General features: G+C 41.2%; 9 protein-coding genes, 2 long non-coding RNA genes and 7 pseudogenes across 11 annotated transcripts in view; 4 read left to right on the top strand and 14 right to left on the bottom strand.

Moving 5' to 3' along the window:
• The window catches only part of LOC146460066 (uncharacterized), a 3150-nt gene extending 723 nt beyond the window's left edge, over positions 1-2427 (bottom strand). Inside the window, exons 1-3 of the long non-coding RNA XR_014857787.1 lie at positions 2379-2427; positions 1363-1471; positions 366-481 (exon numbers count right to left, since the gene is read on the bottom strand). This is a non-coding gene — a long non-coding RNA (uncharacterized LOC146460066). The remainder of the gene's footprint in view (positions 1-365; positions 482-1362; positions 1472-2378) is intronic.
• The window catches only part of LOC146460064 (uncharacterized), a 52997-nt pseudogene extending 28777 nt beyond the window's left edge, over positions 1-24220 (top strand).
• On the top strand, positions 4483-5820 carry LOC146460065 (uncharacterized). The gene is made up of 2 exons (XM_085088749.1): positions 4483-5074; positions 5249-5820. The coding sequence occupies exons 1-2, from the start codon at positions 4483-4485 to the stop codon at positions 5602-5604; spliced, it is 948 nt and encodes a 315-aa protein (XP_084944875.1). The 3' UTR covers positions 5605-5820.
• Positions 24221-32284: 8064 nt separating the features above from the next.
• Positions 32285-33055, bottom strand: LOC146460063 (uncharacterized). Its single transcript, XM_085088786.1, has one exon. It carries the CDS (start codon positions 33053-33055, stop codon positions 32285-32287), a length of 771 nt encoding a protein of 256 aa, XP_084944912.1.
• Positions 33056-39539: 6484 nt separating this feature from the next.
• Positions 39540-40661, top strand: LOC146460062 (uncharacterized; annotated as a pseudogene).
• Positions 40662-44409: 3748 nt separating this feature from the next.
• LOC146460061 (uncharacterized) lies at positions 44410-51023 on the bottom strand (annotated as a pseudogene).
• Positions 51024-54527: 3504 nt separating this feature from the next.
• Positions 54528-59753, bottom strand: LOC146460060 (uncharacterized; annotated as a pseudogene).
• A 3338-nt stretch (positions 59754-63091) lies between these two features.
• Positions 63092-64306, bottom strand: LOC146460059 (uncharacterized; annotated as a pseudogene).
• A 1541-nt stretch (positions 64307-65847) lies between these two features.
• On the bottom strand, positions 65848-66552 carry LOC146460058 (uncharacterized). Its single transcript, XM_085088785.1, has one exon. It carries the CDS (start codon positions 66550-66552, stop codon positions 65848-65850), a length of 705 nt encoding a protein of 234 aa, XP_084944911.1.
• Positions 66553-66654: 102 nt separating this feature from the next.
• Positions 66655-67209, bottom strand: LOC146460057 (uncharacterized). The gene has a single exon (XM_085088784.1). The coding sequence runs from the start codon at positions 67207-67209 to the stop codon at positions 66655-66657; it is 555 nt and encodes a 184-aa protein (XP_084944910.1).
• A 16607-nt stretch (positions 67210-83816) lies between these two features.
• Positions 83817-84908, bottom strand: LOC146460056 (uncharacterized; annotated as a pseudogene).
• A 3967-nt stretch (positions 84909-88875) lies between these two features.
• LOC146460055 (uncharacterized) lies at positions 88876-92250 on the top strand. Its single transcript, XM_085088783.1, has one exon. It carries the CDS (start codon positions 88876-88878, stop codon positions 92248-92250), a length of 3375 nt encoding a protein of 1124 aa, XP_084944909.1.
• Positions 92251-94620: 2370 nt separating this feature from the next.
• LOC146460054 (uncharacterized) lies at positions 94621-95595 on the bottom strand. Its single transcript, XM_085088782.1, has one exon. It carries the CDS (start codon positions 95593-95595, stop codon positions 94621-94623), a length of 975 nt encoding a protein of 324 aa, XP_084944908.1.
• A 6687-nt stretch (positions 95596-102282) lies between these two features.
• Positions 102283-109142, bottom strand: LOC146460053 (uncharacterized). Its single transcript, XM_085088781.1, has 6 exons — positions 109132-109142; positions 105926-109089; positions 104935-105139; positions 103764-104865; positions 103633-103642; positions 102283-103130 (listed from the first exon to the last, which is right to left on the bottom strand). The coding sequence occupies exons 1-6, from the start codon at positions 109140-109142 to the stop codon at positions 102283-102285; spliced, it is 5340 nt and encodes a 1779-aa protein (XP_084944907.1).
• Positions 109143-115533: 6391 nt separating this feature from the next.
• On the bottom strand, positions 115534-117142 carry LOC146460052 (uncharacterized; annotated as a pseudogene).
• Positions 117143-118729: 1587 nt separating this feature from the next.
• Positions 118730-120388, bottom strand: LOC146460051 (uncharacterized). The gene is made up of 2 exons (XR_014857766.1): positions 120021-120388; positions 118730-119219 (listed from the first exon to the last, which is right to left on the bottom strand). It is a non-coding gene; the product is annotated as an uncharacterized LOC146460051 (long non-coding RNA).
• Positions 120389-124965: 4577 nt separating this feature from the next.
• Positions 124966-125976, bottom strand: LOC146460050 (uncharacterized). The gene is made up of 2 exons (XM_085088780.1): positions 125765-125976; positions 124966-125674 (listed from the first exon to the last, which is right to left on the bottom strand). Exons 1-2 carry the CDS (start codon positions 125974-125976, stop codon positions 124966-124968), a joined length of 921 nt encoding a protein of 306 aa, XP_084944906.1.
• Positions 125977-127001: 1025 nt separating this feature from the next.
• Positions 127002-127685, bottom strand: LOC146460049 (uncharacterized). The gene is made up of 2 exons (XM_085088779.1): positions 127613-127685; positions 127002-127552 (listed from the first exon to the last, which is right to left on the bottom strand). The coding sequence occupies exons 1-2, from the start codon at positions 127683-127685 to the stop codon at positions 127002-127004; spliced, it is 624 nt and encodes a 207-aa protein (XP_084944905.1).
• Positions 127686-128572: the final 887 nt, after the last annotated feature.

Raw genomic sequence — 128572 nt, 5'->3', positions numbered from 1 at the left:
TTAAGGACTTACTTTTTTATTTTGTGATCAGGTAATGTATTAGTATAAAATTAATTTGTTTTGAATCAATCTTTCTCATAAATCCTTGCAATTGCAGACATGCATGTAGAGCCTGTGTTAAATTATTGGAGTCATGCTTTATACCAAACTCAGGAATCCAGCTGAAACCTTCATTCATAAATTATTGAAACAATGAAACAGATCAAATTCAGTGACCACAAGGAAAAATACAATGTAATGTGCATTGTATTGCAAATAATAATCCTGTTAAGTTTATTATCATTTTAATAAGGGCATGCACATGCAATGGAATAAAATGTAATGATTAATGTCTATACAGTATTTAAATCAAATCAACTCCATACCCTTAGTGGTTTGCATATAAAGGAAAACTCCACATCAATACCACGTCCCCCAAGCTTAAAGCTCTCTTCACCCTTTTTTACCAGCAAAAGGTAGAGTGCCTTCAAGTCAAGTACAACTGTAAAAAGAGATAGTGTCAATAAAGAATGTAAAATATGTAATATACAATTCACATTCAGTGCAGAGATACTCCATAAGAGAAACAAGGGACTGAATTCTGAGCAACCTTAAAATAATAATTATTTTTAGTCCACAGATACACCATAAATCAACAAAATTATGATTACCAGTTTAACCTTGTACACGTGTAACTCAAGTTATTTCATTATAAGCCCACCAAGAAATATGAAGTATACTTCTAAATCATTACCTTTTTTTAAACTTATACTGACAAATCTTTTTCACAATTTAGATTAGCTCCAAGGTTCACTCGAGTGCAGTTTATTGATCTCTGAGTGAAACTTCTGCATGAATGTTGATGGGCTTAACTTGAACAGATCAGAATATCATTGAAGTATCTTTAAACCTCACAGTATGTTAAACTGCATCCACCATAATCCCATTTTTCTTGAGCTCATCGTTTTGTTTGTTCACATTCACAATCATCTTTTTGAGACTCTCCCTTAAAAAGGAAATAACATAGTACTGTTAAACCAATACATACTGGACAAAATAAATTATGCAGAGTTTGCTTGAAGGAAAAATCATATGTTGATTATCGAGAGCCTAACGTTTATTTAGTAGAACTTAGCTGTGGGTAGCCTGTCAGTAACCTGTTGACCAACTGTCGGGTTATTGTCGGCCAACAGTTGACCAACAGTCGGTAGAGGGGAGTTGTTCTTCACAGTAAAGGATTTTTGTACAGGTCACAAGGCACCTACAAAGGAGTAAGATCATCAAATATGTTTTAAAATATGCAATTCCTTTCACAATGTGAACTATGAATTGAAACAAATGTGTGTGTGAAATTATTTCTCTATCACTGAAAATGCCTCGTACCTGTCTTCCTTGCAATTGGCAATGGCCAAAGGACAAACTGATTTGCAGCTCTGATTTGACAAGAAAGGTGTTTCCATAGGGACTACCCCAATGAGGACCTGATTTCGACCTAACAATCATGACAATTAAAGTAGATGGAAAAGTATGATGAAGAGTTAATGAAAAAACTAATAAGACTTAACAACAATCATACAAATGCAGAGAAGTGGAATTGCAAACAAAAGGTAAAAAAATATATAGATATAATTTTGTGCTGGCACAATAAATTACTGATTTTATTACACCCATTTTGAAATCATTGGTGATCCTTGCCATCTGATTGGCTCTCAACAGTGCGATTTATTCCCAAATTGCACCATTTTTGCTCTAAATCGCATCCTTTTCTTAGCCCATCAAAATAGAAATGAATCGACAAAAATAGAGCATTCATATTGACAATAAAACTCTGTAATATTAAAATAGGTTTAATATAAAGTGCTAATTGAACTTTGTTTTGTGCAATTTTGGTCCGAAATCATTCTTGTGATTTCAAATCAAACTTGTGCTGCGCACGCGTTCGATTTTCTAATCATGCGTATGATTTCAGACCAAATTGCACTCCACTCAGTTGAATTACCATTATAAATTATACTTATTCTCATGGCTACATATATGCCAACAAATAGGTCAACCTCAACTGATATCAAAAGCTGTTGAGATCCATTTCCTGAAGGGTGTGTTCATTAGTTATTGTATTAGGACTTCACCATCCACAATCAGTGTTCGGGTTTTTTTTTTGTCTGTATTTGGAAGCTAATTCTCTTGTTTCAGACAAAGGTTCTCTTGGAGTAGTCACCAATTATTATCTGTACTTGGTATATTAAAAAAATTAAAATAAAATTTCTGCCTCATCTTATCCTCACATAGATCTGGTTTACCTCTACACAGCACGACCAGGGAATTTGAAGCCAGTTTGTCAGAATTACCATTTTGGAATTTTAAAAGAAATCTAGAAATCTGAGTGAATTAGCTCTTACCAAAAAATGGTCTGCCATCAAGTTTGAGGTTGAGGTGCACATCTCTCTTTCCCTGACCATGTAATCTCATCTCCCTGATGATCCAGGTGACAACACAACCAAGAAAAACTTGATAGCGCGGAACGTCAGGATCGTCTAGTTCTGTAAGGCTCAGTAAACCACGCACCTTACCAAATACCATTGATCGCAGTGCCTTCATGCTACTTTTTGAAAGCAAGATTGGAGTATCTGATGAGTTCTAAAAGAAAAATTATTAAATATTTTTATTGACCATGTTGGTGCAGTTTCAATAAAATAAATCAATTAATCTTAAAAGGGTTTTAAACCCTACCCTTTTTAAAGTTAATAATAATCATTATGTAGCAGTGCATTTCATTGGGAACTAATTTTTTCAAAAGGTACCATTGTTCTCAAGGAGTGATTAACTTAGCCATAGAAACAGTTGTCAGGGCAAGTTCCAAATGCTTCTTCCAGAGGGCTCCTCTTATTAGTGGAAAAATATGGAAATAATTCAATAGTGAGGCTACTGCTAACATTTACAATGGAATTTTCCAAAAATTTACTTTGAGAGCTCCACACAGTTCAACGTTATCTTTTCAACAATTCCGGGGCAAAACTACTGAAAAGAACTACCCACCCCAGATCACATGAGATGACTCCCCCCCCCCTTCCTCCAGAACCAGGGAGTAGGGTCTTTACCAAATTTGATCAGTCATTGACACATCATATATATTAAAATCAACAAGTGAAACTCATCCAGTGCACAACTCACCCCGCTTTTTCCAAGTTAAGTTCGATTCAAGATCATCTGCCAGGCATCATCTGATATTTTTGATTCCAGCTTACAAATTATCAACAACCAATCTGGTACAGACATCATGTGTACTCGTTCATTCCACAACTCTCCAGGTACGAGTTCATCGAAGGCCTTGTTAATGCCCAGTTCCCTCGAAACTTCACTGAAAGCGTGCGAAATGATTTCTTTCCCATCAATGTTTATTTTACTCTTAAACAAGCAGCTGCGAACAATCACGTCGCCCAATTGCTCCCCTTGCTCCAAACATGACGCCTGTACGTTCCTCATGACAAATTCGACCTTTTGTCTGAGTTTTCTTTTCTTATAAGCTGGAGCATACCTTGCATTCAGCGAAATCTGAGTTATGGACGACTTTGAAGGCGTAGAACGATCAAAGGACAACGACTTCTCACTGCACAAACTTTCAAAAAATTTTGGCAGGCTTTCTCCTCTTGGTGTAGAGCATTTTGGCGGGCTTCTCGCTTCTTTCATTTCTCCCGCCGCTGATTCTTCCGGGGATTCTTGGGAGCTCTGAACGGATCTCTCGTCGATTATTTGACTCTTTGTATCGAAAAGTGGATTCATTGCTACTTGTGGGTCGATCACCAGCAAACCAAGCCTGTTTATGGCGCTCTTTAGGGATACAAAAGCATCCGATCGTAGAAAATCCGGTTCACTAGGGTTTTTAAGGCCAATGTTACCAGCAAGCACAGCAAATGCACTCGCAACATAAACATGCTCAGAGCCATTCCTTCCATCAAGCTTATTGAACCACTGTTTTGGAACTGGCCCGCCATTTCCATCGTGAAGATCTGCGATATTTACGCGGCGAACTTCATTGGGAAATATTGCAAACAAATTATTTTCTCCAAACTTTCGCTGCGATTTGGAACACAAATGATCGTTTAAGGAGTACCAAGTCTTGTCTGGGTCTAGGAATCGTGAAAAAACTCGAAAGATCATGATGCTCGAAAGCAACAGAGCACCGCGAATGCTTCCCAGAAAAAGTGAACTAACCTTGCTGAAGGTCTCCAAATTCATATCTGGCGCGTAGTCAAGTCTTTACCAAAAATAGTATGATCTGATTTATCTTTGCTAGATATTAACTAAGTAAGACTGTTTTTCTCGTTCGGTGAAATCAACAACGATGACAGAGTAACTGACATGTTGAATAAATGTACACACTCAAAGAGCGCAAAGGAATGTGTGAAAACTACTTACTCAAATAGCGCGTGACCACAAAGTGTGTCTTTGCCAGGGAAACGTGATCTCCTAGTGCGTGCAATAAAATCAAGCCTCTAGCTTGGCATGTTACTGTTGTACGACTTAAACTCATCAACAAACCTGGAGCTACCCTATGACTCGTACAACCATTTCAACCTAGATGTGCTGGAGAACGACGAGTGTTTGTCGGAATTTAGATTTCAGAAACGAGATTTCACACTATTAGTTGAAGTAATGCAGATACCCGATGTGATAACTTGTTACCAAAGAAGTGTTTGTAGTGGATTGGAAGCCCTATGTATTGTTCTCAAGAGACTTGCATATCCATGTCACTATGCCAATATGATACCCAGGCTTGCGAGGCCTGTTCCAATGTTATGTATGATTAATAACCTTATGATGGATTTAATATATCAGATGCATGGTCACCGAATTTTGCAGTGGAACAACGCACTTCTAAACCCTCGTGCTCTTCAAGAGTATGCAACCTCCATCACAGCCCAAGGATCCCCTTTGGATAATTGTTTTGGCTTCATCGATGGGACTGTGAGGCTGATAAGTAAGCCAGGGCAGACTCAACACATAGTTTATAATGGCCACAAAAGGGGACACGCTATTAAGTTTCAGTCCATTGTGCTTCCAAAGGGAATGATTGACAACATGTTTGGCCCAGTTGGTAAGTTACATAAAACGTGCTCAAATTAAGCCGGCACCTTTGCCTGCTTTTTGTTGATTTTTATTGTTACATGTTAGATTAGTTCTGGTGGAAGGGATGGACGAGAGAGATTTATGTACTGAATATGAAGGTTATATAAAGATATTAAGATCATTTGGCTCTTTTCTTCGTTAGGGGGAAAACGCTATGATGCTGCTATGCTACGCAATTCGCACCTTCTTGATGATCTGCAGCAGTTTGCATTCTCTCCTGGACCTGTGACGCACCCAATGTGCCATTATGGTGATCCTGCATATCCGCTAAGACGGCATCTTCAGGTACCATTTGGAAACATTCATCTAACGGCACAAATGGAACAGTTCAACAAGGCCATGAGCCCCTTAAGAACCTCCGTAGAATGGTTATTTGGTGACAAAGTAAATTATTTTAAATTTATTGACTTTAAAAAGAACGCGAGGACAGGTCTGTCAGCAGTAGGGGAAATGTACATAGTCTGTGCTTTACTCAGAAACGCCCTAACATGCTTGTAGGACAATACAACTTCTGAACTCTACGAGCTTAAACCCCCTACCTTGTAGGATTACTTTGCATAGTCATTAAGGCCACAAACCTTAGTCTTACTCTGAGTTTTCAAGTACTATTCGAATTTTTTTCATATTCCAGACATATCACAAGCATAATTTTGCTAATAAATATATATAATAAAATGAGTATGTTTATATTATTTGAATGGGCTTCTCCCGATGTATTAAGCCCGACGTAACTAATCGAACCAAATCGAATGTTTGATTAATCGAACTTAATCAAACCCAATTGAACCCAATCACGCAATTGGGTTTGATTGAGTTCGATAATCCAACACAATCGAACCCTCACAAAAAAATTGGGCTAATCGAACCAAATCGAACGTTCAAATGGGTTCGATTAGTTCGTTAAGGTTCGATTGAGTTCAATGGGTTCCATTGAGTTTGCGGATTAGGTTTGATTTTGCATCAGTAAATATATATTTTTCTGGTTGGATTCCCGGGTCCGATAGTTGGTTGAAAATGGTGTCCGGAGTAGGAGAACACACACTGTTTTGGGGATGACTCCAGCAACAAAAATTGATTTATTTTCTGTTTTCGAATCCATGCACCGGACAGTGTCATTCAACATTCAACACTGCCACGTAAAGCTCCAAGCCTGTACTGTATCGGCCACGTGGATCTGGAAATAATGTGTAAGTCTTAAGCTGTTAAGCAACCTCCTATGTGCCGAAATTGCAGAGTTTTTTTAAAAATCGTTGTAAACTCCCAGTAATTTACGTTTATTAACACATCACGCTTGCACAAATCGAGATACACTGACGTGACACAATTTTGAGGTACAGGTTCTAAAACACAAAGAAACGAAATATACGATATACAAATGGTAGCTACCAAAAATTAACAACATTACGACAAATAGAACAATTGGGTGTGCAAATACTTCTTAAATCTCAGTAACCAGGCAACGGTCTTCTGGAGTTGATACCAGGAAGATGGCTGGGATAGGAGCTAGCTGAGAATCATTGGGATCTTGCTGTTGGAAAAGTTCCACTGAACTGCAAATGCGCACATTCTCTCTTTTCACCTCTGGGTCGGCCACTTCAACCTGTGGCAGGTCTTTTTGTTTTTCTGGCCAGTTATTTTCGTGTTGCCAAAGGAACTGGGGCCCTTTAAACCACTGCTGCACTTGAAGCCAGCCCCGGTCTGTCTTCATGTCATGGATTCCCCTTGATGCAAGGTCTGCCGGATTCATGTTCGTAGGAACATGTCGCCACTGACTAGGAGTAGTATTATCATGGATCACTTGTAAACGGTTGGCAACAAAGGTTTGGAATCTGCTTGAAGTGTTCCTTAGATAACGCAATACTACTGTGGAATCGGTCCAGAATACAACGCGACTGAGGGGCAACTGCAACTCTTTGCGGATTTGTTTATCCACTTTCACAGCCAAAACAGCAGCAGTAGGTTCCAATCTTGGCACCGTGACTGTTTTAAGGGGGGCCACCCTTGACTTGCCCATAACTAGGGTGCAATGGATATTGTTGTCAGAATCTGTGAGGCGCAGGTAGGATGCCGTACCATATCCCTCCGTGGAAGCATCTGCAAAGTGGTGGAGCTCGACAGACTTTAGCTCTTTAAACCCTGTTGGTTTGTAACATCTTGGGACGTTAACCATTGTCATCTTTTGAAAGCTTTTCTGCCACGCCCTCCATGCTAACAATATTTCGTTGGGGAGTTCTTCATCCCAACCATGCCCAACGCCACAAGGCTCTTGTAGGATACGTTTCCCTGGTAAGACCATTGGTGCTGCCAGGCCAAGAGGATCATACACTGAAGCTACGTATGACAAAATGCCTCTTCTTGTCTCCGCCTTTACTGTTCCCCTACGCAATCCAAAGGTATCGTCTCCAACGTTCCACTGAACCCCCAAGGCTCTTTCTGTTGGCAATTTGTCTAAGTCCAAGTTCACGGTAGAAGCTCTCTCGCTAATTGGGACTTGGGACACCACTTCTCTTTCATTTGAAACCCACTTGGTTAACCGGAAACCACCTCGGGACAGCAGCTCCGAGAGCTCTGTAACAAGGTAATTGCTTCTTCTTTCGTGGGAAGTGATTTAAGGCAATCATCTACATAGAAATTGTTGTACACCGTCTCAACAGATTAGACACTGAATTCACTTTGGTTGTCTTCCGCTGTCTTCCGCAAGGCGTACAAGGAGCAGCTCGTCGCTCCAAAAAGGTGCACAATTATCTGAAAATCAACAGGGTCTCGATCAAGGTCCCCTTCGGGCCACCATAAGAATCGTAGTGCCTCGCAGTCTTCTGGTTTTGTGCGCACTTGGTGGAACATTTTTTCCGCGTCTGCCATGACAGCCACTCTTTCTTGCCGGAAACCTAGCAAGACTCCAACCAGCGAGTTGGTAAAGTCGGGGCCCTGGAGCAGCTGTTGGTTCAGGGATGTATTCTGATACTTGGCTGCACAATTAAAGACTACCCTGACCTTTTCAGGTTTTGGGGGTGCGTTACTGGATGGTGCAGCAGGTACCAGGTGCACGTTCCAGGCGCGGTATTGCTTGGCGAGGACGGATTTGGTGCGATTCTCTTAGCATGTCCTTTGTCTAAATAGTCCTGCATTGTCTCTTTGCACTTTTTTAAAAGGTTTGCGTCCCGTTTCCACCGTTTCTTTAAGAGTTCCAACCTCCGTTCAGCCTGCGACCTGTTGTTTGGGAGGGTTGGATTTTCATACTTCCAGGGAAGTGCAATCTGGTAACGACCACCCACTAGTTTCACAGAGTGGTCCATGATGGCCTTTGCTCGGCGATCTTCTAACGATAAGCATTCCGCTAAGTCAGCTCTAGACTCGGTAAACTCGGAATTGTGGAGCTTTTCCAATTGATGCTGAATTGAGTCGACGCCCTTTTCTCTCAGTACAACCCAGTGCCTGGTCAACGTGAATGAAGTGGACAAGGGCTTCGCTCTCTCTCTCTCCCTTGAGCGGTCCCATGATGGTCCATCCCAACAGGGTCGGTACAGCATGTGGCTGGCCTATCTTTCCAGATCGCACTTTGAGGGGACACAAGGCTTCCGGCGTATCACTACCGATAAGGATAGACACTTTCTTATCCACCAAGTCTGCGATATCGACTCCTTTGAGGTGTGGCCAGTGGTGAACATCTTTCTTTGTGGGGATACTCCTTTGGGTAACTGGTAATGTGTCTGTGGTCCACACCTTCTCTAACCTCACACCCCTGTCAGTGGTAAGGCCCACGACCTCCAGACATAGCTGTTGGCCTTTTCTCAATTGGCTTCCGTTCACTGTAGATAGAGTGAACTCTACTGGAGTGCTTTCTGCTCCCAAGTCTTCAGTAAGACTGTTTAAGCACATGGTAACGTTTGAACCACTGTCCAGGAAGGCATAGGTTTCTATGACACGACCGCCATATGGTGTACTAACTCCGACAGGGACTACCTGAAGACCCACACAACAGGAACTTGCGCTTGAGAAAACACTATTTGTTGCGCTGACGCTGGTCACATTATTTCCAGGACTAGCTTCAGCCACCGGATCAGCAGCATGTGCTTCGTGTTCAGTGGAGCTCGCTGGTTCAGATGAGGAGTGGAGTAATGGATGATGTCTCCTCTGGCAACCCTCTACGCCACATATTTTGGCACGTCTGCACTTCTTCACGTAGTGTCCTGGCCTGAGACAGGTCGTTGTTGTAGTAATTGTGCTCTGAACTTGTGGCAACGCTCTAGGTGGTGGCCACCTCAACATAGGACACATGTGAATGTTTTTTTCCACTTTCGCTCCCAGGTTGCAAAATGTCGCTGGTTACGGTCGCCATGGTTGTGTTTCCATGAGGGTACAATGGTCCTCTCCTTCGTACTTTATCATCCTTTGGCGCTTCTGTCTTCGACGCGATCATCTGACTAAAGTAGGTGTCAGCCACTGCAGCTCTGTCTTGCACAAATTCTGTCAGATGCGAGAAAGTAGGAGTGACTTGAGCTTCATAAAGTTGGTTAGCCTTTTCGGCCCACCTGGAACGAAGGTAGGTTGGTAGGCGTCCAACAATTTTGCCCAGCGTGTCAATTGAATCCAGGTTGCTTTTGTATTCTAACTGGGTTGATCCAAGAAGACACGTTTCCATATCACGGGTGAGCTGTGATAGTTTCTCTGGATCTGGTGTCCGGATTGGAGGACCTCCAACGACCTTATCCAAGAAGGCTTTGGTAACAACATGGGTGCGACCGAAGTTCTTCCGCAGTATTTCCTTGCTCGTTTGTATCCTTCTTCAGGGGGCATAATAATACAATGTTCGATGGCTTCTCTGGCCTTCCCTCCGCAGTACTGGATTAAATAGTTCAAGCGCTCAGCATCATTCTCTTCTTTAGCTTCCACATTTACTTCGAAGTTTCTCATGAATAATGGAAAGGCACGTGGTTCCCCATAGAATGTCACGTACTCTCTCTGCGGCGTACGTAACCCAGGAACAACTTCATCCATTGTCTGTTGCTGTCTTTCCAGTAGCTGCTGTAAATCATTAGATCTGCTACTTGCTTGTGGTGTCACAACATTTCTTCCAGCAACGATCTCCTTGCTATGTATGTCGGGTGAACCCCTGAAATCCTCTTCCAGGACATATGCTCCTTGTTCTGTTCCTTTTGAAATTTCTGCAAGATAATGAAGTTCTTCTTGCTGGCGTTTAATCTCTTGTTTCTTCAGCGTGATTTCATGTTCTCGAATGGATCAATTCATTTCTTGCTCTAGCCGTGCCCTAGCTTCGGCCATTTCCTTCTCTAAGGTTCGTTGTTGAGACGCTTAAAGTTCTTCAAGTTTGCGCCACTTATCAGCCCATCTTGATTCGAAGGAGTTTGAACCACTCGACGAACGAAAATCCTTTGCATTGTTTGTCCTGAGGGATGGGTTTGCCCGTCACGGGTCGGGATCCCGCGTGCAGATACGAAGATTGAATTTCCTGGCATGAACGGCGCTGAAAAAAGGTGTTAACTGCGATAATCGATGTGTTGGGAGGACAGGACTTTCGCCTAATCTTTGGCGTTGTGAATCTTGCATCCTTATGTCGCTGGTTTGTTTCGCTGCATCGGGATGCGTGTTTTGAGAAGAAAACGATAGCAAGCTGTCCAGCGTCGACTCAATTTTCTCTTCGCCAGTTGTGTTAGAGACACTAATTCTACGCCCAGAATTTTCGCCAGGGATCTCTGCAGACTCAGGCAAAGCTGACATTTCGGCAGAAATTTTGTTAGCGCAAATTTTGGAATCTCCACTAGGAGGAATCGAGGGGTTAGGTTGTTGACTTGTTTTGCCCACTAATTCGCCCGAGCTTAATTCATATGCTTCACCATCTGTGGTTTGCTGTGGCGTCGTAGATTTCTTCTTTTTCTTGGTGTGCCCACTGTAATATGCGGATAGACACGAAGGAAGACACGCGTTCACTCTCAGATGTGATTTACTGTAAATCTTAATCTTAGGTAATCATGTTACAAATACATTATTGTATCACGTGTCTATCAAGTGGTGTAATCACTACACTCCTCCTTCTTCAGATCAGTTCCTCAGAGTTCATATCTTAATCAAGTTCTGGGTTATGCTTGACACATACATGCTCGTGATCAATAATACATATTCAGTACATAGCAACTGTGTGATCATGGTTGATAATCAAATAGTAGTCATGTCGATAGCACTAATAAAGACGTTCAATGTTCATAATTTTGTCCATAGTTCCTTCAATGTTCATAGTTGAATCAATGTTTGTAATCATTTGGCATAGTCCTTTAAATGTCCATCAAATGTGGATTTTGTCTGTCGCTGAGATCTGCGCAGTGGTATGGTCTGAATACTGTGTGTGACCATAGCTGGTGCCTGTAGGACAGCGGTGTCTTCGGTTGCTACTAGTTGTATTTCGTGGGTTGTGGCTGTTGGTGGTACAACTGGTCTCGCTGGGCATGCTTCCCTTTATTTGTCTTATGTTGGGAAACAAGCAGTTCTGGGTGGCTTGAATTTCGATGCGTCTCGGCATACTGTTTTCTGGTCATTTACCCTCTTGGCATGGATTGTAGAAGCGATAACCTTTGTGGCCATGTATACATATGGTTCAAATGGAGTTTCTCCCTTGAGTTTCTTTTCACGTTTCACGAGTGCAGCATCTCCGACTTTGAATTTGTGTTCCTTGGCTCTGTGTCTAGTGTCATGGTAACTCTTCAATTTCTGTTTGTATTAAGTGTCTCTTTGCCTGACTTCTTCATCCATGTGTGCTGTCTCTGTTGGATAGTGGTCAAGTTTGGTACGAATTGTTCGGTTCATTAGTAATTCGTATGGAGTAGTTCCTGTTGCAGGGTGGGGTGTCTCTCTGTATGCTTGAAGCATGTCATATGTTGCTTCGTGGAGATCAATTCCTTCTGCGCGGGCTATGGCTGCTGTTTTGTTTTCTAGCTTGTTGAAGCCTTCCACTTGTCCCTGTGCTTTTGGATGTCGTGGTGTGACTTTTTTGTGCTGAAACCCCATTTCTACGGCAAACTCCTTAAAGTCTCCCGAGTTGAATGGCGGTCCATTGACAGATTGGACTGTCTTTGGGATTCTGTGGCTTGCGAAGATTTTCTTCATCTTCTTTCAAACGGGCTTGATTGATGTGGAACTGATAAATTCCACTTCCGGATATCTTGAGTATTGGTCAGTGATGACAAGTGCGTCCTCTCTATTTGGGAATGGACCACAGAAATCAATTTCGATGGTGTCCCATGGTTTGTCTGGTAGACTGGTCATCTTGGCTGGCTCAGTGTGGTGGGTGTTTGTGGCTGTTTGGCAGTCAAAGCAAGTGCTCACAATGGTTTCGATGCGAGAGTTCATGGTTGCGAACCAGTTCTTCCGGCATAGCATTTCTTTAGTTTTGCTGATGCCTAAGTGTCCTTGCTGATGGGCTATCCGGATAATCTTATCTTTCAGTGATTCGGGAGGAATGATTCTGTCGACTCTCAGGATCAATCCTTCTGCCATGTACAGCTCTGCCCTCAGGTCGAAGTATGGCTTGAGGTCTGGGTCGGCCCTGGTCCATTTGCCTGTTTGTATAGCTGTGGTGAGCTTCGCAAGTACTTTGTCGTTTGCGGTTTCTTCTTTGACTTTGTCCAGTACCACTGCATGCTCTGATTGGACAGCTGCAATAACGTATTTCTCAAGACGGTCTGTCCCTGTTTCTGGCAGTGGGTGTCTGGACATGTAATCAGTCATGTTGCTTTTCCTGGGGATGTGGATCATCTCAAAGTCGAGGTTCTGCATTTTCAGGGCTAACCTCCTCGTGGTGGCAGTTTGGCGGTTGGGTTGTTGAACAGTGGTAGGAAAGGTTTGTGGTCTGTTGCTAACTTGAATTTTGGTGCGCCCAACAGGTACATTTGGAGCGTGGTTGTAGTGAATTCTACAGCAAGTGCTTCTCTCTCGATTTGAGAATACAGCTTCTCTGTATCAGTTAAGGTGCAGCTCACAGAGTGGACTGGCTGAAATTCTTGTTCAGTCTTCTGGAACAGTCCTCCTCCTAATCCTTCTGGGCTTCCATGGCAGATGACCAGTGTTGCACGTTCTGGATGATATGGAATTAGGACTGGTTCTTCCGTGATTGCTGCTTTCAGATCCTTGAAGGCTCGTCTTGTTCTATCGACCATTCAAACTGTGCGTTAGCTTTGGTGAGTTTTCTCAGTGGTTCGCATCGGCTGGAGAAATTATTGATATATCTGGATAAGTAGGCTACCATTTGGAGGAAAGATACTAGCTCTCCTTTGGACTTCGGTGGAGCACAATTCTGGACCGCTTGAATCTTGGTTGGGCTTGGTTTGAGGCCTTCTGTGGTGAAGAAGTGCCCGTGGAAGTCGATTGACGCTTTGCCGAATTCACATTTCTCGTGTCGTAAGGTCAGGTTGTGGTCCTCCAATCTCTGTAGCAGTTGTGCAAGATTCTTGTTGTGCTCGTCCCAGTTGTTTTGCTGATCATAATGTCATCACGGTTGTTGAGAACTTTCGGGATTTCGGAGATGATTTTCGCGATTTCTGCGTCAAAGAGGTCTTGACTGTTGACCCCTCCGAAGGCTAGGCGCTTGTACCGGTAATTTCCCCATGGAGTGGAAAAGGTCATAGTCTTGCGTGACTCAGGGTCAAGGCAGAATTGGTGGTAACCATGGTTAACGTCGAGTTTACTGAAGACCTTATAGTCTCTGAACTCAGTGACAAAATCTTCTGTGATTGGAGCTTGGACATTCCGTGTGCGGAGCATTGATTTGTTAAGGAGGTAAAGATCAAGGCTGACTCTGATGTCCTTAGGGTTTTTTGGTTTTGGCTGCACTACGATTGGTGAGCACCAGGTGATTGCTTTGTGGTCTGGGACTTTTTCCATGATGTCGCTTTTGACGAACTCCTCAATTCTGTTTTGTAGAGGTTCAATGAGATGATACGGGACTCGTCTAGGTTTCTGGGCGATTGGTACTGCATCTTCTTTCATAGGCGGGTGAATTTGAATTTCTTGGCCATCTCGAGTTGCCTTGCCGACTCCTTGGAAGAGATCCTTGTGGTGGTGCAGGATTTTCTCTAGCTCGGAGTTCTCATTTTCGACTTTCTTCATGGCTTTCTTTGGCTCTTTTAATCCTCCAGTTGCATCAATCTTTAGCATGCCAAGTTCGTCTAAGCTTGGTCTTCCGAGTAAAGGTAAAGAGTCAATCTTTCCTTTGATCACCACAATAGTCGCTGTCGTGTCTCGTGTTTGGTTTTCAATTTGCACTGTACATTCTCCTTCGATTGGCAGGTCGTGGTTGAGTGCTTTTAGCTTGATTTCCAATTCTTGAAGTTCCACTTCCGGACTTTGTGTTTGCAGTTTTTGGAACTGAAATTCGTCCATAATGTGCGTGTCTGTGCCGGTATCTGGTTCTATTGTGGTTTCGATGCCGTTTATCAGGATTGTACAGGTCTTCTGGATGCCTTGGCTCGCTTTGTGAATCTGCAGATGGTGGATGAAACAGTCATTGCTCAATGTGTCGCTGGAATCGGACTTCCGGTCTATTTCTTCATTTTGCAACACTTGGCGGACTTTCCCATTGTGATTGCTCAGTCTTCGATGACTTGTTTGTCCTTGGTGATCGCGTCTTGTTTGCGGTTCTTTCTGATAGCGAAATTTGTTGTGTTGTTGATGAAAGCTTTTCCTTCGCTGAGGATTTGCGCTGTGCGGTTTACTTCTGCAGACACTTGCCTAGTGGTTTTGCTTTCCACATGCGATGCAGAAAGCGCCGAATGCCGGGCATTTTTGCGTGTGTGTACACCCACATCGACCACATGGTTTTGAATTTGCGAGTTCCCCAATGCGTTTAATTTCTTTTTCTTCGTTAGAAATCTTCTTTTCCATTTCGGTCGCTTGGTGATTAGCTTCTTCGTCGATCGCAGCTTCATCGAGGATCTCTTGAGGTGTCCAAGTTTGGCTAATAACTTTTACTCGAATTCTTCTGTTGTGCATTGTTTTGATCAGATGATCTCGAATGGCGTCATTTTCATTGGGATACTGGCATTTCTTAGCGATTTCTCATACGCAAGCATAATATTTAGCGAGTGATTCGTCACTGTCTTGCAGAAGATTGCCAAGTTGGAATCTCGCATAAGCTTTGTTTTTCTTTGGTAGAAAGTGGTGGTCCAGCTTTCGGATGAAATTCGTGTATTCATCTCCGCCTTCGCTTGGCATCTCTGGTAATGATTCGTCTAGATCGGCGATGGCGCGGCCACTGTAGATGATTAAGCCGTCCTTTTGTGGCTCAGGGTCGTTAATGCCAAAGGAGCGAAATTGTCGTTCTATGTCCTTCCATTTGGCCCATCGGCTTGCGGTATTTGTTGCGTCACGATGGATGGCAAAGGGTGCAATATTGAGCTGTTTGTTCGTGACAGTGATGTGCTGCATTTGCTGTACTTGGGCTCGTGGAGCGGTGCTAGTGCTCGCTTCAACCGGATCAGTCATTAGTCTTGTTGCGTTTTAGTTTTTTCTCTTCTGGTTCTTAGATCCTGTCTCGTCGCCAATGTAATATTTGGATAGACATGAAGGAAGACACGCGTTCACTCTCAGATGTGATTTACTGTAAATCTTAATCTTAGGTAATCATGTTACAAGTACATTATTGTATCACGTGTCTATCAAGTGGTGTAATCACTACACCCACTTTCTTGGTACTGGTTTTCGCTTTCTTTGACATTTTGGCCTATCGAGAGCGATGTAAACTCCCAGTAGTTTACGTTTATTAAAACCTCATCACGCTTGCACAAATCAAGATACACTGACGTGACACAATTTTGAGGTACAGGTTCTAAAACACAAAGAAACGAAATATACGATATACAAATGGTAGCTACCAAAAATTAACAACATTACGACGAATAGAACAGGAAAATAATAAAATACCTCGATAGTAGGCCAGCGTAGCAGATAAAAGAAGCCCAATTTAGCCTCCAGAAAGACAACTCGCTATACAAAATTGCTTCACTATAAAAAAAAGATCTCAAGTAATGATAAAACACTTGAGTACTTATGACAACACTTCTCTAATCCCAGTAATGCTCGTTCAAAGAAAGGAAACTCGATCCTACAATCGTTACATGGTTAACAACTCTATTGTTCCTTTTAATTCCTTTACTTGCAATTATGGCAGTTTCATTTATCTCACGTTATCTTGTGAATATTGTGTTCGAGACTGCGTTCTTCGCAACTTGCATTGTCTTATAGTCCCTTGAACTTATATCATTTTCGATTTTACAATAAACTCACTGTGTTTTTTATTCCCAAAAGTTATTTCAATAAAGTGATTATCAATTATTGCTTTTAATTTTTACTTACATATGTATGCTAAGACGGTCCCGCCGCTGAACTGGCATATTTTAAGTGATTTTTATATGGTTCGATTGGGTTTGGAAATCAAACTCTCACACAAATTTTTTGGTTCGATTGTGTTCGATTTCCGAACTAATTGAACCAAATCGTTCGATTGGGTTCGATTAAGTTCAATTACCAAACTGTTCGATTAGTTTCATCGGGATTAAGATTCTACATGATAGTGAGGCTAAAAGGACACTAACAAAGGGACCTGAACAAGCTTGTTTATCATTCCCTTGGTTTGTGTTTTCTGAGCCTGGTTGTCAAGCTGAATTTCAATATATCAAAAGCAACCCATGGAAGTTGGTTAGAAATCTCAACACCCAACCCTTCAAAATTAATATTTTTTAATTTCGCATTCATGGATACTCCCTTCAGTTGTTATAATAGGTAGGTTCCTTTCTCGCAGATTTTAATAATGCTTCCTAAACCACAAAATTATAAATACAAGATTGCCTAATTCCCAAGTAAGCTTTATTGAAAACTGTTAGTTAGCATAAGTAAGATATATCTGTTCAGCATATTGCAAAGTGTGTGACAACAGATTATGCTCAAACTGGTTTGTAAGAAGTTTTCAAACGTAAAATTTGTCAGAGGGGCATGGTTTCTAACGTCTTTGATGGTTTGTAAAGACGTTCTCTGGTTAAAAGGTTAAAAACACTAAGCATTCGATTGCCAGTCTGCAATCTTTAAAAATCTTTGTGAAATTTTGCTTGTCGAAGCCAAGAAAGTGTTACTCAACATCATAGTTATAGTCATATGCATTGTGTGTTGAAACTAAATGCATATGAGGTTTTTCCTTATCACTATGATGAATCTTTAAAAAGTGAGATGTAAGAAGCGAAGGCAGAAATATATACAAAGAGGTGAGAAACAATAACGAACAGATATGAATAAATACAATAATAGAAGGAAAATACTGGTGTGAAGAAAAAATATTGATGGCATGAATAAAGTTATAATAAAATTGAGTATTGTCTTGGCAATCGAAAGCTTAGTGTTTTAAAACTTTTAACCAGAGAACGTCTTTAGAAATTTTTTAATTATGCCTGGTTGCTCATCGATTTTTGTTTCAGCTTTTACAAAGCTGGAACCTACATTGTCATCGTGTAGTGTAAGTATGTAAGAAAGTAGGTAAGTCCATTTTCCGTGAAGGTTCGGCATGCCGAAGGTTATTGGCGATCTTTCATGGATAAATACGATGTCTTTTAGTGACAGGCCTACCCTTTTCTTTTGGGCCTGGGAACGAGATTAACGTAGTTCGATACCCTGATTCGTTGTCGGTTCGTTGTATCTCGTAGTTTTCGACAATCTTCGCTGGATTTCATACGGTTGTCGGTTTATATTAGCCTGCGTGGCAGGCGCTAGAAAGGGGAAGGGAGAGGGAAAAATTGGGCGTGCGAGAAACGCCCGGCCAGGGGAGAAGGGTCAAAGAAGCGCCTGCAGCGAACCCATTGTTTATTTCATCTTTCTCGTTCGTTGGCGACGAAAAATCGCCATTGGTTTGTTTTTATTTATGCGTCAATCATCGCCAGATACGACCTTCTGATTGGTCCAGATGTTTTGGAAGCCATTTGAGACTGAAAATCAAGATGACAGATGCACTCGAAAGAGACAGGGAAGCCAAGTTTGAGCAAATTTTGAAGGAAATCTTGCTGGAGTTAGAAGGTAAAGGTCGCAAAATAACCTTGAAAGATGAACAGAGAAAAGCGGTGAAACAACTGTATGGAAAGAAAGACTTGGTGGCAGCTTGGTGGCAGTTTTACTGACGGCTTTCGGAAAGAGTCTTATCTTCCAGTTGCTGGTGTTACAGAAAATAGAAATCGCAATGGCCACACTCAAACTGCTTCTGTGCTAGTAATTTGCCCTCTTACTAGCATTATTAACGACCAAATTTTTGAAGTGGAGAGTATGGGTTTATCTACGTGTAATTTGTCGGAAAAGCTCGCTGATTTAACAGTACGGTATTTATTTTATTGCACTCGATGGATTTCTGCCAAATAATCGCCTTGTGATCAAAATTCTCACCCATTCGCTGTTGTAGAGTAATCATTGATTTGTGGGTCATACAAACACCCAGGTGGTTTAACTGCCCAAAGTCTTTAAAACTAACACCACTGTGGAAAAGAATTATCGAAATCCTGTACGCAACAGCAAACGTAATTCTTTTCGATCGGCCATACTGCTTATGCCTGCCGCTTATGTGTTTATCCATTATTTCACGCACTCTGGGTTCCGGCGAAAGTAAGCAATATTTCTATTGGCTGGCATTTGACAGGCAGACGGTCGCAAATGTTGGCCGTTTGCATATTAATGAGGGGGCGAGACGAAATAAACAATGGGTTCGCTGCAGGCGCTTCCTTTTCCCCTCTCCCTCGCACGCTCAATTTTTCCCTCTCCCTTCCCCTTTCTAGCACCTGCCATGCAGGCTAGTTTTATATCGATGTTAAAAACGTCATAGCTACGCTTGCTATGTGCCACGACAGGTTGGCGAGCTCTCAGTCGGCTTTTTTCGTACGGAAGATCCTTGTATGCAATTCAAACTGGCTGCCGCATTTCTCATGCGTGGATTTTCAAGGTGGCAGTTTGTGGGTCTTGGAGAATGTGAATTTTACCGTGCTTTATGTTAAATTGATTGAATTATCATATTTCAAATAGCTTTGGCGAAATTTTCGAAAAACATAAGCTTACTTAGTTGCGTTTAGTAACTCCGAGTGTGCTTGGATCGGTCTCCTTCACGTACATTCATTCCATGTAGCTTCATTCGAGGCGAAAATTGAACGTATTTGCTTTTCAAGGGTGAAGACAGGTCTGTCTGAATAAGTTTTTTTAATTAGAGAGCTTATTGTGTGTTTATCTGTGTCTTGATTCACACTTATGTAAACCATGGGGGAGCCAAACCATATCTTTTACTGTTCCCTGTGTATTTTTAAAAGTGTAAACAAACCGAAATCCTCCAGTGCATACCAAAATGCGCCTATATGACAACACAATCAAATTACGATGCACAATTTTGGCACTGACTAAAGCTGTTTATTTACCCCTCTGAATTTTATACAACATTGCTTCTTTACTGCAATATTCTACAATTGTTACACGGGCCCGAAGCATTGATTGACTGATTTAAAATGGACCACATGTTTAATTTAGAACTCCTTTAGCTGCTAATTTTGCGACAGATCATAGTTTGAAACCTACCTTGACGAGTTGAGCTTCCCTTACGCTTAGTCAATAACGCAAATAGAGATACCTAGAGTATAATGTTAGTCTAAAAATCCCCCTCTATCACTTGGAAAATAACCTCCCTACAAATTTGCAACCCCACCAACATAGAACATACACCACCGAAGTAACACCCCAGCATTGCAACTTTTTCACAAAAGCGCAAAACGGGAGTCAATAAAGCAGACAAAAAAAAACTTACTGAAAATGTAACAGTCACATATAATGTATTGATCTTTGAAGAGATTCCCTTTCATTTTCTTACGATGACTTTTTTCAGGGTCACTGGAACACAGGCAAAAACTTTTCATTGTGGTAGCTGAAACCACATGCACTCCTTCGAGTGCCTATTTTTAATCTTTGATGGTCCTCAACAATAGGAATAGTATTAGAAACAAACACTGTGCTTAGGTGCAATAAGCACAATTAATACAACCAAAAACACAACAGACTGATGTAGTAAAAGTTTACCGAAGTATAAACTTGGTCAAAAAGCCATACAGGCTCTGTCAGTTAATAAAATGTAAATAAACTGTAATCAATATTGATGGCCAATAATTTGTCTCCTGAAAAATCTGCTCTCAGTTTATTTATTTTTTAACCAGCTCTTTCAAAACTGCAAACAAAGCCTGATTTTGCTGTTGCTGCTGGTTCATCATTGCTGACTGCATTTGTCCTAGCTGCTGAAACTGTTGTTGCTGCTGCTCTTGAAATGCGGAAAACATTGTCTGTTGCTGTTGTTGAAGCAAAAGCTGCCTACTCATTTCTTCCTGCCTCTTTCCTTGAGAAGCCTGTGCCTCCCTTTGTAACCTCAGCTCTTCTTTTTTGAACTTCGACTGTTCTCTTAAGTACTCGACTACTTAGCTTCCACTTCGTTTTCGCTTCCCTGGTTTAACATCCTCTGTGCTCCCTTCATTCAGCTGTTGTCTCTTTCTTGTCTCTCCTACTCTCTCTAATGCCTTATTTCGTATCTCCTCTGCCTCCTTCTTTTCTTTGTCTATCTTTTCTTTCCTTTCGGGACAGATTCTGTTGTTCTTCGTCAGAAGCAGCTGCCTTTGCACATATTTCTTCCATTGCATTATTGATCAAAATTCACTGGGTAGATCTACTTGTATACCACTTGGGTGGATCTACTTCTATGCCACTAGCCTTCCTCTCGTCTGTTATTTTCTTCTTGTATTTTTTTATAAGGACAAGATTTACCCAATCTCTCACAGGTCTTGCAGTGACAGTAAATTTTGGATCTGACACTACATTTGAATGATGGGCTATTTCTTCCCATAGGCTTGATCTTTCTCTACTCCCTTTTGGTTCTGAGAAGGAATCAATGGCTTAAACATCTTTGGCAAGAAGGATATCGTGATCTTAATAGTCCAGTGCATTGGTCCAGCCCTTAAAACATCAACAAGAACTTTTTACTACATGTACAGTGCATTGTAATTTTCAAGGAAAAAATGGATTCTTTATCTCCTGACACCAACGTCTAGCAGATAAAAGAACTACATAACAAGCAAACTAGTCACCACTGTGTAATTTTAATACAAAATAACAGAAATTTCAGATTTATTTGTTTTAAACCTGGCAACACATGCCAACTGGTTTTGGACTCTAATCCATTTCTGAGCTAGAAAATGCTCAGCTGTAACATATTTATCCACTTTTACTGTAACAATTTACTTACATCATTCCACTCTGAACTTCTTGCCTTGAATACCTATTTAAAAATTAGGCAAGACTATATTGAGTACACAAGCTAGGGACCGCTGCATGGGACCCCTTCCCCCCTGTGGATGGGTATGGGAGAGGTGCGACTGCCCACATGCATTCCCATTTACCTTAAGGTTACACACATGAGCAAAGTGGGACTCATAAAGAGGGCAGCCTCTTGGACGATTAAAATTAATGCAGATGTTCCTCTCATCCCACTATAACTAGCAAAACCGATGATGGGAGGAGCTTGTGCAGGGGTGGCCTTTGGAGGCAATGGCTCCAGTAGTACTATGTGGAGGTGATTGGAATCATAGCTCCATGTATTGCTGTAAACAGCCTGTAAGTGGTGAAATTCGTCATCATACTTTAGGACTGAGCACCATGTGAATTTGGTGCTGAGCTCCATAATTTTTATAGTGTACGCTAGATAATGCTGCGCATCCTGTGAGGATGGCAGCTTACCAGCACTAGGTAACGTATGAAATATTCTAATATTAGCAATCACTCACTGGGCAATAGTTACTGACTCAAGTTTGGGGTTTTTAGGCCCGTACAAGACCACAAATTTTGTGGCTCCGAGTTCTGATAAAGTTCTGTTCTCCACGGTGGACACAATCTCATCGATAAAATCTATTATTCTTAATATCTCCTCACCCTTAGCCACCTGTGCAGGTTTGAGAAACATCCGAGACTGCTGAGCTGCTTATGGTTAGGCAAGATGCCCATCTGGATTGTTTACCTCCTGAGGCTGATGAAGTGGCGCTTGAGGCCGTCATTTGGCTGGATGGCATGGCTGATACTGGTACCGACGATATACTTCTCTGTGAAGAGCCTTTGTGACTGGGTAGCGGCGGTTTCTGCTGTAGGTCCATGAGACGTTGCTGACTCTCAGCTATCGCCTTTTTAAGCTGCCTGATATGCAAAGCCTTTGCTAACTCTAGCTCTGCGAGTTTAAGTTTTTGCAGCTGTTCCTGCACGGGTTCTTCGTTGTCCTCATCTGCTTCCACGTCCTCAGCTTTGAACTGAAAACTACAATCTGAGCTACATAGACTGGTTATTTCAATTAAAAGCTCTAGTATGTCTTGTTTTGAATAAGAAAATGTAATGTTAGAGAGAAACATCGACAAATAGTCTAAGACTCCCAAGTCATTTCTAATTTTGCAGGCATCATCACTAGCTTTTTGTTTTGAAACAGCTGACTGATGAATTTATTATAGTTTCAGGAATAAATGCAACAACTCAATGCGTACTTTCCCTACGGTATTCTTAAGTACCAAGCCATATTAAAAATATAATTTTCAGGGCAAAAATGGAGGTCAAATATGTGAAATGCTACTCACGATCAATGCCAAACAAAGCTTTCTTGCGTCGGGCACCAGAGCAGAACGTCTAGATATTTCCCGCCAGACATGCGCAATGTGTCATTTGGGTTTTCCCACACAATTTCAAGTCGCCCTTCTCGTTCTCATCGTGGATACTTAAAGTCCCTATTGTCAGATCAATAAAACCAGTTCTAAACCAACCCTGAAAGACTGATCTATTCTTAAGAGCCTGTAACAAACAAAATAAAAGGAGGTGACGTTAATTGATAACATTATTGCTCATAAAGCTCTCCTTAGATTGATCTGAACCTTAAGGAAAATATACAGGATTAACGATTTCAAAGTAGAGTGTAGTATAATCATCTGTATCGTTGTTCTGCAGGAATGCCTTGGAATACTTTTCAATGATGAAAACTCCACAGATGGAATCAACCAGACCTTGCATCAGCTTCATTCCTATGTTCCTCCAACATTCCTCGCATGGAAAATTGTTTTCAACTAAGTGGGAGTTGTTGGTGATCTACTGTCTGTTGAACGAGCGGTGAACTGTTTATCATCTCTTGCAAGTGGCTTTACACCCAAGGAGAGGCTAGACGGCATGCATATTGAGATTGCTGACTGGCATGCAGAGTTAAAATTTCTTTCTGTTAGTCAACCTATGTTTTGTATTCTATCTTTCATTTTATTGATTGGTCTTTCAGTTTTAATAAATAAATGTATAATTAATTAATCTACAGAGGCCTAAAAAACACTGAACAGAAAAAGGCGAACTTTTGGTGAGGCCATTATAAATAGTGTTTGAGGCATTCTTTTTTCCATAAATAAAATTACAATGTGGTTATTATTACATTTTTCAAAGTACACTGTAGCACTATGATGGTTTGAGAACTGGTGGCTAAATGAACTGACTCTTAAAATCGGATCATTGGCATCCTTGTACATTCACAGGAGAACAAGCCTGTTCATATCAACGGCATGTGGATTAATTGTTATGCTGGGGGTTTACAGTGGGTTCACTAAAACTTGTCAATGTACAAGTTGCAATTTCATTGTTTAAATCTGACATTTGATTTGTTGGATTTGAAAATGTTGGAATCTATTGTTTCAGTTCTGCCCTCCAATTGGTTTTCATTGTCTGGGTGGCCCTGGTTTTAGTAAACACTATAATAACTTTGAAGTTGGTGTCATTGCTGGCTAAATTACAGGGTGGTTATTACAGTAATAAAGTATTGTACTCATTAATGGCCTGTTTTTGTATAATTATGTATTTATTTATTTTGTTTTATGATTTTTATTTACAGTTAATCTACCAACGCTTCTTCTCAATCGTCTCAGGCAATGACAAATGCAGTTTGTTTGCTGACCGTAACTATATAAACAGAAGAAATGTGAAGGCCGATGCCCATCATGCCTATGCTCCCAACAAGCAGATGTTCTTGTTGGCTGTCAGATCACGGATTGTGGCATTCAGACTGGTCTAGTAACTCCAAGAAGGATTGATCATTGATCATGTCCATCCACTCATCACTGCTTTGTTCAAAATAGTCCTCCTTAGAGTCTGAATCACTCATGGGTTCCTCAACAACATTGAAAATTTATTGAAAAAATTTCAAAACGAAAGCTGCATGCTTTCTTTGCCAGATGTCAACATAGTTCGGCACACTGGAGATAGAAAAGATATGTTCTGCGTTGTCAATAACTTGTTGAACTTGATCATTTCCAAATTCTAAACGTTTTGCGGGGCAACCAAAAATTGAAGCATGATGTTGCTCCTTTAAAGCAATAGCCTCTGAAACAATTGTTTTACGCAAGGTATTCAGCCTTTTTTTCAACTCTGAAATCTATTCATTTGAAATGACTCTTCATCTCTCAGTGTCATCCATCATGGCGAGCAGGTGCAAATCCATACAACAATTTCCTCCTTGACACTGACATGATTCAGCACAGATATCACAGCACATATGTCCAGTTGGACTGTCAGACTGACACGTTTGCACATCAGAATGATTAAGAGGTAACCTCCTGCGACAGGTGGTTGCCTTGATGTAATTCTTCATATCTGAATCTGCTGCCTTGACATTGATGCCATTGTAAAACAGCAAAGCATAACTTTGCTCTTCACTCCGTCCACAGCGACCACTCTCTTGCATATAAGCCTCAATGGACTTTGATGGGCCAAAGTGGATCACTCGGGTGAGACCTTTGCAGTTAACACCCATTCCATATGCAATTGTTGCTATCAGAATTCTGAGGCACTCCATGTGTCATCTCCAAACTGGTCAAGCACATGATTCTTGGCACTAGCTGGGCTACCAGAGTGCATCATTTCCACTAATCGATTTGAAGGACCTCTTTCTCCTTCATACAACGATGCACCAAGTTCCAATTCAATTCAAACATTTTGTATAGCTGTGGGCACTGTTTTACAGTTTGACAGTAAATAATTGTTCTGGTACTGCCTTTTCCCTTGTGCAATAATCCAGTAACCAAGCAACAAAAGTTCTCAATAATGAACAGGGAGTTCTCAAGCTTCTGGACAGAATATCGCACGTTTACCTCGTTAGGGCTTTCAAATATTTCCTTTGGCCACCCAAACTCCAAAAGTTCAAAGATTCGCTCCTTAGTTTTCTGTGTCGCAGTTGTAGTCAGGGCAATGAAAGGTACGTCCTTTACGAGGGACCTTATTTCGTTTAGTTGAGAATACCACATATGTGCTCCACTCTGTAACACAGTATACTTCGTCTACAGCTACTCCAACTTGATTCTTTTGATCTATTGAGCTTTCAAGGACATTTCGCCACCTTCTGATGCAAGCGTCGATTCCAGCGAGATAAAAACAGACATAAGCTTGCCTTCTGCGACATCCTGGAGAACTGCTGGCTCTTGTTTATAAACTTATGAGTGATAGTCAGCAATTTAAAAAATTGCAATATTAAACAAGTATGACACCCAAAATGGTTGCCGTGGAAACGTTGAAAAGGCATTCAATGGGCTTTAGGATCAAAGTTTTGATCAGTAAATGCATTACGGCGTCTAAATTCTGTCTTTATTCTTTTATCGCCATTTTATCTATAAACACTATAGTACACATAGATTGTTAAGACAGTAAAGCATCACCCCTCGAGATCCATCAAGGTATAGACCGGAAGGAAATCTTAAAGATTGAACAAATGGGTTATGTCGATATGCAGACCACCAGCAAGATGTTGACACATCGTGTGTGAGAGGTGGGGTTGTAAATAAGTGGTTCAAAGCACACACTACCACTGGGTGAAAAATTAGATTTGATCCGAGATGAAGGCTGTGTAAATATGATTCAAATATGACATTGGTCATAGTTCTCCATATTTAACTGACAGACAAATGTGGTATTTATCCTTGAGATAAATAGGATAATGATGTGTTTGCTCCAATGACAAATATGAGCACATGTGGTGTAGATCTAAGACAAATGTCACATTTCTTCCGTTTAAATACAGACAAAGGTGTTTAAAGATGACATTTGATGTGGGCAAATGTGGATCTTATGTCATTTTCAAACTAGGGGAATACATATTTGGATTTGTCTGAGATGCTTTTTTTTTTTTTTTCAAAATTCTGCAATTTTTTATTCTGTATGTGCCTCAGCTTGTAGTAAGGTATTTAACTTATCAAAATTGTTTTTGACTAATATTAATAATTGTATTTGCATGATGAGTAGCAGATTTGAAAGACAAGTCAAACAGAAATTTCACTCATGAATGTACAAGGTTGGGAAATGTTTTATTATCAATCCCGCATTTTCTCACAATACTTTAAAAATGTTGCTTCAAAATATTTTTACCTAACAATTAGAGCTGCTAAAAGTGTTGTAAACTATAATAAATTAAAATTTCAGCTTAACTTTAACTCCATCTAGTTAGTTTAAAAATGTGGAAAACATGAATTCAATAAAGAAGAGTGGTTTTATATGCTACTTGAAGCCACAACAATAATATATTAATTAGAACTCTAATGATGAAACCTTGCTTGATTTAACACACATTTCAACTAATTTTCCTCCAGTAACCAAGTCTTCTTTTCGTGTTTTTTTCAAAACAAAGTAAGAAGTTGGTTATCAACAAAACCAACTACAATCTAAGTCAAATTCACAAAAACTGTAACCTGATTAATTCAAACGGAGTTTGGCCATTGGCAAGAGGGAGGTCAAGCTACCATACACTGTAGCTGGTGCTTTCACATATATGCTAAGCAAGCTCCAATCCAGCTCCAAGTCCAGATACTATCAGTTGAAAAAGATAACTGTGATTATCTTAATTACAGATCAAACTGGATTGATATACTTGGCCATGCAGAGATATGAAATTTCTCTTTGAGTGTTGAAAAAAATCTAACTTTTTCGCTGCCCTCACTTGTGAAATCAAAGAGGAATTTCATAGTTCCAGACGGCCATGTAATTAGATATTTACTTTTATAAACACCAATGAAATACTAAACCATTTCACTCTCGCTGTGAAAGGCATGATTCATCATGTAACCATAGAAATGGTGATCTCTTCACTTACGAAGATAACATGTTTTCATGTGACCTTGACACTTAAAAAATGTTATTATTTTTGGTTGTTTCTATAATAAGAAACATTCTGCCACCAAATGAATAGAATGTTATCTATATCAATCGTATATACAGTGTATCTATATCAAAATTCAAGGAAGAATTTTGACTATAAAATCTGTTACAGGGGTTTCATTAAGAGCTAGACACCAGGCAAATTGAGCTAAATTAACTGGCTGTGAGGATGGTTTTGCTGGCTGGTTCGTCCATTTAGTGAAAAGTTTGTGTTAAAAAAGTTCAGTTCAAAAAGTTTTGCCTGCCTGTGAACTGACCCAAAAATATTAATGAAACCCCTGGGCCCAGTTGTTCGAAAGCCAACTAACGCTAATCCACGATTAAAAGTTAAATGAGGTTTTTATCTCACTCATTTAACATGGGTGTAAAGGCTAATGTCAAGCTAAAGGTACAGAAAAGTCTATGTCAATACTGAAGGACAAAAATCTTTTTGAAGAATCTTCACTGATTAGTAATTAAACAATAATCAAAGTTCACGTTAATCCAGGATTACCTTAATCGGGCTTCGAACAACTGGACCCTGGTCTGTTATTAATCATAAGACACTTGCGACTGCAATTCAGTAATCTCACAAGTCAGCACGCGCACTTAAGGACCATTCTGGAGCAGCCTTGGATAGCAACGGAGGCTGTTTGCAACAAAAATCTCCTTCCTCCCGTTTGAACATTATCCTCTTTCCCCGCTCACTTCTTGCTCTGTTTGCTTTTCTGTCCAGGCTATTCAGTTCCCTTGTCAATTCATTTGAGTGCCATTCAAACCGTTTCACAACTAACTTCATCATTCTACCTTGTCCCTCCTGATCTTCGTCTGAATTTGACTCATATACGCTTTTTTCGGGTGACATGTAGTCAATGGAGAGTACTTCCTCCAGTTTCCTTTTTCTTTTCTTCTGAGTATGTTGACTGCCTCAGCGCTGCTCGACGAGACTTGAATTTCTGCAAATACATGAAATATACAAATATTATTAATAAGTACCAAAAGCAGCTACAAGCATGGTTTTGGGCAATAAGACAAAAAACGTTAAGTAAGCAATGCAAAATATATCAGACTGCATGCAATGAAAAAAATTTCTCTGTTCAGAATGTCAAACAAAAGTGCAAAGTCTTAGTCTAGTAAAAACCCTGAACCTTATATAACTGGTCCTTTATATAGCATGGAGATTTCACTAACAGATTTAACTGTTACAAGTCACACACACTGTACTTCAGTTCATGTGTTGGCTAATATGTTTTAATACACATGTAAAGTTGCTTCAAAACATAATTTTATGCTTAAAGGACCCTAGTCAGCCTCCGCCATTTTCAATGCCATCGAAATCATTGATATTGCATGGTGAAGCGAAGTCTTATAGCTTTACTGTAAGTTGTGTTCCTGAAAATATGTTTCATTATCTTTAGAAGACCTTAGTAGTTTCACAGTGATTTCGTTCATTTCGACATGCTCCGAATAAAATATAATAGCCAAACTCTCGCACATAAACAAAAACAAAGGTGTGGCTGACTAGGGCCCTTTAAGATTTCTGGTTTTGATAACTTACATTGGGCACCGTTGGTTCCTTCTTGCAGTTATGACACTTTCCCCTTGTTTATTAGCCACTGGGGGCAGCCCTTCCTTCCTCACTCATGTCAAAACTCTCTGAGACTTGGCTTTGAGGGTCTTATAGTTAGTTTTTATGGCACCTGTGACAGAAGTAATTAAAAACGTTGACCATGTAACAATGGACTGGTTAAAAAGGTACTATAGAAGTATAAGAATCCTAACAATAAAGTCTGCAAACAAGCCAAGTGGCCCATTAGGTGGGAGTCTATCCGGTTTTCTTTAGTCATTGATCAGTGATTGATGACATTAATTAGTCATTGATATAATACACACAAAAAAAAACTCAATTCCGTTTCATCTTTCAAATTGATGGCCTATACATTGTAATACCAGTAGATGACAGACAAGTCTTGGATTCCTATGAATTCAGTTCCTTTCCCCGTTTAATCCTTCCTGTACAATTCCTCTTGCCTATTATTATTGTCACAAACCTTTCACGTAATCATTTACTTTATAACCGGAAAGCCATTTATGATGAAGAAAGCTGCCAGAAAATCATAGGATGCATGTATATACATGTGCAGAATAAGAATATATGTGAATTCAATGAGTAATATTGACGAGTAATCAATAGGTAATCAATGTATAATCAAAAGCCTCAATGAATCATCAACAACATTGACAAGTCATTGATGTCATAGATAGGTCACAAAATTTTTGGTCATCAATAACTCATTGATCATCACCAACAATCAATGACTAATAAGTTGATTACTAATCATTAATGACCCATCAGTGAGTAATTAATGTCATTGACTCTTGGTTAGTTACGACTGGTTATAAATAGTAATACAGTGGAATCTGGATTTCTCCAACCCTTGACTTGATCTCCAAACTCCTGATTTCTTGCACCAAAAGTTGTTTCCCTACGCTTAGTCAACCAAGTTTAATTTTAATTATTTTCTTGAACCAATTTTTGTTTCCCTTAAAGGTTTTAGCAATCCAGATTCCACTGTTCATGTAGATGTAGCTGTAGCGTTGTCATTTATTGTTCTAGACAGAGATGTACTCACTCCTTTCACATGTGTAATTCTGATGTTTATTGAACGTGGTTCTTCTACTTACTCAGTACAGTTTTACGTATACTCAGGAATAGTAGTTTTACAGCATGCAGTAGTTAAAGTACTATTACACAATATTTGCACAGTATACATGGTCTGATGCAGCTGTTATGGTAATCAATACACTACATCCATCCCGGGCAACGTTCAAAAACATTAATCAAATATTCACTGAATCATAGGCGAATCTACTCACTCAAAAATAAACAAAATTGTCCAAGTTCTTTGTGGACTTGACTTCGCGTCCTGATCTAGTTGTAATGCTATGTTGAGCATTCTGAGCGGCTTGATCGTCGGAATGATCACTTTCCATACAAGCATCAGAATTCGTCGATTTAGGATCACTACTTTCCCCTACTTTAGCTTGAAGCTCAGCAGGCTCTGTTGACTCATTGTTGTGAGTAACGACTTTGTTAGCAGGCCCATGCTTTAAGTATTTTGCATTGTGAACTAGAGTGGTACCGTTGGAAGCATTTACAACGCTGAAAGTGTCCCTCCCTTGAGACTTAATGATAACATGCTTAGCCGGAGAGAACTTTGAGTCTAATTTGTTTGGCTTCATATTCGCACAATACACAATGTCGCCGACATAAAAGTTGTGCGGAGCCACGCGCTGCTTAGCGTTGTGATAATCTTTTAAGCGGCTTTGATAGGTTTCGCATCCTGCCCGATGTTCTCGATCGAGTGCTACGTTGTTAGCGTCGCTTGCAATATGAGGTACTTTCATGCGTATTTCGCGAGTCAATAACAACATTGCAGGTGATTTTCCATTGATCGGATGCGGACTTGCTCGATAAAGCATAAGGATTTTGGGCAATTCGTCTTGCCAAGACTTGCCTTCAGTTATGACCGCTTGAAAATTCTTCTCGACATACCGATGAAATCTCTCTAATTTCCAATTGCTACGCGCGTAATACGGAGACACGCGAATGTGCTTAATCCCACATGATTTCAGATACTCTTCAAATTCTGCGCTGATAAACTGTTTCCCGTTGTCAGAAACAAGTTCTTCTGGATATCCAAATCTAGCAAAGATATCTGTCAGTGCTTTAATAACTTCACGAGAAGTTATCTCCTTGAGGATACGTGCTTCTGGATAGGAAGAGTAGTAGTCGATGTACGTCAGGATATACTTACCATCAATAGGTCCTACAAGATCGACTGCTCGGGGTCGGCTGAAGCGGCGTGTACCTGTTGAGTGGTTGGTTTACAACACAAGCACTGCAACCTTTGATCAGCGTTTCAACGTCTTGGTCCATGCCGGGCCAAAAGAAACGCGCGCGAAGAAACTGCTTTGTTTTAACTATGCCTTGATGCGTTTCATGCGCTAATTTCAGAATTTGTTTTCGCAACGACTGAGGAACAACAATGCGATCTCCTCTAAGAATGACTCCTTCAAAGACGAATAATTCTTCGTTTATTCCGCTGTGAGCTTTAAGCTTCTGGTCATTCGACCATTTTGCGCTTTGAACTTTGCTTAGTAGCTTGCTTAGCGTGACATCCTTGCTTGTCTGCGCCTTCATGTCAGAAAGAGTGACAGCTTGCAAACCTGACATGTTTGAAGAGTACACAAATCGTACATAATTTTCGCAAATAAAACCACTGTCCGATAAATCGTTCCCTTTGGACGGTAAACGTGACAACGAGTCTGCTGTGTTAGAAGTTCCCGAGATGTGCACAATTTGAAAGTCGTATTGGTGCAGACGCCATGCCAAACGCTGAAATCTAGGTGGCAGAACTTTGCTCTAATACGGAGCAAACATGCTTGAAAGCGGCTTATTGTTGGTCAACAGTGTAAACTTGATACCGAATAAATAATTGTGCAATCGTTCTACTGCCCAAACAGAATTCACCTGCGTAAGTACCTTTAACTTAAAGCTAGAGTCACGTGCTAGGAGTGACTCGGCATTACCCTCGATTACATCAACATTCGAGTTAATGACATTTTCACGCACTCTAATTACAGTGTTAAAATACCCTCTACATTTCAATGGCTCTTTCTGGCCGTACGCTGTGAAGCGTTTTTCTGTACTGTTCAGTTCATGGTTCTTAAAGTGCGACTTATACAACCTAGAGGATATTATGTCGTACTTACAGCCAGTGTCAACTATCATTCGGGTCTTTTGTCCATTCAAATTAACAGTAATGGAGCTGTTGGCGTTGTTGAAGGACAGCACTGGTTCTTCCTTGTCATCTGAGCTTTCCAGCCATGGACGTGCCTTGAGACTGCAAACTTTGTTAGGTCAGTTCTTGTCCTTCTACGCCGGCCTCTGCTTATTGCGTTTCTGGTCTGAACCCTTCGGCTTGGATCGGCAGACTTTCTGCAGGTGTCCTACTTTCTTGCACAAGTTGTACCTGGAGTTAATCGCGCCGCACTCGCTCGCACTGTGCCCATCAGCTCCACCGCAGCGATAACACGAGTACTTATGGGGTGGTTTGGATCCATGTTGTCCGTGTGCCACGTGGTCGATCTGGATCGGATTTTCTTTGGAACCGCCAGACAGCAAAAGAGCTTCTTGTGAAGCGGTCTCTGCACTTCGAGCGATCTTCATTGTTTTGGTTAGATCCAGGTTCTCCTGCTGCAACAGTTTCTGTCTTAGCGTCGTGGAGTGGCACTTTTCCACTATCTGATCACGGATCATCTCCTCCTCAAACACGCCAAAGTCGCAAGACTTTGCAAGTTCTCTGAGGGCAGTTAGGTACGGGTTGATTGGCTCACCTGGCCCCTGCGCTTGTGAACGGATTTTGTGGCGTTCTGCCACGACGTTCCTCCTTGGAGCGAAGTATCCGTTGAGGGCAGTTTGCACATCCTCGTACTTTTCGTGCACGCCTGGCAGCGTGTTGAAGATTCGTTGAACCGCCAGACCAAGGCAATGCAACAGTGTGGCTCGTTGGACTTCATCTGCTTTGGTCGCTAGTCCTGAAGCGATCGAGTAAATCTTGAAGGCGCTCATCCAATGCTTCCATTCCATGTACAGCTCTGAAGCATCAGCATTGAATGGCGTTGGTGCTGGTAGCGAACGTTCCATCGCGTCTGAGGATTCGTTCTGTTCTGCCGGTTCTGGCTCGTCAGCTGAGTCTGCTGAAATTGTTTCTTCTGTTTCCGAATTGCTTTGTTCTGTTTCTTCTGTGTCTTCTGCACTCAGAGGGTCTTCATCATCCTCGTCGCCAGTGTGTAGCGTTGTTATTTATTGTTCTAGACAGAGATGTACTCACTCATTTCACATGTGTAATTCTGATGTTTATTGAACGTGGTTCTTCTACTTACTCAGTACAGTTTTACGTATACTCAGGAATAGTAGTTTTACAGCATGCAGTAGTTAAAGTACTATTACACAATATTTGCACAGTATACATGGTCTGATGCAGTTGTTATGGTAATCAATACACTACAGTAGCCATATCATTTATACTCACTTTCTAATAGAACAGGATCGGCCTCTTTGAAAGCTGATGCTGTCTGAACGCCTCTCTCAACTGCTCGGGTGACCTCAAGATTGGTGTCATCATTAAACTGAAAAGTAAAAAGAATACATGTACATGTTCTGTATGTGCGTTTTCGGTACCTAGCTAGATACGTGGTTTGATTGAACACTTAGGTATGTGTCTGGCCTTGTTGTTCCATCAATCGGACTTCTTTGCAGCTCCAAGTTGTCATTATATCATACAAGTATGGGACTTGGCATGGAAAGGCAGTAATCTTAAAGGGGCACTACAGTATATACAGTTTAGGACATGATCATGAGATGATTTTGAAACGTGCAAAGTTAAAAGAAATAGTTGTAAAATCTCTAAACACTTAACTAACTTTATGCTTTTTGACTTTCCTTGAACTATTCATTTCAATCTCACTCATGGTGTTGTAGGGGCATTGATATGTGAGCGAATGTACTTTATTGTCAGTTTCAACACCATTTTGAAATGAAAGCAGCAAAAATTATGATAATTATCATATACAGTATAGTGTATAGTGGCCCCTTACGCAATGTTATCTGAAGGTTACAATCAGACCCAAATATTTATCACTACATGGTGATAGTTGTTTGTTAGTTTATGTATTTAGCTAGGTTAGGAGGGCTCCACTGAAAACCGCCTTGGCGAGTTGGGCCCCCTCATTAAATATTATTGTTATTATTATTATTATTATTATTATTATTATTATTATTATTGTTGTTATTATTATTATTATTATTATTATTATTATTATTATTATTATTATTATTATTATTAGGTGATACATTAGGCTACATGGTGATAGTTGTTTGTTAGTTTATGTATTTAGCTAGGTTAGGAGGGCTCCACTGAAAACCGCCTTGGCAAGTTGGACCCCCTCATTAAATATTATTGTTATTATTATTATTATTATTATTATTTATTGTTATTATTATTATTATTATTATTATTATTATTGTTATTATTATTATTAGTGTAAAAAAGCCGCTGACATCAACTATCACCTCAAAGAAATTTTGAGGTCAGGCTTACGGTACTTTGCGAAATGGTACTTTGCGAAACGGTACTTTGCGAATGGTATTTTGCGAATAATAACTTCTGCTAACCCGTTGGTGCATTCTCTGATCCTTCACTCGATTTGTTACCAGCAGCATGGCTTCGATCAATCGTCATGGTGCTCTATCCTCCTGATTTCAATCGCAAAGGCCTCGTTCATTTCCATGAAATTTGACCTCTCAGCGGTGGCCCGCTTCTCATGGGTAGGCTTATTCACCAGAAGCAACACTCTGCTCTCTGTTACCCTACGTTCAGAATGAGAGTGCGTTGGCCGCCATCTTGTTTTGCGTAGCTACTGAAAAAATGGAACTTTCCTTCGGACTGGACTTCAGACACTATGGACAATACGGATTGGACCCCAGCTAAGACAACTGGTGTGCATATAATCCAATTGGCTCTCCAGGCCAGAGCTTATTCTGGCATCCTTAATAACAAGCAGATGGGATTGGATTCTTGTCCATTGCACACATTGTACGATACTTTGCAAAACAAAACAAAATGAAATGGTACTTTATTACAAAAAAACAGTGCAGAAGATCTTTTATAACACCCGAAAGATTTCTAGTTCCTCTATTTGCAAATGACTGCAGTCTGTCAGAGTGGCGAAATTAGCAGTGTTACCCTGGTGTTAATCAGTATCGGAAATACACATGGCTGCGTAACCACGTAGCAACGTCAGACTTTACAGTTTCGAAACGGAGTTCGCACTGCATTTTGCTTTGCGTGGGTCGGATATCAAAACTGCTCCTTCATAGTTTTCTGCGAAGCTTCAAAATTGAGCCATGGTTTCAGGAAATGATCGCAAGTTATAAGAAAAGATGTAATACGAAAGAATTTGCAGTATTTCATATCATTTCGTTAGAACTGTAAAGATAGCCTCGCGCATTAAAACTGAAAAATAAATTCCAAAAAGAACAACTATTGGTATTCCCATCATGTTCTAAATAAAATAAATTAACGTGAAACAAAAGCGTTTCAGAGTGTTTTTTTTGTAAATTTGATTTTAATTACTGTAAGTAACAAATATGAATTACAATTTAAGTGGCTGAGTCCACTCAAACAAAAGCATTAACTGTAACAACGTGTTTTTCTTGTAGATTTGATGCTAATTACTATAAGTAAGTAAGTACTTTGACAAACCCGTTGACTACAGCATACACAATGATCCAAAAAGAGATTCTGTGCCAATAGAGTGTGTGCACGGCGGCCATCTTTGAAGACTAAAACAATAGAAGATGTTTGCATAAAAATAGAATATATATCCCAAAGGAAAATCATTGTATTGTTTTGTCCTCCAACATGGCCGTAGTGCACACACTCTTTACTAAATATTTTCAACAATTAAAGGTGGACCACCCATGCACTACCGGTATTACGTACTTATAAGAAGAAAGTAAATATGCCAAATACAAAATGTGACCTTGCACAGGAAAACGTACTTTAACGCTTATCCTTTAAACGCGCAATGCCATTAAGTATCCGTTAGTCATCCCTTAAAGAACTGTATCAAAAACGTTAGAGGCGTTAGTGTACCCGTTAAACGTTCACATCAAACTGTTAGCACCGTTAGCGTTACCGTTAAAGAGAATTTGGTAGCCGTTAGAGCGACTTAGTAAGCCGTTAGGAAAATCCAGCATTGGTTTAACGGGTAAAGTAGCCGTTAAGAAACTTTTCATCCTTTAGAACAGATGAAGTGCTCTCCATCCTTAAGTCTATCCACTAAACGATGTCACAAAAACAGTTAATATGAATATTTTTTTAATTCCCAAGTCCTTTTGCTCTACAATAAGACATCGAGAAATAACACCCGAAACTATTGTGCGTTTTCTTAATCAAGGAAATGCTGTTTTCGAAGTTTGGATTCAAGAGATTAAAGTGGAATCCAGCATAATTATGTGCAGCGTACTGGTAGCGATCGCGCGTGTTTCCATTCTTAGCTTCCATTTTTTTCGCTTCTTTCACTGTTTATTACTGGGTTTACTGGACAGGTATTCCAGTCATCTGTCAGAGGAAGACACGGTTACAATTTGAAATGAAGAAAACGTGACATTGCCTTTTGAGATTCGATGATCTCGATAATATTTATGCAAATGTGTAACGCTACGCCCAAGATGTAAACAAAGTCTGCTCAAAGGCAAGCGAACGGCCACGTTGAAGTTTCCTCGGTTCCTTGCCGAATTCTACCGTAAACGTTGTACGTTTTTAAATAAGGAAATGCCTTTCCCGAAGTGTTCGTTCGAAAGATTCAATCAAGTATAATCTTGCGCAGCGTACTGCTTTCGCAGCGAAGATACAGTATTTTAGAAGCGATCGTGTTACATTCCGCGAAAAAGCCTACACAGGCTAATTTTGAATTTGCACAAAGTTGTTTACTTTGACAGCTAACAGAAGCGCAACAACCGAGTATCAACGGTCACTCGGTTTCTTCCTCGCTATAAGAGTTTGAAATAGTTAATACTAGGTATTCGTAATGTGGTAATTGAAACCACAAGTTTTCTCTTTGATAGCGCCTTGAATCACAGATACAATTTTTGGTTCAGAAACTGAAGCCGACTGAAGCATGCAAGGTGTCCTGGGATCCCAGACATTCTATGGATTGTGTGCGTGTATAAAACAAGGGGTGAAAAGAAATAATTTTTGTTTTCATCATTTTAGTATCTGGGTAACTTACCTTGGAAGTCAGATTCTTAGAACACTGAAAATATTTTTCTCTTCGAAAAATTCGAATTGATGAGTCGCGACTCAAGTTCATAAGCCAACTAGAACAGGCGACTCGATTATTTCTCGCTTGGGTTTGATCTGTTATTCGGTTGATTAAGAAAAGCCTTTTTTCAGTGTGTCGTGAATTCGACGCTTGGTTTGTGGGCAGTGTTGGGTTTAGTTTTGTTTGAGTCGCTTCACTTGTTTCTTTCAATGGTTTCGTCTCAGGTTTTCGCTTCTAACTGTAAATCTTTATCGTATTGTTTTTGCCATTGGCTGCGCCTTTTTTGTCATAACTCCACCGTTAAATGCTTTTAGGTGGCCGTTAAGCAAACCGTTTAATGCCTTTACAGCATCCGTTAGATATTTTGCTCAACCGTTTAACGGCTCAAGCTATCCATTAGAGCAGATTGTGCAACCATTCAAACGCTTTTGCAATCCGTTAGGCATTGCTTGTTATCCGTTAGAACGTTAGAACAAAACGTTAAAACGCTCTTGAGGCTGTTAACCATCCGTTAGCTATCCGTTCGTTTTTACCCATTAAACGGATAAGCGTTTAAGTACGTTTACCTGTGCAAGGTCACAAATGCTGTTTTCCCAAAAATGTAATTTACTTTAAGTCATTTGGGGCATTTTTGCATGCAAGAGAAACCACTGCGGCCGCTAGATTCAAACAATAAAATGGAACATATCTTTTAGGTGTTTTACATGCCCCTCTTTAAATTTGGTGGTAGTATCAGTACCAATTTTGAGCATTCCCTTCTAAAAGTAGGGGTGGCACTGAATAATGCACTTCTTGTTGGCACAGTAGAATCTTGCTGTTTCTTTTTTCCATGTCGATTCCATGCGAAGCAACTTTCCATTTGCATCCTTTATAGGGTATAGATACCTTTCCATTTGGAGAATCGCGATGTCATGTGGTATGCATATCACCCCTCCCTTCGCAAACTCCACCTTACATGATTCGCATCGTTTTGCATTGATGTAATCCTTGGGAAAAACGACAACAAAATTGTTTTTGTTTTGCCAGATGTCGGTAAATGCTAGCGGCTTTTGAAACTCCACATCCTCGTCAGTAGTAAAGACTTCTTCATTGATTGGCTTTTGTGACACATTATTTTTCCCTTTGGCTTCTCTCCACCTCTTTGAGGAATGTTGGCGAATGCGATTTTTTTTAACTTGTCCTTGGACGAGTTGAATTTTGTTAGATATTCCGCGAGGTTACCTTCTGTTTTGGCAACGGCAAGCGCATGGGGACAAAGACCTGCTGTGCTGGTAAATTTTCTGCATTGGCATGAAATCGTCCCTCTACTGATGGAAACATTGGTGCTACTCCCATGTTCTGTTACACAGTACACGCCAGCATTAACATTGATGACAGAGTGGTGGGAGAGTATGATCTCTTCCTCGTTCCAAATTTGGTTGAGTAACCCTGGTGGTACAGTTGTGATGGCAGAATCAGTGATGAATATGGACAACTTCTTGTCCGTGACAGAATCCCGTTTGCACAAGATATTGGCACCCTTAAGCACCTTTTGAATGTGTTGTCGTTTTTGCTCATCTGTTTTAGCTGACCATTCGAACGGACTTACCGCAAGGTGTTGGTATGGTGGCGACAGGCGATATTCTCCCGTGTTGTAAATTGCTTTGATGTACTCGCTTTCCTGTTGTTTTATAACAGGCGCCTCGAGGATTTCATGAATGGCTGCCTGGTCACTGACCTGATGGTGTGCCTCTTCTTTTATAACGTTATTAATTAACTCCGTCCTCTGGTTGTCCCACTTGTTTGGGGGATCTCCAAGACCAATAGCAATACGCACTGGTCTTAACATGCATTCTTTGAGTGTTTCTTTAAGAGAGCGAACCCGCCCTTTCTCTGTTAACATCCACTTTTTGAAATCCTCAGGACAGTCGTTTTCTTTTTCCACATACGTCTTTTCAAATTCTTCAGCCCTGCCGCAGTAGACCCTTTTTCCATTGCATTCTCTTCCAAGTATTTCCGTTGTAATCTTTTTCCTTTGCTCACTGTTAACTTTCATGGATTTTAATTGGTGAGATATATCATCCTGGGCGTGATCAAAGCATCGCAAATGGATGTTCTCGCCAGAACACCCATCTTTTATGGGGAAAACACTGTCGAAGCCATGCTCCAGTGCACATTCGCCATCCGTTCCAAAAGTCAAGGAATCGATTCTTTCCACCTTGAGACACCTGGCCATCTATTCGTAGTCTCGTTCTTCCTTTGTAACTGCGGTCATTGTGGCTGCCAGTGTGGTTGGATGTTGTCCTTCCTTGTTTTTATATATGAACATAGGGTTTGGGAAGGTGAGGGTGGTCAGGTAAAACGGCTCAAGCTTGTACGTCATGTCAAGTCCAGCAACTGCTTGAGGTCCGACGCCTTTGCAGAAGCGCTTTATCCACCCAAAGTGGGTGTCTGACAGTGCATCGGCGTGTTAATGCTCTGGATATCCCAGATACGTTTGTTCTTATACTCAAATTTCTGACACAGACTTGCAGGCAATAGTACAGCAAGAGCTAATAAGGATGCCCCGCTCTGGAGAAAGATACATGCAAGGGGCTTTAAGACAGCAAGGGATATTTGTTCAACGCTGGAGAGTGTGTGATTCATTAATTACCCTGGATCCAATAAGGAGAGCCTGTCGTTGGGCACTTCAAATTCCCAGACGACCTTACCGAGTGCCACACCCTAATTTCTTGTGGCACATTGATAGTAATTTAAAGTTGCGTCACTGGCGTTTTGTGGTGCATGGTGGAATTGACAGCTTCTCACGAGTAATTGTTTATCTGCAGTGCAACAATAATAACCGCACTTCAACTGTTCTTTCACTATTCCGTAGTGCAATGAATGTGTGGGGATTGCCTTCCCAAGTACGTGCTGATGATGGTGGAGAGAATATTGCAGTCGGTGAACTTATGGTACACTATAGAGGGGCTGATCATGGCAGCTTCCTGACTGGACCAAGTGTTCACAACACAAGAATCGAGAGACTGTGGCGGGAAGTTGTCCACTGCATTTTATTCATGTTCCGAAACATTTTTTTGCACTTGGAACATATTGGCATGCTTGATTGAAACAATGAAATTGATCTATTTTCGTTACATTATGTGTACATGCCACGAATCAATCATGCCCTAAGACAGTTTGTCTCTACATTTAATAATCATGGGATTTCAACAGAACATAACAGGAGTCCCCATCAGTTATGGATCTCTGGTATTCTTCGTCACCATTCATCCAGTTATGCAGGCGTCAGGGGTGTTGTGAACAATACAATGCCTGGGGATCTTTCTATGTATGGTGATGACCCTATAGCTCCAGTCCCAGACCCAGAAAATGATTTAGCAGGGGTAGATGTTGCTGCTATTAATGTTGATTTTCCAGCACATATTTTTCATCGCTCTTGAAGAAACCTTCAACCCCATGGAACAAGATGACAATCAGGGAATGAACATCTATTTGCAAGTCCGTCAATTTCTACTAGTTTATTTGCAATCAACTAATATGTGACATTGCAGGATTTTGTCAAACCTGCTTACATTTTAAGTTGGATTGATTTTCTTATTCCTTTTTCTACCAAAGTAATGTACATTAATCATTGATTCATTGATTTTAGTTCTTGTTACAATGAATTTACTGCATGTAAAACTTCAGTGTTGTTGTGTTTAAAGGCCCACATTAACCCATCTATTGCGCGCCAAGGAACAGTTTTCATATATGAAACCCCCCCCCCCCCGCCCCATTTTATTTGAGCGGGAGTCAAGTGAGAAAGCAATAAGCGATCACAAACATTCTTTCCCTCCAGCACGGAGGAACCAGAGGGTGAGATCAGACGACGGGACAACGACATCCAAAAGGTTATCTACACATTTGGGTACAATCAACATATTTACTAAAAAATATAACATGTATAATTTGAGCACCAAAGATAAGGTTCATGATAAAGATAGCTAACGTTAAGTACAACAAAATAACTTTTCAACAAGCAGAACTGAACAGAAAGTTTGCCGTCATTGTTTCTTCAAATTGTTTGATTTTAGTTTTGTTCACTTAACCACAAATTCGAGTTCAAGTTCATTTTATGGGATAACAGGAACAAATAAAAGTATTTAAGAAACGCATTATGTACAGAAAAATTATCAACAGCTTTTAATGTTTTATATACAGCTATTTCAATTAACGTTGTCGGATTAAAATGAAGCTAAAAGACAAGACCGCAATGTTTTGTGGGATTATTTTTTAAGAATAATTTCATCAAATGATCCCTGCACGTGCAGGTCATTGTACTGCTAATTACAACCTATTGTTTTCTTCCAGGCATGACTGATTTTGATAAACTTATTCATAAAAATCCCACGTAAACTTTCGGTCTTGTCTTTTAGCGTCATGCTTTGAACCGACAAAATTAATTGAAATAGCTGTAAATGCATAATATTAAGAAACGTTTTTGAAACCGTAGTTAAGTAGTATCACACGTTCCCAGTGTACAGCATTTGGCATGCCTAAGTATTCTGCACCATAACAAGAATTTATGACCTAGTTAAGTGGTATAAACAGCTATTTCAATTAACGATGTCGGATGAAAGCCTAAAGCTTAAAGACATCTTCAAAGAGGCTGCCACCTCATCCTTTTGATATCCTAACATTTCTTTCATCCAAATGGCTCGCCGTTGTGTATCTTCACTGTACGGGCAAGCCATAGCTGATTTTGATGAACTTATTCATAAAAAAATCTACAGAACCTCAAGGTCTTGTCTTGTAGCTTTATACTTTGATCCGACAACGTTAATTGAAAAATCTGTGTATAAGTATGATAAAAGTCTCTATGTAAGTAACTATCTGGAGGAAACATGTAAATAACTTGTCTCGTTTTTGTTTGGTCAACTTTTCCTTGAACAAACAGGGCTTCAGAGATAGTTTTATAATTAATACTGGACAAATGGCAACACTAATGTGAAAAAATTGAAATCCAAATAATTGCTAATTACATAATTAGTAAAATTAGTTAATTGCAAGAAATAATATTATTCCTGAACTGATGCGTTTTTTTTTAAACTTTCCAAAGTATTATTAGATGTGTAAGTTTCCAGGATCAATTTTGGCTGGAAGAGTTTATCTAGCCCCGAAAAGTTCACGGGAGTCATCAACCCCTCTTTTCATTAGAGTATTGCAGATTCCAGGAATAGGGAATGTTAATTAAAAAGAAAACTCGAAACTGTATGACATATGCTGAAGTTTGACTTTGTAAATAGGCAAATTTTTGATATATTTTTAGTGATTTACAAATAAGTCGCAAGTCGTGAGTCTTATCTTTTTACAATAACTGTCCAAATTCCCGCGCGCTGATTGGCTCGTAACTATTGTCTATAAGAGTACAGACAATAAAAATGACGTCAGATGTAAGGCGATGTCATTTTATGGTCTACAAGAGTAATAAACCATAGAAAACTGCCGTCGATTTGTTAAATGACCTATAGAGTACTACAGGATTCTCCAGCAGGATTCTACAAGTTAAAAATGATGGAGAGGTGCTCAAAAATTAAACCCCCAAAAATACCTTCTACTTGAAGCAAAATCCCCCAAAAAATCCCCTGAACCAAAATTAACCCCATTCAAAATATCACATAAAATAAGAACAAGAAAAACTGGATTGCTTGTGTTTTGTTTATTTATATTAATGTTTGATTCTAACAAACAACATCCCAAGTTTTAGAAAATGATCACTGGTGCATAGGGAGAGGAATTAATGTTCCTGTGATTATCATATTTAAGGAGAAGACCCAAGTAAAACAGGTTAGGTTCTCATTGCAGCTAAAGAGAATTCAAGTGCAAGTTGATGATGCGTGGAGGGGTGCTCTGCATGGTCATCATGTGCTAAACCGAAAAAAGGCCTTGGCACCTCCAAGTCACTTAACTCAAAGAACTCCCCCCCCCTACACCTCCCCATGCCCAGACTAAACCTAGCAGAAAAGTCAGTCATACAATGACTGAAAGACACTAAACAATTATCTGTAATAAAAGGTCAAAAAAGGTCACATTATCAGAAACGAGAAACTGATGAAATTTAGTTAGTGCAATAGCATCAAGAATTTCCAGTGTAGCTCTCTTTGACTTCACTTGCTTGACGTCAGTCCTAACTTTTATTTGAGTCTTTAAGATACAGGAACGCGGACGCCGTGAAGAACGCGATGGTCGAAGAGGGCCTGGGGAAAGCGTACGGCGTTCGTGGCGGGAAAATCAAGTTAAGAATTTGTTTTGAATGCCAGCGACAACGCGAGCTGTTTTCCTAACTTGGAAGTCATGGCTTCTTTCACAGAAATTCGAGAAGCGTTTTTAAGTCATGCAAGTGGCTTTATAGATTATATCGAGTTCTTACTGCTTCATGAAGAATATACGTCAGATAATTTGGATTTTCCCTACGGAGACTATCCTAGATTTCATTTACCAGACAAGAATGAAACCGAGTGCAAAGCTAACTTCAGAGTAGAAAAACACCATATTCCCCGACTAGTAGATGCACTTGACATTCCTGTCATCTTCACGTGTGAGCAAGGAACAGTCTGCGAGGGAACAGAAGGCCTTTGCATCCTGCTGAAGCGATTTGCCTACCCCTGTCGTTACTCCGACATGATACCCATCTTTGGAAAGCCAGTCCCTGAATTGTGTATGATCAATAACACTGTGATGGATTTTATCTACGACAACCACAGACAGCGCATCATGGATTGGAATCCAAACGTCTTAAGTCCCATCAAGCTGGAGAATTATGCACAAGTAATTTCCAACAAAGGAGCTCCATTACGAAATTGCTTTGGCTTCGTGGATGGAACTGTCCGCCCTATTTCTCCACCAGGGGAACACCAAAGAGTGGTTTACAACGGGCATAAGCGTGTGCATAGTCTTAAATTCCAATCTGTTGTTGTTCCAATTGGCCTAATTGCACATCTTTATGGGTCAGTAGGTGAGTCACTCCTTACTGTTCCAAATTAAATACAATTAATGAAGCATATTATGCTAATTGTACTGCATGTACAGTGAACTGTACAGTGAACTGATGGGCAAGATGAAGTAACCAGAAGCTGTGTTTGGTGTTTTTACTTATGGTTCAATCTAGTGCCCGATTGGTCGCAGCACCAGTAACATGTTAGTATTTAATCAATAATAAGGTTTACAATTTTCAAATTTTTTCCTACAAAAGGAAGGCTTTTAACAGCATCAAATGAATGAATCAAGATGTAACACAATAAATCTTTTGTTAAGGAAAATAAATGTTCACAATATTAATGAGGACCCCAACGAGTCACTTGTGAACAAGCTTTTCATCAAGGCCTGAGTTATAAGAACAACAACACAACATTAATGACTACTCCAATGAGTCACTCTTTGAAAGTCACTTGCGAACAAGTTTTTCTATTATAGACATCAAGGCCTGAGTTTGCTGCTGTTTCTGGTCCATCATGGCTTTGAACATCTGTGTTTGTTGAGTTTGGAGACTTTCTAGCCTCTCGTTCTCTCTCTTTTTCAACTCCAGCTCTTGTCCTTTAAATCCCAACACTCTTGTTCTGCTCTTTCTTTCAGGTATTCCACTGCCCATCTTCCCTTCCATCGGCTCTTCTTTGCTTGAGTAATTTCTTCTTCAGAATTCCTTTTCTTTGTTTCTCCCATTGTTTCCCTCGCTTTCTTCCGCACATCCTCTGCCTTTTTCCTGTCTGCCTGTAGCTTCTCTCTGTTTTCATCATTTGCTTCTTGCTGTTCAGTGTCAGCAGATTCCTCAAAAGCTATGATTTGTTCGATGGCAGCATCCAGCTCTGTACGCTCGGGTGATATTCCACTCTCTCTCAATTCTTGTTCTTGTTGTCTCTTGAATCGCTGCACTACTAGGATACCAATATGATCACGAACAGATCTCTTTTCCACATTAAAGTGTGGATCTTTTACTACGTTCAGATTATCTGCAATTTTTTCCCACAATGCACTACGCTGCAAAGATTTTTCTTTTGCACTGTAGGGGTTGACACATATCACTTCCTGGCATAAAACCAAGTCATGCAAGGGAGTCCAATTCATAATTCTGCAATGCAATAAATATACAGTGTTTTAATATGCATGTTTAAAAAACACTGTATATTAAAAAAAATCGACAGAAAAGGAAATTTGGCTTGACGAAATTTTTCCATAGATTACCAGTAGTTAGGTCGAGTTTTTTACTTTCTGTTATGCTGTCAGTAAAAGGGAGGCAGTACTATCATATGGAGACATAAATTCATTAAATAAATTATAAATTGCAAAATTCGCAGCTTATGTTTGGTGTATCTGAAGCGGGAATAATATTGAGATTAATAGGGACCCTTTTCGGGAATGAAAGAATAGTACAATAAACAAACCTTCGGGCAATTTTCCATGCTTCAGTAGCAGTTACTCCAAAAATTGACCTAACATAAACATAATTCGGTTTTATAATTGTTGTGCTCAAGACTTATTTCATTTCTACATGGAGCGCAAACAATTTAAAATACATTTCTTATAAACTCCCTTTCATAATACGAGTTACCGAGAAATGGCAAACAAAAAGGAACAAAAGGGTGGTAATTTAGATGCCTGTAGAATATGTGAAGCGTGTTTACACTCACTTGGGCTTTGAACATGCCATGACAGTTCCCACCGAATTTGCTTGTTTATCTGAAGAAAAAGCAATCAGATTAACTTTTTAAGCGAGCATTACTACAATAAATGTTTAAACCTTCGAAAAAACGTAAATAGTGACAATGAAAAGATCTATTGAAACCAGAAAGACCATCAAAGTACTCACGTTTTATCAACAACGCGAAAACTGCATTTCTCACGTTCGCGGCGAGCGAAAAGGTGGCAGTTTGGGCTTTTTGTCATGCGCACTGAACTGCAAATGTTGATTTTTACTTCCGGTCGACTCTGACAACGTCCGCATTCCTGGATCTTAAAGTGCCTATTTTCTCTTCTCCACAGCGAAAGTAACACCTGTGTAGATATGAAAGATAAAAGGAGAAAATTAGAAGATAGAAGGTCTACCTGCTACCATGATAGAGTTTAGAGAGCCATTTTGGAGCAACGCAGACATTAATATATCTTGTTGAAATAAATATTGATAGATATTGATAAGATTTCTTTACCAATTTTCAAATGTCATTTAAGTGCATATAAGCAATCTGCCTTACTAAAGAGCATGACCTTAGTAAAAGTAGTCCATACTAAAATCTGCTTCTCTTCCAAGGTCATAAACTGTGAAAAAATACTTCTGGCTTAGGAGGTGTTATGAACTCTGAATAAGGAACAAACCAAAAACAAAGCAACCAAGAATAATATTATAACAAAAACAATATGACTTTATATTAATATTTTACCTCAAATGTACACAAAAGCAAGGTATGTTCCACATACACTCTAAGCGTATTCTAACACCAACAGAGTCATGACTCCCAAACAATTCAGCCCTGGCTACTGCTGCATGTGTCTCAAAGAGGGGGCTAAATATCGGAAGACAAACACTTTCTGCTAAAGTCCAACTTGCACCAACACAGTTTGCTTGCATTGAAGCATCATTATCCTAAGAACAAAAAAAAAATGAAAATGAAAAGGTCCAGAAGAAATGGTAAACAGGCAGGTGCTGTTGTTACGCTCATTTCGTACATTAAGCACTGATGAAATATAATAATTATATTTATTGAACACAAAAAACACTGGAACACACCCTCTTGTGTGTCAGGATAAAAAATAACTGAACAGCTAAACATTTTCACTGTTTTGAAATGTTTTATACAAACAGAAAACTAATGCAAACATAGTATATGTGTAAAGTGATTAACGTCCCTTGAAAACCAAAAAAAAGAAAATAAATAAATAATAATAATAATAATAATAATAATAATAACAAAAATAATAGGGAGACCAAACCCACAGTACAATGGTTAACCAAAGGAAAAAAGTGCCTTCATGACAGAAATTTTCCTCTAGTCTGATTGAAGCATCTAGAAGCTTGATGAAGGCAGCAACAAAAATTATGTTTTGTTTATCTGTGTGCAATAATGAATCTGGAATGGAGCAACCTGATTAACTGCTAAAATAGAACATCTTGCATTTTGCACAAGGACTATTAGATATTGACTTACAAGGCGGGCTTTTAAAAGGAGATTTGTGTGCTTGGCTGCAGCATCCTCATGCCCTGGTACCTTTTTGCAGCCAACTGATGCTAGTGGACAAGGCCGACTCTCTTTTTTACACTCAAATGCAAAATGAGATAGCATCTTCTGCCTTGAAACAAAGAGAGAGAAATTAATTGCAATGAATGACATGTACATTAAAGTTGATTAGATGTTGTTACTCTTAAAATTAATTCATAGGTGTCATTTCCAAATCAGAAAATTTATTTAGGTACACGAGGATTTTTTATGATAACATTCACACATAAAAGAAATTACCATACAATGCTGGAAATAACCATTGGTCATCTGTCATTACAAGTCCAACCAAAAATCAGAACAAATCTCACTTCTTGGAAACCATGAAAGGAAATGACTAAAACTATTCAATCACTACCGGAATAAATGTACATATACATGAAGCAAACAATTTACCTTTGGACCTCACTCCCACATGCATTGATGCATGGTATGGCCTTGGCCTCACACGCGTCCTTGTGGACTGCAAGTTACTGAGGTGAAATGTCCTTTGAGCAAAAGGGGCATTTCACCGTCCTAAGAGGGCAAGAAGCAAGGTGGCCCTCCAATTCATCCTTATAGGTACGGAGAATGCACCCTCTTGGCTTGAAGGTGCATTCCACAACTTGCGTGGCACATTCAGGCTTGTGCCCTTCCAAATCGCAAACTGGCCCTGTCCACTGGCAACTAGGGATAGTTGCTGTGGAGGGGCACCTAATTAATCTCTTTTTTTAGGACGCCCTTCACAGCAAGGTTTCTTATTAGGGGCCTGGCAAACTGCTTACGGTCAACAGGGCAGGTGGTGTGTGTTGACCTCCACTGGTCAATAGATGCTCTGCAAAAAGTGTGATCAGACTCACAACTCACTGGTTCATTGAAAACGGCATAGCTGAAATAAAAAATGAAAACAAATGATATTAGTTGCAGTGTAATGTGCGTCTGTGAAAATTAACATACCGGACAAATTGGAAAAATATACCCCATATGATTTTAAAAAAATAATAAAATAAAACAATGGACTGAGTGAGCTAATGATTAAATTCCAACGAATGTCATAAATTACCTAGGAAGTAGGAAATGGGTCTGACCTGGTAAATTTTTGAGAAAGCAACCCCAACTTTTCTGGTTTGGACGTCAAAGTTTCAAAATTGGCAATATTAATGACAGCGGTAAACTCTCAAATGTTTATCAATCACTAAGAAAAAAAAAATGTTAAGGACTCATCTTAAATAAGCGTGTAACATCTCTTTTTAATACGCAAACATGTGGTTAAATGTTTTCCTGGACGAATTTGATGTGGAAACCAAATCAAATGATGGTCACAGATCAGGAAAAGCTGTTACAGACAAGGGACATAGAAAATCAATCTTCTTAGTAGTGAATCACATTCACCATTTCATTTGGTGTTAGTTGACAAACCAAGGGTTTCTTGAGAGCTCCTGCTCCACAAGGAATAATTACCAATAGACTGTATTATTGTAAACATACAAAATATCTTTATTGGCAAATAAATATCGACTGATTGATTGAGCTTGAGTTGCAGATGGAAAATGTAGTGACAGTAACTTTTGTCTGCAAAAATTAAAAGCTAAACAAGATGATAGACTAAGACAGGCAAGCCCCCTTTCTGACTTCAGAATGGAAAGACACATGAATCAAGATACAAATGGTGGAATGGTGGGCATTTTAAAGTAAAATATCTGAGTTAGTTCTTTTTTCTGAATAAGTTGTATAAGTTGAATTTTGTTTCCATTTTTTAAACCAACGTTTTACTATCCATGTTTTTTAAATTCAAGTTTTACTAGTCCAGTCCAGTCCAACTTTTTGCAATATGTCCTCACGAAACCAGGGCAAAAAACTTTTTTTTATTCCACTTGTCCATTGGACGAGTAACGTTCAGATTCTGGTTGTCTGAAAGTTAAATTTACTAGTCCGAAAAAATTCTTAAAGTGAATTACAAAATGTCATAATAAACGTAGAAATTGTATAATCTGTTTTGTACCAAATCTCTAGTATTTATTTTAACAGTTATTTCAATTTATGTTGTCCTTTGCACTTTTTAATACAACACCATTTCATACAGACACATCGGGGATCACTCACATTCTTTTTCACGACTTAAGAAAATGTAGCACATCTATGAGGCATTAAAACTGCGATCTAAGATGACTCCTTTGACTCCTCGTCGATTTTTCAGCTTATTCACTGTAGCAGCGCCTGCTCTGGTTTTTCTTTGTTTTTAGCTCGTTGAAAACAAAAGTAATGAGAATGGCTCTTCTTCTGACTCGCAAGAGAATCCGTGACAGCAAAAACCAGTGGCGGATGATCCACCATAAAGCCAGCTCACTTTATGGTATGTGGATCCCAGTCTTCATCGAAACAACAGAACCAGATACTCTCGGAAAACAGAAGCAAAAACGGGAAGGTTACTGTGAAAAGAAACCAAACTTCGCGAAACTCAGGCTAGTTTACAATGTCCAAAATGCTTGGGAACTCAGACCTCAGTAGAAAAGAACATCTTTTTTTAAGCAAACTCAACTCGTCCCATAGGACATGTGCGTTTGGAAATCCACTCGTCCGAGATACGAGAGTACTCGTCTCGGATGGGCAGACGAGTGGAAGTTTTTTGCCCTGGAAACCAAACGGCGAAAAAGAAAACTCCAACATACTTAAACACACTTAAACGTAACTAAGCTTATAATTTTTATAACTCAATAGCGTTTAAAGAGTTTAAACCCTCTTACGGCTAGAACGCAGCACGTGTTGCAGTCGTATGCGTGGTACACGTCTTGTAACCGACCATGAACATTGGCACAAAATCCCGGCGCAAATATGCTAACTATACTTGTCTGCCAGCAGATAAACAAATGCTTTCCAAATACTGCAAATAAAATTGTGGCCAATGGGTTCAAGGAAAAGCTCTCGCTCAAATCCAGAGATTTTTTGATTCCAAGGACAACGACAACAACGTGCTTGTGTGAGAGGAGGTGCGATCGACTTTAGGGAGCATGTGCGATAAACGATGCCAGCAGTTCACCAGCGGTGTATTGTGACGCCATGGAAACCAATAGGAGCAATTGAAAACCATGGTAACGGGAGTGTGACGAGTATTCAATCACATGCTGGTTTATGCATGATGAGTTTCTAATTTCATGTTCATTGCTCACATTACATAGATCGCATTACATGTCATGACTTGTTACGTCTAGTTATGATGTTTCCTTTTGGAAAAGTAATTTTGCTACAGATGGCGCGCCATACTTTCTGCGTTGCTTGTAGACTTCCCTGTACAATCAGAATACTGACATGATCTAGGTGACAGCCAAAACCTCCTCAAAGAATGCCTATGTCTTGGACAAACTAACATTTTTTCAATCTGTTCTTCCGTTATTGAGAAAAGACCAGCTCTTGCCAGAATGAGGTCCTTCTCGTAAAACTTTCCTTTGACAAGAGGCAGCTAGCAAGGTGCGCATTAACATCATCATTGCAGTTGCTTAGGAAGTATAGTTCCTCAAGGCCGTGACTTATTCCACAGTCTCTGTCTACTATGGCGTTCAGAGAACACAGCTTTGACGACATGTTTATACTTAAAAGTATACAGTAAAAGCCGTTTATTTTTTGCTTCATTTGTCAACAAGTTAATTCAATTAAATTTTTCCTGATGGGAAACTTTACCATTAAAATTGATTCCAATCCTATGGGCTGAAAATCACTGTATCACAAAAAAGACCTTTGTACACTGAATCCTGACCATTGATTTAAACATGAGTTTGCAATTCCACAAAATGGATCAAATTACATATGACAAGACAACTTTAATTTTTTAATTCCAGGACCCGTGGATCGGCAAGATTTCCGCACAGCCCCATACATTAATTATGCATACAGTCTTTGTTCAAAGGAAACAATAGGGATAACAATAGTACGCCGTTGGGATTACTTTGCTTTGTTCCTCTTGGTTTTATATTTTCTTTCTAAGTCTATATGGGCTTTGCCGAAATCTTCGAATTTGAGGGAAAAAATACGGAAAATCTAAACAAAATTTGACAATTTTAGCAATTTTTACGCATTTTAATTTGTCCTCGTTTTAAAAATGTTTAGAATTGAGTGACATGTTTTCGCATGGCCGTAAAAATAAAGGTAGATTAACCAGTGGTTTTTAATCGCGCCTGTCGTAAACTATCAAAAATAAAGTATTTCTTTACCTTTCATTTTGTTTTACGTTCTATTTTTGCTGCTGTCATTCCTAAAATAAAGTCAGAGGTTCTCGCTAACGTAGAAGTGCGGGCTTCATGTGTTACGGTATCTGATATTTCGTCTTCCTCCGGCGTATCTCGAAGAGCGCGTAGAGCGCTACAATGCTTTGTCAGTCCTGGTGAACTTCGTAAAGGCTGGCATCTTACAATATATGCCAATATTGCTCGTCTTTAGGGCATTCTTGCACCCAACTGGCGGACATTTCACGGACGGCACGTTTAGATTGTGTTCCTTGTACTATTCTGTTCACCATTTGTAATCCGCAAGGATATTGGGCGACTTTACAAGATGATTAAAGGCTTGGAACGATGGGCGAAGGTCAGTCAAATTACAGACGTAGTAGCATGGCATTGACGTAGGGGAAGCGATGGACGAAACAGCAAAGGACGCAAAAATAATAAGACGACGATTCGGAGCACAAGCAACAACTACATGATTTGAAGTTGGCCAAGACTCGTTAATGCTCTATAACTCACTATAACATGGTTGCATGGGGCTATGACTAGGAGAAATACACAAACCGAGACTGGCCAATCAAGGGGCGAAAATGACCCATTTTCCCGTGAAAATTACAAGGCAAGTACAACGCACAGGGAAAAATTACCTCTGTATTGTTATGTAGATTTTTAAAGGCTTACAAAAAATAAAATATATTTGTTGAGGGGTAATTTCCAACAAATCCCTCGTAGTCTAGTGGTAAAGCAGATGGACAGGGAATCCAACGCTAACAGTAAGGCTTCAGTTCAAGGCACGGTATGGTAGCTAGACCGAAAAAAAAAGAAAGAAAGAAAGAAAAAGAAAAGCGTTAGGGGGCTGAGGTAGAGAAATAAAGAAAATGGGATTGGGAAAATGGAGAGAGAAGAGGAGAAAAAGTCATGACACGACGAAACCCTCTTTTATTGACGCAGTAAGTATTATTTGCAATGTATATATGCAAAACACACGGGAATAGGTTATTGTCTTTTAAAACAATGAAGCGCATGCATAATTAATACATCAGCATGCATAATTAATGTATGGGGCTGTGCGGAAATTTTTTCCGTGGATCTAATAATCTTACTTGCTGACTATGTGCACTTTCTTAGATGTAGTTTTTACTCAAAAAGTGGCGATCATTTTGGGAATTACGGATCCAATGTTCGGCGTAGGGAACTATAAAACAGCAAAGAGCTAAATATTTGTTTTCAATAAATAAATGAAGAAACAAGCCTTCTCGATGACAATTAGTTCTTTAATCACAACGATGAACGAGTCCTAGTACACAGAAATGAGACAAAATTACAGTAAGATTGGGGAACGAAAGGACGGAGTACATAAACATAATAATCAACTTGCGTATTATTGTCACAAACGAGCGAGGAGTTACAATATGGCTATGATTTCCGAAGCAGATGCTTGTAAACAAGGCTTAAACAAAATGTCCGACCAGTGAATACTCGACTCACAGAGTGGTCAGCGGTTACATCGAAATCGAGGTATATGCGTTGTGTTACTATCCTTAAGTGTAACGGTATCTCTATCGACAGTATCTCTGCAATAAATTATCTCTAAATGTAGCAAAAATTTATTTGAGCTGAGATTTTCAGTTTTGAAGAACTGCTGCAGGTCCTTGCACTGGCAACCTCTAAATAAGCTCTCTTTATTTATTTATTAATTTTTTTATTTTTTTAACTGCAAATCTCAATGACTGTTTATACTAAAGTCGTCAAAATGTGACTTGACTCAACAATGATTTTGACATTAACTCGGCTTTCGATGTCATTGGCAATGACTCTCTGAAATTATTAGAAATGTTAAAAAAGGAAAGAAATAGAAGTGATATAATTAAATAGGAATTAAGACTGCTTATAAGAGGAATACCGGAATTCAAATGTATTTTAAATTACTACTCACTTCAACCAAGATTGAGCGTTACGTGACAACAGTACCGGAAACGACTACAAAGAAAATTGTTTTCTCCCTTTTGATTTAATGTTGAATGCTTAAGACAGGAAGAAGGACTTGCTGCAGAGACTGTCTTGTACGTTTTGTACAAGAATGCAAAATAATGCTCCTTGAGTGACAAATAATTCAAATTGATCATCAGGCTAAGAGGGCGAGATATCTTTGCTTGTAGTTTTTCTTTGAACCATCTCAATGGAATCTCATGACTTAGATCACATCAACCTCTTTTCTGTGTTCTGCTTGCAGAGAATGAGACAGGTAGGGAATATGTTAATTTTAGTATGTTGAGAAAAAAGCTCCATTCATTAGTAAGTTGAGTAGCTGATTAACCTATCTTTAAAGGTTATCTTCGATTGGTTGAGTGGAAAGACTTCTACCTTTTCTCAGGTAGAAGAGTAATTTAATCCAGCATCTGTACAGCATATATTTAAAAGTTGGATGCGAAACTGCGAACAGTGTTTCATGCTGTGCACAATAACAATGAATGTTGACCTAGAAAGCATGATGTGTGACTCGATGGTAAAATAATGAAGACAGGCCAAACACGACTCCTATTGGTCGAGATAAGAAGTACATGACCTTCAAAGCTTAGCTCTTACGAGTATGTCTTTCAAAGATCTCCCTTTTCTGTACGAAAAGTAGGGGAGGATCTTTGTAGATCTGTCTTAGCAGAGGCTGGTTCTCTATCAAATGCCATTTATTCATCAGAATGGTTTTTAGGTTAGGCACGGATGGGCAATATTCCGTAACAAACGGCAAAATGTTTTTGCGCGTTTTTTGTTTGTTTTGTAGTGCCGACATTCTTTCCTTGGAATTGATGGTAAAATAATGAAGACAGGCCAAACGCGACTCCTATTGGTCGAGATAAGAAGTACATGACCTTCAAAGCATTGCTCTCACAAGTACATCTTTCAAAGATCTCCCTTTTCCGTACGAAAGTAGGGGAGGATCTTTGTAGATCTGTCTTAGCAGAGCCTGGTTCTCTATCAAATGCCATTTATTCATCAGAATGGTTTTAAGGTTAGGCACGGATGGGCGATATTCCGTAACAAAAGGCAAAATGTTTTTGTGCGTCTTTTGTTTGTTTTGTAGTGCCGATATTCTTTCGCTGAACTTTACTTCTGATATAGTTTTATCTATAAGATTATCGGGATAACCTCTGTTGCGTAGTCTCTGTTTGAATAGAGTGATGTTTTCTTCAAATTTTGTTTTTGAAGAGTTTGTTCTGAGAAGTCTTAAGAGTGACCGTCTGTAATTTTCAACTAATGTGTTTTGGGTGAGAAAAAATAAAATTCCTCAAACTTTCTCAGAAGAAAGGACTAGACAAGTAATTCACATTCATGTAACTTTCAGGTCAATCAGATAAATATTTTAGCTGCAGGACAAATATTTCGGTTTTTTAGCTCTTGGAAGGCACTCAGGGATCATTTTACTACACATCGGTAACACCTGGGTTTGGATATAAAACGTAACTAAAGCTAAACGCCAAGTTGGAACTCGAAATCAGAAGACATTTATGATTACTTCAGGACAGTTATTTCCAATTTTAATAAAAAGCTGAATATTTTATCGATTTTTTAACTTGTCTCTTTTGTGAGCCATTTCGGCAGGTACAAAAATCGGCTAAATTCAAATGGAAATATCGCCAATGGTACATTACTAGACTTCATGACAGTACACCCCAGTTAAAGAGCAACGTCTTCCCTTCAAGTATATGCAATAAAATTTTGGGGCCAACGTACCTACGAAATTTGACAGTTGAAATTACAAAGCGCACTTTTGTAAACAAACGCAATCTTTAATTAGCTCAACAACGACGAGTCAATGACATACGAAGGAAAACCATTACAAAATCCACTTACGTGCTGGAGATACTCTGACCTGGAGAAAAAGGAATGCTTTCAGTTACCTTCCCAGTGGGATGGCGGAATGGAAACATGTTTCCGCGGAATTTGTGCACGATGAAGTTTATACAGTCTTCGACAAAGAAGGTAAAGTTTGACCATTCTTTGACTGTAACCCCCGCTGTTCGTCACGGAAAACTGAATGTTTTACGGTATTCGAAAGATCTAACGACTCTCTAGATCCTTACAACAACTGAGGTCGTCAAGCTAATGTTCCCTTTCCGGCAATAAAAGTATCTTTTCTGTGGCGCATGAAGTAGCGAGAGATCTCCTGATCCAGCAGTTGGCAAGGCGAAAAAGATTGCGTTATTTACACATTGTCGTCCCCAGATCACTCGGGTTGGGAAGATGTGGGTGCCGCGCAAATGATTATCTGATATCAGTTTTAGAGAATAGACTAGAAAACGTTTTTTTTTTCATGTGAAGCGATATCAAATGAGAGGATATCAGATACAGACTACTTAGCTAAACAAGAAAGCCATCAAGCGCCTACTGCAGAAACTGAACATTCTATGTTTCCCCTAACATGCGTTAATATATCGCCGATTTTCAGTCTGAGTGCAGTCCGGCTTCAGCTGGATTTTACTAACTTTATTGGCGCACCGCCTTGCTTGTTTTCTTTACAGGAGACTGGCAGCACATGTAGCAAGTTTCTTGGAAGGGGGTCTGAGTCATGACAAAAATTCTGAAACGCCTTTGTTGTCTAATGACAGCCTAGTAGAGATATTCTAGTTCTGGTTCCTACATTCCGCCAACAAGTTGTCTACATCTCTCTACGTAATATCCACGAAAGGAAGTAAAGTACAACTCGAAGGCATGGAAGACGTGAAAATACATCAAATGCTAACAGTTACATACCGTTTTGTTACAAGACTTATGCAAATATTTTGCAATCATTTTTTGGTGAAGTGCACAGCTGCACGCATGCACGAGACACCTTTGCAATTCCATGTACAGTGTAAGGTGCCTTACGTGCCGTTGAGATTAACACATTTTGCGGAGCATGATGATGCGAAGCTTTTTGTATCCATTCGATGCGTTTAAGTTACAGAGCTTAAATGATTCGAAAGTGACTGGATGGGATAACAGATACTGGTCAAGAATAGTTTGGCGAGTTAGTGAATAAGCAGCTTCGCCCGCCCTCAGCGGCAATTATGTCTTCTTCAGGGGTGTCTTCTTGGCTGTTCTTTAGCTTAGCAGCCGCTCTGCAAAAATAAGATTGGACTTGTTGAGGAGTGAGGAAGTCATCTACTGTAAACCTTCTATTTCCACCTTTGTCCTTAGCAAACCTTACGTCACATGCCACGGCTGCTGCATGAAGCTTATGGCCGGTTTCCTGGCCAATGGGAAACTTTTCATCAAGGTAGCATTCTTACTTTTCAGTGAAACGTTTAGCCTTCTTTATCGTGCCCAGCCTTGTGTTTGAATCTCTTTAGCAGGGGCTGGAAGCGTGGATCTTGCCACTAGCTGGTTGAATATCAGAACCACGGAGAAGTTTGTCTCCTTGTCGGATAAGTTCTCCCTTTTGAGGACAATTTCACATTTACCGTACTGAAAATGGTTCTCTAAAGAGCTGTAACGCTGGAAACGTTTTACATATCCGTCAACCGGGCAAGTGAAGAGCTTTGCTGGATGATCGTCTTCATCGTGGGAATCGTTGTTCTTCTCTAATTCACCTGAGTGGAGCTTTCCTTAACCTCGGGTATTGCACAGTTGCTAAAAGAGATAGCAAAGAAATTGATGAACGAGCGGGGAAGGCTCGCGGGGGAGGGTAGCGAGTTAATGCATGGAGTGCTTAGGGGACCAAAAAGTGCCTACTTCGGTTGTTTTTCCCCTTCCTCTCCAGACATTTTTCGTTCATTTCTCCTACTCCCTTGGAAGGGAAACGACTTTTGCTTTTAAATTTTCCGCGCGCCCCATCATTTCGGAATTTATTGACGTCATAGTTTAAAAATCAGAAAAATGAAATTTTACGGCATTACCCTTACAATATAAAAGTAACCATTAAACAATCATCATTTTACCCTGAAATTCGTAGCCTACGTAGCAGTCGTTTCTTTTCCGAGACCGGGGAAGGCTCGCGAGGTAATGCACGGAGAGCGCATGGGATCAAAAAGTTCCTACTTTGGCTGTTTTTTCGATTCCTCTCCAGAAGTTTGCGTTCACTTCTCCTGCTTGCCTGGTTGAACTTTTCCACACTTAAGATGATGAAACGCCACACCCTCCTCATCTCCCACCTCACCCTTTACCCCTCCCCCGGAGGGGATGGGAGTGCTACGTGAGAAGTAACATAACGCAACTCAAATAGCGGGCTAGTTTTAATCTTAATTTCTTGACCAGGTATTACGTTGGAATTGTCCTTTTTATCAAGCAGACTTGTAAATGTTTCCTTAATTAAGGATAGGAATAGTGTAACTTCAAACTATAAATTTGTTTTTATCTCATTACTACTCTGGTTCAGTTGATTACCTGCTCTAGCTAGGAGCAACTGTGCCTCATTTTGCAAGGAAGCATGACTTTAGACGTGCTTTTCTGCCCATGACACAACTCTCTAGAGCTATACTCCTCACCACTGCAGGATTTGCTGCACTAAAACTACATGATCCACCGACGAAGGTTGAGTAACCGCATGTCGTCATGACCTGTATTAAGTAGCAATTGCTTTATGAAGGGGCCAATGATTGTCACGATAGAATAAACAAAAGCTCACTTTCGACTAACTTTAAAATACCTCTCAACCCCTTCAGTAAACGTCGCCAAACTGAACGCGAAATTACTTGATCAACGATGGACAGACAGGTGGGCGGACAACTTTCTGTGCTTATGTCACGCAATCCAACTTGTTGTCAGTTAGTAAATTTTTGCGAGACTCAGTTACGTGCGTTTCACAGATCCTCACCATCTGGCCTCAAAAGTGCCATCCACTGCAAAGGTACGTTTCTTGTAGATAGCCTTTGGCTCACGTATGGAATAGAAGTCAAATAATTTATCAATTTAGATTGTTTTTAAAGCGCGCGGAATTTGCTTATATTTTGAACAGGTAGTGTGACAATTAAACAATACTTTTTCAAAACTTGTCTTGTTTCTTTCAAAATTCGCTGATGATTAATCGAAAATATGTTTCTAATCCACAAAAAATATAACAGGAAGCACAATATTTTGTTCACTTCGGGTATAAATAAAATTTCATGACACGAGGGGATTTTAGATTGTTTTCCTCCGTATATCATTGACTCGTCGTCATTGAGCTATTTGAAAATTTAGTGTTTGTTTACAAAAGTGCACTTTGTAATTTCAACTGTCAAATTTCGTAGGTACGTTGGCCCCAAAATTTTATTGCATATATTTGAAGGGAAGACGTTGCTCTTTAACTAAGGTGTACTTTTATGAAGTCTAGTAATGTACCATTGGCTATATTTCCATTTGAATTTAGCCGATTTTTGTACCTGCCGAAATGGCTCACAAAAGAGACAGTTAAAAAATCGATAAAATATTCAGCTTCTTATTAAAATTGGAAACAACCGTCCTGAATTAATCATAAATGTCTTCTCATTTCGAGTTCCAACTTGGCGTTTAGTTTTAGTTACGCTTTATTTCCAGACCCAGATGTTTACGATCTGCAGTAAAATGATCCCTGAGTGCCTTCCGAGAGCTGAAAAACCAAATTATTTGTCCTACATCTAAAATATTTATTTGATTCACCCAAAAGTTATATCAATGTAAATCGCTTACCTAGTCCTTTCTTTTGAGAAAGTTTGAGGAATTTTATTTTTTCTCACCCAAATCACATTAGTTGAAAATTACAGACGGCCACTCTTAATACTTCGCCTTTGATAAAGCCTTTCCTGACGCCTGGAGGGTGGCAGGAAGAAAAATGGGTGTGCTGGAACGTTTCTGTTGGTTTGAAGTGCTTACGCATGTCAAGTTTTGATTATTTTTTTAATCTTTCGCCCTTGTATACACATGTGTCAAGGAAAGTGATTTCAATATCTGAAATTTAAGCCGTGAATTTTATGGTCGCATGATAGTTGTTGGCTAGCTCTATAAAAGTTTGGATTTCATTTTTGCTTACGTTCCATAGAGAGAAGACATCATCGATATATCTCTTCCATGTAAGCGGTTTTGTAGCACTATGGCTAATTATTTCTGTTTCGATCTCTGCCATGAAAATATTTGCAAAGGATACTGCCATCTTTGTAGCCATTGCGGTCCCGTGTCTTTGGAGGTAGTTTTTCCATTAAAATGGAAAGAGTTTTCCTTTAGGATAAGTCTAAGCATATCCCCGAGGTAGTTAGTTGGAATGGGAGGTTTATTTTTGTGGAATTTTTTCGTATGCTTTGCATACAATTCTAATTCCATCCTCCTGTGGGATATTAGTGTATAAGCTAGCTACGTCCATTGAGACATGGATCGTGTCCTTAGCGACCTTTGTTTTCTCTGTAAAGTTCAAGAAGTCGGTTGTATCTTTGAGATATGACTTCTGTATTTTAGCGATAGGCTGAAAGAGGTAATCAACAAATGATGAGATTCGCTCTGTGGCGCTATCACAGCCAGATATTATTGGTCTGCCGACCGGGTTTGGTTTGTGAATCTTTGTGAGTGTGTAGAAAATAGGAATTCGTGGCGGGTTAGGTGTAAGGGAGAGCCACTTTTCTGTCATTTCATCAATATGTTTTCCATGGTACAGCGCGTTAATGAGTTCTTTGACTCTATGGAAAGTTTCTGATACCATGGGTGATGATAAGGGCTTGTAGTTTTTGTCCTTATCAAGTAGTATCTGCCCCTCTGTTATTTTGTCTTCAGTATTCATAATGACAGTTGTGGTTCCTCTATCTTCCTTTTTGACATTGATATTAGTGTTTTGTGTAAGCTCTTTGATGGCTTGCTGTTCCTTGAAAGGAAGGTTGTTTTTACGCGTAATTATTTTGACCTCTGCCAGTTGTGTTTCAACCTCTTCTGAATATGTTTCTAACGCCACCGATGGTTGGATAGGTGGTTCCCAGTTTGATTTTACGTGGAAGGGATGTGGTTCCTTATTTTGGCCCTGGAAGATATATTTTAGGCACATTCGCCCAGCGAAGGCTCTGTGATCGTTTAGTAGTTGCCTTCTTATGTGATTCTCGTTTGCCACCAGAGTGGGAATGAATTTGAGCCCCCTTGATAACAGGGTAATTTGGTCGCATGTGAGTTCGCTGTTTGAGAGGTTTTTGATGTTTCGTTTTATTGATTCCATTTTTTTCTGATTGATATCACGTCTTAATGTTTTTTGTCTATCTTTGCGTTTCTTGTCACAAAAGACGCGTTTTTTTTTCCCTTTTTCCCTCTGGAATGAACTGTAGACAAAGAACACAAAGTGGGATAAGATTCACTTTCTTTATTCTGGTTTCTCTGAATTTCTGACATCATTTGTTTTAGCTCGTTCATCCTCTTTTGGATGTTTGAGATTCTTTCCACATGTTCGTTTAGTTTCGGTTCACGGACCATGGTGAGTGCCTTATTCTTAGTTTGCTTTACATCAGTGCTTTTTCGCGATTCAAGTTGTTGAGTTTTGCGAAGTTTGTTTTTGTTCCGCTCCACTCGCCGATAGTGATACTTAATGAGTGCGCCTAGGTATTTCTGTTGAGCATTTTTGGTTATTAAGCTTATGTCCTTTTTGAATTCTTCATTGGGCGTTATACTCACCCTTGCGTCGTAACGCAAAGTCTTTGGACAAGTTGCTTTTTAAGCTTGGAGATTAAAAGTTCAGACTTTCTGATCTGCTCTTTTATGTTTTCGGCAGTATCCTCCTGCTGAGATTGGCAGGGCCTTTTCTTTGGGAGGCGTTCGTAACTGCCACGCGAGGTTTCCGGCGGCGCTTTCTAGACGGTTTTGGTGGTTGTTCTTTTTGGCGTTCTTTTGGTAAGTCCGCTGGTCGCTGGCGCGCAAGGAATGTCGTCGTCTATGCTGGACAAAGAGCCCACAGGGCTGGCGGTAATGACTTCTGGAAGCACTGATGCACAGGCAGTGAGTAGGCCTTCTTTATTCATAATGGTGTTTTCCTCCATGGTATATATCAAGCGAAACTGCAGTTTCGATTCCGTCAGTGAATCTCATCAGTTGCTACTGTGTTTAGGTTTTGAGGAATCATTGTGAGGTATGGCCTCGTTCCATAGAAAGTGAGGCATGCAGCCGTTTAAGTACTCGTTCGGCGGATCGAAAATCACGGATTTCTATTCGCTAATGAGAATTAGCCAATGAGGTGGTTGTAGTTTCGATCCTAAGTGAAGTTGTGTTTCTTGAGAAGGTCTTAGAACGTTTTATCTAGAAAGTGGGATTTATATTTCTGCAGCATGGGCTCCTGGTTTGTTAGCAACAGAGTATTCTTCAATCTGTGAAATGCAGGAGCGTTTCCATAGTTTATTTTCCGTGCTTTTTTAAAGTTTAGCACTTGCATTTAGCAGTGTTCGTTAGATACGATGACCTTTAGGACGGGGCTCTGCCTAAAAATATCACAATGATGGTAAAATAATGAAGACAGGCCAAACACGACTCCTATTGGTCGAGATAAGAAGTGCATGACCTTCAAAGCTTTGCTCTTATGAGTACGTCTTTCAAAGATCTCCCTTTTCTGTACGAAAGTAGGGGAGGATCTTTGCGTTTTCACCAATTGGCGACCCACTATGTATTTATGGAGATCTTGCCTTTCCCCTTTGTGTACATCTTCAAGCACCATTTTGGAATGCTCTTTTAACGTCACAGATGGAGGCATACAATTCTTCCATGAGTTCTGTCCGATCTTCAGTGGAGTGGCTGTTTGGGGACATTGTAAATTACTTTGAGAATTTAAAAATAGGTTTGAGCAGCATTAGTAAGATGTACATTGTATGTGCGTTGTTAAGAAATGCTCTTACTTGACTTTATGGCAACACGACATCTGATTTTGTTGGCTGTGATGCCCCTACCCTTCAGTAGTATTTCGCTCGAACAAACAACTCCCTGACTATTTTCATTAACTTTAAGAGTTTTTTCAGCAAAATCTAGTATACGTTTTTGACATCCAAGCTTGTAAGTATTTGCTTGGGAATCAAGCTGTCGCTTGGCGAACTTTTCTATCAAATGCGATGAATCAGTAAAAAATAGAATTAAAATGGAACCCAACATTATGCAATCCTGCTATTTAACGTAAACAAAGTTAAAAGGTTAAACAGGTGTGCAGTGAAACGAAGTTACTCCAATTAGTTGGGAACAAGGAGATTTTCAAGGGGTTTACTTCTTGGTCAGTATTTCAATTTAGGCATCGTAGTTTTGGTCTGTTGTTGCTCTTGCTGTAGAAAAGCCAACTGAAATGATTGCATTTTATCCTTTTGTTCACCCATGTTTGCTAACATGGTTTTCCGGCCTTGTAACATCCGTGCTTGCACAATACGACTATCACACTCACATTAATAATAACCACAATAGTAGTGTCAGCGATATTTGATCAGAACATCTTTCTGGATTTGGAAATTCTCCAAGAGAAAGGGATAACATAGTACTTGAAAAAAGACAAAAACAAAAACATGTTCAGTGCTTGGACATTACTTTTTCTAACAAAGACATTATGGCCTGTTTTTGTTGAGCTATTGTCGTGGACATTTTGGCTCTGCTGCTGCTGCAGTGCTTGTTGTTGTTGCATGGCCTGCAGCAGTGTTTGCGGTTGGTTCACCATAACTTGAAACTGGTTAGCCTTATCCTGCTGTTCGTTCTTCTTCATCTCGATTTCCTTCTCAGGGAGTGCCATTTCTCTTTTAAGAACTCTACAGCATCACCACCACTCCTTCTCTTCCTCCTGTCTTTCGTGTCACCTTTATTGTCTTCCTGGGTTTTCCTCTTTGTTTGGCCCATCCTTTCCATTGCTTGTTTTCGCATTTCTTCAGCAGTAACTTTATCATTCTCTTTCTTTCTACTGAGATCTTCTCTGTTCTCCCCAGCAGCTTTTTCTCTTTCCGTGATCCCTTCCAAGAGAACATCCAGCTCATCCTGTTTCGGGGATATTCCAGATGCCATATTTCTTCACTTTCTTTCTCTTTGTACCTAGCCTGAAGAAGGGAAAATCTCTCCCTCACTGCTCTCTGTGAGAGATTCTGCTTAAATTTCAGCTGGTGGCAATTCTTTAGAGACTGAACTATATCAGTCCATATCTTTCCTGCCTCACTGCTGCCCTTTCTGTGCTTGTAAGGCTCGAGAGCTAGAACCTCTCTGCAGAGCAGGGTATCATGGGCTTTGGTCCAATATATTGAATTCCTATTGATAGGGAAAAAAGCCAAGTTGTATTAAACAGCAATAGCCAGCAATTATCCACTGGAGGAATACTCCTATTTACGGTAAACGAATTCATAAACAGGGTATGGACGTTAGAAAAAAAATTTAAAAAGACGCAAGGCTGGCAAACAGCGAAGAATATTCTTATCAATTCTTATCAATTTTGAGCGGTGCACAGCCCATGTTATGTCCAACTAGCTCTTCATTATTTTAACCTTCTCTCACAAAATAACAATCAGATTGAACTACAAAATGTGAAGGTAATACAATAAAAGCTGTTAAAAAGTTTAGATCTTCCTGTACTTTGGCAACTTTCAAGGTAAAATGACAGATTTAACACGATTTTGACACACAATGTTCGTAAGCCCGAACATTTAGAACTTTCCATTCTGATGATTTTCTTGAAATCCATTTTCAACAGCAATAAAAATTTATAGTAAAACTTAGCACTTACAACGCTTTCCTTTCTGCGGCCATGCTACGAATCAGCGTATGACTGAAGTAGCTGGCAATCGTTCAAGTTTTCTGTAAAAATAACAAAGGAACAGCTATTTTAGAACAGACTTTTATGGTTTAGTACTTTATCTCCGAACTAGGTTGTTCAAACAGTGAAAACAGCGTTAAAAATGGAAGAAAACAATGGACTTATACTCACGTAGTGAAGAGTACGCCAAAGCAGTACTAGAAAGCAATGCTATGGTGGGCAAGCCATACTGGTAAGTGCGTCATGACATCACCGGAAGTAATCTTCAACATCTGCCGCCGTACTAGAGCCCAGCCGTACCCTATCTTAAAGTCCCTGATGTTGGTGCGTTGGAGGCTTCATTCATTAACTTTTTGAATTTATGTTGATCTTAACTGGTTTTGAAAAATTTGAGATGCTGATTGAAGATTTTCTACAAAATAGGTGACTATTCTGATCCATCAGACTTCGATCCCTTAGTGATTAAAGCCACTGAGACGTAAATCCTTCATGAAAACTGTCACCGGTTTTATTGGGAATAAAATTTCTTGGTGAAACGAAAAAGGTGTTGCACCAGAGAACACGATAACAAAGGAAAACAGCTTACCCCAATCTAATTGAAACTTAATCTCTAAGACAGAAAGCTATTGTGCAATACAAGAGATTGTTATTTGAGATGCAGGAGCGTGACATATGTGACGGAACACTCCCCGTCTGGTATTTTAAAAAAACACTATAAATGAGAATAAACTGTAACTAAATGATCTCTAGCGATATACTAAGAGGGTTCATCCCACGGAGGTCTTCATCTTCACAAGATCCTTCTCGGTCTTCAATAAAATCACCTCAGTGACTGGTCTTGTGTAGCCCCTAGTGGGCCCATCTTTAGCCGTCTCTAGTTCTACCTTCTGCACTTTGCTGTCTGCACTGGGATAGACATGAGTGATGCGGCCAAGAGGCCTACTGTTCCTGGGTGTTTCCTTGCGACGTTGAAGAACCAGGTCTCCCTCTTCCAGGTTTCTTGACTCCTGTGGCCACTCTCTTCGAGGTTGGAGCATTGGCAAATATTCTCTTCTCCAACGAGTTCAAAACAAGTTGGCCAAGTACTGGACTTGTCTCCACTGTTTACTGTACAAATCCTGGCAGCTTAAGCTCCCTGGCATGGTCTTGAGTCTCTGAGACTTCTGTGTGAGCAGAGTGGCAAGGGTGAGAATTTCTGGCATGTCTGGGTCTGTAGCAACTGGCTCCAGAGGTCTAGCATTCACTAGAACCGTGACTTCTGCCATAAGCGTCGACAGGACTTCATGAGTAAGATGCTTGGGTCTGAGGTCTGCGAGGATGGATTCTAGGATTCGATGGGTGATCCCTATCATCCTTTCCCAAACTCCACCAGCATGGGAGGCATGAGGAGGATTGAAAACCCATTTGTCACCTTCAGTGGCCTAATAGGACTGAATCAAGGAGTCATCCATCTCTTTAAGGCAGGATTGAAGCTCGTTTCGTGCTCCCACAAAGTTGGTTCCGCAGTCAGAACGGAGCTGTATTGCTGGTCCCCTCAAGTCGAGGAATCGTCGGAGTAACTTGAAGCATCCAAGGATTCTATCAACTCGATATGGATGGCTCTGGTTGCCATGCCAGTGAATAAGACGGCCCAGCGTTTGCTGTTTGCAGTTCCTCCCCTTGTCCTTCGCTTGCTAACCAACCAGGGGCCAAAAACATCAAGCTCGACATAACTGAATGGCGGAGCAGGAGTGAGGTGCTGGGCAGGCAGGTCAGCCATTTTCTGAATTTGCTGATGACCCCTCAACTTCTTGCATTTGATGCACCTGTTGATGACACTGTTTACCAGCCGCTTGGCTCCAATGATCCAGAGCCCACTGCTTCTGATCAGCCCAAGAGTGAAATGTCGTCCTTGATGTACTACTCTCTCGTGATAGTAATTTACTAGAAGAGTAGTAACATGATGTGATGCGGGGAGAATCAAGGGGTGTTGCTCTTCATAGTTGAGACCTGCTTGTTTCAATCTGCCACCTACTCTTAGGAGTCCATCTTTGTCAACCACTGGGCTCAATTTCAGAAGTGGGCTCGTTTTGGGCAATCTTCCTGAGCTTGTGAGATGATCAATTTCATCCTTGGAGGTTTCGTACTGAATGGTCTGAATGATCAACAACTTCGCTTTGTACAGGTTAGTCAGAGAAGATGCTGATTTCTGGCTGATATGGATACTTTGGACGAATGAGATCAGCCTTGCGATTGCCATCACAAGGGGTTGCCATCGGAAGAACCCGGAGCAACGGCTGCACCCTAGACATTTATTTGGCAGCATTCGAGTGAGCCAGTGACCAGTCACCAGTGAGCGGACTTAGGGGTCGTACTCAGCAACTTCAAGGGCCTCCCTGCTGACAGCAATACTGACAAGTGAATCCTGTGAGTAGAGGAACTTGGGGGCGCTGTGCCACATAATGTCAATCAGATTCTGGACATGAACTGATCGCATAGCAAGATCAACAGGGTTCTGAAGAGTGGGCACGTAATGCCATTGTTTCAAGGTTGAAGATCTCCTGATTCTTTCCACTCGATTGCTAACATAGACATAGAAACGGCGGCTTTTGTTACTTATATATCCAAGGACGACTTGACTGTCAGAGTGGAATACAGTGGTCTCAAACTCTAGATGCATTTCTTTGGTGATCAGCTCTGCTATTTCAACTGCCAGCACTGCTGCGTACAGTTCGAGATGAGGCACAGTTGTGGCGTGGGATGGAGCAAGCTTCGCTTTCCCCAGCACAAAGGCGACTTGAATCGCTCTGTAACAATGGATGGTTCGAAGATATGATACGGCATCGATAGCTTCATTGGACGCACCACAGAATGTGTGTAGCTCATGATCACTAACTGCCTTGAGGGACGCTGACATGTAGCAACGAGGTACTCTTACAGGGTTAGTGCATGGAGAGTTTGGCACCAATTCTCCCAACCTGGCCTTTGCTCTTCTCGCAATGATTCATCCCAACTTTCTGGGTGGGGTTTGCTTGAGGTTTCCATCATGGATTTCAGGAGCATCTTGCCTCTTATAACGACTGGGGCGGCGAGTCCTAGAGGATCATAAAAGACTGTTGTTCTCGAATCATTCTGCAGGGAAACGAGAACAAATCATTTTCACTCTAGAAACCATGAAACGCAGACAAGAATCAGGAATAGGCATCTCGTTTATTGATAGCTAGAACACGGGCAAAATACACGAATAAACATACTACAAACTACAGCTAACGAAGACGTAAGCTAACAGGAATGTCAATAATGTACAATCTGGTAATAACCTTTCTGAAAAATTAAATATAATAACAAAAAAGATAATAAATAGAAGAAAATTTACAGAACGGTAGCGAGAGATGCCATCAAGTGACTTTGAATCTGCAAAGAACACCTTATATACCTGATAACAAATAATCACGCACACTGTCAAAAATCTCACGCGACAAATACCAACACATCCGTATGCAAACCACTAAGCAACATGCATTCCTCAACGCGAGAAAATACATTTTATGATGGATAACACGCCTCTTTTTTTGAATGGCTTCTTCTCTTGGAGGTGAAAGAGTCGCTTGATATGTCCCACAGCACGCCCAAAGAATACTGCACTGGGATTGTGTCTTTTGAGAGGTCAAGGTCGCGAAGGTCAGCAGCTCGATCCTGGCTGGCGAAGGCTTGTGTCACTGCAGGGTGGTTTGAAGCTATCTTCTACAGGTGTAGGTTAGCAGTGGCCAGCATAGCTTGCGTGCGGTGTAGTAGGTCTATGGCTTTACAAGGATCAGCTACAGACTAAAACCCATCGTCGACATAAAAGTTTTTGTCCACAAACTCCTTTGTGCTGGAGCCAAATTCCTGTTCTCCAACTTCTGCTGTTATGCGGAGGCAATAGGTGGCTATGGCTGGCAATGATGTATTTCCAAAGACATGGACCTTCATTCGATACTCAGTCATTTTCCTATCCAAATTGTTGTCTTTGTACCAGAAGAATCGTAGCAGGTCCCTATGGTTCTCTTGAACGAGGAAAGAATGGAACATCTGTTTGATGTCTGCCAAGAAAGGCACGGGTTGCTGGCAAAAGCACATCAGGATACCAAGTAGGCTATTTGTCAGATCTGGGCATGAAAGTAACATTTTGTTGAGAGAGACACCATTAGTTTCAGCTGCAGAGTCAAAGACAACACGGATTTTTCCAGGCTTTTGAGGGTGGTAGACGCCAAAGTGGGGTAGATACCACCGGAGAGTGGTTGGGGACGACTCGGTGTCTCGTACAGTTTCTGCATGCCAATTGTCGAACAGTTTCTACCTGAAATCTAAGTAGTGTTGTTTCATCATAGGATTCCCGTCTAGGGTACGCCGTGTTGACGTCAGCCTCTTGAGAGCATCTTCCCGGTTATTGGGGAGGTTTTAAATCCCTTTGCAGAGCAGTAAGGGGTGTTTCCCAGTTGCCTGACACGCCCCTGGTCAATGAGGTCTCCATTATATTGATAAATTTCCTGTCTTCAATTGAAGGCCCAGGTTTGGTGTCGTTTTTCGTCTGTACGAAGACACCAGCCTCCAATCCATCTTCGAATGTGCCGTTTAAGAAGGCTCCCAAATTTGTGGATTGTCCTACACTTGATCATGTCTGATGTAGAACCGATTGGTACAAGGCTGCAGCAAGAAGGGGCGGCCATTATTGAGAACTTGTGTCCTGAAGCAAGAAGTCTCAGTGGGCTTGTGAGCACCGTCCAAGCAGGCGTTTCCTAGTCCCACCCATCCTAAGTCGAGGCGTTGAGCCCATGGAGTATCCCTAGGCCCATTTCTAGACTCATGGATCTTGTGGAGGGCTGGTGCATCTCTCCCGATAAGCAACAGTATTTCAACATCCGCGTCTAATGCAGGGATCTTGTCCGCAATAGAAGCTACAATCCTGGCCAAAAATTCGCGGGACAGTACACAAAATAGCATTGTAAGTGAACATTTTTATTCTGCGTATCTTAAACAAGTCTCCTAAGTTTTTATTAAGCTGCCTTTGCAATTGTAATAAAGCCCCCCTCCCCCCAAACAATGTTGAGAGCAACTGGAATCATTCGGACTGTAGATAAACACAGCATCGTATCAACATTGCATGGGGGAGGGTGGGAGTGGGAACAGTTCGTGATGAATTTTGCAAATCGTCCCAGTATTTTTGGCCAGGATTGTCTGAATATGTGATTTACAATAAAAAGCAATTTATATCTTTACAACTAAGGAAAACGTCTTCGATATTTTTATAAATTGTTGTAGGAAATTCCGTTGGGCGTGTCTAGGGTCACAGATCTTTGTTTTTGGCTGTCGCGCGCTAAAAGCGGGATTCTTAAGTACATTTTTTTTCTAACTGTGACGTGCGTATTTTCCACCAAAAAGAATTCTAATGGTACTTGCTTGTAGTAAATTCATTTGAGCTGTGGATATTTCTGCGGTGCTTATTTCAAGATAACAAATTCACGGCTTGCAGGATTACTGCGGTACAAAGAGCATTTGCTTTGTTCTCCCAGAAGTACCGGCATGCGTCTTTTCGGGACATTGCACAAGAATGTGGTATTTCTAAATCTTCCGCTGCGAGAATATGTCAGCACAAGCCAACGAGCCAAAAAATTGTCGACAGCCCAGTAGAGAAAACATCAACAAGGGGAAGACCAAGGAAAGTGAGTGACCGAAGTGTCAGAAAACTAATTCGCACATTAAAAGACATGCAGAGTCGAAATCTTAACATAACCGTGAAAAACGTTATAGAAAAGAGTGGACTATCTCTTGAAATGGCAAGTAGGAGAACGTTCTCCTGTTATCTCAATGAAGAAGGCTATAGCTACTTGCAAGCTAGGAAAAAGGGCCTACTAAGCAAAAATGATCGGAAGCAGCGCTTACGATTTGCCCGTGAAATGAGACGCAAAGTGAGAGAAAATCCCGATTTCTGGACAAATGAAGTTGCCTTCTTCCTCGATGCAGTATCATTTATACATAAATTTAACCCGCAGAGTGGTGCATCGGGTAATAGATCTCGTGTATGGCGACGAAAGGGAGAAGGCCTCAAGTTTACCTCAAAGGCGTCCAAGAACCTAGCAGGTGGAAGGCGCTTGCATGTGCTCGTTGTCATCGCTTACAGGAAAGGTGTAATAATGAAAGTTCCTTATGAGAACATGAGTGGTGATTTCTTCGCAATGTTCATACGCAGTCATTTCAACTTAGCGTTTGGACAAGCTGGGCCAAAACTGAATGGCAGAAGATTGTTTGTAATGGATAACAATCCCTCACAACGAAGCAAGGTAGCCTCGAACGCTCTAAAGGATGTAGAAGCGGAACTATTAGAGATCCCCGCACGCTCACCTGATGTGGACTGCATAGAGAATGTGTTTCACCTCCTCAAACGGTATTTAGAAGAAGAAGCAATAGCTCTCAGTATTACAAGAGAATCTTTTGTAGAATTTAAACAATGAGTGTTAAGAGCTTTTGATAACATTCCAGTAGAAGTCATAGATAATATCATTTCAAGTATGAAGAACAGAATAGAAGCAATCCTTGCATCTAAGGGCCATAGAACCAAGTATTAGTTAACAAAACTAAGTGAAGCAACACCTTTTCTTTAATTTTCAACATTCAAACCTTTAATTGATTTCAACAAGATGTGAAATTGCTCTATCTGTCTATAAAAATCTGCTCATTTACTTTTATTAGTTACCCAATAACAATAAACGGTCTACATCCGTTACTTTAATTTCTCAAGTGCGTACGTGACACTAAGGTTCGTAAGTTACAACATGTCATGGATACAGCATAACCCAAATACATGCTGTAAAAATTATGTACTTGTCACTAGCTTTGAAATAAGCCAAACTAACAATCGTACTTTATACAAAGCACGCTACACTTTTAAAATTACAATAATCCAAGACAGTATTTATTACATGTTGCGTGACAATGACAATGGCTTTACATTTCACGCTGAACATTACTCGCTGATGTAAACAATTCTGTCGCAACAACAATAATTTGCTTTGAAATAAACGCTTTTGAGAAGAAAATGCTTTATTGTTATCTATCAATTCCATCCCTATTTAACACCAAAAAGGGGGGTTTACCTAGCTAGCCAACATTTCTCACCCGTATTACAATAAAAACTATGCAACCAATTTGAAGATATTTTTAGATCAGGGGTGAGAAATGTTGAAAAGTGTATTTAGAGAGTGCATTTTGCTCAGGATAGCATTTTAGAGGGAGGACAAGATTGCATTGAAAGCATTTGGACGTTCTAAAGGCTAATAAGGTGCAAAAGAACATCATAAACTGGGTTTTGTGGGGTGAGAAATGTTGCTGAGAAATGTAAACAATACTTGGCGTCTGTGTCTATTCTAAGTAGTAACGCCATCGACAGTGTTATCCAAGATAAATCTACTAAAACAATGACCACAGGGGACTAACTGTCGCTGCTTCTCTAGTGGGATTTGACGCCAAAAGTGGAAAAAGCGCCACCTCACGTTCATCATTTCTGTGTTTGTGTGGTCAAGCGACCCTCCTTTTACTAAGACTATGGGAGCGTTTGAGGTTGCGAAAAATGGGGTGTCCCTGTTTAATTCCACATCATGGCTACTAATATTTTTCGGAGCAGGCAAATGAACGGTATCTCCCTCAAGAGCAAGTAAGAGATCTGCCCACGAAATTATCTTGGGGTGCCATCTAAAATCATTGAGATAAATAATCTCAGCATCCTCTGCCCCTATCCATGCAAATGACCCCGTGGCAGGGTTGCAAAAAGCTTTATAAATAACCTTTAACGGGGACAAGATAAAGGACTTTCCACAATTTGTCGGGCCATGAATGAACACATTTTGATATTTTCCTCTACCCTTAGCTAAGGCGGTATGTATTGCACTACAAAATTCTACCCTCGTTATTCCTTGCGTTGCTAATAACTGCTCGGCTGCTGTTTGCCAGTTGCCATCACAACCAGCCGCACATTCACCCGCGCGTTCTTCTTCTAACAACTGAATTCGCGTTTTACCTGCGCGGAGATAAAGGGCTTCAGCTTGCGAAAATTCGCGGGCCAGTGAAATAGCCTCATCAACGGCCTTATTTCCCCGATTTGCTATAAATTGGGCTAGAGAAGTTTTGCCTTCCCTATTTTGTTGAACAGCCAAACAAACGAGTTGTAGTCGCGACGTAATCCCCTTCGCTTGCACAATTTCACACACATCGTAAACACTGAGGTGTTCCGAGGCTTTAGCTCTGCTTTTCCTTTTCCCTTTTCCCTTTTGTTTGGCCTTCTTTTTTCGGGAAGTTATCGCCCGTTCTGTTCGTGGAACAGCATCCAAAAGATCTGGATGACCTCTGGAGTGTACGGCGTCCTTGTCCTGTTTAGTGACGTAACGATAAGCAGTGTAATAGGTGCTGTGGTTATCGCTGAAGTTCACTTGTATACCAAACTTCTCGTCCAGATAGTTTCTAACCTGGAGCCATCGCGCTCTTTTGGCAAGTTTAAGAGCCATATGGAAATGATACAAATTCATTTCATCGATGCTTTCACAATCGTTACTATGAGCCTCAATGCAAACTGCCCACTGAACAACTCTAATTCGACAACTATTCCAGGCCTCTACAACTGCCGAGGAAAACGTTTCTCGGGAAGGAAACTTCACCATGTCAGCACGACTATATGTAATAAGATAAACCGTCCTTTGCGCAGCATTTGCTAATGATTCCATACTTGCAACTGTACTCTGTGCAAAACTTAGGCATGCGCATATCTAATTAGCGTAATTATATAACCATCACGATAACGTTTCTCTTTCAAAAACTGCCATTTAAAGGAAATATTACTTTTTAACACACCTCCCAACCACACAGAGCTTTAAGAAAACTGTCAACAGCAATTAGAAGTTTGAGTAGTGCCTCATAAGGCTGAAATAGACTATTTTCTTAACAAAGTGAAATTCGGACAATCCTGGCCAAAAATTCGCGGGACAGTACACAAAATAGCATTGTAAGTGAACATTTTTATTCTGCGTATCTTAAACAAGTCTCCTAAGTTTTTATTAAGCTGCCTTTGCAATTGTAATAAAGTCCCCCTCCCCCCAAACAATGTTGAGAGCAACTGGAATCATTCGGACTGTAGATAAACACAGCATCGTATCAACATTGCATGGGGGAGGGGGGGAGTGGGAACAGTTCGTGATGAATTTTGCAAATCGTCCCAGTATTTTTGGCCAGGATTGTAGGTGGGGATGGGCTCTGGCGACTGACAGTGTAGGGATCTCTTCTCTGATGTCTGGGATTGCATGGCATTCTGTAAGGGCAGGGAGAGCGTAACTAAAGGCGTTGTCTCTGGATTCAACAACAAGGTTGTGCGCACGTCTTTCCTGGACTTGGCTTGTCCCCGAGCAAGTCTTCAGCATGTAAGGGGTGGCCTCCCCTTCCAGGTCCAAGATGTTGAGGGGCTTTGCCTTGGCTAGGGAATGGTTGCTCTGTTTATCGATGCCCACATAGGGTTTGATTTTGTGTTCGGGCTGGATGTTCACATAAATAAAGGCTGGGCAGATCTTCTAGCACGATCTTCCTCCGGCTGTGTTTCCACAAACTTCTGTACAGCCGGCTGTGATATTGGAAGGCTCCCCGCCTTACCAATGGGGGTCTGCTGGGCATTCTGGCTCTGGTGTGTTTGGATCTGGCCCACTGGAGGGTCCTATGTGCAGTGCCATGATGTGTTTGTCGCTTTGGCATTCCATATATTTCACTGCCACTGTTCAGTCCTTGGCCTGATGGCTACTGGAGGCAACACATCGAAAGCAGATTCCGTGTTCGCCCAGCAGATTTTTTCTTTCGGTCAGGGACATGGCTCTAAAGGCGCGAGACTTTCCAAGGGCGTGGGATAACTTGTGGATGACGCACCACTTTGCAGGATCCCGGGGAGCTGATTGCCTGTATGTTGGCTCTGAGACCTCGGTCTTGAAAGCTTTCAGGCCTGATCTGAAGGGGGAACTTCTGGCAGGCTTGACAAGAGCCTTGGGTGGAGGTGTAGTGGAAGACTTTGCTGCATTGGTTCTTCTTTCTGAGCTTTCATTGCCAAATAGGGATCGTTCCTTTCCTTTGCAAGCTTTTGGTTGAATAAGGCAAACTCGTTAAAGGGAAGATAATCAACCCCATGCTGCGATTTGCAGCGATATGCATGCCTTTGCCATCTTCCTTGCACATCTTCAGGCAGCTTGATGATTAATGGTTTCAGGAAGGCTGGCTCATTAGCGCATTGCAACTCCAAGAGCAGATCCCCTAATTCAAGTAAGCCTTTGTTGTCCTTGACACTCAGTGAGGGAAACATGGTCAACTTGCTCAGATGTACTTGAGTGATCACAGCTGGTGAGCCAAAGCATCCCCAATTGGCAGCCCCCCTCAGACTTGGTTAAATTTTAATGCACCCCCCTCTCCCAACAAATCTTGTTCAAATAAACACAGGTACCCTTAAGTGATCCAGTCTTCCTGATACCACGTGCTGGGTCTACAGCGTCTCCCTGATTGAGAAGTCACAGCCTCGGGATTACAGGGAGCATCTCCTCATCACTTTTAGCATCACTAATGCGAAGGATAGATGCCAATCTGACAGCAAATTCGGCGAGGGTCAAATTGTCATAGGGCACTGCCTTACCAATGTACGAGAGACTTAGTTGACTCTGAGGCCAAACTTGCGGATACAACACCCAGCTTTTAAGTTTAGCCGTTTTCCTCCACCGCAACTTCTTACCTCGTTTGGCTCTATCGTTCCGACCGTTCTGCTTGCTCTCTTCATCATTGTCTGAACCCTCCAAGCCACTCGAATCCGAGAGCCCAAGTTGGTGGAGTTGAGCATCGATGCGCCAGCTAAAACCAGGCAACGCACGGACATCCTGGACAGTTAAGGACGTCGTTAAAGTTGGAGGAAAACTAGAAGAAACGATGAGCATAGAAGGAAGGGGCGGATCTTCTAGTTCACATTGAAGACGAGCGTTCTGTTGCTGCACCGAGGACAGCTTGTGTTGCAGCTCACAAGGCTCTGACGCATGACGCAAAGCTTTGTTCTACGCTTTCGCAGCGGCCAAGGCAGAGCAAATTAACTGTGCATCATCGTTAGGAACAGATAACGGCATTGGAGGCAAAGAAGAAGCTAGAGCTTTTGATCTTCACGGACTTGGCCGATTTTTCAGCTCCCTTCAAACCTGGTGAAAGCCCAGCTTCCAAAGCCGAATAATCCACTGGAGCAATTGCTTGACGATCACGCGTAGCGGCCATGATACACGAAAAACTTATCACTTCAAAAGAAAAACTAATCACTTTAGCTAACAGACTGTGCAACTTGTGCGAATGAACTCTGTACCTTGTATTCGGAATATACCGATAAAACGTGCTAGTAACATGAAACTCAATTTGACCTGACAACAGACAATAAACAACGAAACAGAAACCATGCTCGTGATGGGAATTAAAAATTTTAAGCGTCCCTCAAAATAAAACAGATTATCCATGTGGCTCTGGTAGTGGAGTAACAGGCCCGTATTGGTTGGTTTTACGTAGACCTTGGTCTTGATTCTGGGAGCTAAGTTTAACAGTTCAACACCAATGAAAGGAAGTGAGGCAGTCCTTTCCACCTCCATGATAAACGTTGCTGATGGGTGGCAGTGGTTTAGGGTGTTTACGTGAAAAATTCACTCACACACACAAGCGTGCCCGCAAAATAGAAATCAGACAGTATTGCTTATGTGTAGTTTACACGAAGGTTACATATCGCATATATTATTTACTGCAAGCATCACTACAAAGGGAACTTAAAGGCTAGGATGTGCTTGCGCGAGACTTAAGCTATTAATATACTTTCTCCATTTAAGAATATGACTAGACTCTTTGTTGTTCAATTTAGCAATCTAATTGATAGACGTAGGTTAGCTTGATACAGAACACTCTCAAGGATGGTCGAATAGTATTCTACGACAATCATAGATGTATTGCTGTAAGTAATAACTGATTGAGTATTAAAAGTCATCTTTCCTATCCCAAATTCCAAAAAGGTTACCCATTTGAGAGAGTTCTTCTAAGACTATACCCATATTTTTACACCAACAAATAAACTCTTCTCGAATGGTTGATGCTATTTTCCTATTGTTTCCCAACGTAGCATACATAGAAAGGGATAAAAAAACAAGGCAAGAAGAACACAGTATTCCAGCTAAAACACGAAACAAAAACTTAGCAATTTGCACTTTGCGCGATAGTGCTGCACATACAGAAAAAAACACCACAAACAGACTATGATTTTAAGAGACCGCTAGAATGATTTGTATACGACCGTGCGAATTGGACTCTCTCATAGGTAGGAGTAGAGAAATTAAACAGTAAACCCCGGCGATAACAACCGATCTACTTTTTCTCACTACTCTTTGGACTCCAAAGTCAGAGGATATAAAAGAATATAACTTAAATTTATATAGCACCATATAGCTCATACCTAGACAACAAGTTTCCCATTGATGAAGAGTTTATCTTGCTCAGACTTACTGAACACTGCCTTTTTTCCTCCTTTTCTGGCCTCTTGAAAGACTGGCATGTGCTTCTTTCTTAACTCGATCAGTTCTTTAGGTATATCGTAAATCGTGAAGTTAGTGTTTTTCAGTTTGAAGGCTTTTCTCATTACTCTTCCCTGGTCGATAATCACCAGAGAGCAGTCACCCTTCTTTCCAATATGATGCACTCGTTGAAGTTCTATATCACCGGGATATTGAATGCCAAGGTTTGTAAAAAGAAACTCTGCCAAGACTTTTCTTGTATCTTCCTGGCCCTCTCTACCCTCCAGGATGCCTGCAAATTTTAAGTTTTCACATCGGCTGTGTCTCCAGATCAAGAATGCTCTTCTGTAACTCCTCTCTTGCTTCTTTCAAATTAGCGTCTGTTTTGTAGGCTTTTAGCTCCAACAATTCGACCTTACTGTGAGCAAAATCAACGCTTTTTGTAACTTCATCAACAGAACATAGTATGTCCGCATGCTTTTTCCTTCAAAGCATTGAACTCACACCTAAGTGACGCCATCAAATTTTCAATTTCACTCAATTTTGTCGCAAATTTTTCTTTTTTCTCTTCAATACTGTCGAGCTTGTTTATCTTCGCTTCTATTGCATCGAGTTTTTGAATCTTGAGTACAATTTGATCCATTCTCTCTAATAGCTTTTCTGCCATGTCGAGCTCTTGAAATACTGCGTCTCTGTCGTTGGTGGTGTGGTCCTTCAGCCTTTTCTTGTCGTCGAGTTGCTAAAGCTTCCAGAAAATGACCTACTGTAAAGCTTACGTTTAACGTTTGATACTGGTAGGTTATTTGAAGACATTTAGAGCGTTCACTTGAAATAAACACAAGTTCTCGACTGGAGTTCAAAAAAGCATGACTACATCGCCATACCTCGAGCCCAGACTCTCCAAGGGGGCACCTTAATTACAGAAAGGCGGAATACGACAAACGGAAGTAAGCAAACAAATTGGACATGGCATTGAGGCAACATAATTAAACAAGGCGGAATACAACAAAGGGAATAAGCGAAACAAATTGGACATGGAATTGAGGCAACATATTAAGCGTTGAAGCGTTGTATTGTAGTCTTCGCCTGTGTCCTGTAACATGGGGAACACATCCCGTACCTCTTGGCCTGCAAGATGTAGAAAAACGGCCCTCTTCTGCTTGGAATCTGTTATCCCAGAAGCAAGAATAAAATACTCCAATGACTGAACCCACTTAGAACAACGCTGTTCGAGAGTAGACAAATCTGCCAAAGAAAATGACAGCAACACGGGAAGTCATTGGACTAAGAACTTGCTGAAACTGCTGGGTTTGCACGACGGGACGTAGGGATGGTATTGGGCATCGTCGTCACCAATTTTGTATTTTCGTATTTTATTTTAATAACATGCTCGGTCTTGAAGACGACCTCTTCCTTTACAACTCGCCAATAACTTTGCATAGATAAGCTCAGAGATTATGCTCGGAAATATGATCACAATCACGTGAAAGCAGCATTACAGTGCGTTCTTATCAGAAATACTATACAGCAAACACTAAATCGCCCTCTCCAGGCCAACGTGAAACAAGTGGATTTTACTTTGTCCAACAACATGAGTATTTAAATCGCGTTATTTTGTTATTTTAATGCAGTGAATGTGCTTTTTTCTTTACTGATATTTGTTAGGGATTAATTTTAGTGTTCTGGTGATGTTGTTTATGAATTACAGAAGTCGTTTATGTTAGTCATGTACATATCCCTTGTCTCTTTCTCGTTGACAGAAACTGGTATTTTTTCAGCAGTATTTCCTCGCCATGGCAGGATCATCTGCAGGAAAGTCAAAGTAAGTTGTTTGTCTTCATTGTTTTGGCCGTAGATCTTGACGTACATTTGGCACACCTACAGAAAATATGAGACCAATTTTTCAAGGTGTGCATCTGTAGTTCGTTTGGCTCGGCATTGGATCTTGACAAAAGTTGTTAAGCTTATTCATTGATTTAACTAACATTAACAAATTAATCGCTTAACTGTGTAGTCCAGGATAAAACACACAGTCTTTGGCAATAAATGGGACTAAAGGTTGTTGGGTGCATCCTGGGGTAAAATAGGGACTTTTAGCACCGATGGTTTTGTGGACGGCTACGGTGACCTAGATCGCTTGGGGACTGGGGATACCAGTCTCCGTCCGTGCGAGAGCCCACGAAAATGAAAATAGTTTAGCACTAACAACAATTTGTGACTACGGCGTGAAACAAGCTGAACAAGATAGCGATAAACTAGGCATAGAAAATGTCCCTAAAGGAGGCTAGAAAGCAGTTGCTCAGTATTTCAGTAAACATGGCTCAGCTCAGTTTATTTTCAGTGGAACCACATGGTCTTGTGGTCATTTATGCCGTTTGCCGTTTGCTGCAAAGTCGGTGCTTAATCTCTCCATGTGACCATGTTTATCCTACATTTGCCGCTTTCTGTTTTTAGTTTCTCAGTAAAGTTGAGTTCTTTGCATTAGCATGAAAGGCCAGAATTCTTTGCACCAATATCAGCTATGTGACAATTATTTTAAGAAAACATGAGGCGAATCTCATGTTTGCCCGTGTTTGTCATAAACGCGATTCTAAATCTCTCTATTTTTTATTTAGGCTGAACGTGGTGTCGACTCGCGTTGACACTATAGTCGGTGACAAGAACAAAGATGACTTACATTCTGATGGTGAAGGCATAAGTCCTCAAGGCCAATGCCTTGGTCGGCTTGGCAATCTAAAATTCAAACGTCCGTTATGTTGCTGTTGAGAAATACATAGTTGGCAAACTATGTGAAGTAACTAGTCTATAATTGTAATTAATTCTCCATCCTTACAGAGAAATACTAAATATTCAATAAATACATTTTGAGGGCGTGGTAGCCACACTAGGTCTCGATCGTTCATTTTGATCCCAAGAGTAAATTATATACGTAGTAGGTTACCTGCATCTTTATGCTTCTTTGTGTTGACAGGCAAAGAAGACACTTGTATCTGACCAGCTGATCCTGGTATAAGTGGATGGGAAACACTACAACAAAACATAAGTGAAACATAGGCTTTTATCACGCAATATGTATTACCTCAAAATACAGGGTGTACAATAATAAGAATACAAAACAATGGGTGTGGGCCAAAGCAAAATGGCGCCAGATTCAGTAACTGGGGAATCTAACATTTGGAAGAGCAGTTGCCTTATTGAATTATTCAAGAACTACATTTACTAATTTGTATTAATGGAGGAATGCCACTCAGTAAAAATATATTAGTGATTGCCTAGCTCTGCTTAGAACCACCCGCTTTTCTACTTCGCAGAAAAAACAATTAGAGGCCTTCAGAGCTCTACAAGAGAACCGTTTAAAAGTTTGGTACCGTTGATAAACGTATATGCGCTTGTTAAACGTTTGTACTGACAAATATTTTTCAAAACTAACTGCAAATCAACGACTAAAAGAAAAAAAACTAAAATAACCTTAAAATGATTGTTGCCAGATATCTGCCACTGTGAGGTACTGATCAAAAAGATGAAAAAAATTTGTTCCGTTCCTGTACAGTGCGATTACTGTTTTCGGGATCACTTAAACAAAACTGGCCAATCAGATTACAGCACACGAACATTGAATTGTAACCAAACCCGATTTAACCAGTCACGAATAGACGGAAAACAACAGTTAAAACCGAACATTTTTTAATTATTCGCTGTTTGTATCATACTGTGATCTGATTGGCCAGTTTAATAGTCGCACTGTAACTACCATACAACGCAGGCAAGCTAACCCACGTGCAGTTGGCAACTAGCGACACCATAATTGAGAAAAGTAGGAGCAAAAGCATTTAAAGTATTTTTCTTACCTTGGGACCTGTTCCATGAAAGAGAACAACTGGGAAGATGCATTTGGAATGCCGCTGGACTGGAAGCGATGCCAGAGCCAAACACAGAGCTGTTTGACTGATTCGTCAGCAGGTGGAAATGCCTTTAGAAGCCCTCTTTGCTGTCCACCAATGATATGAGAAACTGGATGAGTGTCAAGCAAGAATAGATTTCCTCTGATAGTGCCAAGGAGTACCACCACCGGGCTGCACAAATATAATGCAATGCTTAACTCTTTCTTTGCCATTGAAGATGTTGCATTTCTTAAAGCCATCGTCCCAGGACCAGAGAGTACGTGGAATTGAGTCACCAATTCTTCTGAAAACTCATACTCACTAATTCCACAATCTACTTTTCTCATGATCGCATAAGCGCCCAGAATGTCACACATTTGCTCTATGTCACGGTGTGGGTTGATTTTCTCAGGAAGCTCAATGATCACTCTTTGAGCTTCTTCGCAAATGGCAGACCAGACAGGGCCATCATCTCCCTCTATTTGTTGATGCTGAGATAGCTCATGAATTTTGTGGCCAATCATGACAGCAAGAAACGCGCGTGCATTTGTGCCATTGTTGCTTGGTGGGGAGACAACTTCTGTAAGTAAACCAGTATTAACATTTTCGGCAAAAACGTAATCGTGATGCTCCACAGCTGTGGTTTGACTAACTCGTAAATGAATATCCTTCGTTGGTAATCTTGGCTTGTCGTCTAGCACGGTCAGGACCTCTGATATATCAGGTCTGTCTTGGGCGTTAAAAATTGCGCAAGCTTCATACATTTGGTGTATGTTGTACCCATCAGTCGAGTGTTTGTGCTGATACTTCAGGGATTCGACAGGTAGTTCCCCCTTCTTCAACAGACCCTCAAGCTCCTGCATTATACTTTCGCCATGGATTCCTGCCTCTCCTAGTTCCTTTTTGTAGGGAAACATAACATCTGGATTAAGAACAAGGAACAAGGTCATCCCATACGCCCATGTATCTCCTTTCTGTAGGTCCTTTACTGTAGCTATTGACAGTTGAATATCAGGAACCAAGATCTTGGACGCCAAATATACTGGTGTTCCTCGATTAACACGCCTGGGCTGTTTATTCAGGAGTGTGTTGGTAAGCACGAGTGTGGACTTACTTTCACCAAAATCGGTAAGCTTGCATGAGGCTGGACGGTCATTCCAAGCCTTGTCAATGTCAGAGTGCTGGTTACTCATGAGCACATTCCCGGGCTTTAAGTGTCTGTGTGCTATGTCATTCGCATGAAGATATTGCAGCCCCAAGCAAATATCCCTGGAAATACCCTAGAAACGATGCTTGCTATCAAAATGATTGGAGTCGAAAATGTTGATATACGCCAAGAGCTCGTCCAGGCTGCTGACTTGGACTTGGCCGCCAAATGGTTCAAAATCAAAGTGGACATACTCTAATACCAGGACGAATGGTGAAGTTCAAATTCCTTTAAACTGCACTATATTTGGACTCTTTAATGAATGCAGTAGACAAGCTTCCTTCACAAAACCTTTCTGTTCTTCTCTATCTTGGCCGAGCAGTTTCTTTATTACATCTGTCTGCGAATTGCGATCCTTGGCAGTAAAGACAACTCCAAAAGACCCCCCGCCTACCTCCTCTTTGATGCAAAACTGTGAAAATGCAAGCACCGGTAATCCTGTACAGTCGACCTCCTTCTGTTTTGAAGGAGAGATCGTAGGGACTCGAAACGCCATACCAAAAAAACTACGGCACAGCGCTAGCGAAACATGAGCTTCTGAGTTAGCCGTATTGAAGAAAAAAAAATTCTAACTTGATGGAATGTTAAAAGTTGCCCGCAGAAATGTCATCGGCCGTGGAAAAGAAAATACCTTAACCGCATGCTGCTTTCAGTACGATTAAGAAACTGTTCGCTGTTCCATTGGACATTTTCCCTGTAATTCAAAAGTCACTGATTGCAGTAGCAACTTTGAAAGAAATGGATAAAATGTGGATCACTGAGTCATATATAGCTAGAAAAATCGATTGGACTAGTCTGTTTGCCTGACTGGATTGTCTCCACCTAAAAAGAAAATAATCAACACTTTTATCCAAACAAAGAAAACTATACGATTTTTAAAACAACCCAATTTCTAATAATAATAATAATAATAATAATAATAATAATAATAATAATAATAATAATAATAATAATAAATAGCTACATGTACAGCTTGTGGTATAATCATTATCGCATGTCTTGCTTGCCAGTAAGTCCGCCAAGTTTAAAAGTTTTCAATTGCAGTAAAATTGACAAAAAAAAAAACGTATCCCGCATAGCTTGGAAATTAATATTGCTAAAGTTCACCTTTCCTTTTGTAGGTCTTAGGTTTCCGGGTCTTAGGTTTCTAGACACCCAAACAGAGACACCAGATGATAAGGCTAAAAATTGTCATTTGTCTTCACTGCATGTAAACTGGGCTATTTGTTGCCATACACAGAAAACAATAAATTTGTATATATAAATAATATATAAATAAACAAACAAACAGAAGCTCCTTATGTGTGGGATTCTCATTAATGGTTTATTTACGATTATCCCCAAATACATCATGGCCACTATCTGACTGCATCACATACATGGCCAAAGAACAAACCTGTTAACCGAGTTCCCAATATATAGCCTTTGATGTTGACAAAAGTGATCAAACTAGACTCAAATAGCCCTTTTAGGCGACAAATTATTCAATCAGATGAAACTTCATGGGCCCTGCCAAGCCAAAAAGGACCATAACAACATTTCCTCAAAGTGCTGAGCAGTTATGAGGCTCAACCCACTCATATCTGTAATAAACAGCAATGCTTCCCTAGGCTCTAGGAATACAATATCAAGACTAACTCAACTTGTTCAAACCAGTATAACTGTTAAACATCCAGCAATTGAAAATGCCATATGTTAAATAAAATCTTGCGATAAGTATTATTTTTTTCAATACAAATTATGCAAGGTTTGAGACTCAAATAACCAGTATAGTCCCCTAACTTCTCATTTTAACATGACATACTTTACACTGAATGGTATTTAAAAGCAATGATGAAAATGACAGTTGACAACATCATAGCTACTGTGGCTTTTTATGAAAACTTTGCATGAGACTCATAAACTGTTGTTGTTGTTGTTGTTGCACTAGCAAGACTGCCATGCTCTGATTCTGCTGTTGTTGCTATTGTATTACCCTCATCATCTCCTGCATCTGGGCCTGGCCTTGTGCTGCCTGTTGTTGCTGTAGGGCCACCTGTGCCTTTTTCAGTTCTATTTCTTGCTCTCGTACCTTTTTTTCTGTCTCGTTTTTTTCCTCTGAGATATCCTACAGTCTCATGTCCACTTCTACGCCTTTGCTTAGTGCTCACTGTTTCCTCTCCCTCTTCCTGTCTTTTCTTAGTCTGGCTTACCCTTTCCATGGCAGTCTTTCTGATGTTTTCTGCCTTTTCCCTGTCTTGGGCATCTTTCTTAGCATTAACAGCATTCCTATGCTCTTCACTATCTTTCTCTTTCTCAGTGATATCTTCCAATAACTGGTCTAATTCTGACATTTGTCTTGATGCTCCGCTACCTGCCTCATCCTTTCACCTTTGAAACAGTTCAGTATGGTCTAATGTTCAGTTCAGTCAATAAATTTGCACTAATGTATGAGCTCCCTGTTCCACTGTCTAGCATGATACGTGCTTGTACACCATTAACTGGCTATCACAGTTGAATGCAGTGTTGTTTGAGAATCATTTACACCATAAAACCTGTCTGAAGGGGCGGCTGGTCCTCCCTGAGAGTGTGGTGGCAGTGTTGATTTTGAGAGTCGGTCGCAGATAGATGTGTGATGTCTGTTGTTGCACCTCCCACATCCATGAGACCTGCACTGAAAAGCTGCATGCCCAGACTTTGCGCAGTTGTAACAGGCTGTTCCTCTTTAAAAACTCTCTTCTGCTGGCGCTGTCCAGTACCTTGGTACACCCCAAACTCTGATACTGGGCTCGAAGCTCCAGATATGTTAGGATCTCGTCCTGGCAGGGTCGCCACTTTTGGTGTGGGAAAATTCCCTCCTGTGTCCCAAAACACCAAATAACTCGCGAATAAATTCTCACAAAGGTTTAATGTCTCGCAATAACAATGCGCCTCAATCTCAAAAAAGAAAACGTACCCGATTAGTTTTGGTCATATGTGGTCCTTAGCCTAATTTGCATGCATGTATTACTTCAAAATGAGGCGTCACGCAATCTGTGTAACAAAACAGTCCGAGCAGCTTGCTGTCAGTGATGCCAAATATAATTCTATCCCTAAAGATATCTTACGACATTATGGCATCAAATTCACACTTAACAGCGATTTGACAAAGTGCATTTACGTAATGATCGAACAATTCGCCAGGTTGTTGCTGTCACAAATTTAAAGGGAAGCGGTTGAAGTAAATATTCCTTCTTTGACTGCAGAAATTGCATGTAGGCGTGCAAGCAAAGATTTAAAGCCTTTCAAAAAATTCGATCTTGACACTTCTGTCCTTCTGTGAAAGTGGTTTCTTTTATCATTTTAATGTTGACGTTTTGACGTTTTTCTTAGAAAAAATATAAAATGTTCTAGGGTGTCGTTAATTTAATTTAATTTAATTTATTAACTTATATAGCGCCCTTTAACATTAGAATGATCAAAGGCGCTTGCGCTTGCGCTCGTTTGCACTCAAAATTTTGTGAAAATCTTTGCTTGGCGATCTGATGTGTACAAACTAACTCGTACGCGTAATACAGCGCATGCACTTTGAGTACCATTGTCAACAAAACTTTAGCCGCAGCTTTCTTCTTTCCCAGAAACTTGAAATCATTGATTTTCGTCTGAACACGTTTAATGAAATGTTACCGGCATTTATGGCAACAAATTGATCTCGCAAATCTATCTTGGGCAATTCAAGTCTTCAAGAAAACAAAAATGAACATAACCGACACGAGGGTAATACAAATTAAGTTATAAATATGAAGAAAGAAAATACATAAACATAATATTAATACCAATAATGATAGTAAGGAAGTGGCGGGGTAGACCGAAAAGAAACTATAAAGCTTATGCATAATTTGGCCTCCCAAATTAAGCTAAGTTACCTAGATATCATACTGATTGTTGCAACAATACTTCCAGCGGTATATCGTAGGCGCTTAGTACCAGTCCCCTCGCGGACTATTTAAATATTTCGTTTTCGCGCCAAAGTTTGTTGTTAGCCGTTGGTCTTCATGTTAATTTAGTTTCGCGACGCTTGTCCTATGTTGTTAGTTTATATATCTAGACTGTCAGGTACGTTCATGTTGTCCTTTGCCGTTTATCCTTCGTATTGCTGTTTTATTGCCTTTCGTTAGTATTATCTTGTAATTTATCGTTGCCTCAGTGTATTTATTTGTTTCTGTTCCAGAAACCACTGGTTATGATTACGTGTAATTACAGATAAGGAACTGTCATGGAAGTTTAATTAAAGTTACCGGTGCGTTCGCTACAGTTTCTGACACGGATTACGCTACTGGATCGTTTATTTGTCTGTATTTTGGTCAAATTATGTCAATGGATCCTCCGTTGGACCAGCAAGCGAGCGATGAATTCGATCATGTTGAAAGGATTCGACAACCAAGTTCACGCCTCGACGTCGAAGGTGTCACTCGCGAAAAAATGCTTTCCCTCAAGAAGAGTCGAGCGGGTCACTTGGGATATCTCAACAGGTTGTACAAAGACGTCGAATTACTGATGCAAAATTCCGAAAATTATCGTGAAGTTCGTGTGATAAGGAAAGATGTTGAAGCCGCGTTCGGTAGATGTTTACAGGCATACGAAGAATATTATCAACTCGCGATCGAGCCTGAAACGAAATCAGCGGCGCTGGATGATTATTACAGCATAATGATTAACAGAAAGGAGTTTGATGAACGTGTGGAAGAATGGCTTCGGAAAGTTGAAACGCCACCGTCCACTCATGAACAGAATTTGAACACCTCTGCTCGTCACGTCTCACCTTCACAGGTTGAATCAGGGGCCTCGAAGTCAAAGAGTTCAAAGTCGAGTTCGCGTGCAAGTGACAAATCGAAAAAGGCTAAAGCTGACTTACTTCGCCGAGAAGTGGAACTAAAGAGCCTCATGAAGCGCCAGGAAATGGAGCGAGAAATGGAGCGGCAAATTGCTGAAATGAAAACTCAGGAAGATGAACTCAAACGTTGCATCGGGTTATTAAAAGCAGAAGAAGAAATAGAGAAAGCCAAGGCGACTGATGGAGTTTACGCAGGCACCGAATACCCTAAGTCTGAGAGGAAACCAGTCTACAAAGAAGAAGTGGGTGGAAAACCCTTAGCCAGACCACCTCTTCCCCGTGAGGACCCAAATCAAGTAAGGAGAAATTATTCGAGATCGGAGGTCAACCCAAGCGCAGAGCTGTGGCACCCGGGACCTCCCCGGACCGCTGCCAGTGGTGCAAATCTCCTTGGATCGCAACAGCTGCAACAGGTTTTGGGGCAACAACACGAAGCCTTACAGATGATGGCTCATTCCCTCCAACAAGCACTTGAAATGCCGAAAAGAGAGCTCCTAACCTTTGATGGCAATCCACTGAGCTACTGGCTGTTCGTTAACAACTTTGAAGTCAACATTGCAAAAAGGGTTCGAGATGCCGAATCAAGACTCACCTACCTTATCCAGCTCTGCACTGGAAAGGCCAGAGAGGCCATCAAGAATTGTGCTATAATATCTCCACCAGAACAAGGTTACGAAAAGGCTAAAGAGATCCTCTACCATAGGTTTGGCCGGAAACATGTCATTGCGCATGTGCACATCGCGAAGATAGTGGACGGTCCTCAGTTAAGAGCTACGGATGTCGTTGGTTTGTCTGATCTATCCGTTGAGATGCAGAACTGCGCACTGACCCTCGTTCAAATGGGTTACGAAGCGGATATAAACAGCTCCGACAAACTCGTGAAGATAATGAGACGCCTCCCTGTTCACTTGCAGTCTAAGTGGGCTGACACCGCTGGCCAGCTGACCTTGCGAGGAGTTGAGCCGATGTTCTCGCATTTGGCGAAGTTCGTGGAGGAAAGAGCTATGTTGGCCAACACAATGTATGGAGAATTCGTGGGTTCATCTCCAGAGAAAGAGTGACGTGTTAAGCAGCAATCAAAGGAGAAAACCGCTGACCACCGAAGCAAAGGGAAGAGCTTTGCAACGCAAATTGGAACCAGAGATGGATCTCATCCAAACGTTACTTCTCCCGTTTCCAGTTGTCCTCTGTGTTCTGGTCAACACTGGCTAGCGAAGTGTGAACGTATGAAAGTGATGACCCCAGGAGAGAGGAAAAGTTTCGTCAGACAGGCAGGGCTGTGTGATAATTGTTTTGGAAGAGGTCATATAGCCATAAATTGTGGAAGCAAGATGAAATGCCAAGTGAATGGTTGTGGCTGGAAACATCACACCATGTTGCATCTTCAGAGGAAGAACAATGATGGTAACACCCCTCCTAACAAAGCAGCAGCCACCCCTGATGCGAATAGTGTCAGTATCGATATCGTCAGGGGGGCCGGAGAGTCTGGTCGTTGCAGTGCCACAGAGTCTGGGAAGAAGAATGTTTGCTTAAGGATTGTTCCAGTCGTTGTGAAGGGACAGGGCCAGAAGGGTGAAATTGTGACAAATGCCTTGCTCGACCCAGGATCAGACGTGTCGTTATGTGATGTTGGCCTGTTGGAGAAACTTGGCGTGTCTGGTCTTCCAAAGGAATTCACGCTAACAACCGTTAACGGGGCATGTGATTGTCAAAATGGACTCGAGGTCTCTCTGGTGGCAAGGGGAATTAACCTGCATGAAGAAATCACGCTAAGTAGGGTCTGGGCTGTAGACCCTTTACGTCTGCCTCAAGGGGTGCTCCCACAAAGGAAGATACTGATAAGTGGTCTCATCTCAAGGGGATACATTTTCCCAGAATTCAGTGTGACAAAGTGTCGTTACTCATCGGCTGTGACGTTCCTGAAGCTCACTGGCTGTGCGACCAGAGGCGCGGTAGGCGTGGTCAACCTTATGCTGTATGCACCCCTCTCGGATGGACTCTCATGGGACCTTTGAATTCATGCACAAACAATTGTTTCAGTGTGAACTTTGTTCGCCATGATGATGCAATGCTTCACCAGCAAATGGAGAGAATGTTTAGGAATGACTTTAACGAGCCTATTGTAGCCTCAAAGACTGCGATGTCCGTAGAAGACCGTAGAGCCTTGGCGCAAATGGAAGCTTCCATGAAGATCGTGAATGGTCACTATCAACTGGGGTTACCGTGGAGAAAGAAGTCTGTATGCCTTCCAAACAGTCGAGAATTTGCCATGAAGAGACTGAACAACCTAAAGAAACGCTTTCAGCGCGATCCACACCTGTTTGAGAAGTACAAGGAAACAATTGACTGTTACATCTCAAGTGGTTATGCAAGGCAAGTGCCCCATGAAGAACTAGAAGTTAATGAAGATACACCAGTCTGGTACCTGCCCCATCATCCAGTTTTCCATCCACAAAAGCCAGGAAAGGTTAGAGTTGTCTTTGATTGCGCGGCCAAGTTCAAGGGCACATCGCTGAACGATCAGCTGTTGCAGGGACCAGACTTGACGAATGGACTTGTTGGTGTCCTCATACGCTTCCGTCAAGAACCGGTTGCAGTGGTGGTCGATATAGAAGGCATGTTCCACCAAGTTCGTGTGGCCCCTGAAGACTGTCATGCGTTGAGATTCCTTTGGTGGCCCAATGGTCATTTGACAGAAGAGCCGGTCGATCACCAAATGCTTGTACACTTGTTTGGTGCCACGTCATCGCCTAGTTGCGCAAGTTTTAGCCTAAAGAGGACGGCTTTGGATAATCAAGGCGAGTTCGATTCCGAAACTATCGAGACCGTCAGTCGGAACTTTTATGTGGATGACTGCTTAAAGTCCATGGCTACCACAGAGGAAGCAGTACGACTCTCCAGCCAGTTGCGAGAATTGCTGTCTAGAGGAGGGTTCCGCCTGACCAAGTGGATAAGTAACGACAGGAACCTAATCGCTTCGGTACCAATGACGGAGAGAGCACCCTCAGTTGTCAACCTTGACTTGGATGATCTTCCTACAGAACGGACATTGGGTGTCCAGTGGGACATGGAGACAGACAGCTTCAGTTTCCGAATTTTGGACCAGGAAAAGGCCCCAACCCGCAGAGGAATATTGTCGGTCGTTAGCTCGATGTATGACCCCCTGGGGTTTGTGGCGCCAGTAATCCTTCATGCAAAGAGCCTACTTCAGAGCTTGTGTAACCAGAAATATGGATGGGATGAAGAAATATCGAAAGAGGATTACGTGACTTGGCGAGGATGGCTACGAGAACTAAACAGTTTAAGAACATTATCAGTACCTAGATGTTTCAAGCCTTTAGGGTTTAGCGCAGTTGCCAGAGTTGAGCTACACCATTTCTCCGACGCATCAGAATCTGGTTACGGTGCTGTGTCGTATCTACGAATTGTTGATGACGAAGGCGTCGGTCACTGTTCCTTTGTCCTTGGTAAATCCCGCGTAGCGCCCCTTAAAGTGATGTCTATACCACGTCTTGAGTTAACAGCTGCTGTGGTTGCGGTGAAGCTAAACTGCCTAATTCGAAACGAGCTTGAGTACCCCATAGATGACACCATCTTCTGGACAGATTCCACCGTGGTTCTACAGTACATTCGTAACGAGTCAAGAAGATTTCAAACGTTTGTCGCTAACAGAGTCGCCATGATCCACGAGGAGTCTACCCCCAAACAGTGGAGACACGTCAACACTGAGTCTAACCCTGCAGATGTGGCCTCTAGAGGAGCGAAAGGTTCAGAGCTGGACAAAGTGGATCTCTGGCTTCATGGTCCAATGTTCCTACAAAAGGATGAAGCTTCTTGGCCCGAACAACCCTTGCACTTGCCGGATTTGTCTGGAGACGACAACGACATAAAGAAACCAACAGGTCGTGCGAATTTAATTGCCAGCGGAAAGGGGATAGAGTTGCTGTTTTCCCACTATTCGTCTTGGGACAGTCTACGTAAGGCAATTGCCTGGATGGCAAGATTTAAGAAGTATATGTTGAGTCGAAAGCCTGAAGCTCAACATCATGTCCCCAGAGGGCCTCTGACTGTACCGGAAGTTATTGACACCGAGAAAGACATTGTCAAAGTTGTTCAGAATGAAGCCTTCCCGAAAGAAATAGATGCGCTTAACGAAACAGCACCAGGAAGCAGGAAGAAGTGCTTACCACGTACAAGCCCAGTACGTGATCTAAACCCTTATGTGTCGGATGGAATATTAAGAGTAGGAGGACGCCTCGAGAATGCTTCAGTCTCCTTTGAAGTTAAACACCCTATTATTCTGCCAAGCAGCCACCACGTGACCAACTTAATAATTCAGAACTGTCATCGCCAACAGGGACATTCCGGTCCTGCTCATGTCCTGGCTGCTATTAGACAGAAATTTTGGATACTGCGAGGGCTTTCTGCGGTACGTAAAGTATTGGCAAGATGCATCGATTGTCGCAAACGGAATGCTCGTCCTGGTGAACAGATTATGGCCCCTCTCCCAGCTGCGAGAGTGGCTCCTTTCGACCCACCGTTCACACACGTGGGAGTGGACTACTTTGGTCCTCTGTTTGTGAAGCAAGGACGGAGTGAGTTGAAACGCTATGGTTGCTTGTTCACATGTCTTACCATGAGGGCGGTGCACATTGAAGTCGCGCACTCTTTAGAGGCAGACTCTTTTATCTGCGCATATCAGCGTTTTGTCAGTCGTCGGGGCGGGCCTCGAGCAATGCACAGCGATAATAGAACCAACTTCACCGGCGCGGAACGAGAGCTGAGAGAAGCATTTGAGCGCCTTGATCAGAAGCGTGTGTGTAACCGACTTAGGAAGGACGACATCCAGTGGTTTTTTAACCCGCCAGAAGCCAGTCACCAAGGAGGAATTTGGGAGCGCATGATAAGGTCCGTACGGAAGATCCTCGCCGCCCTGCTAAAAGAGCATGGGATCAACGACAAAACACTGTCAACCCTTTTGTGCGAGGTGGAGAAGATCCTCAATGATCGACCATTGACTCCCCTTAGTGACCACCCGGACGATCCAGAACCGTTGACGCCCAATAAGCTGTTGCTCCTCAAGTCTAACAGCAGCCTACCTCTAGATGTCTTCACAGACCAAGACAAGTACAGCAAGCGTTGGCGCCAAGCACAGTGTCTGGCTAATGCATTCTGGAAAAGGTGGGTGAAGGATTACTTGCCCGTGCTTCAGAGGAGACAGAAATGGTACTTCCCTCGCCGTAATTTCGCTATTGGCGATTTAGTCCTGGTCATTGATGAGAAAGCGTCACGAGGGCGCTGGCCGATGGGTCTTGTCGAGGAGGTCTTCCCAGACAGCAATGGCCATGTCCGTAGCGTGAAAGTGAAGACGGCATCATCCGTGTGTAAACGAGACATCAGAAAGTTGTGTCTGCTTGAAGGAGTTCAATTTTCAGAGACTTGATTTCAAGTGTTACCTGTGGAGAACTTTGAGCTTATGAACTTATGAACTGCGTAATATGAACTGTGTATTATAGGTAGTTTGTTGCTTTAAGTTAGAATTAGCCCGGGTTACTAATTCGGGGCCGGGATGTTGCAACAATACTTCCAGCGGTATATCGTAGGCGCTTAGTACCAGTCCCCTCGCGGACTATTTAAATATTTCGTTTTCGCGCCAATGAAACTTTCTTAATTTTAATTTAGACAGTCATTATTTATTTTTTTTTACTTAACTTATTACACATTAATTATTGGTATATCTTTAAATTATATTCTGTAAATATATACTAATCAACTGCACTACCCGCCTAGATTAGCCTATGCTATTTGCGGGTTAGTGCATTCTTGCCTTACCTTCGTGAAAAATGTGCTTTAATAAATTGAATTGAATTGAGTTTGTTGTTAGCCGTTGGTCTTCATGTTAATTTAGTTTCGCGACGCTTGTCCTATGTTGTTAGTTTATATATCCAGACTGTCAGGTACGTTCATGTTGTCCTTTGCCGTTTATCCTTCGTATTGCTGTTTTATTGCCTTTCGTTAGTATTATCTTGTAATTTATCGTTGCCTCAGTGTATTTATTTGTTTCTGTTCGAGAAACCACTGGTTATGATTACGTGTAATTACAGATAAGGAACTGTCATGGAAGTTTAATTAAAGTTACCGGTGCGTTCGCTACACTGATATTAGTTACGTTATGGCGGAAAGTCGTTAATAAAACAACAGCTAAAAATATGTTACTTGTAGTTTTTGATAATTTTATTATTAGTCCTCTCGTCACAAATGTCGAGCATGCGTAGTTGTGCTATGTGTCACATTTCTGACACATGAAAACAGACTTTACCAGATGTTCTCTCCTGAAGAGTGAGAAGATCTGGGTACGAGATTACCATATCACTTTCATCTGTTGCGTGCTGTTTTAGTTGCCCTCGTGTAAGTGGCCCTATTAGTCTCCCTAAATTTTATACAAACATTAGTTTGATATAGAATATAGATGAAAGTCAAAAACATTAGTTTGTTAGAGAGACTGCAGGGGATTATCTCCAAACATGGATCATTTGCCATTACAGGGTTTTATATTTCATATGGTAGACGCAATAATCCTTCTCTTCTGTAATAGTTTGTTGTAATCTGGAGGAAGTGGGCCCATTTCTATCATCTTGATACTTGCATGCTTCTGAAAAAGAATAAGGACAATCCCATGCTTCGTTAGCCTGGAGAACAATTGAGAAATGCACGGGAAGAAAGTGTTTTCACTCCTTCGGAAGTGGACAAGTCATTCGAGGCTTCTTTTATAAACTGAAGAGCTTTGAAACAGTTCAACATATCACCAAACGTGGGTATGTATGCAGTGATTGGATCTTGTTAGATTTACCTTGTAACTGGCCCACAATTGTTTCTGTAGAGACTGTACCAGAACGGTGGGGTGAGCACAATGAAGGGACAAGTCTTTGAAATGAAGAAACAAAGCCACGCAATGCAGAGAGGCAGCAGAGAAAGTCAGTTCAGCTGTTGTGTACGCCCCATAACTAAGAAAATGTCCTCTTTTTTCTTTGATTTTTGCAGCATGAGCAACAGCATGCAACCTAATTTTTTTAGTTCTAGATGCTTTCGTAGACACAAATCTTTGAATTACTTCTGGTGAACCAAAGTCAGCTTTATAGAACGGTTAAGGTTCAGTGAAATGATACGCAGCAATAATGTAAAAGCATGTGGCCGCAGAACCTTTGACATAGCTTTCCAGCAGTTCAGCAACACGTAGAGAAAAAAATCCTATTAGCTGTATCTGGTCGCTGATCGAAAAAGTTAATGAGTCTTGAGCAGAAAATGGAACAGTTTCTCCTTGTTTTATACAGATTTTCATCAGTTCATGTAAATAATTTATTTTAGCAACCATAGACCAGTGCTGTCTTTGTTGGAAAAACCACAAGACAAAACCGTAGCCACTGAAGATGTTTATTAATCTGTCACACTAAACGTACACTCAAATTCCAGTTGTTTTCACTCACTTGCCTCCAACGTTTGCCATAAATGTCACTCTGATCGAATTCACCTGGGGTCAAATCATGTCCACCACGAAGCAATAACAAACAGTTCGGTGTCAACGGTCCCTCATCCTTTGGGTCATCTGATCAGCCGTTAATGGTCGACCATTAACAATCGACTCCAGCTTGCAGAATAGGGTTGATAAACGTTCATCATCTACAAACTGCTCCTTGAGGATAACATTGAGCACCATTCTTAATTGTCTGGATCTGTCTTTCCCATATTCCAGCCATATGGGAAGCTGCAGGCAGGTTAAATTCCCACTAAATTTCTTCCTGCACAAAATGGCATTTCAGCTTACTGTCATCCTTACAGCTCGGCATTGAATCCCATCCAGAAACGGTTCCAAAATATAAATCAGGCTCTTCTTCACAACAAGCTTTCTTGATCTGAGAGCTTTCACTTCTTCTCCGAAACATATTTGTTGAACAAACCGGATGATAGCTGTCTCTGCAACTTGCAGCTCTGATGGATCTAGGGAATAAGTTGTCATTGAAGGCACCTGTTCCGCACTTTTCATCTTCTCTCTTAGCCAATTCTTGAAGAGAAGTAACCAAGCCATACCCCTTTTCAGATGATGCCAGCGGGAATAGCTCTCTAAGAATTGGGTCACAGGGTCTGTTAGTTCCTGTTCTGTATCTGCTATGGACGGGCTGTGTTTCCCTGCTTTCTTAGCATTGCACTCGACGTCTGCAAGGAAGCACTTGACTCGTTTCTTCACTTCCTGCTTACCAGGCACTTTAGTTGAGTTGGCTGGCCAAGCGGACTCATCTTGCGACAGGAACACTGGACCCTGCCTCCAACGATCACTGGAAATCATATTTAACCCACTCAATCCTCTGGACAAATCGTCTGCAGGATTCTCTTTAGTGCCAATCTTCCTGCACTGTCTTGGCATTGACCCATCATGTATGACAGACAAACGGCTCACCACAAAGGTCTGAAACCTCTTACTTCGACTGTAAATGTATTGTAGGACAATCATACTGTCAGTCCAGAATACAGACTCTTGGATCTCCAAAGTGAGTTCATGGCACAACATTCGATCCCTTCTCACAGCAATCACAGCGGCAGATAGTTCCAGTCTTGGAATGGTCATCTGCCTAATTGGAGCCAAACTGGACTTCCCAAATAACAGAGTGCAATGAATTTTTCCCTCCACATTTACTGCACGGAAATAGGCAACATAACCGTAGGCCGATAAAGAAGCGTCACAAAAGTGATGCAGTTGACATTTCACCAGTCTTCCAAAATCACCAAACAGCATTCGACTTTGAACTGCCCCTAAAGTGGGAACTCCTCCAACCACTTACTCCACTGCACTCGTTTCTCTGGACTCAAGGGAATAATCCCACTCCTTGCCAGACTAACACCCATCTACAAATATCATCTTCGCATGAAGAACAAACGGGCTCAGCAGTCCCAGAGGGTCGTAAACAGAACTAACAACACTTAGAAGCCCTCTTCTGGTAAACTTCTCCTGCTTCGTCTTGACCTGAACACCAACTTGATCAGTCTCAGTGTCCCAGTGGATCCCCAAAGCCCTCTAGACAGGTAGGAAACCGTTGTCAAGATCCAGGTTCTTAACCCCCTTTGCTCTTTCTTCTGAAGGAACTGCCTCTAGTACTTTGCAGTCTTTACTGATCAACTTTGTCAGCCTAAACCCCACAAGAGCGAGCAACCAGCATAAGCCGTGTACAATGTTTATTGCCCCTTCTGTAGAGCCAACAGACTTGAGACAATCATCAGCTTAAAAGTTCTTCAGGACAGTTTGTATTATCTCTTCAGGGAAATCCATTCTATGATCTTCCGCCATACACCTCAGGGCAAAACTAGCACAACTCTTACTCCAAACTCCCTTAAACAGATGCACTCACATCCTGTAAATTCCCAGCTCACAATCAATCTGACCATTCTTCCACCACAGAAATTGCAGGCTGTCACAGTCCTTTGGAGACACCCGAACCTGATGGAACATTCCTTCAATATCTCCCATTACAGCCACTGGTCCTTCTGTGAAGCGTGGTTAGACCCCTACAAGGTTGTTCATAAAGGCAGGACCTTGCAAAACTTCTTTGTTTAGGGAGGTGCCACCAAAGCTCGCTGCACAGTCAAATACAATTCGTAGCTTCTCGGGTTTGTTTTGAATCACAACGTTGTGATGGGGAAGGTACCAAATCCGTCTAGGTGTTGCACTAATCTCCTGCTCAGGGACCTGCTCCGCTAACCTTTATCAAGCAGTTCTTGAATTCCGCCCTTGTACTTTGCGTATACCTCAGGATCTCTCAGGAACCATTTGGCTAATGACTGGAGCCGCTTCTCAGCAACGCTTTGACTGTCAGGCAAGTTAGAGCATTCGGACTTAAAAGGAATATCCATTTGATAGTGTCCATCAACTACCTTAACCGACCGTTCCCACACATAAACAGCTCTCTTATCATCCACTGAATATTGTGGCAAACTGTTTCACTTGCGCATCCAGTCTTTCATCAGCTTGAGCAAGGTTGGTGAAGGCAGAATCCCCAGAGAGGGATTCAGATTCCAAGGGACTGTTAAGGGACCACCCCAAGCGAGTTCTAGTAGCATAAGGCTGTCCTTGTTACCCCTTTTGCAGCTCCAGGGGCCAAAGGGCCTTAAGGGCATCCTAGACAATCAAAATAGAAATACCCGACTCATCAACTCGAGGAAGGCAAAGGTCTTTCAGGTGAGGCCACTTTCAGATCCATGTCAATCTGTTGTCTATGGCAGCGCACAGTCTGCTTCTCAGCAGATAACGTCTGGCATCCCACAAGGGTCCATACTTGGTCCCATCTTGTTTTCGATTTATATTAATGACTTGCCCAACTGTCTACTTACGTCACAGATCCTACTTTATGCGGACAATGCTGTCCTTTTCTACACTGATTCAAACATCGGGAAAATAAGTACTCTTTTGAATAGAGACCTAAAACAGCTGCAGTCCTGGACTTGTCATAATAAGCTATGCATTCATTCTGTAAAGACTGAATACGTTGTTTTCACCACTCAACAAGGAATCGCTTTGACTACCTTGTCAGACAGGCCATTTAGCTTATTCCTCGGGGAGAAATGGATAAATCAAGCACAACATTATAAATACCTTGGTGTGCTAATAGATGCCAATCTTTTTTTAAACAACACGTGGATAAGCTACTGGTCAAGATTTCCAAAAGAAAAGGTGTCCTTGGAAGAATTAGAAACAAACTCACTGTTGACTCAGCCAATAAGGTTTATCAGTCTCTTGTTTTTCCAGTTATGGGTTATTGCGATATTGCATGGAGCAGCATTGGCAAAATAGAACTTGATAGGTTAGATCGTGCACAGAGAAGGGCGGCAAAGACTGTCTTGAAGACCAAAGATTCAGATGCCCAGAAGAATTTAAAATAGCTTCCCTTGTCTATGAGGCGTGACATGCATACTATTAATTTAACTTTCAAATGCTTTAAGGGAACCCCTCCAATGTTTTTTTAAAGATTATTTTAAGGTTTTTTGAACTACCCACAACACGAGGGGAAGCGGGAGGAACTTAATGCTTCCCAAAGTGAGAACTGAGACTGCAAGGAAAGTCTTTATTTTAAAGGATCAAAACTTTTTAATAACATTCCAAATGAAATGAAGGATCTTAACTCTGTCAAGATTTTTAAAACTCGTATTTTAGAATTATTATTATTATTGGATGTCACAAGGCGAGGCTATGCAGTTCTCCAATGTCGGTAGGTTCGCTAATGCGTACACATTTGCAAGCTGGATAACACCGGTTTTCTCTGTCCTGCTCTTAGCCGCTACTACTTCCAGAGCAACCAATTCTACATCAGGGCTTTCACTGCTGTTGACAGTAGTTAGGGAAAGCTTCGCTTGCTCTCCTTTCACATCTAGTTTCTCTATCAACGCCTTAGCGCAAAAGGTCTTTGTGCTTCCTGAATCAAGCAGGCCATGTGTGTAGTGATAAACTGTTTGACCCTTCGCTCTCACTTTCACAGAAACTATGGACAGTGCCAGCGTAGCCTGTGCTGGTTTTGGTGAGCTGCACGCATGGCTGTGACTTTCAATTTGGTGTTCCCTAGTTCCTGGATAAGGCTTTGTCTGCTGCTCGCCAGAGTTCTCCTTTGCAGATCGCTCAAGGGACTGGTGCAACAATTTGGAGTGCTTCGCAGTATATCCTTCCACACCACATTCAACACACTCATAAGGAAAGATTTAGATTTTGAAGATGAATCGTGCCTATGTGATCCAGCTGGGAGATTTATTATCTTAAATGCGACTGTGCAAGGAGTTAAATATATTTTTGCCAATATTTATGCACCAAATAAAGTGCGTGATCAGTGCACATATTTTAAAGATTTACAGGAGAGGTTGGATGGTATAATCTCAAGCCCTGAGCAAAAAGTTGTCATTGGAGGCGATTTCAATGTCACTTTTGATTCTAATTTGGATTGTCTGGGTGGGTCGCCAGCCCAAAAAGAGTCGGTTAAGGTACTTGAAGAAATTTGTTTTGATATGGACCTCGTTGATATCTGGAGAATAAGAAATCCGGATGGAAGACTATTTACTTGGAAGCAAACAAGACCTTTGATCCAAAGAAGACTCGATTTTTGGCTGATTAGTGACATCTGTCAAGATGAAGTTGAACAAGTTAAAATTATACCCTCTATAAAATCAGATCATTCAGCAATTACACTACTTTTCAATGGACTTGAAGAACAGAGACACGGTCCGTCCCACTGGAAATTTAATTCTAACTTAACTGAGGACGAAGAGTACATAAAACTTATTACGGACAGCGTCCCAGCTTGGATTGTGGAGTTCAAAGATGTAAATGATAAAAGAGTGCTTTGGGATCTAATAAAATATAGAATTAGACAAGTATCTTTGAAATACAGTAAAGAAAAAGCACGGTTAAGAAAAGCAAAAATACTTGAAATTGAAACGTCTCTTACATTTTATCAGAAAAAGTGCGCTGCCGATCCGTCAACAGAAAATTTTGAGCAGCTTGAAATTCTCAAAAGTAAGTACGACGCGCATTTTGATTATCTTTCAAAGGGTGCTATCATTCGATCTAGAGCGTCTTGGTATGAGAAGGGGGAAAAAAACACTAAGTACTTCTTAAGTCTAGAATCTCACAAAAAAGCTAAAGCTGTGTTCGCAAAGTATTTACTAAAAACGGAACTTTAAGCTCAGATCCTAAGATAATTATGAACGAACTCGAAGATTTTTACACTGTTTTGTACGATAGTGAGGGTAACGTGCCAGACTGTGCAAATTTATTCCTCCGACATCCTGAAATCCCTAAACTATCGTCAGAGAAAGCAGCTACGTGTGAGGGCAAACTAACAGTGGAAGAATGTCTTCAAAGTCTTCAGTCTTTCAAAGAAAATAAATCACCAGGCAATGATGGACTGACTGTAGAATTTTATAAAACATTTTGGGGTATCTTAGGTAAGTTATTAGTAGAAAGTCTAAATTGTGCCTTTGACTATGGCGAGTTATCGAATTCACAAAAGCAAGCGATTATAACACTTATAGAAAAGAAAGGAAAAGACAGGAGACAAATTTCAAATTGGAGACCGATTTCACTTATAAATTTAGACACAAAGATCGGATCAAAAGCAATTGCAAGGAGACTTCAAAAGGTGATACCCGATATAGTACACTACAATCAAAATGCATATGTAAAAGGAAAGTCTATATTTGATGCAGTAAGGGCAATAGATGATATTTTAGAATTTACAGAAAGAGAAAAGATCCAAGGCTTAATGGTAGCAATAGATTTTAAAAAAGCTTTTGACTCGATTAATAGGAATTTTATGTTAGAGACGCTATCCGCTTTTAACTTTGGTCCTACTTTCATGCGGTGGATTAGGACCTTCTATCAAAATATAACTAGTTCGGTCATGAATAATGGTTTTTCGACAGGCCCGTTCAACATACGTAGAGGTGTTAGACAGGGCGACCCTCGATCACCATATTTGTTCATTATCTGTTTGGAAACCCTTGCCATCACCGTGCGTGGAAATAAAAACATTCAAGGAATTCTAGTAGGCAAGGAAGAAATTAAATTAGAAATGTTTGCTGATGACGTCACAGCTTTTCTGAGAAATACCAGATCTCTTGAAGTGGAAGTGGAGAGATCTAACTATTTTAGGGAGGATTCAGATTGTAAAGACATTTGTGATACCGATATTCATGTATCGTGCCGGTTTAATTTGCGTGCAAAAAGATATCGTGACAGAGGTCAATAAATTACTTTTTAAATTTATTTGGAAAGGGAAAGACAAAGTCAAACGTTTATCTCTCATATCTGACTTGGATAAAGGTGGACTGAAAGCACCCCATCTAGAATCAATAATAAAGAGTCAAAGGATCATGTGTTGTAAGAAATTTGCTGAGAATCAACAAAGTAATTGGAAGATTATCCTATCCCATTATATGAAGAACGTGGGATCGAAATTGATTTTGCGTTGTGCATTTGATCTAAAGAAATTATGTATTCAATTACCCAAATATTATGAAGAGTGTGTCCGATGTTTCGCAGAATATTCAGTCGCAAATAAGTTAACAGAACAAGCATTGTGCCAAGAGATACACAACACAGTTATTTGGAATAATAAGTTTATCTGTATACAAGGCAAGTCTGTTTTCAGCGAGGGATTGTTTGAAAAAGGAATAATTACACTGGAGGATCTTAAGACTGATGGGAATGATGTTATCACAGGCTTTCAAATTATGGCTAGTGCATCATTTACACCTAAAGAAAAGTTTCAGCTTATGGCGATTATAGACGCAATACCAACACAGTGGCGACATCATTTAAAAATATGCAATAACTATGAATCCAATTCTTCGGTTCCCAATATTGCTCAGTTACATTTGAATGGTCACAATATTCGTCTCGATAAAGCTATCTCGAAAAATATTAACAAAGAAGCCCGCTCAAAGGTCGAGATTATACCAACCGCGCAGTCAAAATACTCAGAAAAATATAATTATCAACTAGATTGGCAAGAGATATATTGTATTCCCTTTAGAGTGACTGTAGACTCCAAATCACGTGAATTCCAGTTTAAGGTGTTACATAGGTATTTAGCGATGAATGAATTTCTCCATAAAATCGGCCTGGTATCTTCGTGTCTATGTACATTTTGCAAAAGAGAAAGTGAAACCATTGAACACCTATTAATAGAATGTGATTACTCGAACAAGTTTTGGCAGGATTTAATTAAATGGCTCAATATGATAGATATCAAAGTGGAAGCGTTATCAGAGATTGACAAAATTTTTGGAATCTGGAAAAGGCAAGTAGACTTTCATCTTCTTAATCATTTCTTGATTCTGGCGAAACAGCATATTTACTCTTGTCAAAATAAAGGCTACCTGCCTTCACTAAGAACCTATCTTGCAAAAGTATCCCTAATATATCAAATTGAAACGACGATTGCTGAATCAAATGGTAAACGTGCTTTTCACGACGTTAAGTGGAAAAAGTTTCTACTCAAATAATTGTAGTTCATCTGGTAGCTTGTAGTTTATTTATTTATTTATTATTATTATTATTATGATTTTTTGGTATTTATTGTCTCATCTATTAATTTCCTACTGTTTGTATTTTAAATTATAAAACCTTTGTAATTAGCTATATACAACCGCTTTGTCTGAATCAATTCTTGTAAACAACTTTAATTAATAAAAAAAAAATCAATAAAATACAAAAAAAAAAAAAAAAAAAACATTCAACACCCGCTGTGCACTGGCTCGTAACATGTCTTCCAGCAAAGCAACAGAAACAAAGTCTCTTACTCCAAACAAAAACCCAGCCTTTCTCTTGGCAACATAGCTTTGAACCGGGAACAAACTTTCTAGTCGTGATCCCTCTACACAGACAACAAACAGACCGGTTGGCCTTAGTTTCATTGACCTTAGGATCATTACTGTTGCTCCATCATGCTGGGATTCGCTTTTGCACGTCAGCTTGCACTCCAAAACTAGTTCCTTTGCCCCTTTCTGGTTTGAGGAGGCCTCTTGCACCGAAATACTTAGGTTTGTTCTCTGAAACTCCAAACACAGGATCGGTGGCCTCAGGAGCAGCTTTCAAAACAAAACCTGTCAAACTGGTTATTGAGGGATATCTACCAGTTGTTTTCAAGGTCTTCACCACTAACTTCCTCCATCGCCGCTGAAGGACCTGAGGTAGTCTTTCAACAATCCTAACCGTACTTCTCCTAGTGTAAATTTCTTCAAGTTTTGTTATCGCTTCTAAAGTCTCCTTACAATTTCTGAGATCATCTGCCATTTCCTGAAGGCGACGCCCCTCACCGTGCCATATAATGGGCCCTTCTGTGACTTTCTTAACCCATATCTCAGAGATCTTGTAATCATTTCCAAACCTCTCCTTTTGCAACAAGCTAGCTTTGGCATAATTCTCTGAAGGCCTCATAACAGCGCAGCACTTGATGACCTTGAGGGCTTCTCCTTTGTAATACTGGAAAAGCCTGTTCAACTTTGTGCCATCATCTATAGCCACACTCCCAATGCCGTTATTAAAACTATGCATAAACATCCAGAACTCCAAAGGGTCCCCGTTGAATGTCATAAGCTCAGCCTTTGGCAGCTGTATCATGTTAATCACCTGAATGAAGCGTGGCTCATCACAGAGAAAAGAATTCGGTCTGGCATGTGGTACTATGCCTTGTACAGGGGCATCTTGCCCTTTTGCTTCAACTTTAGCACCTTGATCTTGGGCAGTAGGGATCTCCTTTTTCACCTCGCCTGACGTACAGGCTGGCCACTCTGTGGCGTTTGGGTTCAAAGATGACTTCTTAACTGAACTCCTTATAACACTAGTACGATCACTGCATCCACCTTTCTCTTAAAACGTCTGGTAGACCCTTTCCTCAGCTTCTACTTCAGAGATCGTAGCTCTAAGGCTCAATTGCTCTTGGTCGCGTTGCAACTGTAACTGCCTTTGTTTTAATTCCAAACCGTCATTCAAAACTTGTGCCCGACCTATTAAAGCTGCCTTTCTAGCTGCGGACTTCAACCTCGCACTGGATGCGGTAGTTGAAGAGGACTTCTGTTCTTCCGAACAGGTTCGCATAGGTCAACAAGAACAAATATTAAACATAAACTTGGTTTAATCTGTCATCTCTTTCGACTGCGTTCATGACACAAGATGGAGGTCTCTCAAAACATGTGCTTAATCGTGACGTCATGTGACGTAAATTAGGACTGAGTCCTCCTGAACATACTCCCCTTCTTGATATAACAATATCAACAAAAATTACAGTCTCACCAAAGAAGAGCTAAAAATAAAAACAAAAAAAGTTCCTTCCTAACAGTTACACACACTTTCACTGAAAACTAGTTTCATGTTCAGTTCCTATCTTATGAGTCTTATGAGTCACGATGTTCTAGTGGACAAACTTTGACCACTGGTCTTCTCATCACACTCTTCCCGACTTGCACATCTACCACTCGAACCCTTCCGTCTTGTCCAGGATGAGCTTTTGTGATGCGCCCCAATGGCCCACGTCCCCTAGGGGTGTCCGGTGACATCGCTATAACAACGTCTCCTTCCTGGAAGTTCTTCTGATCACAAAACCACTTCTTCCTTGAGGTCAAGCTAGGCAACCACTCTCTCAACCACCGATGCCAGAAGTGACGAACGAGTTCTTGGACCATCCTCCAACGTCCACGAGGGTTAAAAGCTGTACTGTCCACAGCATCTGGCGTGAACCGACCCCCTAACTGCCCATGAAGAAAGTGGTTCGGGGTGAGAGGTACTGGATCTTGCGGATTTGCTGATTGGTAGGTCAATGGGCGTGAGTTTATCAATCCTTTTGCTCCAACAACAGCACTAAGAAGCTCTTCATCTGTAATATCAGGACTACCAAGGATTGCATAAATGTCTCTCTTTGTGGCCTTTACCATGACCTCATGAACGCCACTGAAGTGAGGAGCGTAGGGTGGATTAAAGTGCCATGTAACACCATAGTTTGCCGTGTTTTCTTGAATCTTTTCCCCGTCTAAGGCTGCTAGTTCTTCTAGTTCATTATTCACTCCAACGAAGTTCATGCCATTATCTGAAAGAAGATCTCCTGGAAGGCCATGTCGTGAAGCCATTCTGAAGAAGGCATTCAAAAAGGAATCAGTGTCAAGTCGATATGCTACCTCTAAGTGCACTGCTCTTGTCGCTAGACAGGTAAACAAGCACAAATATCTCTTGTGACAGGTCTTGCCTCTACCTTGCTTAGTGTAGAACGGTCCAGCGAAATCAACAGATGTCTGGCTGAAGGCACGCAAGGACTTCTGAGTTCGAAGATCTGGTAAGGGGGCCATAACTTGTTTGGCAGGGGTGACTTTTCTCCGTCTGCAAACCATACACTCCTTTTCCCACTCTCTAATAGCTTCTCTGGCCGAGACTATCCAATATCTACTGGAAAGCTGGGCAAGTACTTGGTTAGTTCCACCATGCTGGCTCTTTTCATGACTGTCTTTAATGATCAACTTGGTCGTCTGGTGATTTCTGGGGAGAATTATGGGATGGCGGGTATCCTATGGTAAACAATCTGCATTTGTAAGCCTCCCATCACACCTAAGCATTTCGTCTTTGTCCAACATTGGTTTCAATGGCAACAACTTTGACTTTCCAGGTAACTCCCTTCCTGACTTCAGCGCATAGATTTCTTCCTGAAATTCTTCTTGTTGAGCAAGTCTAATAAGCTGCATTTCTGAAGTAGCAATTTCTTCTGGTGTTACAGTTTCTTTCTTGTGTAAAGTCAATGGTGAACGGCAGTTTTCTATGAAACGGTACTGTGAGCACGGATCGTTACTCACAGGCGGTCGTTAATCCCTCGTTAAGAAACAGAACTTCTATACGCGCTTATGAAAATGGTTTGCCACAACAAGGTTCACGACGGTAAGATAACCAAACAAAGTTTATTGAAGAAGCGGTAGAGACGTTAACAATGCTTGGAGGTGAAGCGATGTTAGCGAAGCGATAACAAAGCGGTACGGTAACAAAGCGATGTATAAAGTGGTTTCGAAAACTAAGAAGTAAATACAACGAAAACTATAACAAGACTAAGTACTAAAGCTCTATTACAAACTTAAGAAACAAAAGTGAAAACTTCGTAAATCCGATACAAAAAGGCAATAAAAACAGTAACATGCACAAAGTGAAGAGACTTACTTCTGTGTCCGCGTTAGGGATTTTACAGCATTATACTTGAGTTATAGTCTTGATCTTTACGCGATGGTATGTTGACTAGAACTGAGCGTTTTCCTGAACACGTTCGAGGAAAAGCTAACTAACTACAAAGGACTATAGATAGAATAATTGAAAGCATTGTTTCGTTACTTGTACGTGGGCAAACATATCCGTTGGTCTGACCACAGAAACTTAAACTTATTGACAACAAAGAAACTCTAAAGTCTAGAAAGGAAATATAAAAACCATGAAGGATAATTTGGCAGCAACAGGTGCACTGTTGCAGTTAGCCTTGTGAGCCTAGTCCAGCTGGAGTATCTGGTTGGATCCAGGGGATCTTCTTTCGTTGTGGAGAGGAAAGTGGACACCTGCTCACTTTCTCCTTGGTACTGCTTTCGAACTTCAATGTCGGGTTCCACTCTGAACTTCATCTTCTTTTCTGGCCATTCTGTTTCTTCTTGAACTAAGAACAATGGACCATTCCACCACGTTTCCGCTTCTGTAAGAGCTGAGACACTTAACCCTTGTGTTAACAAGTCAGCTGGGTTCTGCTTGGTTGGTACATGCCTCCACTGTTCTGGGGCAGTCAATGATTGGATTTCGCCAACACGATTTGCCACAAAGGGCTTGAACTTCCGACTCCGACCACGAATCCAGTAGAGTATGTCTTCACTATCTGACCAAAACAACCGATCATGCTTGGGGATGTTCAGAACGCTCCCGATGGTCTCAGCAAGGCGGAGTCCAACCACCGCAGCCATCAGTTTAAGACGAGAGATGCTGACTGCTTGAAGGGGTGCAACCCTTGACTTTGAAGCTACTAAATGACAGGTGACAGTTCCGTCTTCATACAGATGTCTTGAATAAGTGACAGCTCCATACGCTTCCTGAGATGCATCAACGAAGGTGTGTAGGGTGATACTTCTGACTTCAGTTTCGGTTTGCAGACATCTAGAGATACAAAGGCAGGGTAGTTCTGAAAGTTCTTCGAACCACTGCTGGGCTTTCCTTGACAAGGTTTCTGGTACTAGGTCATCCCAGTCAACTCCACTCTCCCACATCTCTTGAAGAATTATCTTGGCCCGAATGACGTACGGTGCCAGGAAACGAAGGGGATCAAACAAGGTAGCTATCCCTTTTAAGAACGCACGTTTGGTACTGGTGTGATCACCATTGGGCTGATGCACTTGGTACTTGAATTCATCTTCACTGGGAGAGCACAATACTTCCAGAGTCTTAACAACAGGCAGTTCACCCCTATCAAGATCTACCTCCGTAACACAATCAGCATGAGGAATACATTCCAACACCTCAGGAACATTGGACAGCCACTTTCGCGCATGCATTCCAGCTCGAGCCCACAACTGTGACAGCTCTCTGTACAGTTTAATTCCAGTCCCCTTATTTGGGACTGAGTCCATACTATTATCCATGTAAGTGCTCTTCGAGACTGTTTCAGCTCCAAGAGAAAATTCTGACTGGTGCTTTCGAGCATGTTCCTGAATAACAAACTGTGCAAGAAATGGCGACGAATTTACTCCGAACACGACACACTCAAACTCAAACACATCAGGGTCCTGTTCATTGTTCAAGTCGCGCCAAAGAAAATGATGATAAGGTCGGTCACTTGGTTCCAACTTGATTTGCAGGTACATTTCTTGAATGTCGCACATTAAGGCCACAGGATCACGCTGAAATCGAAGCAGCTCATCAAACAGGTCATTTTGCAACTTGGGCCCTTGCAGCAGGACATCACTGAGAGAGACTTCCTCATATTTTGCTGAAGCGTCAAATACAACTCGGGTCTTTGTCGTCGACTTGTCTGGCCTCAGAACTGGAAAATGGGGGTGGTACCAGACTTGATCAGGTTTCTCCTCTTCTGGTGACACCTTACAAATGTACCCTTTGTCCTGATATGTCTGAAGCACATCACTGTAAGCTTTGGCTAGTTCTGGGGACTTCTGAAGACGTTTTTCTGTGTTCTGTAAGCGACGCAAGGCCATTTGAAAGTTGTCAGGTAACTCGGGATCTTTGGTTTTCCAGGGCAAACCAACACTGTAATGGCCATTCTCCAACCTCAAGCTCTCAGTAACCGCATCCCTGGCCCGCTTCTCTTCTGGTTTAAGAATCTGGGTCTCCTTGCCGGGCTCTTCGATTTCCCAAAATTGATGCACAAGAGTGTTCAATTCGTGTGAGTCTTTCAGAAAGAATGCGAAATTGGTTTGGGCTCTGCCTGTATTCAATTCCGGGTTTCCAATGCAAGTCCAACCAAGTGGTGTCAGTCTCGCGATGGGCTCGCCCGGCTCTCCTCTTACATCCTCTATCGAGTACAGCAAATCAGACAGGTCCACCCCAATGAGCAGGTCCACGATGGGCCTAGGCCCTACTTGTGGGAACTTAAGCACTTTCAAATGCTTCCACTTAAATTTGTGTCTGTTCCAATCGACAACATGCATACTTCCAGTGACTTGTTCGGTCGTGTGAGCAGAAGCTGATTTGTGAACTGTCCCGTCCAAACTGCTGATTGTAAACTCTACCACTGAGGAGTTCAGCTTCTCTTGGTTATCATTAAGAACATTCACAGTTAATTCTTGTGGTCTTCCTTCAAGACCAAGTTCTGCGGCAACATCGCTGTTCAAATAGGACCTACTGCTACCTTCGTCCAAGAGGGCATTCACTTTGACTTGTTTACTACCATTTGTCAGATACACAGGAACAGTTTGCAGGACCATGAACTCAGAAGGAGCAGTGAGTTTCATCGTAGTGGTTGTCACATGAGTCCTTTCCCCAGTCTCCCCTTCATCAGCAGCTCTACCCACAGACGTGCTGGACAGGTCTGATCCAACAGCTGACTCATTGCGAAAAGCTTTGTCATCAGCTTTATCCTCATAATGCATTCGATGATGGGCTGATGTGCATCCGTTTAGTCCACAAACTCTACCCCTGAGACACGCTTCACCTCTATGGCCATCAGCTAGACAGCGGAAACACAACTTCTGTTGGGTGGCTACTTCCCAGCGCTTTGCCACAGTCATTTTCTGAAAGCTCTCACAAGCCCAAACTCCATGTTGCCCTTTGCACACCTTGCATTTACGACTCAACTTCTTCTTGTGGTCTAAGGGATCCTGAGTTACAAAGGTCTGTTCCACAGGTGGGATCTTCTTGTCCTTCTTGAAGGTTTCTTTGAGAACGCCGGTTATCGTCTCTGAAGCCGTGGTCAGAAACTCAGACTCTCCGTCAACAAACTCTCTTAGTGTCTCGACATTCTCAGTCCGATTGTTGTCGCTGACCCACTGCTTGTACTTTGACAAAAGGCTTTTGTTAAACTTCCGCTGCAGGGTGATGTACAACAATCCATTTCCAAGCTCTGCTTCCTGCTTAGCATCCTTTAAGTTCACAACAATTCCATCAAGTAGTTCAGAAAATCTCTCCAGGTCTTTCTCATTGTCCTCCCTAACAGGTCTGAACAAACTTAGCTCTTCAAGCCTGAGTGTTAGGGCCCTTCGTTGTCCACCATCATTTGCTCCAATTGGGACTTTGCTGCTGAGTGACCCAGGTTCTCAATAACTTTAAGGGGCTCACCCTGAAGACATTCTCTTAATCGTAAAAGCTTGTACTCCGGCGTAGCTTTAGTACGATCCACACAAGAATAAAAGGCTGCTTTCCAAGCTTCTTAATTCTTCTTTTGGCCAAAGAATTTTGGTACGCTTACTTTTTTAAGTAGGGCAGACGAGTCGGCACTAATCTGGTCTGAAGTGGACGTTGAAAACGTCTGATTGTTTCCAAAGTTCATAGAGTAAGCTTGGCCTCCTCGCGACGATGGCGGTACGTAAACACTGTACGAGGGCATTGAACTCAACGGCAAATATGACTGATTTACTGAACTTACAACTAAAATGATAGGTGGCACTGAACGCTGAAAATGAAACTGCTGTTCCACTGCTGAAGGTACAGGCGTCGCTGGAATCGGCGAATGAAACGGAGCATACGGAGTGGACGAATAAACAACTCCGGTGAACGAAGGTAGAGTCAGCTCGATTGTGCTTTTGACAGCGGCCGAGGCGCTAGGAGTATCAGAAGGCAAAGATCTAACAGGCTGCTTTTAGACATTAGAATTGTGTTCCGTCCCCGGATCTGTAGACTTTGGTGTCTCCTGTACTTCTTTCGACTTCCTTTTCATTTCTTGTTCTTGGTCGTGTACTGCACGAGGCAGTGTTTTTCCTTCCTCTGGGTTTGGCTTTGCTGGAGGTTTCTCGCTGTGAAGGCTTTCGGCAAGTTGTCTTTTGCAGCCTGCGTAAGCTTTCTCAATTTCCTGTTCGATCTGGCTCAGTTCTTCTTCTCGTTTAGATACTTCTTTTCTAAGTCGTTTCGTTTTGGCTTGGTCTGTGACTGACGTTTCCGTTTGATCTCTGACAGATGATGATCTGCTTGCACCGCTCAAACATCCTTTCACAATTCCTTCGACTTTGTTAAAATCCTCCTCGCTTGCTTCCATTTTGTTCGAAAGAGTTCTAGGGTTTCCCAAATCCTTCACAGTCTCGTAGTACGTGCCTACCTCTTCATACGCTCAATGCACACCATCATAAGCATCCGTAAAATCATTCAACATCTCCATAACATTCATTCTTGACGACAAACCTCCCTCCATCGCCATCATGAGCTTGTTTTGGTTCCTCGTGTACGCACACTTCGGCATTCAGGCATTCCATGGTCGTAATTCTTTTCGAGAACCTCCCTCTGCTACCAGATGTTCTTCCGAACGGGTTCGCATAGGTCAACAAGAACAAATATTAAACATGAACTTGGCTTAATCTGTCATCTCTTTCGACTGCGTTTATGACAAAAATACAAGATGGAGGTCTCTCAAAACATGTGCTTAATCGTGACGTCATGTGACATAAATTAGGACTTAGTCCTCCTGAACAACTTCTTTGTACTCTGACAAGCTTGGCTAACGCTATGTTCTGGATCTACATTGTCTTCTAAGCAATCACTTGACATATTTAATGTACATTCCACACTCATATGGTGCTCTGCCAATTTTAATACCTCACTGCAATTGTTCTCAGCTTCAACATAATACATTAGGGCCTCTGATCTACCAGCCCTTTTTGACGAGTCTATAAGTTTAGCATTACAATTAAACAAATTGTTCAGAGCAGCCCTAACCTCAATCCTTCTCTGGATGCGATCAACACTCGCTCCCTTGTCCAACAAAGACTTCAATTTGTCTCTGGTCCTTGTTACATGGAACATGTAGCCACCACGCTTCTTTCTCATGACCACCATTTTCTCAAGATCCACAGCGTGAACATCTAAAGTCACATTGTTCATTCGAGGTTGAGAGCTGACACAGAGATTCTCCTCAGGCAAGCTCCTTCATCTGCTGATTTCTCGATACATTTCGCTTGCAAAACTCAAACCAAGCACAACAAACAGCGAAAACACAAAGTAGATGATACACTTGTTTTTTTAGGGCCAAACATACTCCTGTAATCCAATCTGGCACGGAACTACAAAATTGAACTTCTTCATGAAAACAAGCAAACGCTTTCAGATTCTCCACCAAATATCTGTACGTTCGATGTTGGAAAAAGCACAAGACAAAACCGTAGTCACTGAAGATGTTTATTAATCTGTGACACGAAATGCTACACTCAAATTCCAGTTGTTTTCTCTCACTCGTGTTTCATGCGTCCTTTCGGTACAGCTGAAGAAGTAAGAAATGAAACAGCTTGCAAGCCGGGCATAAACAAATACAGAAATACTTTGAACCAGCTCAAATAAGCGGTAGAAATGACAACTCATATATTTTTGGGCATCTTGTGGCCTGTCTCTCCAAATCGAGTCGTACAAAACAAACAAACCACACTACATAGCAAAGGCACAAACTGCCCAAAGCACATAGTTTCACAAAAAGATGACGTGACCCACGCAAGCGGGGTACAGAGGGGCGCAGGACAACAAACTGTCCCTGACAGTCTTTATACATAGTGAGATCATATGTCTCATACTTGAGATTACGTAGTAGCGTTGTTCTCATGTACTTGTAAAGGGCCAGAAGAAGGGTCCAACGTATTTCTCATCAGTCCTAAATAAAAAATTCCATTAGCTACAGTTGACTGTGTTGGGCTCATGGGAGTTACAAAGGCAGAAAGAGAGAATCCTACTGAATCAGTCAAGTGTCCTACCAGCATTAGTGGGTTTTCCCTTTCGGCACAATCCTGCCTCACTTTCTCCCAAATCGTGCGAAGATGGCAACCACTGTAGCCCTTGTTTGGAGTAGGTCACATCATGTGGTGAGGTGGTGGGATGCATATCCAGCTGAAATTGTGTATGAAACCTTAGATGCCAAGGCATTTTGATCAACCCGTTCTATTACCAATCTCCTCAATGCAGCGAAATCATCTTTCTCTCCTTTAAAAAAAAACAAAAAAAACAAAAGCACATAGATTGCTTGAACTAGTTTCTATTTTGGGATTTTTAGAGGGCTAGCCATTAGGATTCAATGCGATTCTTTTCACGAAGGCCTATCCAGGGAAATCCAGAGTAAAACGATGATACCCAGACCAAAATGTCTTTTAACCAATCAAAATTAAATGGTGACTTTGAAAAAGGGGTAAAAGCTTGACAAAGTTTGAAATTCTTGATTTCTGTTATCATCCTCCCCGGGTTTATCAAAAAGTGGATAAGAGTTATTATTGCTACTACATATTGCATGGTGTGAATGAGGTGGACGAAGCAATTAGGTGTGTTTAAGCTTATCCACACTATGGATATTTATTCGTTTGGTAGCATTATGCACCTTATAAACAACCTAGGACAACTCACTTTGGAATTAAGATGGTATGAGGATGTTTCAACACACGTTCTGACGATTTTCTTCTTGTTATATGAAGGACTTCATCCTTCCACTTTTCAGTGTTGGGTTTTAAGCTCTTCCCTACACGGACAACCTCTCCTATATCAGTTCTTAATGCCTGTAGATACCTGGAAAAAGTTAGGGTTAGTGTTAGACAATTAAAACGATTTCTTCAGTGCTACTGACAATGATGTTGGGCTACTTCTAGATACCTGCATAATGGCTATTGAGAGCCTCATATTGGGGGCTGAAGAAGAATAACAGAGTGTTCATTATTCCATTATTTCGTGTGAAAAAATGCAATTATTCCGGTGCAAATCAACCATGTATACGAATCTGTTGGGACTTAGCTGAGTTATGCTTTATTTGAAACTAAACCACTGACAACTATGAAAAATGAACTGAGTTGTGAATTACTATGAATATGTCTTGTGTCAGTTTTTTTTCTGTAATATACTTTAAAAGCAACGAGATAGCAGCAAATAATCCTCTGCCATAAATTACAGTTTGTAAGGAAATTTACAAATTTTTGAAATGATAGCTTTTTGCTATTTACGAAGGCTGGCTTTTTATGTTCACCGGCGAAAGTTCAGAAGGAAATATATAAAAAAAAGCAAGTAACTGAACACAACAACTACTTTCATTTTACTTCATTAATCAATTGTTCAGTAAGAAATGACTGATATGGAGAAATTTGGTACTCTTTAAATTGTCTTATGGAAACAGTTAAAAAGACAAAAATTTGGCAAAATCTTATCGTAACTATGGAAACCATAACTACCATTTGCAGTTTTCGAGGACACACCACACTGGGGGTTTTTGGACTGCAAAGCAACAAAGAATTACTGAGAAACTAGATTAGTTCCCCCGGGACTCCACAATCGAAAGCAAAAGTAGCCCCCCCCCCCCCCCCCCCCCGTGACGAAAACTGTGACCACAATATAGATGCGAACAAGAAATACCAGCAAGAGCCAACTTAGCCCTTAAAATTTAACAAATTCACCCTTCTGCACTGAGACAAACTTACCCCCGCTGGAAGCATAAGTGAACGCAGGAGCCGAGGGGGGAGTAGGGTACACATGCGCATATACATCGCCACTGGGCAAATAGGATTATGCTCCAATCGCATTAAAGGTAACCTGAGTCTATTTCGCCAAATTAATCAGTTCTGGACCATTTAAATAACGCTTATAATCCCGCCTGACTCATCTGGCCACTTGATTTTAAAAGGTTTTGATTTGCTGTACCTAGCGGATCCAATCCACATTCCTTCTGTCTTTGTTCAATTAATCATTAAACCAGAAACAGTGTAGCAATTTGAAAAGTGCTCTAGCTGAATTTTTTTTTTGATAAAGTCATTGTGGTATCATCAGCGTATTGCTGAAGCCTTGTTTCTTCTTTCCGATAACAATGTCCTTTATTTCAGAATTTGGTCTAATGGCAGTCGCCAATGTTTCAACAGCCAGAACAAAGAAATAAGGGGAGAGAGGATCACCTTGCCTCACACCTCGCTCAAGCTCAAAATATTCCGAGAAGAAGCCATTATTCAGGGTGCAGCTTTCTATGTTTTTATGTTTTAACCCATCTGATAAAGTCCTCTCCAAAATTGAAGGCTTCCAAACATTTATAAAGGTAATCCCACTCTAATGAGTCGAAAGCTTCGTGAAAATCTATAAAGGTCATGAGACCCGAGATATTTTCATTGAGAGTAAAATCCATAATATCAAAATCGATCTTATGGTTTCCCCGATGTAATGATCCTTAATGTATCCAGGTTGATTGTGATGGATGATACTTGGAAGTACCACCTTTATTCTTGCGGCGAGTACTTTGATCATAGTTTTCGTATCAACGTTTAGAAGTGAGATGGGCTGCCAATTTTCTAAAGAGGAGCAATCTTTTCCTTTTTTTCTCTATAAGAGTAATAACAGCTTGCTTTTGTGACACAGACATTTCGCCTTTTTTAAACACTCATTTACAGAATTAATGAAAGGGTCACTGGCGTTTTTTATTTTGGAACCTATCTAGTAATTTGTAACACTCATTAGCAGAAATTTTACCTTTGCAAGAGTTTTTATCTGTTCCTGATAATTTAGGTATATTGAGATTATCTAGGAAAAGTGAGATTTTCTCACTATTATTCGACGTGCTATTAATGTTCTGATATAATTCCTGGTTAAAACGCTTCTGCTTATTTGAAATCCTGAGAGGACCCGTGGTGAGGAGGCCATTTAAACACAATTTACAAATATGCTTTTTCACATGATTTCTCTTTTTATATTAAGAAAATATTTAGAACTTCTCTCACCATGTTCGTACCACCCGCCTCGTAACCGAATTATTTTTGCTTCAACTTTCTTTTCATAAAATGTTTCCAATTCTTCCTGAGCTATCCAGAGAAGGGTTGAATTTGAGTCATTCTCAAATTTTTTTTTTGCTTTGTTATATTTGTTTTGAAGGTTCATTCCTCTTTTATTGTTTTGCTCTGTTTTTTAGAATGTTTGATTCTTATATTGTATTTCAGCTAATCCCAAACACATCGATGATTTGACAGTTCTTTACGACTTTCCTCTACCCAGACAGGGATCATTTTTTGAGATTGCTTTCACATAATCATCATCATCTAACAAACTGCAATTCATTTTCCAATAACCTGGGCCCGGTGTGCCACACTTATGACCAGAAATGCACCAAACCCTGATTTGGGGTACTTTATATAAGACAGACCTTTTTGTCGTTTTCATATGACTTCATGTTTGACAGAATTATGTGTGTTTTAGTAAGAATTTAGGGTAGGGGACACTTTGTGATGCCTATCATACAGTTCTTGCATCTCATTAGCGTGCATTTCTGGACATATCTCGTGTGCCACCATCTAAAAAGGCAAGCTCTAAGCAAATTGCGGAATGATCAGTTTTGATTGCAGGGATTATGTTCACCAATTACACATAGTCATGCAAATTGTTACATATAAGTCAAGAATCGAGACAATAGAAGATTGACGTTGTTGACTCCTTGTAAAACTCTTAATTCCAGGGTTCTTAATTCTCCACATATCCATTAGGTCTAATTCATTCTGCAATCTAAACCTCAGCAAAAAGCAAAATCTAATTCGCCGACGACAATCCGAGGTAGGGGGATAAGGGAATAAAGACCCCAAAACAACAAAACAAAGGACACAAAGAGCTCCGTTTGGCACAGAGAGAGGTTTATTTGAAGAAATAGGTACAAGAAAATAAAATAAACAAGTGAAAACAATCCTATACTACTTCAAAAAAAAACCTCTCCGCCCACCAAAGGGTGGGAGGGAACGGAAGAAATAAACTAGAACAAGTTGTACAATAATGTGTAGTGAACGAAATTAGAGACTAAATGATCTTGAAAACGAAAGTCACATGCTTATCACGAGTTACAAGTAATAATTAACCGTATGTACAATATTTAACTATATAATAATACCGTATTTGTGGGGCAAATTAAACATTTTAATTGACAATCAAAATATACCAATTCGCCGACGACAATCCGAGGAAGGGGGATAAGGGAATAAAGACCCCAAAACAACAAAACAAAGGACACAAAGAGCTCCGTTTGGCACAGAGAGAGGTCTATTTGAAGAAATAGGTACAAGAAAATATAATAAACAAGTGAAAACAATCCTATACTACTTCAAAATAAACCTCTCCACCCACCAAACCCCAAAAGGAGAAAAAGAAAAGAAAATTATAATAAACTATCAAGACTAGAGAGCTGAGGTCATACGAGAGGCCGCAAGTAATTTAGAGGAGTGGGACAACTCCAAATAAGATTTGTAAGCCTCTGAAGACCAATCCCCAAAAATCTGAATAAGTTCACCAGGGCCCCCTGTATGAAAGGTCCAAGATGCCCCACCCCTTCGAAAGGAGTGACCGTGAAAGGAGCTAGCCTTGGGGACCCCTGCCCGTGCTAAACGTTGAGAAAACCCAACACAAACTTAGCCTTAGTAAGCGGAATAAGAGTACCCGTGGAAGATGGCAAGACGAAGGTAGGGGAGCTGGGAGGAGCAGGTATGAGAGAACACATGATATGATACATGTGAACCGGACATAAGGGGGACCCCGGGATCCTGACCAAAGGGATGGTAAGCTTCCGTTGGCCAAACTGAATAGTTTTGGTCCAATGGAAAGTAACTAAGAGACCGTACAAAGTAGGCGAGATAACCTTTCGACATGACAAATGATTAGGATCAAAGGCCTTACTCTATAAAGGCACAAGATTGGATATACGAGCAAACAGAAAAAAGGCAAACAGAAAGGCGGTAAGAAAAACTATATCGTCAGTAGACGAAAAATCACTAATAGCCGCCACCTCCCACAAAATGAATGGAGTAACCGGTGGAGCGCGGATTGGACAATGTTGTGCCAGACGCGCAATACCCCGTAAAGTAACTTTTAGTTCAAATGACTGGGTGTGAGGGAAGGGTAAACCTGCGATGAGATGTAAAAACTTTACCCCACTTTTGTAATTCTGAACAGATTGAGGTGTCAAAGATCTACTTAAAAACTGACAATAAAGACAGATAGTGTCTATGCTAACTGGTAAATAGTCCAACTTAAAATAAATACAGAATGACAAAAATGTTCTCCATTGAGTCAGATGATTCCGATGAGTGCCCTCAGCATATGCGGCACGGCGAGTGCGCTGCAACTTAGCACGTAGTAGGGCCAACTCCTGACCTATGAGGACAATTACACGGAATCAGTGAAACAAAAGTAAGCATCGGGTACAATAACCTCCTCTAGAGCACTAAACAAAGGCATAGCACAAAACTGGGAAGCATAGCTGTTGTCTAAATGCCAGCGAGATAACAAATCCGCTGCACGGTTCTCAGAACTACTTAAATGGGCGGCTCGCAGTTCAAACTCGTGACGAGCAGCAACGAACCAGAGTTCTTGCAGAGCAGCGGCCAGGAAAGAATCCCGTGCTTTCCCCAAATTGAGCCCCTGAACCACGGCAAAATTATCACAACGCACTAGGATGCGAAGGCCAGGCCAGTGGCGGCCCCACAAGCGTACTGCCACAAGAATGGCTAACAGTTCCAAATTGTGAATGGCCAGAGATTGCTGAAGTATGCCAGGCGGGAAAACAGCATGAAAATAATGAGTACTCGACAAGCCACCACAGCCAGTAAGACAGGCATCGGTAGAGAAGATGGCATCAGATTCAGTCCAGACATTACTTGGAATTACAGAGACACCATTATAAATGCGTAAGAATCGTAGCCACCACAAAACATCCTTTCAAAATTCGGCAGAAAGCTTGACATGATGATGGTTTTGTCTGACAGTGCGCAGTAAAACCAACATCCGTGACAAAAACAATCGACTTTGCCGCACACATTTACAAACGAAGGCCAATTTACCAATTAGAGACTGCACTTGAGGACTGAGGGGTGGAGCGCTTTTGCTCTTTAGCCTTTTTGTGGGAACCCGCAAGCGTATGATTCTCCAAATGGAGGAAAGAATCCACCTAGTTATAGCCTGCAAACAGGCTTCCCGGCACACTCGTTCATGGGAACTCGTTTGCATGAAAACTCCTTAGAGCGGGCCATTCATTAATAGACGCTAAATACATCAGGGAACCCAAATGTTCAGTTCGATGTTCTTGTTCGCGAGTAGATACTTGAGGCAACAATAAAATGGCACTGTAGCCGGCTACAAATTCCTGTAATGAAAGTTCATCGTAACTGACTTTTTTTGTTACATACCCCCATGCTTAGTTCGCTGTGAGGCCAGAATTGCCTCTGTACCACCCGAGAGGCAATTTTAGCGGTTTTTCCCGATTTTAGGCCGCGCTCACGTCATGCTCACCAAGATTTTCTCTCCGACCAGGAGTCAATGTGATCTTACGGGTTACAGCAATTAAGGCCAGTCAGAATGATGGTTACCACTGGTATGCATGACCCTATCTTGTCTTTGTTCAAATTTTCTATGCTAGTTTCCCAGCTGCTAAACAATTTGTGGTCGTAAAATGTGTTTAAAAGTAATTTTTGCTTCTTTTGTAAAGCAGCATTCCGTTTTAGTCATGTAAACTTTAAGTGATCATGGTTTTCATGTTGACCTCATTTGCATATTGATAAGAGATAAACAACATTTATTCATTACAAATACTGTTGTTTCAAGTAAACTTTACAGACTTTTTTATTTTTGCTGTAGAAACATTGCCTTAAGCAATCTATAAATCATTTTAAATTCAATTGAAGAGATGCCGCGTCTCTACAGACAAGGACTGTTGAGGTCCTACTATTTATATATGAACTGAATAAGGCGGAATAAGCACACAGCCAAACGAAATAAAAAGCAATAGCGTACTCAACATTTTTCTTTTTTTTAAGGCCAGAGGTATCGCTCATTGAAATGTCATTTTATCGCTTGGGATATTACGAGTGTACCAGGTGATTAAACACAGTGTATATTTTTGGTCAAATTTGAGCACTTCGCACCTTCTGACTTTTGGATTGACATTTCTGAACAACAATAGACAATTGAACAAAACTGTTGCATATGGTTAATGTACCAGTGAAAGCACATAATTGTGACAAATATCAGGGAAATTGGCGAAGTGCACTGTAGACTCGCCTGCCTGGTCCTCACATGGACTCTCTCTTAAATGCATCTACTCGTCCTACTACATTGGTGTCCTAGCACATTATCATTTTGTTGCAATGCCCACATTGAACTTTCCAGGGCCAGTTGAGTCCTCCCACCGTTTAACTTGACCGTTTGTGACTCATCTTTGTTGAGCATCGATCCATTTAATTTTCCAAGCTCTACAATGAGAAAGAATGAACAAGCTTACTTATTTTTCTTCTCCATAATTTTTTTCCTTTGGAGGCCTTCGGGTGGCTTGAAAACTGCAAAGAAGCCTCCATCCAACTTGGTCTTATCCTCTTCGGATAAAATTTTCGCAGCTTTCTGAGATTCTGGTGAAGTTGAATTTTTGATGCCGTAAGAAGATCCGACCTTAAAAAAAAAATAGTGGATTTTCAAGGGGCAAATAGCATTTCTACCGGGTACACCATCACTGGAAAATAAAGAGGAAATGTAAGCAGATAATGACGAACAGGTCTAACACTAACCTAACTTACCGTAAAAGCTCTACTAGGTCCCCGAGTGAGCCTATTTTATTTCAGGCCTTATTAACGAGGGACTTAACAGAGAGGATGGAGTGCTTATTTCAAATCTTGAAACTGACATCATTCTCATCTTAAAAAAATTGTTCAAATCTCAAACAAATGCACTGAAACTTTAAATTGGACAGATTATTTATCAAAGAATTTTAGCAGTATTTGATGCATCAACAACCAACTGGGCTTCATAAAGTGGGCTTTGCAATAGGGAATGTGAGGGGCAAATTATAAATGCTGTGCTCCAAAAGGGTGAGGTGGGGTGACCTTGCGTGGGTTATTAGAGAGGGCAGGTTATTATAAAAACCAACCTCTAAATGGGGGGGTGGGAGGGTAGTGGAGGGGGAGGGCTTATAGAACTTTTCCTTATGGAATAAAACAATTTTCTTCAGTAATAGCAATTAAATATTTGCGGGACAGAACCGAGTTATTATGTTTGATTACCTTGCAGTTTATCAACCTGATTTCGAATGGTCGGCATTTCTTGTTACCATTTGTGAGTCTGTGTTGATTGATGTTCTTTCTCCAGCAGTGTCAAGCCTCCCAAGGCGTAATTCTATCTTGTCTCCAATTCTGGCCTGTCTTGCAATGTTATCAAGACCACCAACCACTCTAAAATGCGTAAAAAGTTTACTTATTCCAGGGTAAATAGTATAATCCTATTTTTTGAGCTTCTTCGTTAAAAAGACATCCATTTTTTTTAAACAGGAATTAATCGCTGTATAGCTCGCTGTAAGATAGTATGCTCCTTTCATGACAGCATGAACATTCAGGGTCACTCAAGTTTATAATATTTGAGCTAACTGATAATATAAAGCTATGAATTTGGAATGGGTTCTCTTTTTTCCTGCAGAAACATGAGTATAGTTATTCCAATACAATTGTTCACCTCATCTCAGGCTCAAACACCATTCACTTCGCTGAATTATAAGTTGTTAAAGAATGGCAGAATTGAAGGACTGTAAGTCTTATGCAAATTACGATTTTATGAATAAAATTAAGTCTTACGATATCAATAAACAAACCAAAACTTACCGAAGTAGCTCTTTCAGCTGCTGCAATTTGTGCAAGGAACAAGGCAGCTTTATGCGAAATTTTTCCTTACCGACAAAATCCTTTGGCGCTGCCCCAAGCTTGTAAAATTAGGCAGCACATTTAATTACTTCGACATTCGCCACTTTGTCCGCCATCTTTCCACGTGCTTTTGTGACCCTTTCGAAGCTTTGAAGCCTGGCCTTATATCAAATTACCTCCCCACCCCTCCCCACATAGCCATGGACACAGAGGAAAGCCCTGACTGACTTGGTCTAGCCCTAAAAGGCAATCCTTTGTTAAAGAGAGAAGCTTTAAGCAAGATAAAGGTACTGCTCAGTCTTCTGAACCTCTTAACTCTGTTTGAATAACCGCCACAAAAACACGCAAAAACCGAACACCACGAGCTAAATTTATGATTTCCCGCAACTGCATGATAATTTCTTAACCGTAAACCTAAACCGCCAGATAAATGTGAATGAAACCGCAAACCTGCACTCAAAATTGGCTGAAACTGCCAAACCGCCACACTATAATAGACCCTCTGTACAGCAGGAGGCTGAACAGCCGGAGCCTCGGGCTGTGCATCAGGTTGTATGGGTGGTTCTTGAAAACTGCCCGAATATCTGCTGCGAGAGGGGCTATCGGAACCTGAGCCATGAGGTGCAGCGATGGAAGAGACAGGAATAAAGCGAAATCTCCTAGTACGGGTCTAGAGACCTTAAACTTTGGTGGAACTGACTGAATAAACAAGTAACTACTCTTAAATAGGGCAGAAAGGCTCGTGAGAGTGCTATGTATTCCCCTGGGTCGCGCTGGGACTTTGAGGAATGTACAGTGGCTCAGTTTGGCTCTGCACGTGTATTCCCCAGGTGATAATAGTTCATGAGACTTGAACTTGGATCAGAAGTCATTGGTTCTTTGATTACTTTCTTTGCGAGGTAACCAATTTTTTCTGCCAAACCAGTCGCTGTTGTGGCATTGGTCATTGTTTTTACAAGTTTATTATCGCTCATATTTTATTTCACAATTTTTAATCCATTTGTCTCAATTTTGAATCTTTTGGCTCTTCAAGCTTTGCTTTTGCTTCTCTCTGGGCTTCTTGTTCAAGCTACGCCTCGGCTGACGAGCAATCAGTTCTCTATGAGCTGTTTGTACTTTTCTCTCTGGTTTAACACGGTGCATCAACTCTTTTCTCTTGTAATATAACCCTGCAAGAGAAAGAACAATACTGGCAACCGAAAGTATTTGAGTCAGTGAAAACGAACTCGATTCTTGGGTTGATTCTTGCTTGCTCTCAACATTTGAGTTTTTTTTTCTCGCTATTGTTCGAGCTTTGCTGTTGCTCGTTTCTTTGCTTGTCTCACTTTTCTGTTATGTTTAGCAAGTTATTTTCCAGCTGCAATTCTTCCTGGGTTTTGTTTTGTTTTTTTAACAGTTGATGTTACTTGGTCGGCAGCTTTGCTGCCTTCTAACACCCTTATTGGAGGTGCTGCAAAGGTCTGTGCTGAAGATTTTTCAGGTTCTTGATTTTCCATTTTGATATTTTAAATGATTTTTGAAAGTTCTTATTTAAGTTTTTTTGTCTACAATTCACCAGCAATCACGTTGAGATCCAAGTTCTTGTCCAAGTTCTTATTCAAGTACTTTCCAAGTTCTTATTCAAGTTCTTATCAAGTTCTTCTTGAAATTTTAAATTATTTGCAGTCAGAAGAGCAGCACTAGCGGCTGCCGCCTCAAATACAATCCACCAGCAATCACATTAAGCTCTCTCTTGACCATGAAATCCTTGTTCAAATCTCTCAAAAGCTCATCCTGATCAAGAGGAAGAAAATACCACAGTGCCCGGTAACTCAGTTGCAGAAATGTATCAACTATTGCATCACAAGTTTTTGAAGACAGCAAGACCTCGTAACGTTTAAAATATTTCTCAACATCTTTTTTGAAAGCCTCTTCATTTGTTCTTGAGAGAGTTCAACTCCAATCATTTCCTTGCAATGTCCACTTGCCGCCAATATTGCAAGCTCTTCTCGATGATCTGATTCGGAAGTTGGTTCGGTTTCAAGAATGTTCATGACATAACTCGAAGAGTCGCCGAAGGTTTCTTTCATTGCTTCTTGTTCAGTTATTTCCATTTTAAATGAAATGAAAATAATTTCATTCATGAATGCATTTCCATTCCGAAGGGATGGCTGAGTGAGAAATCAAGATGAGAATACTTTACTTCTTTCAACTTATTAATCGCTTCAATCTTTTCATCTTTTATTAAATCACCAGGGTAATCTTCAAAAACAGCTTTCGTGTCTTTTGCTGATGGTGTATAGAATAAAACCAAACAAGCAATATTCTCTCTGAAAGGCTTTGCGATACTTGCCATTTGCTGTGTCAGGACCCAAACGCTGATTCCCTTATGTCTTGCGGAAAATGCCAGGTTCACCAGTTTATTTGTCCTGTTTTTCACATCTTCTGAAGAAGCACAATGATCGAGAATCAGCAATGTATTTGTTCCATCGAGGGCAAAACTGATGATCCTCAACCAATCATTGATTTGATCTTGTTCCGGAATGATCACAAAAAAGTCTTTGTCATTCTCTGCAAATCCATCCTAGGTTTTGTTGGGCAAAGAAGGAACATATAGTCAAACTTCGGAATGAATTCATTTCTCAGAAAATTAACCAAATAATTTGTTTTCCTGCAATTTGTTGGACCAACTATCAATGCATTGAGTGGAATATTATCAGGATTCATTATCTTATTTTATAATGTCCAATTGCAAAAGTGTTGATTCAATCTTCCACAATCACTCTCTTTTCATCATTTGCACTCAGAGCTATCTTGTTAACGGTTTCACTGAAAATTTCAAGTTTACCGTAAATGATCTAATGAACACCGGGGGCGTTTATTAAATTTCAAGGGTGCGAGGGGGGCATTTAAAAGATAAGAGGTGTTTATTCTAATAACTGTAACATAGTTACCTGAATATGGTATTATAATAACCTAAATGACAGAGCTTTAGCCGATTATCACGTCCGTCTGCTGATAAGACTAAACCGTCTACAAATCCATAACGGTATATGGTATACGGTATACAAAGCGTCGGAAAAGGCTACTGGTAGTTTTTCTTAGTTCTCAATGTCAACATCCGAGTCCTCGTCCAGCACCATGGTATTTTCATCACTGGCCTCTTCAATTTCTGAGTTAGTTATTGCTTGAAATGGGTCTGGAAGAGTTGGCTCATCAAGCACGGAAAGTTGTGTCTCAACTGCTCTGCCCCTGCTGCGCATGGTTGGCCTTTCTTGAAACAATGGATCTCTGAATCTTGAGAGCCATCAACGGCTAGATTTAATGCGCAGGACTTGAATGACTTTGTAATTACCTCAGTGAGGAGCCGTGCCCAGGCGGCCAACACCCATTCTACCATGGTCTTTCTCGGAGGCGGTCGCATGTTTCCCGCTTCTGTAAATTCTTGGACGCCACTAGCCATCCACTCATCATACTGTTCAGATACTAATGCTTTGAAAGACTTGTTCCAGCTTACGTCTGGTGCCTGGACGTATTTCATACAACCACTGGGAACTATGACTTGATCACAATTGATTTGGCGAAGCGCCTCCTTGACACTCTGCATCATATGACACTCATAAGAGTCCCAGGCTAGTAAGCGTCTGTTGAAAGAAAATGCTCGCAAGACGGTTTTCACCCAATTCAGAGTCAACTCTTCATTCATCCAGGCATTAGATTATGTGGTTACAATGCATTTATGCCTGAAATCTTCCTTTAGTTTCTTTGTTTCGCGCTTTGCTGCACGAAAAACAATGAATGGTTTCAGTTTTGTGTTGGGAATGCGGATACAACACTAGTCACTCTCAATCTCGATTTAGCTTCTTTTAATGGTCACAGTTAAAATCACTCCCTATGTCTTGGTGTCTTGTCAACTTCGATCACAAAAGCTTCAAAGGTTCCTATAACTACGCCCTTTCGGAGGTTGCTAAGGTAACACGATTGACGTCAATGCTATATGATTCATGAATATCTCATGTAACGCTAACTGATTGTCACGTGCTAGATATTTCCAACATCTTTCCCCCATGTGCTTTCATGTGGAAGCACATGTAAACAGGGGAAATCGCATAATGTCATTTAAACATCAAGAAATTAGAAACAAAACGAATTAATATATGTCATAGTTCGTTCAAAAAACTCTTAGTGTTCTCTTCGACAGCACAGTTCCATTGATTACTCAGTTTTCTCCGTCCTTAATAACGTCTTGAATACGCAGTTCAGCGGCCACCGCAGCATCCCTCCGTGGTCGGAAAGCTAGTGCTTCAACATTTAAATGAGACAGCGTTGTGCTTTGTCACACGAACTCCAGAGGGTACAGGTGCTGGATCGCTCTCTCCAGGAACGTTTTCCCAGCACGCAGCTTCACCGCCCGCACTACCCCATCTCGGCCCTTAAAGAGCTCTTCCACTATACCAAGAGGCCACTTTCCACGATTTTTTTCTTCTGAACGAATGATCACGACATCTCCGATCTCCAGAGGGCTTGATTTACCACGGCCATTGAGGTTGTGTCGTTCTCTCAGTGCGGTGAGATATTCACGTGTCCAGCGCTTCCACAAAGCATCTTTGCAGCTCCTGAGGTACTTCTCCCGTCTTTGCAGGTGATAATCTTCCTCTCTCCACGGTTCTCGCTCTGGCAGACGAATAGATTGCTGGAATAGGAAAGAGGCTGGGGTAAGGAGAGGGAGCTGGACATCATCCTCAACATAGGACTGGGGGCGGCGATTGAGCTGAGAATCTACGTCTCGGACAACTTCGTTCAGCCCTGACCAGGATAGCAGCCCTCCCCCGATGACTTTGTAGAATGCGCGTTTAAATAGGCCCACTAGTCGCTCAAACTGACCGCCCCACCAGGGCGCTTGACTCAAGTTGAATCTCCAAGTGATCTTCTCTGATGCTAAGTAACCTTGAACCTGCTCGTCTTTCTGGATTTCTTTCAGTAAATTTGCTGCTCCCACAAACATTCCCCAGTTATCCGAGAAGATTTTCACCGGTCGTCCACGTCTTGCAATGAAGCGTTGCAAGACTTCCAGGTACAACGTTCTCGTTAAGCTACATGCGTAAAGCACCAGGTGGGCCTTCCCTTCCACTCACGCAGATTTGTTGTACTTAATCGACCAAGCGAAATCCACACCAATAACTTCAAAAGGAGTGGAGCCCTTTGTTCTCTCTGGCGGCAATAAACCGGGAGGTGGGGTCGCGAGAGCAACTGCCTGGAAACGTTTGCATCCGTAACACTGCTTGATGACCTTCTTCACCAGGCGCCTCAAGCGTGGAATCCAGAACTCTTCTCTTAGTTTAGCCATCGTAAGGCCCACTCCCCCGTGGAGTGTGACTAAATGTGACATCATCACCAGCTTCTCTGTGTAGGGGTGAGTATCAGGGAGATAAATAGGGTAATCCCCCAGAATTTGTCCTCGGCACTACAGGAGACCCTCCCTTCCTTTCTGCAAGTTTAACTGGAGGCTGTCGTCGCCGAACTTCTCTGATCTCTTTCCACTCTCTTGCGCTTGCGTAATCCAGAAGTGCTTCCTCTGCTTGATCTCCTCAGTTGTAAGTGGTCCTTTGGTTCTCTCTTTGTTGGGCTTCCGGGAGTTGTTCACAAAACGTGATATCCAGCCACAAACTCTCAATGTTTTCCACAAAGCGAACTTCTCTAGCAGCGCATCAAATTCATCTGTAACAACATGCGCCACAGTGAATATTTATCGTGTCACTTTTGCTTCTGCTTGACTTTGGGGGGTACTACTCGTAACGATATCGCTTGGACAGTTCTCTTTGTCTGAAAACCACTTGGGTCCTTTCCACCACAGCTCCTCTCCTTGTACACTTCCACCGCGACTTGGGAGGTCTGCGGGGTTCTCTTGGGTTGTCACATGGCGCCATTTCACGTCTGAATGTTGCTGGATCTTGCTGACCCGGTTTCCAACGAATTGTTTGTAATCACCATCTCCCCTTATCCAGTGCAAGGCCACTGTGCTATCCAGCCAACAGTAAAGTTCTTGGACAGGGAAACCCTCCAGCGCATCTCTCGTGTTGGTGATCAGATTTACCGCCATATGTCCCGAAACTTGTTCAAGACGGGGAATGGTCAGGCCTTGCTTTGCCAAACTCGCTTTTGCAGTTACAAGCCCCACGTTGACTCCAGATGGCTGGGTGACCACGGCATACAAGGGGCTGAAACTATTTTGCCACTCGCGTCTCCGAAGCAGTGAAGGTCGATGTTTGTGATTTTCTCTCTGTGCACTGTAAGGGGTCTGGGTACAGTTATGCTTGCCGGCAACCCTTCTTCCCATCGGGATATCTCCTTGGCTAGATTTTCCGGTAACTCTTAATCCCATGCTATTTTTAGTTCGCAGGCCTTGCGGTAAAGCAATTTCCAACTCAGCGTTCTGGGCAAGGCCAAACCAAGCGGGTCATAAACCTTGGACAGTTTTCCCAGTAAGCTTCTCTTGGTAGACTGGGCACGTTCAGTGGGGAAACTGATGTCAATGTCGTCGTTCTCCATGTTCCACGAAACTCCAAGGAGTGCCCCCACCCCCCTTGGGGGACCCCCCAACTGCTGCTTTGCATATGTCTCACAGTTCTGATTTGAACTGACCGCATCAAGCTCTGCGGCGTTCGAATGCCACTTGTGAAATGTGAATCCACCTTGCGCGAATATCTCGGTAGAGGTCTCTTTGACCTGCCTAGCAGCCTCTACAGTAGGTCCACCATTGATCAGATCGTCAACGTACAGGCTCCTCTCAATCTCTTTACGATCTCTGGGTAGGCTTTGCGGCAGTTCTCCAGGTGTTGCTTTATCACTCCCCTTAGCAGGAAAGGTGACGAGGAAAGACCAAACAATGTTCTCGTGAATCTCAAGGTTTCCACCCTCCTCGTCTCAAGATCAGCAATCCAATGGAACCGCATGGCATGACGGCCCTGCTGGCTGATCCTAACTTGTAAGAAGGCTTGCTTCATATTGCCTGTCGTAAGAACCGGGTGAAATCTTGCCGGCACCAGCACAGCCCATAGTTGATTTTGAAGAGGTGGACCCGCATGAAGGTAGTCATTGAGTGAGGGTGCTTTGTCATGCCCCTGAGCTGAAGCGTCATAGACGATACGAAGCTTAGTACTTTCAGGGGTCTCTCTAATCACTGGTTTGTGTGGTATGTAAAATTCTCGTCCCACAACGTGTTCTCCTGCTGGCTCCACGATTCCCTCAGCAAGTTGTTCTTTAATGATAGCATCGTACTGCTCAAGAAGTCCTTGCTTCTCAAGTTTCCGAACATCACTGTCCAGCCGCTTTATGCTTCCCGCCTTGTTGTTAGGCAGTGAAGGGTGGTTCCCTTTCCATGGTAATCCAGTCTCGTACCAGCCCTCTGCGCTTCGATGCTACTGCTCTTTGAACTCGTCGCACACGTCTGCTTGTTTTCTTTTGTCTTGTATTCCCAGTACGTCCAGTTTGCAGAGTTCTTCGTAGTCTGCGGTCGCTGTTTGTGTCAAAAGCATGCTTGAGATGTCAATCTCTTTCCCTGGTGACATGATTGTCCAGCCAAACTGTGTCAGCTCCACAACAGGTTCTCCAGGTCGTCCAATTCTTGGTTTTGTTTCTGTGCGAATCTTCGCGTATTCACTCACGCCCGGTATAATGTGTACTGGCAGTTGAGGCTTCTCATCTCGATCAGTCATGTCTATTCCCATAAGATGAGGGTATTTCGCGATCACTTCAGCATATCTCGGGTTGTCAAGTGATAACAAAGTCTCACGATCCACTTTCGTGACTTCCGTTTTCAATTGAAACTTCCCGTTGAGGCTGTTAATCGTGAGGTCATACACACCGATCACCTTATTCACAGATCCTAGCATCATCTCTATACGCTTGAATTCTTTTAGAATTTGTTGAATGCTAAGATGGTC

The sequence above is a fragment of the Pavona decussata genome, unplaced genomic scaffold, assembly GCF_977016875.1.
Source record: "Pavona decussata unplaced genomic scaffold, jaPavDecu1.1 SCAFFOLD_215, whole genome shotgun sequence".
Taxonomy (NCBI): domain Eukaryota; kingdom Metazoa; phylum Cnidaria; class Anthozoa; order Scleractinia; family Agariciidae; genus Pavona; species Pavona decussata.
This window is presented reverse-complemented; position numbering and strand designations above follow the sequence as displayed.

Bases quoted from the DNA above. Each gene is read 5' to 3' on its own strand.
- LOC146460065 (XM_085088749.1), top strand. From the start codon at position 4,483: ATGTTACTGTTGTACGACTTAAACTCATCAACAAACCTGGAGCTACCC. The intron at 5,075-5,248 runs GTAAGTTACATA...TTTCTTCGTTAG, and splicing joins CAACATGTTTGGCCCAGTTG to GGGGAAAACGCTATGATGCT.
- LOC146460063 (XM_085088786.1), bottom strand. From the start codon at position 33,055: ATGGAACGTTCGCTACCAGCACCAACGCCATTCAATGCTGATGCTTCA.
- LOC146460058 (XM_085088785.1), bottom strand. From the start codon at position 66,552: ATGGCAATCGCAAGGCTGATCTCATTCGTCCAAAGTATCCATATCAGC.
- LOC146460057 (XM_085088784.1), bottom strand. From the start codon at position 67,209: ATGTCAGCGTCCCTCAAGGCAGTTAGTGATCATGAGCTACACACATTC.
- LOC146460055 (XM_085088783.1), top strand. From the start codon at position 88,876: ATGCTTCACCAGCAAATGGAGAGAATGTTTAGGAATGACTTTAACGAG.
- LOC146460054 (XM_085088782.1), bottom strand. From the start codon at position 95,595: ATGCTGTTTGGTGATTTTGGAAGACTGGTGAAATGTCAACTGCATCAC.
- LOC146460053 (XM_085088781.1), bottom strand. The intron at 105,140-105,925 runs GTGAGCAGGTGT...ACCGTTTCATAG, and splicing joins AAAGCAGTACCAAGGAGAAA to AAAACTGCCGTTCACCATTG. The intron at 104,866-104,934 runs GTGTGATGGGAG...AATTCTCCCCAG, and splicing joins GACAAAGACGAAATGCTTAG to AAATCACCAGACGACCAAGT.
- LOC146460050 (XM_085088780.1), bottom strand. From the start codon at position 125,976: ATGGCTAAACTAAGAGAAGAGTTCTGGATTCCACGCTTGAGGCGCCTG. The intron at 125,675-125,764 runs GTGAGTGGAAGG...CTTCATTGCAAG, and splicing joins ATTAAGTACAACAAATCTGC to ACGTGGACGACCGGTGAAAA.
- LOC146460049 (XM_085088779.1), bottom strand. From the start codon at position 127,685: ATGGGCTGTGCTGGTGCCGGCAAGATTTCACCCGGTTCTTACGACAGG. The intron at 127,553-127,612 runs GTTAGGATCAGC...GCTGATCTTGAG, and splicing joins TGAAGCAAGCCTTCTTACAA to ACGAGGAGGGTGGAAACCTT.